Source organism: Chlamydotis macqueenii, chromosome 3 (genome assembly GCF_036417535.1).
Source record: "Chlamydotis macqueenii isolate bChlMac1 chromosome 3, bChlMac1.mat, whole genome shotgun sequence".
Classification (NCBI taxonomy): domain Eukaryota; kingdom Metazoa; phylum Chordata; class Aves; order Otidiformes; family Otididae; genus Chlamydotis; species Chlamydotis macqueenii.
This window is the reverse complement of record NC_141558.1, coordinates 3,354,059-3,474,280: the sequence shown is the minus strand read 5'-3', so window position 1 is coordinate 3,474,280 and position 120,222 is coordinate 3,354,059. Positions and strand designations below refer to the sequence as shown.

At 48.0% G+C, this 120,222-nt stretch overlaps 3 protein-coding genes across 14 annotated transcripts; 1 reads left to right on the top strand and 2 right to left on the bottom strand.

Moving 5' to 3' along the window:
- The first annotated feature begins 3,182 nt into the window (after positions 1-3,182).
- FAM167A (family with sequence similarity 167 member A) lies at positions 3,183-25,381 on the top strand. 2 transcript variants are annotated; one of them, XM_086744397.1, is made up of 4 exons: positions 3,183-3,425; positions 11,886-12,422; positions 22,562-22,830; positions 23,542-25,381. In XM_086744397.1, exons 2-3 carry the CDS (start codon positions 12,045-12,047, stop codon positions 22,823-22,825), a joined length of 642 nt encoding a protein of 213 aa, XP_086600523.1. In that variant the 5' UTR covers positions 3,183-3,425; positions 11,886-12,044; the 3' UTR covers positions 22,826-22,830; positions 23,542-25,381. The 2 variants fall into 2 exon arrangements, with proteins under 2 accessions (XP_086600523.1, XP_086600522.1); XM_086744396.1 differs by having other exon boundaries at positions 22,562-25,381.
- A 34,473-nt stretch (positions 25,382-59,854) lies between these two features.
- Positions 59,855-77,434, bottom strand: LOC104474260 (L-threonine 3-dehydrogenase, mitochondrial). Of its 7 annotated transcripts, none has more exons than XR_015258077.1 (11): positions 73,473-73,562; positions 71,418-71,530; positions 67,808-68,009; positions 67,409-67,451; positions 65,920-65,990; positions 65,010-65,159; positions 64,747-64,919; positions 63,842-63,932; positions 63,112-63,381; positions 61,805-62,862; positions 59,855-61,683 (listed from the first exon to the last, which is right to left on the bottom strand). XR_015258077.1 is itself a non-coding variant. In XM_086744008.1 (11 exons), the coding sequence occupies exons 4-11, from the start codon at positions 67,989-67,991 to the stop codon at positions 62,723-62,725; spliced, it is 1,122 nt and encodes a 373-aa protein (XP_086600134.1). In that variant the 5' UTR covers positions 67,992-68,009; positions 71,418-71,530; positions 76,270-76,433; positions 77,223-77,433; the 3' UTR covers positions 59,855-62,722. The 7 variants fall into 7 exon arrangements, 6 of the variants coding, with proteins under 6 accessions (XP_086600134.1, XP_086600138.1, XP_086600137.1 ...); XM_086744008.1 differs by lacking the exon at positions 73,473-73,562 and adding exons at positions 76,270-76,433; positions 77,223-77,433 and having other exon boundaries at positions 59,855-62,862; XM_086744012.1 differs by lacking the exons at positions 71,418-71,530; positions 73,473-73,562 and adding exons at positions 76,270-76,433; positions 77,223-77,434 and having other exon boundaries at positions 59,855-62,862.
- Positions 77,435-91,732: 14,298 nt separating this feature from the next.
- MTMR9 (myotubularin related protein 9) lies at positions 91,733-119,961 on the bottom strand. 5 transcript variants are annotated; one of them, XR_015258076.1, is made up of 11 exons: positions 119,251-119,961; positions 115,857-115,965; positions 115,051-115,176; positions 107,418-107,591; positions 104,164-104,381; positions 102,349-102,510; positions 99,801-99,942; positions 98,991-99,211; positions 96,762-96,913; positions 94,061-95,636; positions 91,733-93,092 (listed from the first exon to the last, which is right to left on the bottom strand). XR_015258076.1 is itself a non-coding variant. In XM_086744006.1 (11 exons), exons 1-10 carry the CDS (start codon positions 119,433-119,435, stop codon positions 95,473-95,475), a joined length of 1,653 nt encoding a protein of 550 aa, XP_086600132.1. In that variant the 5' UTR covers positions 119,436-119,961; the 3' UTR covers positions 91,733-94,255; positions 95,452-95,472. The 5 variants fall into 5 exon arrangements, 4 of the variants coding, with proteins under 4 accessions (XP_086600132.1, XP_086600133.1, XP_086600131.1 ...); XM_086744006.1 differs by having other exon boundaries at positions 91,733-94,255; positions 95,452-95,636; XM_086744007.1 differs by having other exon boundaries at positions 91,733-94,255; positions 95,477-95,636.
- Positions 119,962-120,222: the final 261 nt, after the last annotated feature.

The following is a 120,222-nucleotide window of genomic DNA, read 5'->3' as shown; positions in this document are numbered from 1 at the left end:
CAACAGGGCAATACTGAAAAAGGCCAGTCCCAGGTTTCTCAGTGATCCATGGAGATGAGCAGCCAGGTGACCACAACCCTTTGTAGGTCTTCTGTGCTTGCATCAATTCCCTTGAGGTGTCCAGGAGATAGCATTATCTGGATACTTGCTGCCCTCTGTAGGTGCCTCTGTCACATTTCCAGGTTGACTGGCTTCCAGGTGACCCTCCAATGATGTCAGAGGACTTTCCCAGTACGAGTCCCTGTGCAGGTAGTGGAGTCTACACTTGGATAGGATAGGATGGTGATGGTGGAGAGCACCACAGACTCTTCTCCCCATCCCAGCCTGGGCAGGCTGAGCCCCAGGGACTTTGCATTTATTTGGGAAATAAAGGAGTAAAGGCATTTATTTGGTGACCAACTGAGAAGCAACCATCGATGCTTCTCCAACAACCTCCCAGCCTGTGGTCTTGCAGAATGGCCACACACCCCTGCTGGGAGGTCCAGCTCCTCCATGCTCTGTTGGTAGGGTACTTTCAAGGAGAAACCACCCAAAGCTAGGAGCCAGGGCATGAAGCAGATGGCTCAAATCCAAGCTGTGTTGAACTGCTCTTGTTATGGTAGGGAAATGGCCATTTCTACACATCTTGGGTGATACAGAGGCAGCTCAGAAGGTCCAGATGAGATTTAGTTGGCTTATAGGGCACATCTATCTTATAGCATTTGTGGTGCTCAGATTGCCATAGCAGATTTGGGTTCCCAAGAAAAGTCTGGAGGGAATTACCACTACAGCAAGCAATTTCCAGCTTGAGCTTTGCAAAACCATATCCCAGCAAAGACTCAGGCTTGAATCCACATGTTCCCAAGGATTCAGGAGTCCACTGGAAAAAGTTCTGTGCTCAAGAATGCTGTGGGATGTAGCTCTGGGAACTGGCAGCTTCTGGAGCTCTGAGTGCAGCAGAAAGACCTCGCTATATCTGAGCAAAAGAAAAAAAAAATTGAGCCATGGGTATGGGCAGTGTTAGTGTTTGAGAGGTTTGTTTTGACTCATCACACCTAATCTCAGGTGCCCGCTGCAGGGGGTTGGGGTGAGAACGTCCTCACTGGGAGCATCACTGCTCTTCAGCAGCTCCCCACCACAGTTTTTTTTTTGGGTGAAGACAACTTAAACAAGATAAATTCAGGACAAAAAACCCATGAGGAGACTTCAGAGGGACCTGGCTCCAGCCTTTCACTGATGTCTTACGGCAGCTCATTTGAAATCCATTACACAACTAAATTAAAAATAAACATTTACAGAAGAGGGAGTGAGTGACAGTGTGTGGTCTGGTGCTGCGACAAGATAGATGTCCAGCCTCCGTAGCGACACCTCTGCTAGTAAACTAACCCGTGCTAGACCTGGTCTGCAGCCCTGAGGCCAACTGACCCTGTCGGGCCATGTCTGTGCAATTAAACACTCTTGGCTATCAAACCTGGGTGGCTGCATCCAACTTGTCTGTCAGGAAGGGGCCCTGGTCTTGCTCGTTCCTGAACCGTGTCCAAGGATTGCCCATCCGACGTCAAAATCAGACCAGGGATTGTGTTTAATGAGGCTCCTGTGCCTGTGCCCATTCCCTGACACCCTCTGGTTCATCGGCACGGACCCAGTTTTTGTTTTGATGAGATGTTGCAGGAAATGTTCAACTACTTGTTTGCTGCTAAGAGCTTAAATGCAGCTGTAGGTCTGTGTCAGATGGTTTCAGCATGAAGGCAACAGCTCTTCCATCACCCTGGTCCCTCTCCATCATCAGCAGCCCAGGAAGGGTGGGTGCAAGCTGTTGGGTGACCGCCCTGCAGCACAACGAGAGCCGATCACCAGGCTGAGTTTGCGTATGCACATTTGAAATTTGACAAAAAAAGGGTGCTGGCAAAGCAAAAAAAAATTGCGTTTGAATAAAAACTGCGAAAATGCTGTTCTTAGCTCTTTGAATCCGCATTGCTGCGTCTCGCAGGGTGCCCGCTCCCCCTGTGCCTGATGCTGTACAGGCACAGCCTCCAAATTACTGGGGGGATTTTGGGGTCCCCCCAGTTTGGCTGGCATTTGAAGGGAGATAGGAAATCCCAGCCCTGTGATGCGGTTTGTAAGGCCCTTGTTGGGATTCCGGACTCAGGAAAGAGCTGTAAATCTCTCCCTGATGCCCGTGGGGGAGACAAGGGATGATTTAGGCAAGGGAAGGGAAGGGTAAAAAAAAAAAAAAGGAGGCTCTGAGGAAGTTTCTCTCACAAAAGCTGAATGTGAGAAGGGGCCTGGATGGTTAGGTGTCGATGGCCAACGCTTAACCCTTTGCACCACCAGGTCCGCAAACACGGCCAGCGGTCCCGAGACACCAGATGTGCAGTAGCTGTACGTGAGGATGGATGTGTGGGATGCTTTTGAGAGCTATCCCCAGGCTTTGAGGGGTTAACCTTCAGCTTCTGGTGAAGGAAAGAAACTCCTTCTGTCCCCTGCCTTTGCTTCTGGCCCCAAGTCAGCCAGCAGCTGGGGCATGTGCCTCTAATCTCTCCTTGGAAGCAGTTAAAATGGTTTCCAGCCCCACTGGGTGAGACGTGGGAGCAACAGGCGCTTTCCCAGTACAAAAGATAGGCAAAGGCTGGTTTCTGAGTTGGTTTCTGTCCAGTCATGGATGATGCCAGCAAGTGGGTACCAGCCACAGCGCCCCCAGATGCCCACCCCGGGGCTTCCCTAAGACGCTGACGCAGCCTTGCAAAACTCCCCTCCGCGCACACGCTGACCCCTGGGCAAGCCGTGGCATCTGGAAAACGTTATCCCAAAGCTCTCCCGAGTACCAGAGAACCCCAGGCTCCTTGGAGAAGGGCTCATAGCTCTCCACGGCATGCGACGGGAATAGCCACAGGGACACCAGCCCGGCTTATGTCGGGAAGAGCCACAGGCTCCTTTGGGAGTACGTCAGCTCTTTGGGCATCTCCTTCAAGCCTTTTGGGTCCGCGTCCTCGACAACATCCCTTCATTCCTTTATCCCTGAGCATCGCTACCCCTCCTCCCTCCTTTGGGTGCCGGAGTCAGAGGATGTTTAGGACCCAGGCTGTGCAGCTCCTCCCTTTCAGGTCTCTCTAGGGTTATTGCTTGGTGGGAGGTAGGTTCAGGGCTTGGTGGTATGAATGAAAGAGAGAGAGGAAATCTGGACTGAAAAGCTCAAACTGGAATAGCTCGCCTGTCTCCAGGCAACAGGCCTGACGCAACCGCTGGAAAAAAAAAAAAAAAAAGTCCCTTAAATAAAAAAAAAAAAAAACCACACACACAGAGATTTCTGAAGCGAGACAGAGAGGAGGATGAGACAGTCTCCTGAAGGCACTGGTGACACCGCTCTGCAAATACCAAGTTGGAGACCCGAGGCGGAAGGGGGGAGCCAAGATGTCTGTGCAGTCTTCCCTCTGACTCGATGCCTGGTAAGTTTGTTGCTTGCGTTGGCTCGGCCGTGCTGGGGCTGGTGGGGAGCACAGCCACCCTGGGGACACCCCGCTGCACTGGGGACACTCCACTGCACCCAAGAAAGAAGCTATCTGAGAGATGCCTGGCGCTAGACAAGACCCACGGCTTTTCTAGATCCACAGAAAGGGGTAGCAGCAAGGACCGGGTCCCTGGAGAGCATCGGATTGGGGCAACGGGGACCCCATGCACCGTGAAGTTCAGCACTGGGCTGTGGAGCGCTGGTTCTGACATGGTGGGGCTGGGGGCTTGCATTGTCCCCCCACCAACCACAATCTCCTGCCTTGCAAAAATCCGCTGGAGATGGCCGGCATGCTGGCTCCCCAGTGATTGGGACTGGCTGGAAATCTGGGCAGGGTTTGAGTCCTCCTTTACGATGAGGCTTGTGGATTTTCCTCTCGGCTGGGAGTGGTGTGGGGGTCCTCACCACCTTCAGGGGGATTTTTTGGCACTGGATGAGGTGTAAGGGGGAAGAGTCTGGCCAGGTTTCGGGACGATCACCTGTTGCTCCCTCTGCCCCTTCCCTGAGATTTGCAAAAAACCCTGGAAAGGTTTGGCAGCTTGTGCAGTGCAGACATAATGGGATGGAGCGTGGTGGCCTCGCAGGGCGTAGCTACCTTTGATTTTTGAAGCAGGCACTGCGTGCTGAGCAGAGCACATTTCCACCTGCGGCTCAGGTTAACACTGAGGGAGGAAAAAAAAAATCACCTAGAACTTCTTCAGAGCCCTGTAGAACAGCTTGGGGCTAATTGCTAAAATAATACTGTCAGCCCACACCCCTCCCAGCACAAGCACTTGTGCAATCCCCAGCCAGCGCGCCCGGGTGCGATGCACACCCCTGCACCCGCGCCACCCAAATCGTGCAGCCTGCACCCTCCCCGGTCTGTGCGGACTGACACCTCTCCTACAACAGGCACCTGTGCGGGGGCTAAGGAGACCCCTCCCTATTTTCCAGCGATGCTCCCTGTCTTATTTGGCACTGCTCAGCCCTTCGGAGCTTTTCTACATCAGGGATCTCAGTGGAGGTGGGGGGAAAATGGATGAAAAGCAAGTGCCTTGTTTCCAGTGATGAGCTGTGTCTGGCTTGTACCGTGTTACCTCGGCTTTGTCTGCTCATCCTCCGTATCCTACGGACTCCCTACTTTTCAGCGGGATCGAGCCTGTTTTGGCTGCTATAGGTTTTCTTTCTGCCAGCCATCATTTCAACATGCTGGGGCCGCCGCTGTTATTTGCATCTCCTTCCCTTTTGAATGTCCATTGCAGTGGTACCTCTTCATGGTGGGGGGGGTGGGAATCGGTACGACACAAAAAAAAATAAAACAGAACGGGAGGGATCTGGCTTCTCCTCGGCTCTGGGCTCAGGGTAGCTCTGCAGACATTAGGTGTTTGCAAAATGTAGCAGAGACGCTGCAGAAAAAAAATAAATTAATAATCAGCCTCAGAGTAACGTAGCCTTTTTGGGGAAAGGGATTTGGGTGTCTGTTTGCTACCAGCTCACCTTAAATAATATTAAATTCCAAAGTGCAGCTCTGCACTGGGAGAAGGCAGGTCTGAGTACAGAGGCTGTGTGATCATCGTTCCGGCAGCCGACAAGGCGGGTAATGGGATGGGACAGGAAGCATGGAAAGGGGATTAGGGAATGGCTGGGGGGCTGACCCAGCTCCCCCATTCACTTTAACTTGGAGCCTTGGGGTCTGGAATGGGAGCTGGCCCAGCGTGAGCTCAGTGCTGGGCAGAAAGAAGCCCAGCAACTCCGGACAGAGGTGAGGTTTTTTTTTTCTGAATATATACTCTTTTGAATTCCATGCTGCATTTAGGGAAAAATAACTCCCTGTGCCAGTTTCCTGGGAGGAGAGCATTTCTCAGCCTGACCTGGCTCATTCCCAAGGAGTCCCAGCCCTTTGCATTACCCTGATTGCACAGACACAGGGGTTCCTACCCGCTCCTTCCTCACTGAAACGTGGCTGTGCTCAGGGTGGCAGCAGGGAAAACAAGGGAAGGAGATGGCTCTGCCAAGCCACAGGTCCTTTGGGGGCATCTCTGGGGACAGATGAAGCCTTCGACCTCCAGGATTATGTCCCAAGACCTGCTAAGACCCTAGGGCCGTGCATGGAGAAGCAACCCTTGCCCCTTCTTCACATCTCAAGTGACCTTACCAGAAGATGGGTGGATGGAGTGTCTTCACCAAGAGGTTAGAAACTTGCCTTTGTTCCTGCTGCTTAATAATTTTCCTTCTAAGAGGAATTATGCGTGGTTTTGGCTGATGGGCTGAGAGCATTGACCCCCTCCCTCCATCTTCCCAGTTTGCAAATACTTCCCACTCACTGGAAGAGTGGTTGGAGGGAATGCCAAACATCTGGCAATGCCCATCTTCATGCAGGATTTCCACCCAGCAGCTGGAAATCTGCTGATCAATGGGAGCTGAGCTGGTCTGAAAATGGAGCTGCCAGAGCCTATCTAAAGCAGGCAGCAATCTCCATCCTGCTTCCTTGCAAGAAGCCTGCTTGTTTTTGTGCAGGGGAGGAAGGAGGGATAAGATGCAGCTAGACAGGAAGGGACAGATGTGTTTATTGAAGCAGATTCTGACTCTACTGGTGATGCTGGAGATCAGCATAGGAGAAACGCCTTAGGGCAGGGAGTGCAGACTCCTGTTATCTCTGCACTTCTGCTCTGCTCCTCTTGTCAGGCTGGTGGCTTGGCTGCAATCAGCCACTGCTCTCCTCTCCTCCCTTCACTGCACTGTTTGTGGGTCCATCTGGGGGTCATTTGGGCAGAAGGATTTGTGAGGGTAAACCCTCACCCTGCCCCAGGTCATACGTGAACAGAAAGCCCCACTTCTTCCCTCTTTCCCTGAAAGTCATGGACTCATCTGAAGGGCTGAAGCAGCAGGAGGGGATGCTTCCCTGCTGCTGACCTTAGCATCCAAGCTGTCTCAGAGGTCTTCTGGGGATTTGTTCACAGCAGTAAATGGGCAGGAACATCCAGGTGCATTCAGGATCCCGCTAAGCCAGGTCCTGTACCCATATCTCAGCCTGTTGCCTGTGGCGGCTCTGTGACCACCTCTCCAACCCTTGCAAGAACATCGCATTCTGGATCAACCCCAAGGACAGAAACTTGGCTTCTCCCTGGGCTTTTGTCATGTATTACGCTGGAAGTTGGGTCTGTGTGTGTGAGAAGGGACAGAGTTAATGTGGGCAGCCCTGTAAGGAAGCCTGAAGGTAGAGTCACCACACCTGGACCTGTGCTTGTGCTTATGACGCCCAGCTTGGTCACATTGATCTTGCCCCTGAAAGAAGGGTCAAGCTCACAGCTCACATGAATGTGGTCAGTAGGTCTTCAGTGACACTATATCCAGTGGGCACTAAAAGTGAGGGCTGGGGGCTCTTCCCTGACCCCTCCAGCCTTGCATGGGCAGACCCCCTTCCATCCTGCCCCAGCCATGCTGAGCAGGCGGAAAGCATCCAACCCTGATGACACCAATTTCAGCAGGGGCCTCTGCCCTGTGGGAGCCCTGGCTTCAAGATGGGGCAGATCTTCAGGCTGCTGGCATCTTCTCTTTTTGGTGGGGGGGAGGCTGAAGGTCACTTCGGGACTGGCAAGAAAGGCATTTGGGAGCCAGATCAGTTTTCTGCAGGAGCAGATTTCAGGTGCTATAGACAGGGATCAGGTGGCCAAATGCTGGATAAGGTAACCCAGGAAGACTGGCTGCCCTCTGAGGCTGTGGGATGGACAGGGGAGCGATTGGTGGCTGTGGCACAGGACCCCAGGGTGAGGAAGAGCCCGAGCTCACCAAAGCCCACAGAGCACAGCAGCTCCTCTCCTGAGTGAGGTCATTTTGGCATGGAAAAAGGAGTAATTCATGTGCAGCCTCTCTGAAAGGGAACAGCTTGCTCCAGGGAGCCGTGGCGTTGACCCGGATGGGTCTCTCGTCCCTTCATCCACTGCCCAGGGCCTTGGTGTCTTCACTGCCCAGAGGATGCCTGTGAGCCTCCATCCACCACCGTGCAGCATCCGGAGTCCTCCCTTACTCCATTGCTATGGCAACCCCCTTGCATAGGCGTCTCCTTCTCGATGCCCAGCTGCCAACCTGCTGCAGACCTCCGGGGGGAGGTCAGCCATCCCCACCCCATCCCCATCTTTTTGCTGTACCAAAAAGGAATGCAAACACGGCTCTCCCTGCGCAGGGTATGCACACCGGGAACTGTCCCCCCACCTCGGTGTTTTTCAGCCCAATGTTTCAGGCTCAGGGTCCTCCTCACCCACTGGGACCCGTAGAGCTTGACGATATTAGCAGGGTTTTCTTTTGTGGGATCAAGGGGTGTCTGCATGGCTCACAGGGTGACACCTATGCAAACCCTTGGAGCAAATGCCTGCAAACGGTCAGGGGAGCTGCATCTCAAACTCCGTGGCTCCCTGAGGGTATCCCTGCACCGATTATAGTCAGAGCATGGGGGATGAGATGGAGAGACCTGAGGATACCAGAGGTGAATCTCTGGACATCTCTGAAGATCCTCAGAGCTTTGCTCCTGCAGGCTGTTTGCATGAACTGCCCACTCAGTGAGAGGGAAACTGAGGCATAAAAGCGGCTGAAGTGTTTTTTGAAGGTCGTTAACAGGCCAAACCATTATCTCTGCCCTATTTAACCGATGCCAGAAGGGTCATCCATGGGCTATGTGGGCACTCTCCATCCTGCAAAAGGGTATCCCTCAGCCTGGGTTTCATCTCACACCGAGGATTTTTTTTCTTTTCAGTGACTAGACAAACAGAGTAATATGGATTTTTACAATCACTGCTGCTCCTCTGCAATAAAAAAAATGGTGTTACAGTAAGCCGAAGTCCACTAGGAATAGTGAAGGGAGCAGAATAATTTGTTCCCCGCGTCTTTGTCTCGGCTGATAGTTTTATTTATTCTGCTTTTTCCCTCTCATTTCCATTCTGAGTGTTTCTCTCTTCTTTTTTTCCTTTCTTCTCCTAGACCTCTTGCTCCCCAGCACGTGACCTTCCAAAGCACCATATGTCCTTATTTGCAGCCCTTATTTTAACAGGCTGTACCTGTGCTGCCCTGGTCCAGCACGTAGCAATGAATGCTGCTTGATGAATGCCTCATGTTCAAAGCTGACCAGGGCACAGAAAGCTGATGGGGAAGGTACAGAGGTATAAAACTTCTCAGCCACGTAAAACTCCCACTGTGCTTATTGTTATTTTGTGCGATCTCCCTTTTGGCCATGGACAGCATTTGAATGTATTGTTGTCCATCGTCAGTGATGATAAAATAAAGCTTTTCTCACACTCCTGTACACCTCCCTGTGCCTCCTTATCCCATCACACATGGTTTGTCAGGGGATGTTCACATGGGTCTCCTGATCCCCTGCTCTAATGCATAGGCAGGGATGTGTGAGATGGGGACAGGTCTTCTGCATCAGCTTCAGGGTGGGAGGGATGGCTGCAGTGGGACGTTGTGGTGGCAGATCGTGCCACTGGACCTGGTTTCTTAGAGCACAGGACACCCCATGAGCTTCACAAAGTGTGTCTGGCATGGGAGAGGGCAGGTTTTGCATTACTGACCTGCAACCACGCAAAAGCCAAGCCTTGGGGCATGCCAGATCCATGAGTGTTGGCAGAGTGGCACTTCACCCCCAAGCCAGTTTGACAGTCCTGTCATTTCTCCATCCTGGTCGTGTGCTTCTGCTAATTTCTTTGCATTACAGCTCACAGGGTATGTCAGTTAAGCTGAATTCTCTGATTGAAACCTAAACCAACAAAGAGACAAAAGGATTTTTTGTTGTCTCGGTGACCTGATGTGTCCTTGTGCCTTCAGGATTGATAAGAGTCACGAAAAGGAAGGGGGAAACCCCTGAGCAAAGGATCTTAGTGAAGTGGGAGCTGATCCTCATCCTATTTTATTGCCGAACTCGTTACTCCTAATTAGGTATGGCACGAGTGCCCTGAGCCTGGCAAGTGTGATAATGAAGACAAATCAAGGGTTAATCACTTAAATCCCCATGCACAGGCCAGCCTAGGGAGAACTGAGCCTGGGAGACTTTGTTGGTTTGAGCCAGAGGCCAGGATTGTTCCTGGGAATTAGGTAGCTCTCAGGCAGCAAACAGGTTTCTATTACAGCCTCCCACAGAGACATTTTTCACACGCTTACCACTTTCAGATCTCTTTTTTTTTTTTTCCACAGCAGGTCTTTGACCCAAGTCCAAGATATTGATAGGAAATTAGAGGTGGCCCCTTTCTGTCGTTTGAGTATGGACAGGCTGGGGAACAGACATGCCTTATTTACAGGGTGTCCCTACAAAGTGAATGAGAAGTTTCGTGTTGCACCTGGGAGGAGGTGAAGGTTGGGTTGGATCGATGCCGCTTTGAGGGTAGGAAAATAAAATCCCCCCGCAGCTGCTGGAAGGCAGTGACGGGGAGGGAGAGAGAGCAGCAGGGTCATGGCAAAGGGGATGCTCCAGCCTGCTGTCGTGCTTTCAGCATCCAGCGCCATAAAATGCTAAGTGAGAGGTACCCAGACCTCAAATAATGAGGGCCTTTTCAACTCTAAGGGTTTTATACGTGCTGAAGACACAAGACAAAGGAGTTTGTGGGGGCTCTGCTTTGCAGCTATGGCATTGAGAAAGTCAGTCTTACAATAAAAATATTATTTTTGTTAGCCATTACCAAATCCACTAGCAGACTCTACTGGGCTTCAGGTTTTGGCCACCCCTAGCAATCTCCATCTCAACAGACAGAAAAAAAAGCTCAGAAGTGAGGTCTTTAAAGTCGTTAGGTGTTTCCCTTTATTGATTTCAGCAGGCTGGAGCTGGAGGCAAGTGAAATTCATCAACATGCCTTCAGCTCTGCAGAGCATCCGCACAAGAGCTGGTGTAGGACCCGACTCTCCGAAAAGGGAGTCCCCTGCTTTCCCCTCCATACTATCTATTTTTCAACAGAAGAAGGAAAACTGTTGCTGCTCCAGACACGAGAGCTGTTGGCTTCAACCTGATATAGTATCTGTGTTTGCTCCTGCTCACGGTAAAACTCTCATTAACATAAATAGGAGCAGGAACAAGACCGCGACATGACTAATTCTCCACCCCCAGACTGTCTGTGTGTATATTATCAACTCCTCGCTCAGCTCATGTGCCTGCACACAATTGTGGGATAAATCTTACTCTCTGCTGGTGTTTATTTTAAATTGAATCTTCTCACTGAAAAGGTTCGAGAGGCATAATTACGGTCTGGATTTCAGAGTTCCACGCGCCTTTGTGGGTGCAAATAGCAGGGAGAAGAATGGCTGAGTAACTCGTATCGCTGTGGTGTAGTGCATCCAGTTAGAAAGCTTTATACGTCCTGGCTGGTCTTTCTGGGCATGTTACCAGGCAGGCAAAAAAGTATTTTGTTTTGTGTTCAACACGTAGAGGAGAGCTTTGGATCTATTCCTAGCTCAGCCATAGATGAGAATACGACCTTGAGAAAGTCTCTTATCTGATCCTACCGGCAAACGAATGCAGAAGCTGCCTGAGCTTAACTCTTGCGGAGTTGTTCGAGTCCGCTGCCGCTCTAGTCCCGCGATTTGGTCTACCAGCTTTGGTAGAGTCTGAGTCCACATGTGGTTGCAGGAGGAGAATCTGGGAGGAAGTTCCTGGCTTCTCTGTGCTAGCCCTCCAGCACTGTGTTTTCAAGGGAACCACTGGGACCATTCCCAGTGGGCAGACTGGTCATGGCCAGTGATGGAAACCACAAGTCCAAGTCTCCTTGAGTGCTGGCATTTGAACCCAAACCATGCCGGCACCTCACCTACTCCCACACTTGGCTGGGGACCATGCTCCCATCCTGAGCCTGCTGGACAGGCAGGGACTGAATATTATGGCTGCAAATTGGCATTTTTAGCAAGCCTAGATCTGAAAACAAATCTCTAAAACTGGGCAAGAAAAAAGATAAAAAAAGCCACTTTTTTCCAGCTCTCCTTTTGGCTCAAACTCTTGGGAGATGTTTGCCTTGTCTTACTTTATCTGCCCTGCTTTGCCTAAATGGAAGGATGTGGGATTGGCAGCCAGGAAACCAGCAAAGCAGTGCCTGCAGACACCCCGACCCCCAGCAACAGCCGTTGTGGTCTCCAGAGGACATCAGGTTGTGTGATACAGCCGCAGAGGGGTCTGTGAATGTGTCCCGGACTCCTTGGAAACCCTTTCATGGCCCCTTGAGCTAAGACTGGAGATGTAGGTAAGCAGAGCTTCCCTAAAAGCCGGAGCCTGTCTGTTCCTGCCCCAAAAGCAGTCAGATAGCTGAGGTGAGGTAACACTTCCCAGGAGCACCTTGGCACCGTGCCTCTCCCAAAGCCCTCTCTCCCTCTGCTGCAGCAAGAGCCGTCTCTCCTTTCTCGCTCCCTTTTCCTTTTCAAACTAGAAACCAACCCTCTGTTTTTCTCCTAGGTGTTTGTCCAGGGCCAGCGCAGCGTTTGAGCTGGAGCCACCACTGCCGCAGCTGTCCTCCAAGGGCACACCACAGGAACTTGTCCAGCCCTGAGGGTTACCCACCTCTATCCTTGGCCCTTGGCAGCACACCTCTATGCTGTTTGACTCCCAAAGAGGATGTCTCTACCCAAAATCCAAATAGAAGAGGCACAGGACAGCACAGATGCCAGCTCTGGAGGTGCTGCTCCTCCTGATGACCACCTGAGGAGCCTCAAGGCATTGACAGAGAAGTTGAGATTGGAGACCAGGCGTCCATCCTATTTGGAGTGGAAGGCGAAGCTGGAGGAGCAGGCATGGAAGAGCCCCCAGCCATCAGGAGAGGAGGAGAAGGAGGTGAACGAGGCCAAAAAGGCCATGGAAGAGACTGTCCCCTTGGGGAAGGTGCAGCTGCATTTCAATGGGAGCCCTGCCCCAGACAAGGTGACTCTTACCTCAGGGAGAATAGGTGGCTTTGAGAGCATCGATGAAGCTTTGACGTGGCTCAGGAAGGAACTGGTAAGTGGTTTCCTGTCCCTGCTAGATAGTGTACTTTTTCAAGACGGGAAAATGAAGGAGGAAACAAGTGACTCCTTGTTCCCACCTGCCTTCAGCCCAGGTGAAAAGGCAACAAGTAATTATTGTGTTTTCTGTGGCTGGCGGGAGCAGGAGCAGCCCAGGGAAGGGAAAAGGCGAATGCCAGAGCATCTATAACCTCAGAGAAGGAGCTGGGTCCATCTCAGCATCCCTGCTGTCATCCAGCAAGCTAGGGACATATGGCACCTTGCACTGCTTAGGACTTTTTAGCAGCTCGTGGCCCCCCCCCCCCGCCCCGCCCCCTGCTTCTCTAATTATATCTCAGCACTCAGAGGAATACAGCAGGTGTGAATACGTCATGAATACGTGGGCACTGCTGGTGCAATAGCCCTTCTCTGCTGGGCATGAAGGGATGCTTCGTCAGGGCTGTGAGAAGAAGGCCTGACTAGATCCATCCTCTGGATCCGCCCTTGCAGCTTGCAACTGTTGGTGGTTTAGGAACTCCCTCAGCAGGAGATTGTACTCAGACCACTGCATTTAACAGTCTTTAGTGGATCTAACCTCCCACTGTTTGCCTAATTCCCCCTTTTTCTTTTTTTTTTTTTAATTTTAGCTCATAACTGTCTATACTGTCTTGTGGTAACGTGACCAAGTTATTTCTGCACAGTGAGACCAAGTGTTTCTTTTTGTTCCAAACTGTTGTGGAAACCCCTTGTTCTGACCATGTAACATCTAATTAATAATATTCCTTTTTCTGCTGCATGCGTGATACCAGAACCTTATCTGAGACCCCTCCTCATCCAGCTCTTACAGGTTCATCATCTCTTGAGCCTTGCTTCATTAGAAGCTGGTCCACATGTCTACCATCCTCTCATCCCAGCCTTGGGTCCTATCTTACACATATGTTTATTTCTGGTAGTCATGGACTGGTAGTTTCACAGGGAGGAAGACAAGACAAAAATGCTACACCTATGCTAGGAAAATAGACAAAGCTAGAGCGTGGGAAGCTCATCTTTTATTGTGCTGCTGTCATGGTTTTTGGCACAAATTTGGCCTGGGACAATCAGTTCTGACCCAAGCAGCTTCCAGCCCAGCTCAGGAGTCATCACAGTCTGGGGATAATTCCCAGGAGGAAGGATGGATGCAGCACATATTTTCTGAAGGCCACAGAAGGTCAAGAGGATGGACACAACCAGCCCAGGGCAGTTCTTTTCAGGCATAGAGAATGAGCCCCAGTGCTCTTCACAAGTGTAGGAGCAAGCAGACACCAAGACCACAATTCCCGTGGTCTTTTCCTTCTCCTCAGTGGAATGAAAAATCTTTATTATTTGGCCCACATGACTGGAAATAGCTGATGTCACAAGGCTTCGTTTCTGTTGTCTGATTGGAAGCTTGCCTGTGGGTCCCACCAGCATTTTCAACTGTATGGACAGCAGAAATGTTTGCAACAGGGTCTCAGGGGGCTGGGGGATCACTTGTGGTTCAGATACACTTGGGAAAATGTTCCTGTGCAAATGCTTTGCTTTTGATAAGCACTGAAAGTCTTTAAGGAAAACTTAAACCTGACTTTTACTCCAGATAATTTTTGTTTGTCAGTTTTTTGTTGCTCTTGCTGTATTTGCTCAGCCACATTTATCTCTAGAGAAGTTATTTACAGAGGTGGTTCTGAATGTCGCAGTGTTGGTGGTTGAAATGTTTCTCAGGATCATGGCTTTCACAAGGCAAGTGCAGTGCTTTCAGGAATCCAGGACTGTTACAAAGAGTTTTGAGCTGATCTCCTAACATCACTTAGTGCTCTGGAGAATCTCAGCTCCTGAGCTGACACCTGAATCCGGGTCCATGCTTGCATCTGTACTGCAATCTTAAATTCACAGTGCACTCGATGTAAACCCCAACTCTCAAGAGGTACAAAGACAGTAAGAAGAAGAGTTTCCTTCTCAGAGCCCTGGATTTTAAAAGGTTTGCTCTTTCAGTTTGTGTTCATGATGGAAGTATAAATTGCCTCAGAGTCCAATTCTACTCTTTAGACTAGGGTGTGGTATATAAACCACCATCTGATGAAAACTAAAAGTTTAAATTAAAGAGGAAAAAGGGCAAAGCAAACCCTAATTGTTCCTCACTTTCCATTTTCCTGCCTCTTAATTATACCAGTCTTTGCTGGATCTGGACGTGACTCATATAATTTAAAACAATTACCCCAAAAGAGAGAACATGTATTTGACTGACCACACAGCTAAACAGCTATGTTGGAGGCACTATTGTCAGGTAAGAGCTGCCAGCAAACAGTGAGAACACAGCAAAGTCATCGCATCACAGGATGCTGGAACAAAAAGATGCATTTCACATTACATTTCAAGGGTGAAATCGAGATTCTTTTCAAATAAACGAACAAGCTTCCACATATCCCAAAACAGCCGGTATTTTTTTTTCTTGTTCATCCCCATGTTGTGATAGTAAAGCAATCAGGAAGGCTTTCTAGCAGGAAAGTTGATATATTTATTTAAAGCAGAAGCCAAGGCCAGAAAGCTCAGCATCCCTCAGAGAGCACCCTGCTTGGGGCAGCCAGGTAGGACACCAGCACCCCACGTTTTGGGTAAGGTCACACCAGATGGGCAATCCATCCTTCTGGTCTGATTTAATGTAGGAGACCATAGACCTGGGAGCATCATGCAATTCAACCTTGCCCAAGCGAGTGTGAGTATCCCAGGTAGCTTTCTGAAGATCATCTTAAAATGATCCAGTAGCCATAGCTGGGGTTAAATCTGGCTCCACCACGCTGTCCTCTGCTGCAGGGTGAATTCTCCCCCATTCTGCATAGTTCTTCATGAGAGGTCAGTTTAGCATACATAGGATTCATCTGTCCATGAAAGGGCAAAAGCTGGTGTGTGTGGAGATTTCTATCCAGGAAAGAAGTACACCAGACCATGTCCTTACTGAATGAAACGCAACGATGCAAGGCGTGCTCCGTCACCCACACCATGCAGCCCTCATCACAGCTACCAGCATGTTTAGACTGGGTTACTTCAGCAGCATGGCCCCAGCATGGATTTGGCTTGTACCGGGTAGCACACTGCCAAACACTTAGAGCTTCAGGAGTTTGCACATGCTGGGGACTGTTCCCAACAGGCAATTTGTTCGGGACCACCGGATTTTGGAATTAACTCTATCCTAGCCAAAACCTGTCGAGGCAGAAAAGTGAATTTAGTAGTATGCGTGTGTCCAAAATTCCCCTTGGTGCTACGGAATGGGTTCGTTGCTTGGGCAAGTGATAGTCCAGGAGTATCTGGCTTTAAAATTAAAGTTACCTTTTAAATCTGAAGCATTACTCCCAGTCAACACAAAAGAGGTCATCCAACTCTGCAAGGAATCTGCTTCCCTGTTTACAAAGTCTGCTCTGGTTTGGCTTCAGCCAAGTTCAGGCTCCTCACGTTCAGAAGTGAAGCGAAGGACAAACCCAAGGTCTTACTGTGCATCTGCTGTTCTTGGTCTTTCACCCCGCATGACCTGTCCCAAGGATTCTGCTCATCAAGTCCTGGCCCTGGTTTATAGGACTGACATATACCCACTGAGCTCCAGCCAGCCGCGTCAGCTGGGACCTGCTGAGAATCTGGCCCAGAGAAGCTGATTTATTCAGACATGCAAACTCCTGCTCTTGTTTTTTGCGCTGAAAGGTTCTGTGTAGGTGTACAAGCAAATTGCAGCACTCAGCATGTGCTGAACCGCCCCAGGGACGGAGCACTTCCCCCTCCAACTCCTCCTGCCTCTTCTTTGCCCTCGTGTTTGCCTCTGCGCTGTCAAGTGTGGCTGCTCTTCATCAATGCTGAAAGTAAAGCCATCACCAGCCTGTGTGTGCTAACAGACCCAAGGATAGAGTGGTCAGACTGCATTTTCCTCTTTGTTTTTTGAAATTTGTTAGGCTTTACAAGTTCTAAAATTAAGCCCTCAAAGTCTTCTTCCTCCAAAATGTGGTTAAAGAACAAAGTTATGAATTGGGACATCTTAGGAGAGTTCTGACTTTGTCCCAGTAGGAGAACACATTTTCCATCTCAAATTCACCAAGGCACTGAAATCTGAGGTGTGTGAGCCAGAATGCAGGAAAAGACTCTTGAAAAGGGACACAAATGTCTGATGATCTCTCCTGGGAAATCATAAAACACCTATGTCCTGCTGGTCAGACATCTGTTATTAACTGCTTGTCGTAGTTCAGCCCCACTCAGGACCAAGCTACTGAGTCTCTCAGTTGCTCTTCCCACCCTCTGAGGGAACAGGGAGAGATAAAATAACAAAAAGTTCAAGGTTTGAGATAAGGACAGGGAGAGATCATTGAAGTTACCATTATGGGCAAAACAGATTCGACTTGGGGAAAACTATTTATTTCTTATTATTAATAAAACCAAAGCAGGATAATAAGGAAGAGAACAAAAACAACTTCCCCCCCTCCTCTCCATCTTCCCAAGGTTAACTACATTTCAATTATCTCCACCTCCTTCCCTCCCCACCCCGAAGGGCACAGGGGGAATAGGGAATGGGGGTTACGGTCAGTTCATCACACATCACTTTATGTGGCTCCTTCCTCCTCGGGGGAAGAACTCCTCGCATTCCTCCCCTGCTCCAGCGTGGGGTCCCTCCCACGGGCCACAGTCCTTCATGAAACTGCTCTGGCGTGGGTCATCTCTTCCACGGGGTGCAGTCCCTCCAGAACGGCTGTCCCAGCAGGCCCTCCACGGGCCACAGCCTCCTTCAGGCCTCCACCTGCCCCGGCGTGGGGTCCTCCACGGGCTGCAGGGGGATCTCTGCTCCTCCGTGGGCCTCCCCGGGCTGCAGGGGGACAGCCTGCTCCACCATGGGCTGCACCACAGGCTGCAGGGGAATTCTGGCCAGGAGCCGCATTACTGCTCCCCCTCCATCTGCACTGACCTTGGCGTCTGCAGCCGTTCCTCTCGCAAGAAATTCTTCACAGCAGGCAGGCAGACGCCTCTCAGAATCTCTTCGCGTCTCATCTCCTCTCCACTTCTTGCAGCTGGGCCGGGCCGAGCTGGGCCCAGTCGGCTGCCCGGCGGGAGGCCAGAGGGTGAGGCCTGCAAGGCCCACAAGGCTCGCACCTCCCCCTCTCTGCCCTCACTTCTGCTTCTTCACATCTTCCAACTGCAGAAACATCTGAGAAATGATGTGCTCTTCTGCTGCGTAAGCCCACTGAGATATCCCTCTCTTTGCCTCATTCAGATGTTGAGCTGCCAGGCTTTTCCCCTGCCAGTGGGCTTTGTCCTAGGTCCACCATTCCCAATCCTGAATGCATTTTACCACCTCTTAATTTAACCAAACCCAGAGGTAACTACCTCTCCCAGGAAAGGTAATTAATTCTGAGGGAGTCAGAAGGCTGAAGTACGACACCATGTCAAGCTCTGCATGTGTCAGCTGGCAGAGGTGTGCGGGACTTTGGTGGTGTGTAACCCCCTGGCACTGCAGAAGGAGGTGGGGTACCTTGTTTGGGGCTGCGGGTTGCAGCACAAGGGTGTGAGCATCTAAAATCAGCCGTGGCAGGGTGGCATCTGAGCACCTTTGAAGACGAAGCCTCGAACCAAAACACAAACTTAACTGGCTTCCCTGAAGTGTTTAGTAAGGGTGTAATAACCGGTCTGTGCTTCTCTGTGCTCAAATCCAAGTGGTTGCACCCTTTTTAGTTTACAGTTAAGTTTCTTTTGATCTTTTGGAAATAAAAAGGACTAGCCCCATGACAGCAGCTGCTTCTCCACACACCACCACTACGAGCTTCACAAACCGCAGACTGGGACTCTGTCCATGGGACACTTCTCTTTTGAGAAGAGGTCCCAAGGAGCTCCACATCTCCATGCCATGAGGTGCTCTCCACTTCCCCCCATACCAATGCAGGGAGATGGACCACTGGCAATGGGAACATTATTGGTCTTCCTCTCTATGACCGTATGGTAAAGGCAAACTTGAAGACAAGTCTGGGCTGCACCCTGAGCTACCTTTACCTATCTGGACTAAGCCACCTAGACTGGAAAGCAAGCAAGGATGTATGCAAAACTTTCTCTCCCTCCCCCATATTAAACATCCCTGGGAGACTCTGAGGCTCAATCCAAACAGAAAATCCTTCCTGGGTTCATAAGACTTTGGGCCTCTGTGATCCAGCTTTGTGGTTGAGTCTACCAGTTGTAGTAGCTCCTCTGCCAGAAAGGACTTTGGTTTGGTTGCCCCTCCCACTTGAGGAAGTTCAAAACAGCAGCCTGTCCATCCCAATAGTGTGCTCCAACCATACAGATGAAAGGCAGCTCTTTGTCTGGTGGAGCTGGGCGTGAAGAAAGAGGCAGAGTGTGTTAAAAAGTGGTTTGTGTGAGCAAGACATATCTAAGGCTCTTCCTGTATTTGGCATGTAAGACTCAGAGGAAGCAAAAAGCATGGCTTCTGCTGAGTGCTCCCTGTGGGTTTCTCCAGGACATTACACAGAGTGTGTGGGATCATGCTGTTGTCCCATATGGATGAATCGGTACATCGAGTTACTTTGTGATGACTGGCCCTGTAGGTCAACTGTGTAAATCGAAAACCCATGGCTTCCCATGATGTGGTCCCTGTAATCCCATTATTTCTTTCCAGGAAGCTTTGTGGAGCTCTGCTGACCCGACAGTGCTCCTTTTAAAAGAGATCATTCATCATTTCTAGTGATGGTTTGGTCCTCAGCGTGGGATGAATTGAATTTTTCTAGTACTTGTGAGGAGACTCTGGAAAAGGGAAGGAGAATGAGGATTTCTGGGTTCTGATTCAAATTCTGCTAATATTCTGGGTGGTTCTGAACAAAGCAGGGTTTAATGGGACAAGTCCACGGAGGAAGGACATGGTGTTTGCATCTTGAGCCAAGCCCCAGTGATGAATGGGAGGATTGAAGGAGGCTGTGCCCTGCAGAGCCACCCACCCTTCCTGCCCACAGTGGGGACTTTTGTGCTCTGCCTCCTGCCCAGTTGTCAACCCATGGGACCTGTCACTGTGCAAGGTGACAAGCCCTTGGGAAGCCAAGACAGGCTCCCAAGGGGAGCAAGCGGTGACAGTCCTCATTCCCTGTGCCATCTCCTCATTGTGCGTGTCATCCTTTAGTCAGCCATTGCCAGGCTTTGCTCCTCACCCATCTACCCTTCCTTCCTGGAGGGCAGAAGAGGGCTTTATCCCCTTGGGAAAGCCTTGCCTGATAGTGCACATTTGACAGGTCACCCCTGCTTCCCCATTGACCCTCAAAGAACAGCCAGAAAGGGCTGTGTCCAGGCTGGTGTCACAGCCTAGGTGGTCAGTGTAGATGGGTGGTGGGTTTGCCCCATGTCACATTGCCCCCACCCTACAGGTGGGCCAACGGGCCATGTGGCTGGCTCAGTAAATGCCAGGGGTCAGCAGGTTCGATGGGGGTGACTGGAGACTGAGCACTTGAAGGACATGCCCTGGAGGGCTTTGTCTTCTGGCTTGCATGAAATAAAGACGGCTTCCTCAAAATACAGGGAAAGCAAGAACGGGTCAAATAGCGGAAAGCTGGCTTGCAGGGGAAAACCAGCAATCTCCAGCTCACATCGCTCTCCACAATGGCCACTCAATTAATTTTTAAACTCTTTTTGGCTGGGGTGGTTTTTTTTTTTAATCCCACATTCTTCAAAACATTCAGTGAAAGCATTTGTTGACATTTCTTATGTAGCTTGATAAACTGACAAGAAAGAACAACCAAGGGGCAGTTCAATAACACTCGTGATCCCCTTCCTGATAAAATGTCCAGTCACAGCATTCATTGTGAAACAGGAAAAATTAATTTTTTTTTTTCCCATTGCAACTCACGTGGGAGAAGAAAAACCTGCCAAGTGGCATTACTCTGCTGGGGGCACAGGCTATGACGTTTGCAAAGAAACAGTAATTTTTTGAAGAAGGTAAATGGCCACAACCCTGCCAACAATTCGAGAGAGATTTCCCGAGAGAGAGAGAGAGATTCACTCAGAGATTGGTACAAAGGTGACTTAATCCTCTCCAGGCAACCGAGCTGGAGTCCAGTTGCTGGCTGAGAGCACCAGGCAAGGTTCTCCAGGATGTCTCCATGGTGCAGGATTGAGAAATCCTTGCTTGGCTTGGATTAACTTTCATCATAGCTCAGAGCCTAGCTCTCAGCTTAGGCTCTGAGCACAGCATTGCAAAGGGCTTCCCGACAGCTGCAGAAAACAGCTGGAGCTTCCCTTGGAGCCTTTCAGCCTCCTAAGGTGGCTGCTTCACCTTGCTGTGAGACTGGAAATGCTGCAAAGGGCAATTCTGACATCTTTGGAGGCATTGCCTGGAGGAGGAGGGCTTGTGCCACAAGCTAGAGCAACCCCGACACTGCTCTGGTTGACAGCCTTGTTCCGGCAGCCCACGCATCACGCGTCGGAAAGGTCTCATCCCAGGGCTACTTGCGGAGCCTCCCGAGGGGAATTTTCCCTCTTCTCTTCCCTTCTGCAGTTTCATGCCTGAGCCACCAGATCAGGAATACATTTACCCCCCACCCCCAGAGCTGCATCTGCGCTTGTAAACTAAACAGCTCATTTTCAGGCCTGGAGGCAAACCGGTATGGTCTGACCACATCCGTGCTGTTAAAATCCAGACAAGAGGGCTGTATTCCAAATGCCTGCTGAGGACGAATCCTTCTATGTTAACTCCTGAAAAGTGCCTGTAGGGAATTGTTTGGGACTGTGAGAGCTCGTCTCAGCTCAAAGGAAGCCAGGACCTTGCTCATAAGGGCGTCTGTTCCTGAGCTTGTTCAAACCACAGGAAGCAAAGGAACCAGGGATGCAAGTCAAAGGAGTGAGGTAAAGGATGGATTTGGGGTCAGGGCATCTCCACGATGCAGCTGAGGATGAGCTCAGGGCATCATCTCACGCACTGAGAAGTCAGTGAGGACAGGACTTAACCAGGGAGCCACTGGGAGAAAAGTAAACCCAAACAAAACAAAATCAGGAGGCTTGGTGCCAAGAGGCTCTTTCCAGTGCCAGTTTATGTCCTGCAATGGAGGCAACACCAGGGAAAGAGGTAGGGCATTGTACTGGGGCAGGCATAGGACTATTTTCCAGCTAGTTTTGCTCTCTCCTTGTCTCCATCTCTTACAGAGAGATTTAAGCTGCAAAGTTTGCGAAGAGTTGTTCGCCTCCTCTCCCTCCATTCTGTTTTCTTTGTGGCTTGTTGCTTTTCTGTGAAGAGGGATGTGGGGTGAGACGTGGGGACTGTCTTCTCAGCATCTGCTGTTCTAGCTCTGTCCGCTTCTCTTCCCCAGACGAAGGCTGATTCTTGCACTGAATCTCACCAAGCGTTCACCTCTTTCCTTCTCCACTCCCAATATCCCGTGGCAATACTTTTTCTGCTTAATTATAAGTTGTAATGAAAAAAAAAAAATAAAAGCAAGCTTTTTTCTTTCATCACTTCTGAATCTTCCACCTTCTGAAGTTAGGTGCCAGGGGAGGCAAAAACCCTCTGAAACACTTAGCTCATTAGCCTGCAGGATAGTTGTTCTCTCTCCTGTGGGAAACTGTGGAGGTCCCGTCCCAAGACCAACTTCAAATCGGTGAGATAAGCCATGGGGAATGTGGAGGGCCGCATTCCTGGCTGTCATGAACCAGGTCTGATTTATGCAGGCTGGAAACTCAGGCCAAGTTATTTGGGGATTTGTTCTCTGGGGTTCTTTTAATTGGTCCTTTCCACCTCTAATTGCTACTTCTCATTGTGGTTGCTCCCTTATGAGCAAAATTAATTTGGGCTTTGTTTAAGGCTGAGATAGAAGGTCTGAAGCCTACGCTGAGAGATACCCAAGCCAATAACATTGGCATGGCTGGCTTTAATTCCACTTTCCTGATGCTCCTGAAAACCTGAGCAAGTGCAGGCTTCCTGAATACTAAAAATTCACCATCCTGAGCTGGTATTTGACTGGGGTGTATTGCTTGCTTGGAAGACCCCTCTCTCCCTCCCAATTCTTTGCAATGGCATAGCATCTCTAGATGAGTTACATTTCCCATGATTTGGTGCCGCCTATATCAGGGAGCAGCATGAGGGGCAAATTTGCTGTGGCCTTGCCAATACCCTCTTCCCTCTCTACCCTGCGTCTTGTGTTTCAGGCAGAAATGCGCCTGCAGGACCAGCAACTGGCGAGGCAGCTCATGCGCCTTCGCAGCGACATCAACAAGCTGAAGATCGAGCAGACCTGCCACCTGCACCAGCGCATGCTTAACGACGCCACATACGAGCTAGAGGAGAGGGATGAGCTCTCCGACCTCTTCTGTGACTTCCCCCTCGTGAGCTCCTTCAGCCTCTCCACGCCGCTCAAGCTCATTGGGGTCACCAAGATGAACATCAACTCCCGACGGTTCTCGCTGTGCTGAAGGGGGTAAGAAGAGGGAAGGATGGGGGAGAAAGAGCGAGAGGACTGGGCAGCGCCAGGGCTCTCTCTGCCTGATGGCTGGGTGAAAAGAGGCCAAAGAGGGGCAGAGGGAACAGGAGCAAACAGGGAACCCACAGTTGGTCTTGGTGGCAGGGCAGAGCAGCAGAGCTGGGCACTGAGACAGCCCAGAGATGCTCGTCGAGGAGATAGGACCTGCATCAAGGAAGCGTGGAGAGCATCTGAACCCAACATGTGCACTTAGCCTGCTCCTTTACAAGTCTTTACTCCTTCTCCTCCCTCCATAGTAATAGAGAGGACGCAGGTCCGATGTGGTTGATCATACTCAAAAATCAAAGGGGAGGGCCAAAGATCAGCCACAAAGCAAAGCAAAATCCCTTTTCCCTTCCCTTTTACCTCTTCTGAGGCTAGAGCCGTCTCTTCAGAATCACTCTCCTCCCTGGATGTCTCCTTGGGCATCGATTCTCAGCCTCTGCTGGCCCAAACACAGGGCCCATGGGGCTATTTCAGGTGAGAAGCTGATTTCCAGTGAAAAGGAGCCCTCCCAGCAGGTGAGGCACCGTGGGTTAAATGGTATGCAGCCCCAAGAAGTGGTGAAAAGATATGTTTGTTGACTTGCTCTGTTGAGTCCAGTGTACTCTAGCTTAATTGTACCTGTGGTATAGATTATGGACAGGTCATGGTCACATATATATACAGACTCCACCAGCCAGAAGTTGCCTGTGTGCACTAGAAGTTACACCCAGAGCAATACGTGTTCCTGATCTTGTCGTCAGCAGCGGCCACAAGACACCATGTGGTTGTCCCCGGCAAGCAGCAAGGTAAAGGAGGTAACTTGCACCCAAGACATCTCATGTTGGAGAAATCACCCCAGGCTGACATTCCCCCAACAGCAGCACCAGCAAATCCTGGATCCTCTGTAGCAACACACATCCATCAGAGAAAGGACCTTCAAGAGGAGAAAAGGGACTTTAGTGTAATGAACATAAACCGTGACTGTAAAATTAAAGGGAGAAATATTGCTGCCATGAGCTTTAAACCCGTGGCAAACACATGGGATTCCCTCCCTGCCTTGCAGTATGTGAGATGGATGCTATATTTTCTTGCCTTTCAGTGCACACAACTGCACACCTACCTGTATGTGGCATGGAGGGCAGAGACACCGGTGCTGTAGCCCAGCAAGGGCAGGTACTAAAGATGTCTAGCCATGGCAGTCTTGGGACACCTGGCACCCAAAACAATCTGTCTAGAGGGTGTATGGATGCCTCTAGGCTCTCCCTCCTGTGCCAACACCTCTCCTGGCGTGGTAGGAGGTGTAATCTCTCAACCCATCACCCCAGCCCAACTCTGCTCTTCTCTGCGTGCCCAAGCAGAGAGCTGTGCGGCTGAGTGAACGTGACTGTGTCCCTGCAGCACCCACCCAAGCCCTCGGGACGAGCAGGAGATGTAAGCCAGCACTGAGCTGAAAGCTATGTGTCCGTGTTGATGCGCCTGTACCTGTGTGTGTAAGCTGTGTGTGTGTGTGCGCGTGCATCAGTTGTGTGTGTGCATGGGAGCCTGCAGGATGCCTCTCTCAGGAGGCTGAGTGGTGGACCCATGTCTTTGTTCCCAAACGTGACGTGAACCAGAAGCCAATGAGACTCTGCTCTGCCTGAGAAGATGCGATGAGGCTTCAAGACTTGGGGTTTCCACAGAGAGCTTAGAGCAATGCACAGAAGACAAATAATTCATCTGCCTCTGCAGGTCTCTGTGGAAGGAACAAATTAACATCACGAAGGGGTTCATAGCCACATGAGGCTGGGGACTGGCAGGGAACTCCGGAGCTGAGTTCATTCCTCTGTCTCCCACAGTATGTAACTCCTCTGTGATGTCTCCCCCTCCACTTTGAAGCTCACTGAGTATCATTTCTTTCTGCTAAGGAAGGAGGTATTTTGGGCGCTGGAGCTCTATCTACACCAGTAAATTAATCAATGCCATGCCTGGGTGCTGAATCTTGAGCTGCCCAGGCGGTGAGGGTTTAATTGGATTGTGGCCAGTCTGCCAGTTGGCCTCTGGACAAGAAAACAGGCCATGATGTTGTTTAGTTTACTAGTAGAGAAACAGCTTTATTCCCCCACGGGCTTCTTGAAAAAGAAAAAAAAAAAAACAACAAACCTCATTAAAATCCTTCTTTGTTTACTTTTTTAATTAAAAAAAAAATCAATTAATATCCCACATGTTGATTTTCAGAGGCGTTTTTGATCAAAAGATAGCAATTTAAGTGAAAATAATGCCTTGGAAGAGGGGGACTGGTTCTCTCTATGATCAGCTAGAGTCAAGTGTAGGGTGGGTCTGCCTTTGGGCTCTTGTCTGGTAGCTGAATGTCGAAGGTTAGTAAAAGCACAGTCTTAGGAGTTCATTATATGTGGCATTAGAAATACCAGACATCTGGGTTCCAGACGTGTATTTTCTGCATTAAATGGAACGGGGGATGGTTATAACTGCCAGCTGTTCATCGAAATGCACAATTTTTTTAATTATAAAATTATGTCTGTATTGATTTCTGCCTCTGGTCTCTCACTGTGTTCAGTGGCTCCAGCTCTGCCTGGAGAGCGGTTGGGGAAGCACCAGTCTGGTGCGTTCAAGGTTTACAGGTGTGCAAGGTTTCCAGTCAGGTTTTTCTATCCACAGACATCACTGGGACATCCCTACGGCTCCATCAGCGGTTGCTCCACCTTGCAGTCTGGACAAGGGAAGAAATCAAAGTGGGAGCGCTTATTACGTATTTGGACAAAAATGTATGGGAAAGAAAGCCAAAAAAAAAAAAAAATCACTTTTTTTATGTTAGGTGCTGTTTTGTTAGTCAGCCACTGAGTCAAAAGTGGGTCCAGGCACTTAAAAATATATCAGGCTAGGGAAGAAAAATAAACAGAAGTAAGTCTGATTTTTGCTGAACTTTGTTTAAAAAAAAATGAGTCATCTGAAGATTGTGTAGTCCTTGAGAAACATGAGTACAGGTCACAACTCCCACCACAAAATTCCCAGAGAGGAGACTCCAGGTCTCAGCTATCTGCAATGAGATGAGTTGTGCCCTCAAGTGCCAGTTCCTCTCCTCGTACAAGTGACCTAAAGCCACGTCTGCTTTCCTAGATGACCTAAGATGCCTGCAGAAAATGGTTGATGGCAACCAAGGTTGACACCTCTGGGGTCCAGGTGGAAAACACCCTTCAATATGACCACGTGTTTGGTTTGCTGAATCAAGGCCATGGTATCTCCATTTGGAGCACCAGTGGCATCACAGAGGTGGCTCCGTCTATTTAAAGCAGGGATCTGCTGGATGTTGATTCAAGGGTTGTCCACAGCCACCCAAAAATGAGACATGTTCCTCATTGAAATTAAAGAGCGAGTTTGAGACTAGCCCATGTGCATAATTAACTGCATTTTTAATTTAAATGGCCAGACTGGAAGACCGTTATTTTCTCCAGGCTAACTAGAAGATCAAATTTCAGATTATTTTTTCTCGCCCCAGAAAGCTCCCATATATGCAAATTTTGGATGGGGGAGAGTCAGCCTAGTATTTAAGGGGTTACATTTCGCTTTTACATAAAACAGTTCGAAAAATATTAATTTAAAACTGAAACCATTAACACCTTATTTTCATTCAAACATTGTTTGAATAGCCTTAATGAAACTTTTCTACTTTCCGTGAGTAGCAGCCATTCACCCAGCTAGACCCAATCCCTGACGTTTTAGTCAACCCAAAGCTCTATCTATGAGGTGATTCTCCCCCTCTACTCTGCCCTGGTGAGACCCCACCTGGAGTACTGTGTCCAGTTCTGGAGCCCCCAACACAAGAAGGACATGGACCAGTTGGAGAAGGTCCAGGGGAGGCCACGAAGATGATAAAAGGGCTGGAGCACCTCTCTTATGAGGACAGGCTGGGAGAGTTGGGGCCTGTTCAGCCTGGAGAAGAGGAGGCTCCGGGGAGACCTGATAGCGGTCTTCCAGTACCTCAAGGGGGCCTACAAGAAAGATGGGGAAGGCTGTTCAGCAGGGCCTGTTGCAATAGGACAAGGAGTAATGGTTTTAAAATAGAGGGGGGTAGATTTAGATTAGATATTAGGAAAAAATTTTTTACAATGAGGGTTGTAGAACACTGGAACAGGTTGCCCAGAGAGGCGGTGGAAGCTCCATCCCTGGAAACGTTCAAGGCCGGGTTGGATGAGGCTCTGAGCAACCTGATCTGGTTGGAGATGTCCCTGCTCCTTGCAGGGGGGTTGGACTAGATGACCTTTGAAGGTCCCTTCCAACCCTAACCATTCTATGATTCTATGATTCTAAGAAATCAGTTAAAAATTAATTGACCCAGCTTGATTTCTGACTTTCTTTGGATTAATTAAGAGGGAGCACAAAACAATTTTACACATTTTAACTTACAGTCAACTGGCCACACTCCCTGGCATGGTCTTCCACGATGTACTAATGGATAAGACCTCACTTATCTGTCACAGCCCCAGCGCAGTAACGACAAAAAGGGTCATTGTTCCTCGGAGAGTGTCTCATTCATCACTCTTTTGGCACTGGGAAGTGCTATCATATCATCAGTGAGTGAGTTGTATTGTGACGTCTCCCACAATTACCTCCTTATAACCCTTAGTGAAATTCAATACAGATATCACCACAGAAATGTCCTGGTAGGTCCTGCTTACACCGGGAAAGCCAAGGAGTGACATGTTTAAGGACTCACAGACTGAATTTTCAGACTGCCTCTGCTGTGCAGTATTTCAGATATCACAGTCTAACCTTTATATATATCTCTGTCTAGAAAAAAAAAAACAACCCAGCTGGAGTATTCTCAGCACCTTGTGGGTTTTTTTTTTTCACAGACTGCTGTCTGCTAAGTGGGTTTTATTTTAGATCAAGGAAGACAGAAGGCAGGGAAAGGAAAAAAAAAAAGAAAGATTACAAGGAGGAGGTGGCAGGCTACACACCGAAACCAGAATCAGACTCGCTTCCCTCGCTGCACGTTTTACAACCAAGATACACACAAGGGAGCGAGGCTTCCCAAAACCTCAGGGAAAAATCTCTCCTTGGGCGTTGCTCAAAGCCCAGCCAGAGTCCAGACGAGCTGTGCAGTCCCCTGAAGGAGGAGTGACACCAAAAGGTGTGCAAACCTCTCCCAGAAATCCTCACTGGTCTGAGAAATGTGAAAAGCCGAATAACACCGGCACTTCGCTCCCCAGTCAGGGGACACCCCTGAGCCTCGGGTGACCACATCCATGTGAAGCTGGGCCCCAAGCTGCGATGGTTGCATGTGGATTTTAAGGTAAGTAAGGATCAGACTTGGGGCAAACTCTTGATTTCAGGCTTTCATCTCTCATCCTTTCCATCTGTTTTATCAAGAAGGACCGAGAGACCAGCTCCATGCACCCATCATTCAGAACAGCCGAGACTTGGACTTGCCCCATCCTTGTGGAAGGAGGATGGTGCAGAGTCCCTCTGGTCCGAGCCATGAGGTGGCCAAGTTGTCCTTGTCGCCATTGCCTTCAGCGTCTCAACGTGCTGCAAAACGCTCTGGGTCGGTCACCATGAGAGGTCTGCAATGGCCCAGTTCTCAGATTTTGGTGGAACATGCTCAGTGCTTCACCACTACCCCTTCCCAGACAACCCTTCTCCTTGGTGGCTGTCTCACCCCCCTCCCCACCGCCTGCCTCTTGGAGAAGGAGGAGGAGGAGGGGGGCTATTACACAATGTTTTTATTCCACTGACGGTTTCCCTCTGCCAGTTGGAACAGGCTGCTCATAAATTGCAGCTTTCTGGAGGGGTTTCAAGAGCCTTGCATTCTTAGATCATTGTCTCTGCTCCCTGGGAACAATGAGGGTAGGAAGGAGCTGCTCCAAAAATGCCATGTGCTGCGAGGGGATCTCTCTAGGATGGAGATTGCTCGGGGAGGCAGAGGGAGTTTCCCCCAACTGCTTTAGCTTGCAGCCTGGGTAGCTAAGGAGGCAACTCAATGGGAAGCAGGAACGCTGTTAACAATGCTGTGTGGAGATCTGCAAAGGTCAGCTCCTTCCTACCACCCCAGAAAGGTAGTTAGAACAATTATTCTCCGCATTATAAGCTGGAAAATGAGATATGAGGTGCCCCGTGCTGTGGCTGCTCAGTCTGAGATACAGCCGAGGACCTTCTGGCCTTTCAGACGTGACCACCTTGGCATCCTCAGTGTGTCCTTTGCCACCCTGGAAGCTGCTGGGACTGGGCTTTTAGACAAAAGCCTGTCCTGCAGGTGAATTTAAACTAGAAGCTAGCTGCAAGGGCTTCCACATCAGAGGGATCAAGTTCTTACTGCTATTAAGCTCATCCTGTGAAAACAGCAGCTGGTTAGACTGCCCCATCCCCCTTCCCATGCTGCCAATTCCAGCTGGGTGGCTTTGGCATGTGGCTTGCCAAGGGTTAGCCCTGCCTGCTTGATTGTCAGCGTGGTTCCTGACACGGTGCTGGTCCAGTCCAGCCAGAACTGCCTCAAACAGTCGGCAGATGTGCCTCGGGGGTAAGTGTAAGCAAGGGACCATCCCGAACAGGCAATCTGGGTGCAGCCATCTCTTTTAGAGGATGAGGGTTTAACCATATGAGCCTGTCTAGGCCATACCAGTTGGTCTTGGGGACAGAAGAGGGACCCGGGTGCTGTGCCGTTCACCAGTAGAGCTGTCATACCTGCACGAAGAAACACAGTCAGGACAGCATGCAATAAACCTTTCCAACAAAGCAGCAATCACTCATGGCTCAAAGTCTTGCAAAGGGACAGTTCCCTAGTGCACTTTCAAGGCTCTAGAGATGAAGTTTTCTTGATTCATGACATACAAACCTCCCACCCAGAGGTGGGATCACTCATTTGAAGGGGAACACCAAGAGCTGCAGCTCCACCAGCAACCAGAACCTGTTCTCTGACTTAAGTCCAAGTGGCCAATCTGGCCAGGTCCATATTATTAACTACAAAATTAGAGAAGCCACTGACAAACTACATCTTAGAAATGGTCCCTGACCCAGGCAAGCTCCCAAACCTTGCCTGGGGATTGTTGTCCTATGCCTAAATCCTACCAGGGACCACTTAACCATTGAACTCCACCTCCTGGAAGTGCTCCTCAGCTGTTTGATTTGCTAGCACAAACATAGCTACAGCACAAAACCTAGCAAAGTCGTCCTTCCCTCATTGGGTCTCTTATAAGCCCATCCAACACACACAGAGGATGCTAGTGCTTTCAGATCCCCGTGGGAAAGCTTGGCCAGCTCATTAAGAAAGGTGACTATAAAATCTTAATTATCTTTGTTAGCTGCCAGTCTGCTCTAAGCAGTGGTCTCAGGGGTGGCAGGATGCTCCCGAGACACTTTGGTAACAAGAAGCAATCAGCAAAAAAAAAAAAAAAAAAAAAAAAGGGAATTATTTATCAGACAGTTCCTTGTCATGTGGGAGGAGAGGACGGCAGCGGGAGGATGCTGCAGGGGCCCTATGGGGAGGAGCGGCAGCCTCCAGCACCTCGCTGAAGGATGGTGCGTTGTGGTGTTTGTGGAAATCCTCCTGCAGGCAAAAACCAACTGCGTAAAGGAAATGAAAGATCCTCCGCTGTGTGCCCTGTGTGGGATTGGCCAAGATGCCACACAGCAGCTGCCCTGGGCAAGGGGGAAAGCTGCAAGCAAGTGCCTGGCTATATATAGGCAGCCATGCTGCCTGGGAACAGCCCTTCTTTGGGTTTTTCACCATTTTCTTACCCATTATTTTTTTCCATTTTCTTATCCAGAGGGATGAAGGCTCCCTTGAGGTGAGCCTTGTTTGAGAGCAACCAGGCCAGAAAGGACACGTGATGGTTCAGTGGTCAGAGCAGTCCCCAGGAGACTGGAAATACTGGGTTTTTCTCTCTGTTTCTGTGCCTTCACCAGTGACTGGTTAATGCAAAACACGCAGAGGGACTGCGAGCCAGCTTGCTGGGCTCGCTCAGCTTGAACCGGTCACGGCAAGCCCAGGTTCCTGCAGGGTCCCTTTGTCTTCCACTTGGTTGCCCAGCAGTTGTTTTGGGATGAGCAAGGGCAGGGACTTGTCCCATATCAGTGCAAGGTGAAATTTGTCCCATTATTTCTGGCTTCTTCCCTGTTTTAGGGTTCTGGCAGAGAAAGAAAGGATTTAGTACCAGGACTTCAGTACTAAGGGGTTTCTTCATGCCCTCAAAATGCAGGCCATCTTCCTAGCCCCCATTTAAAATAATTACCACCCAAAAAAAAAGAAAAGCAGATTCCTTTGTACGCTTTCTCTCTCCCTGAAGTCTCACATCTGTTTTTGCAGAGCAGCTTGTACACCAGCCTCCCTACAACCATGCCGTGTGGCTTAGCATCACTGACTCCCTGTCTCCTTGCTCTTCGTATATCCAGAAATTAATTCCCAGAGGACATGCTCCACGATCTTTCAAGGGCCCGAGGCAAGGCTGACCTCCATAGCTCTCCACATCTTCCTTTTTCCCTTTCTTAAGGTGTGTGTAAAGCTTGGAGACACCGGATGGTTGGACAGAGGCCAGACACCGTGGTTTTTTGTCACTGACAGGCAGCAGCCTCAGAGCTGCTGATGCTCAGAGCATCAGAGCTCTATCAGAGCACTCAGATGAATCTCACTGAGTCTCATGGATGTAAATCCATTTAGTTTCACTAAATAGTCCCTAACCTTTTTCTTCCCCCACTGCTGGCTGGTTTTTTCCTTCCCAAAAGCTGTTGTTACGTGCAGTGACTTGGAGCAAGTCTGCCCTATGAAAATGGAGGCAGAAAAGGCATTCAACCTTTTCCATAATCATCCATCAATAGGCTATCCCTTCTTCCGACAATCAGCACGCATTTTCCCTGAAGTGTGCTGTTAAAATACTTGCAAACCTCCTTTTTGTTACTCAGCATCCCTGGCCAGTCTTTGCTCCAGCTGCTCGTTAGCCCTTCTGCTTTCATCCCTAAGTACCCAAGCAATGCATTTGCACTCTTCTTTCATTTTCTCTCCTTATTTCCATTTCTTGTATGCTCCCTTTTAGCAGCTCAGTTCACTAAGAAGCGTCTTAATTAGCCAAGCAGGCTTTGTGCTGAAATTCCTGATTTTCATGTGCAAAGGCAGGGTTTGTTCCCAAGCTCTGAATAAGTTTTCTTTAAAAAAAAAAATCAGCCAGCTGTCTTCGACACCTTCTCCTCTCATAGCAACCTCCCAGTTCTCCAAATAAGCTGAAGTCAACTCTCCTGAAGGTTCAGAGTCCTCAATCCACAGCTTGTCCTCTCAAGCCTCTCTCCAGATACAAGCCCGGTCACCTCACAGCTACAAGAGACCAAGCTGCCGCCCCAACAACAATTTTCCTCCACCTTTCTGAGCAGCAGGTCAAGCACATTGGTGGACACGGGCAGGGATTAATCAAGGACAGCTGATGAGCTTCAAAGTCAGCAAGGGGACGGCAAGGTTGGTAGCTACAGAGAGACGACAGACCTTGATGGTGGAGGTTTTTCTTTACTACAAAACTGGGTTAGAAACAGGGCCAGCCCTGCTCTCGCTGGAACTGGCCCGGATCCCTTCCGTGCACCAACCCACCTGCCTCCTAACCACTCTCCACACTTTTTTTCCTTCTCTCCCGTACTATGACCCAAGCATGGCAGGGTAGAATTGACTTTATGCCTCCGGTTTTCTGCACAAATGTGTGTGCCAATGCACAGGAAAGGGGTAGGGAGGAAGGGACAGGGACAGGAGCCCTCAACTCCTAAGCACCAGCTTCTGCTGCTGGTGGAGCTACACCTTGTGTCTACCTAGCAAAGAAAACACAGCCAAAGGCGGGCTCCACAACCGGCCCCGTGTTCCCCGGCACGTACCAGCAGCGCTTTCCTGAACCACACCTGGGAACTGATGGTTCCAGCACGGGCTGGTCTCCAGCAGCGGTCTGATACAGTTGTGTTACTGGAGGAAGAAGGGTGTTTAGCTACAGGCATGGATGTCATCATACGGATGACATCATCTATATCGTGCCACTTGGTTTTTGGGACCAGGGGATAGTTCCTGACCTGTTTTTCTTACTAGCATAGTTGCAGAGTCTGAATCCAAGGTCTTGCGTTTGCCAAAGGTTCCGCTGCAATGCTTCAGATGATCCTTGTGGGAAGTGGGATTTGTGGGTGTCCCCTCCCCAAGCACCAGACCAGCCTGTGTTTCCTTAGCTTGGCCAGACATCCAGCCCAGCCTTGCCAGGGACTCAGATCCTGTAAAGAGCACAGGGACATACTTTTCCCCTGATATCACGCTACCTTCCTCTCCCCTTGCTCTAACCGGTGGGAGGGTCTATCTAAAGTCTGGCCGTCGGCATCACAGCCCGGAGGAAATAAGGCTTTTGAGGAGTTCAAGCCTGGCAGATCTGAGGGATGCCATCGTGGCTCAGCCTTCCACCCCTCTGAGCTTAGCTCGCCTTTCTTTCCCAGCAGTGCCCTGCCGAGAGTGTTTACTCCTGCCTCCCCGCTCCCCCCTGTGCCTCTTTGTTTGCCTTTCACTGCTCAGTGGCTGCGGGGGTTTGATCACCTGCGGCTTCTTAATGACAATGTGCAGCTCTCCCCCTGTCTCTGCAAAAAGCAAAGAAAGAAAAGTCCCCTTTTAGCTTCTCCCCGGGGACCCGTTTTGTCTCCGGCCCTCCAGTTTCCTTGGAGAGCAGCTCTGCCCCATCGCCTCGTGCATCCCGCTCCTACAAAGCCCTCTTTGTGCCGGCGCTGGGCTCCAGCCAGCCCAGGCTGCAAGCACATGCTTATCTTTCGGCGGAAGCGGCGTTACAGGCTTCGGCAAGACTGCTCGTGCACGGAGACGAGAACCACGTCGTGCCAGGCGTCTGAGCTCCTCAAGAAACGTCCTGTCCCAGCCCACATTGCCATCAATCACCCCTTTTCCATCTATTTTCCTGTGTGGTGAACGTGGAGGGGATGCAGAGGGGATGGCGCTCCTGCTGCAGTGGTTGCCATCACTTGCTGGCACCAGCCAGAGGAACGTTGGGCTGCTCGGCCAAGCTTTGGGGGGCTCTTGCCGGCACGGGATTCCTTGGGGGCTCCTCCCCGTCTCCCAAGGTGATTGCTAAGGGGCCAGGGGGAAAGTCAGGATTCTCTGGCAACAGCACGTTGCCGATGCTCCTCCTGGGATGAAAAGATTCAATTCATCACATCCAGGTACCTGGAGGGTTTTCATATGCTGCAGAGGAGGCTGCATCCCTGGGGGATGCTGTCTGAGCGGAGGGGAGGGTTGCTTTTAAAAGAGACAACACGGATTCCATGTCTGGAGCGGGCTCAGCAGGAAGGGATTCAGGCAGGGGTTTTGAGATCCCTCTGGCCTGTTTTCACTTGGAAAGGTGGCAGATTCCCCTGTTGCTACCGGTTTGTCCTTTGCAGGCTGCACTGGCAGACCTCTAGCCCAGCGTGCAAGTCACCGACTCCGGGCTCCTTTGGGCAGGGATGCTCACGAGCAGCAAGCTGAGCGTGAGCTCGTACTGTGGGTCCCAGAGGGGAAAATACCCTGCTTCACCCGTGCAGGAGTGCCCTTAACCTCAACAACACCACACCTGTGTGTTGTTGTAGGGTCTTTTCTAAGGGGAACACGCTGATTTGTAACTGCCAGGTTGCTGTTGAGAAGATTTTTGCAGTCACAGCCTGATTTTTTTTCCCCACTGGGCTGTTTGCAGGTGAAAATCATCAGCTTGGGGGTGGTAGTCCAGGTTATTTACCCACCTCCAGAGCAAACTGTGAATCCTGGTAGCATAAACCCTTGCCTGGCTTATCACAGAGAGATTCCCTGGAGTTTTGCTGGCTTGTTTTCGCAGGCTTGCACACGCACCAGCTCTTGCTTGCCCATGCCAGCTTGCTCCCAGCGAGTGCCTGTGCACATCACCGCTGGGTTTTGTTATGCTGGCAGCGTACGAAAATGAGCAAAGCTGTTTCTTACAGGTAAGCCTCTTGCAGGAGAGGAAACCTCCATCTTCTGTCCCTGCCTGGTGCTGCTTGGGAGGGAGAGAAGAGGAAAGCTGCTTCCTCTGAAATCAGGGAGGAGAGCAAAAAGTGAGGGCTGGAGGGATGCGCCAGCAGCAGACAAAGGGTCGACAAGGAAGGGAGGGAGCAAGGAGGTGACTCTGAGGCTGCTGGCCGGGTTGCCATGGATTTTGTGCTAATCATCCCCCTTCCTCGCCTGGAAGGAGAGGGAAAAGGGAGGGTTTTGAGCATGGAGGAGCTGCCTTCGTACCTGAGCTGCCTCCTGCGACCATCTGTCCGGTGGCTGTGCCAGATGGAAGGGCCAAAATTTGCCGGTACAGGATATTTTTGGGAAATAAGGAGGTGATGTCCCTGCACCAGGGATGCCTGCTCCACGGCACGCTGCTGCGCTCCTGGCTGCAGCTTGGACCCGGCCATGCTGTCCCGCGGGGCTGTCCGTGTGCTCCGGATCGTGCCGCATTTGCGGTGTGAGTGATGGGAAGGGGAGGTTTGTGGAGGTAGACAGTGGGGCTGGGATTTTCGAGTGTCCACATGGGCTGTAGGACATCCCCAGACTCCAAAGCCCTCCTGTTCCCCTGCAATTCAGACGTTAACACTCCTCCCTATGTGAAAACATCCCTCCTCACATTTAACCTGTCTCGAAATCTCAGGGCACGTGTTCATGAGCACCTTTCTCACCTTGACATGTCCAGGATGCCGTTGTCTGCCTGGACCAGGGAAGATGAGGTCACATCTGTGTGAGATCTCCTTTCCTCTGAGTGATTGCTTTTTATTAAGACCTGGTTCTAAGGGCATGAGGAAAGCCACCCCGGTAAAGCCAAACGGGACGCTGGCTTCCCTGAGAGCACGGCTGCATTTGCCAACCCAGGCGAGGACGCTCGCAGTGAAGTACGAGGAGTCGGAGCTGGCATCAAGCATTCAGAAAAGCAATCACATGTCAAGGAGCCTGGGGTTTTGAGGGCTCCATGCGCTGTTATAAAGGGATTATAATTTATTAATACGGCTGCCAAAACTCATTAATTGGTCTCAGACATGTAAAGGATCGGCTTCCAGGAGTGTGAGGTATCTGCTGGGCATGAGCATGTATGTGTGTGTGTGTACACGTAGTGTGTAGGGCTGGTATTGTGCGTGTGGCTCACTGCAACGTTCATTTTAACCTTCATTTTCAGGACATTTCCTTGAAAAGTGCAGACAGGCAGAGCCGGGCTCCAGAGCTGAACATGCCGATGCTCCGGGGTGGGGTTGCCAGCCATCCCTGGGGTTGTGTCGACCTGTGGGCTGTCAGATGGACCAGGCACACAATTACCGCCTTGTTGCTGTGCTGTGACCTCCAGCCACCTTGTCCCTGCCTGCTTGGTGCTCCTGGGACCACAGCAGATGCACTGGGACGCGGGACAACCCCGCTGCTCCCAGTAGCCCTTGCCAGCGCAGACAGGTTGGAGGGTGGCGCGGAGCTGTGCTGGCTGTCCTTGGGGACCGGAGGTGGAGCGTGTCTCTTTGATACCAAAGTAGCATCTCCCTACATGAGAACCACTGTCAGAGGATGGATCCTTGAGACACATTTAATTCCTAAATCTCTCTCTCCTTCTCTGCACCAGTCTCCCAAGCCTGGTCCTTGCATCCCTCCAGCTCCTCTCCCCTCCCCAACATCCCCTCCAACACTCTTTTTTTTTTTTTTTTCTCTGAAATGCCTTTGGCTGCGGGACTGAGATAAGGGCATGTGCTTGAAAAGGATGCAGACGTTCTTCTTTCAGTCTTGCCTTCCACCTGACTGCCAGAAACTCCTGCTCCAGCCCCTCTGATAGAGGATCACGTCATGCCACAGAAAGCCCTGCTCGAGTGAGGAGCTGCTCGCTCACTCCTGTTTCAGTTTCTCCTTCCTACGCTTCCCAAATGGTCAAATATTTGCCTTTTCTAGTAGTATCTCTTTGTAGAAATGAAGTGTTGGGGGGAGAAAGTTATCTTAGTTCACCCAGCCCATCTGTCCTTTGTACCAGTGTAGATCTCATTAAAGAGAAGACATAATTAAAGAGGAAATAAACAAAAACTGTGCTGATTCTGCACTGGCTGATCCAAGAGGATCCCTCCTCTTGACTGCTGTGGGGTTTGGAGCACTGTATACAAGCAAACTCCAAATCTGCAGCAGGCAGGAGCTGATCTTTTGCACTGCTCCTCAAGGATGGTGAGGGAAGGAGCCTCAACATCCCTTCCGGTGGTACCTCCCGTTGTGGATGGAGCTGGTTCACTGTGTCCATCTACCGCAGAAGCTCTGCCAGGCTGGAGCTGCAGTCATGCCAGTATCACTTCCAGAGTTCTTCTGGGCACCATAAAACATTTTTTTCTTTTTTCTTCCTGAATTTTTCATAGTGATTCTTGAGATACTCATCCAGCTCCACTGCTGCAGAATCCAGAGCTGGTAAGCATGAGGGCTCCTACATACCTGAGGACCACCGAACTTTTTAAAACCACCACAAAAGCTCCCAGTGCAACCACTTTGCTGGGCAGCTGCTTTGTACTCCGAGGTTGTGGTGTTCAGGTACCAAAGCTCATAAACCAGAGGTGCAGCTGGTTTGGATCTGCACGATCCACTATACAAAGCCATGGTTCTCCATCCAGTTCCCAAGGGATGCCTGTCATCACCTCAAGAGCCTTTACTGGCCCATCAGTCCGGGCAATGGCAGTGGCTATCCTTATCACGGCAAGTGCCAAGTGTGCACAGGATTTCAGTGGGAAAGGATGCAGGCAACATTCCCTCCTCATTTTGAGGGTGCATCTTCATCCTGACCCCCACTTTTAAGCTTCTGCCATCAGTGTAAGGTTTTCCTGAGCAAGACTGGGTTCAATTGTTATGGATAGGTGAACTCTCCACGAATTTCTCGTCCTCTCCTTGAATCTCCAAACCCCTGGGCTCTGCAGGGGAGGAACACATTAACCCAGGAGTCAGGAGGTTTTTGAGGGCTCCCAAAGGCTTGTGCTTAAGTCCAGGCTGGGAGATGGCTTTGTTGCACACACTTGGGCCAGTGCTCAGCCACCACAGCCAGCAGCAGCCTGCTGCACCATCATGGTTTCAGCCCTGGGATGAGGTTTATCGCACTCTCAGTCCTTCCCAAAAGATGCCTGAGCTGGGGGGTGAGATGTGGGGAGGACCAGAGATGCTCTGGCTATAGAAGCTGCAACATCATTTCTAAAGTAAGCAGCTTCCAGATAAAGAAAAAAAAACAACCCCAGACCATCCCCTCCTCCTCCTCCAGCATCCTTTTACCCCAGCAAGGCAACCTCAACCAGGCGTTTTGCTCTGGGGAGCAAAGGGAGGCAAGGAGGGGGTTGCAACTCGAGATAAAACTGGGTTAATTCAGCCTGGAAGGGTTTTTTTTGTCTCCCCATTGTTCACTTGTCAAGGGAAGAGCATACGGCTTCCCCTTCCCCTCGCTATTCGTATTCCAGGCTCATCTGCTGCAGTGGGAGCTGCGCGGCCGGGAAACACATCTGCATCGTGATGTAGTCAGAAATTCGGGTCTCCAAATCAATTACTGACCTTCTGCTGCTCCAGAAATTGCTCAGGATGGATTTGCATGTTGAGTGTGGAGAGAGGGAGGAAACTCTCAGCTTTGTTTTCTGCCTCTGTGCTTCTCCGGCTTCCTCAGAGGCAGAGCTGTGATTTATTTGGAGGATCTGATTAATTATGCCTCGTAGAATTCCCCCCTTTGTCCTGATCTTCCCTCTCTTGGTATCAGTTCTGATCGTTGATGCACAAGCCGGTTTTGGAGTGGTTTTCCCTGCAACTCTTATGAATTATGCCAATTCTCTGTCCCCCTCTTTGTTGTCCACCCCCTCTTCCCTCCAGACAACTGCTGAGCCTCCTGATCCCTGCCAGATTTGTCAGAGATGTCACATTCCCACAAGTCTTTCTCAAGTGCTTTTCCATCAGTGTCTTTATCCAGCAGCGGACGTGCTTGAGACTAACCATACCAGTGCCCAGGGGTGAGGAAGCACTGGAGGACTGTCCCACGGAGAGGTGTTCATGAGCTGTCCCTAAAAATCATCTCTTTGGCCAGCGTGGACTCAAGGGACCATGTTGTGACCCTTGGAGATATTTCCTATGTCCACTCCCTCTTGTACCACCCAGATCTTCACAGTCCCTCTTGGGATTGATACCCCTCACCCAAGGGGCTGTGCAAACAGGTCTCGAGGGAGCCTGTGGTCTGGCTGGGAAGTGGGGTGGTATATGGGGGAAGGCGGAGATATGCGTGACAGTGCCCAGAAGTCCTACAAGGACAGAAAACTTGGAAAACAGAGGAAACAGAGGTCCTGGGGGGACATCATTTTCCCTTGGGAGAAGCTCTTCATCTCTGTCTGCATCACGTGCAGAGCAGAGCCGGGAGCATCCGAGAGTGGAGCATCAGTGTTTGCTGAGCCGAGAACACGGAGAGGCTGCTGTCATTTGTCTCGGTAAACTGGTTATTAATTCTTGCAGCCAGGAGGGGATACATTCGCATTTCCTTGGCAGTATCACGTGCAGGCAGGAAATGAAAAAGGCAGAAATGTCAACTCTTCCCACATTTAGAGAGCACACGGAGCCCCAGCCAGATCTGGGATCTGCCCAGCCGCCCATGGGGACACTGAGAAAGCACCTGGGGTGTGTGTGGTCACTGCCAGTACTCAATCTACCTAAATGAGGGGGTGCATTTCAGCCTTTTCAAATGGGAAAGGAAAAAAAAAATGAACAACCATCAAGGAAATCCAAGCCTGTGTTCATTTAGAAATCCACAGACATGCAAACAAACGTGCCCATGCACACAGTGTCTAATAAATAAGTAAATAAGGGAAGGTTGCTTTAGTTCTCCCAGGGTTTTACCCTCAGCTCACTGCTGGAGATCAGAGCATCTCCTGAATAATATCAGTACTCGGCTCAAACTCCCAGCAGGCAACGAGAGGGCTTGGGAGCTGCTCCCTTCCTCAGATAAAAGATCAGCTTTGGGGGAGGGCTTTGGGATTTGATTATTTCAGTTTCTGTTAAATTCTCTCCTTATTTTCCTGGTTTCTTGGGGCTTATGGGAGAGGGAGGGTGGTGGGAAATGCCCCAGTTGGGTGAATTGTAGGCTGGACGTGGAAGAGAGGGGCTGAAGCATGAAAGGCTCCCTGAAGCTTCGTGCTAGTCCCATCCCATCCCCATCCCTCTGTGCTGGGGAATCCTGGGTCTCACCAGCACTGGGGCACTCAGAACTCCGCTGCACTGGGAGAGCTCAAAGGTTCACTAGAAGTCGTTCAGATCTCCTCCTGCACTGTTCCTCCAGGGAGTTCAGAGTTACCAGGACACTGCTGGGCTCAGGCAAACTGCTGTGCCCCAAGGAGACGAGTAAAAAGCAGAGACGGCCAGTGTCAAAAGTAGACTAGGGAGGAGGAACCTTCCAGGCTTTGCACATAACCTTTTCAAGGATCACAATTTCCACCAGCACCTTTGAAGAAGGGAGCAGGACATTAATTCCCAGAAAAAAAAAAAAGATCAGATAAGGCCTCTCCGCCTGCAGAGATGAAAAAAATCAGAGGATTCACTAAAAGGGTTTCTGCATCCCCAGCAACCTTTGAAAAACAGTCTTTGATCAGGGAAAAAGGCAAGGATGCTTCGTGCCATGGATGAATCTTTACATCTGTTGTGGTTTTGTTTAGTAGGGGGGGCCTAAGGTGGTAGCTTCTGTAGGAAACTGCTAGAAGTCGCTCCCCTTTGTTCAGGGGACTTGGCCAGGCCTAGGGCGGACCCACTGCTGGCCAAGGCCGAGCCGATTGGTAGCAGAATGTCTCGTGATGACGCCTCTGCGATAACGTATTTAAGAATGGGAAAACAGAAAAAAAAGAGAGAGAAGAGAAGATGTGAAGAAGCTGAGCGGGGGCAGAGGTGCAGAGGGGGAGGCGCAGGCCTCATGGGCCTTGCAGGCCTCACCCTCTGGCCTCTCGCCAGGCAGCCGACTGGGCCCGACTCGGTCCAGCCCGGCTGCAAGAAGTGGAGAGGAGATGAGAAGTGAATGAGATGTAAAAAAGATCCTGAGAGACACCTACCAGCCTGTTGTGAGGAACGGCTGCAGACGCCAAGGTCAGTTCAGAAGGAGGGGGAGGAGTAACACGGCTCCTGGCCAAGATTCCTCTGCAACTCGTGGTGAAGACCATGGTGGAGCAGGTTGTCCCCCTGCAGCCCATGGAGGTCCACGGAGGAGCAGAGATCCACTTGGAGCCCGTGAAGGACCCCGCACCGGGGGAGGTGGATGCCTGAAGGCAGCTGTGGCCCGTGGAGGGCCTGCTGGGACAGCTGTTCTGGAGAGACTGCACCCGTGGAAGAGATGACCCACGCCGGAGCAGTTCCACAAAGGACTGTGGCCCGTGGGAGGGACCCCACGCTGGAGCAGGGGAGGAATGTGAGGAGTTCTTCCCCCGACCATGAAGCAGCGGCGTAAAATAACATATGATGAACTGACTGCAACCCCCATTCCCTCTTTCCCCCTGTGCCGCTCGGGGAGGGAAGGTAGTAGAGATAATGTTAAGCTTGGGAAGAGGGAGGGGTGGAGGGAGGTTATCTTGTTCTCTGTCTCATTATCCTGCTGTTTGTAGTAATAAATGAATAGTTTTCCCCAAGTCGAGTCTGTTTTGCCCGTGACGGTAACTTTAAGGATTTCTCCCTGTCCTTATCTCTAACCTTGAGTCGTTTTTTCTTATATTTTCTCCCCCTGTTCTCTCGGAAGGTGGGGGGAGTGAGAGAGAGACTACGTAGTCTGGTCCGATTGGGGCTGAACTACGACAACATCGCACAGGCTTGTGCCCCACAGCTCCTAGGCTTCTTTCACCCACTCGCATGAGACTCCCAGATAATCCCATAAGCCTCATTTCTCCTTTCTAAGTCCCCTGAACCTCCCAGGTGCAATACTTCCACCCCCTTCTCTTCTCCATCCCCCTGTCTCCTACCCATCCTTGGTCCTCGGTTGTGGATGCACCATGTCTTCGTCTTGTTTGGAGCTGCAGGTGCAGAGCAAGAGGGCAGAGGCACCGACTCTGCTGTAGTGGATACGAAACAGCCTGAGGCACTACCACCCCTGTCCTTCCTCTGGTGTCAACTGGAGGCATCTTCTGTCCTCCAGCCAGCAACCACTTTTACTAAAAACCTGCAACAACCAAATGTCTTTGAGACCTGCACTCCGAGATCAGACGTGGCTGTGGTTTGTCACGTATTTCAAGGTGACTGACCTTGCAGGCAAGCAAGCAGCATAGGTCTGCATGGTCACATAAGCCCCTTTCTTCAGGAAACCCAACAAAACAACGTTTCAGAGGCTTGAGTTGGCTGTTGGCTGTAGTGTGGTTTCATTTCCTCCAAATGTTGCTATGTAAACACTAATCAGTCCAAATTATTCAAATCACAACTGTCGAGCATGAAAGTAGCATTAATGAGGAAAAAAAGGGCACAGATCGGTAGAGCAGAAAGTGTCCTTTGGCAGGAGGTCAGTGGCTCCCATCCAACACACGCAACTCACACCCCTTCGTCTCCCATAGCCCTTGGATATGTCTTTTGTAGGAAGGGAGATCTGGAACAGGTTGTCCAGCCTCAGGGTTTCTGACTGGCTGAACACTAGGGAATATTTCCCTTTTCATGGGGAATGTAAGCACCTTGGGGTCTGACTCCAACTTGAGATGTTCCAGAGACTGGAAGGGCTCTGTCCACCTCTTCTTCTAGGTTTCCAGCCAGTGCAGGACTGCCTTGGGTGGCTACAGCAAAAACAGGACCAGTGTGAGTGCAAGGGTCTGTGTTATCCTTCCAGTGCCCCTGTGCAGAGTCGTGATTTGTTTAACTAATTTCCAAATCCAGATGAACATCAAGGTACTCTTATACACCTATGGCTCCATCCACGACCATGGTGGTTCCTGGAGGGAGATTCTCACCATATCATACTGCCTAATGCAGCTTGGACTCATCTCTGAGAGACAAAGTGATTTCAGAAGTTTCTCATAGTGCTAGATGAGCCCTCCATGTGGACCAAGGAAGGCATAAGACTCCAAAGCCCAGGCCTATGAAGGCCATGGCAAATGTTTCCCCATGCAAATCTAGGTGTGCATGGCTGCACACGTTCATCACCTCCCCCTGCCTGTCTCCACAGAGCTATGCTAGACCAGGAAGACTATGTCAGACAAGGGAAAAAGGCTCTTGTCTTGCCTCAAAGCTTTACATGGCATAGCCAGGCCCTTCTTGGTCTCCAAGCATCAAAGCACGGCACATTTCATGGGCTTTGATAACTCATACCCAGCACATTGCTACCTGCTTAGCACCCCATGCAAAGATTACAGCTAAAGTCAATGTGTTTGTTGGCCTAGACCAACAAGGGAGAGTAGATGTTACAACATTCACAACATTGAACACTATTGGTTTAGTGTTCAATGTCAGCAAGACTAGGAGGTAACCCAGCATTGGTCCCTGAAGGTCTTTCCAGGCCTTTGCAGACCTGCTGAGGGGCTGAGCGTGGTGTAAATAGCACTCAAAGCTCTGGGGTAATCATCTCACATCACACCCACCCATCCAGGATAAGTTGCTAAGCTGAAAGAGTCGCAGTGTGGACACCACCAGCAAAACTACTCACAAAGCAGAGGACACAAGTGCACACCTCTGCCAACCCTTGCCCCAGGCTGGTAGGTAGGCAGATTGGGGCTGTGACGCCAGCCTGTGAAAGGGAACTGTAGTTGGCCTTGCTACAGGGCAGTAGCTTCTGGAAAAGGAGTAGAAACACGTTCCTTGGTGGTGTCCCAGAGAGTTTGTGGGATCTTCATCCTTGGAGGTATTCAAGACTCAGCTGGACATGGCCCTGAGTGACCTGATTTAATTAGACCTGCATTGAGCAGGATGCAGGTTGAGATGAGCTCCAGAAGTCCCTTCCAACCTGAATCATTTCATGATTTTAAATTGGTGCTGTGCTCTGTACTGTGGTCTGTTTCACCCCTGGGGTCTACATCTGGTGGGTTTTTATTTAAATGAACTTTTCCAGACAGTTTTCGAACATCGGTGACACCAGTAACTGAAATAAATTTGAACCACTCATCCAGAAACGTCACAGCAGAGCCTTGCAGGAGGCTCTGCAAAGGTGGAAACTGAGATCTCCTGCAGGCTCTTCAGATTCAGCATATTGGAGCAATTTTCAAAAACATGTCCACCAGACCCTGAGGTGGAGCAAATCGACATCATCCCATGGAAAGCTGCTGGTCTACAGAGAAAGCCATCCAGAAGTCACCTGCTTCCATTATGACATCCAACTGCAGCATATACCAAAGCAGGAAACCATCAAGTCAGCCCTTGAGGCTGGTGTTCAAGCAATCTGGAAAATATCCCAGACGTTAAACACTTGGAGCTGTTAGAATAAGGTCAGAATAAGAGAAATTACACTTGGGAAAGGAAGGAATGAACCCATCAATCTTCACCCTCAGGAAGAGCAATTTTAAATCTTTCAGGGGAGAAAAATTTCAAATTTGGCCAAAGCACCAAGAAACACTGCACAGAAGGTGTTTGGTTTCCCTTTTTGCTTTGCTGGCCGTCCCATTTTCCACCTGTCTGGCCTGGAAACACGGAAAAATCTGGATGTTTTGCTTTGTGGGTCTGCTCCTTTCTCTGCTAGGGTATGAAAGGATCTGTTGTCCCCATCTTTGCTTCAAAGGCAGCAGCATTTTCAAGGGACAGAAGCCAATGCCGTGCCCGGAAGCCAGAAGAGGTGTCTGTATTTCTCAGACCGACTGCTACCCTGTTTTACACTCAGGCTCAATTCAGTCTGGAAAGTGCTTAAAAACAGATTTGGGGACCCGAACTGCGGAACTCCTTGCTGTGAGATGTTGCTGCTAGAAGTTGACGTGAATTTGATGTGAGACCAGATTATTTTGGGACAGTGAAATTCAGTGTTGGTAAACGAGCAGACAGAAAACACAGACAACGTCAAGAACACCTCGAGGTACCACTGGATTTGCAAGAGTACCTTGAGGAAGGATATTTTAGGTTTGCCTCATCTTTATGGTATAGATGCCTTCAGGCATCTGGACACTGTAGTAGAGATGTTGGGAAGATAAACCTCCATCTGTCTCCCAAGAAACGATGGGAGTGGTGGGGTCAGAGAGAGCAACTCCAGGTGACTCTCAGGTCACATCCTGGTTGCCCACCACAAAGGAAACCAGCCCCATCCACACCTCCATAGACCTGATTTCCATATGTCTATATTCTGCTCTAAGTAGGTGTTTGCACTGGAGCTAAACGGAGGTTGGGATTATATTTACACCCTCAAAATGTCCTCCACCGATGGTTAAATCCCTGTGACTAATAAGGATGCTCAGGTAGGTGCAGACTGCCTTTCCTCCAATCAGGCCTTGCAGCAAAGTCAGTGATGTGGGTCAGGGATGTTCCTCAGCCCCCAGCACCCAGCAAAGCAACCCCAGGCATCCCTTTCAGATGCAGTCACCCAAAATTCCTCACATTGAGTGTCCCCTATGGGCTTTGCCGTCGGAAGCAAGAAGGGGTGCAGGTGGGTCTGGTGGAAATTAAGCCATCTGTGCCCAGCTCCTGCATCCTCCTTACTACACCGCAGGTTGGTTTTCAGAACATCACTGACGCTGTGGATCAGAGCAATGGCAGATTTATTACCTGCCCCCCCAGCTCACTTTGCCTGAAGACAGTTTCAGGGTGACAGAATTAGCATTGCTGATCAGTTACGCAGGCAAGACGGAGAAGGAGGAGGAAAAAAGACCCATGGGGTTTGCAGCAGGAGCCACTTAGGCATTTCACAAGGAGATGGAGAGCAGCGGGGTGGGCTGAGCCCCAGCATCACATAGGCAATCTATTCCAGGCAGGGGCACCCCCGGGCCCAGCCCCGGCTTGGGGCTTGTCCTCTGGTAAATTAGTTGGCAGCACCTTCCACTCCTCTCAGAGGGCCAAGAGGGCCTCCCTTCCAAGGGGACTGATTTCAAGAGGGGGTTTGGCCCATCAGTCCCAGTTCAGTGAATTTTGGCATGAAGCAGAGACTTATGTACTCAGGGACACACTTTGCCCACCATGATGCCACACTCTAATGGTGGTCCCAAGAAACTCTGAATTTTGACCAAGTTAAAGAGGAAAGAAAGCCAAGAGCTAGGACTGATGATTCTCCATTGCAAGAAGATGTGTCCTGGATTAGGGACCATCATGCAGACCCCTAGCAGAAGGACATCCATCTCTCAGAGACTATACAGTCAAAGAGTGGGGAAGAAATTATTGTTCCTAGTCTCTCCAGTGTACTACAAATTTGAGTGCCCTTATAGATTTGAGGTAGAAATCTGTGCTTGTATGAGCAGTGGGCCATGTGTGAGGGAGCATGACAATCCGGTGGAGATGGCCATGGCCCGGTGAGTGGATCCACCCCCCATCCCGTGGGTACCCTGTCTGCCAGCACAAATGCAGCTAAAAAAAAACATTTCAGCCTGTATCCAGTTGCACAAAGCCTTCTATGAGATTTATATGGGACTTCACCTCGTATTAACCCCACGTTCTTTCAAGGAAACGTGGCAGGGACCCAGAGTTCTTCAGAGGCCAGGGCACAGTTCATTAGCGTGTAATTGCATGACCAATTAGCCGAAAAGCTAAAAGAAACCTAAACAGAAGGGCCAACCCCAGCCCCAAGCTACTAGGTTGTATCCGTGTCCTTGTGCAGTGCATACGAGATGCGAAGGACAGTTTGATGGCTCCAGGAAGCATAATTAGATTGCAGGGATGAGTGGGAGACTGGGAAAAAAATATTAGTGCAGCATATATCATCTTTTAAACAAGTCCTGTTTACTCACAACAAGCTCCCATGACCTGTGCCCTGAACTTAAACCTCCCCCTTTGTTCCCTTATCCACTCATCTCCGGGTTTTTGTATCTCTGGGTGAAAGGGAGGGTCAGTCCCTTGGTTAGCGAGCTAACTTGGCCCTTAGGAAATGCAGATTAATAGATCTGGAAAGGACGTTGAGAGGTTGCTCAGATCGTTTCCCTGCCCTGCGGGAGGAGAAGCTACACGTAAATCACTGCTGGTGGCCCCTATCTGATGGGCTCATCAAGGGTCACACCTAGATCGTGTGCACATCACCTTGCGTCCCACCTGCCCTGGGTTTTCTCTGCCATAGACTGAACGATCCCCTTTGTCCCTGCTTGGTCCCATGGCTCTGCATACCCCAGTGACCCCAATCCATTCTTTAGCTTTGCCTTTTCAGCCTGGGATGATGTCCATAACATAGAGAGGACAGTAGCAGGCTTCTTCATCTCTATCCAAGTCATAGAATCATAGAATCATAGAATCATAGAATGGTTTGGGTGGGAAGGAACCCTCAAGGGTCATCTATTCCAACCCCCCTGCAAGGAGCAGGGACATCTCCAACCACATCAGGTTGCTCAGAGCCCCGGCCAACCTGGCCTGGAATGTTTCCAGGGATGGAGCATCCACCACCTCTCTGGGTAACCTGGGACGGTGCTTCACCACCCCCAGCGTAAAAATTTTTTTCCTAATATTTAATCTAAACCTATCTCCCTCTATTTTGAAACCAAAAAGTCCTGGTGGTGTCTTCAGGAAAATCCTCCTTTCTCCAAGAAAGCCTATTTTTTTTTCCCCACATGGACAAGTACAGGGGTTGTTTGGGTCAGTGGGGCTCATCCTGGCCAAACCTATGCCCACAGCCAAAATGAGCGGGTGCAGAGCAGGAGCACAGCTCCGAGCCTGCCCTGCAGCTTTATGCTGGCTTGGGTACTGCCCTTCCCACACAGCTGAAACTAAGTCAACTCTTTAATTACACCAGGTTTCTCAAAAAAGGGACAATTTTCTAGGGAATGTTCTTAAGTATATGTTTAACGTATGTCCTGAAGCAAGCACTTTTAGCAAGGCAGGCTGCGTGGCGCGGAGAGACACCTCCCAGTGCCGAGCGAGGGATCTCCGAGGGGATGGGACCAGGGCAGGATGGGTCCTCAGCGGTGCCGGGGGGGGGAGGCGATCTGCCCTTTGCTCAGCCTGCCCCGTGCAAGGGATACAAGGGACGGATACGGGTCGGGCCCTGCCGTAAAGTATAAAAATGTGCTATAAATAGATGCAGTTTCCTGCTGGGGCTCGTTTGTCATTGTCTTAAGGGCCTGAGCCAGGTCTTGGTGCTGAAGTCCCCATGAAGAGGATGTGCTGTTGCGGACAAGGGTGGTCCTCGCCACGCCAGTGCCCAGGCTGACCCCTGCACCAGTTTTTCTCCAAAGCAGAGCCCCTGTCACCATGCTGTGGCCTGGGAATTGGGTGCCCAAGACTTCCTGGGGTTGAAGACAATTTAACTCCTTCCTGTCGACGGGGAAGTTTGTTGCCATGCCTCCCTCTGACCTGCTGTACCTCCCTGGGAGATGGGTCCTGTTGAAATGGTTAGTCCCTTGCGGCAGGATTAGAGACTGGAAAAGGGTTTCTCACCAGAAGGCTCATTCAATAAGGGAAATTCTTTAATCTCCATCCGTTTTGTAAAGTAGTCAGATAAATACTTGCCAGGATGAGTTTAGGTGGCTTGATCCTACCTTGGAGCAAAGGTGCAGGAATGTTGGAACAAGGACCTGTTGGAGAGGGTCCAGAGGAGGCCACGCAGATGCTGAGAGGGCTGGAGCAGCTCTGCTGTGAGGCCAGGCTGAGAGAGCTGGGGCTGTTCAGCCTGGAGAAGAGGAGGCTCCGGGGAGAGCTGAGAGCGGCTCCCAGTGCCCAAAGGGGGCTGCAGGAAAGGTGGGGAGAGACTCTTCAGCAGGGCCTGCTGGGACAGGATGAGGGGTAATGGTTTCAAAATAGAGGGAGGTAGATTCAGATTAGATACTAGGGAAATATTTTTTGCACTGAGGGTGGTGGAACCCTGTCCCAGGGTGCCCAGAGAGGCGGTGGGTGCCCCATCCCTGGAAACATTCCAGGCCAGGTTGGCCGGGGCTCTGAGCAACCTGATGTGGTTGGAGATGTCCCTGCTCCTGGCAGGGGGGTTGGACTGGATGGGCTTTAAAGGTCCCTTCCCACCCAAACCCTTCTGTGATTCTATGATTCTATAACTATGGACTCCCTGGATCTGGGTCAGGGGAGCCGAGGCCGTTTGCAGGTAGCACTGTTTGCCGCAGCTCACACTGCCTGTTTTTCAGAAAGCAATACATAGAGTTAAACTTCAGGGCTACAGCCTCTGGTCTCAAAACTATAGAGTATTTGTGCTCCTGTTTTGATTGGGACTTGCAGTTTCAAGGAACGAGCATTTAATGCACCCAAACCTCCTGGAAATCACTGAAGCCATTTTTAGGCTATGAATAATTCCTAAGGTGGAGGCCAATCTGATGCTGAACTGCTCTCTGCTAGCAGGAGAGGCCCTTTGCTACCTGCCTGTGCCTCTAATCCATCATTTTCTGTATCCACGCAGGAACAAACACAGCCCTTTTTATGCTTGAGATGAAGTCTGGTTTTCTTTTGGCAGCCAGGGCTCAGTGGTTTTCTCCCTCTGACCTGTAGACCCACCAGCACATCAAGAAGACCCTTCACCTTCTCCTGGCACAGCCTCCACCCCTTACAAGCTGGGTTGAAGACCCCTCAGACAGCCTGAGCTCTCCCCGGACCCCTTTCCCTGTTGGACTCTAATGAGGGTGGCCTAAAACACCCCATGGATTCAGAGCCATTCTGGTCTTCCCTTGATGTTCCCCAAGGTCCCCGACCATCCCTCGCTCCCCTCCTCCCTTTCCAATCTGCTCAAGTCAGAGCAAAACCACAGAAAAAGAAAGAAAACATGTTCCCAGCTCCAGCCCATGGAGAAAAGGTCTGGGGAGCTAATTATAGACTAATGCATCAGAGCTATCAATAATTCAGGCAGCTCTGAAACTGAGCTGGAGATGAGACGCAGGACGGTGCCTGCTCAGCCGCTGAAGCGCCCAATGCCACTCCGTCCCTGGGGTCAGCGTGACCAAGCCACGGGTGAACACGTGCGATGCGGTGCTATCACTCATACATTTCAAGGGGCAGACACCAAATTCAGGCTCCCCATCCTTTCTCCTGCTTCACTGACAAGTGAAGATGGTAGGATCCTGCTTCTCTCCAGGCTTCAAGCCACCAGGCTCCAGCTTGCTGCTTGGCTCTCCCTCTCAGGAAAGACACGAGTCTCATTTATCACCTCTTCCCACATTCAGCGCTGTGCTTTTCTCTACCTTGAGTTAGGTTTTGAACTTGCTGGAACACGATTTTATTTGTAAGGTTTGGGTTAGGGTATCCGTACAGCACTGCGCATTTTCTGGCACTGTAGAAATGCTCGGTGCTTACCATCCTTGAGACGTTGGGATGAGGCTGTCACACCTTTCTAAGCATTCCTTAAGTTCAGAGGGAGCAAAGAGAGGGAAAACTGGAAGGTAAAAGCCTGAAGCCGAAGTTAACACAACAGCATAGGGTGGATCTCTTGCTAAATTGGAGATTGGGTGCGTGGGTGCATGTCTCATCAGCTGAGCTTCTGGAAGGACACGTGCCCACCCCATGTTAGCTTCAGCAAAATAGGATTGTTTTTGCTAAGGTAGACAAACCCAAGCAATTTTGATGTCAGCACACCCTGAAAACACAGCCCAAGTATCTCCCACCTGTCTCACGCAGACACCATGTGTGTGCTCCTCAAACACGCCCCGGTTCATGCACACCGACGTCCAACCCCACGGCCACACGCGTGTACCAGTGCACGCACAGGCTGGCCCCGCGGACACACCACCACGCACTGACACACAGAGGTGTGCACCAACGTGTTCAAACACGCAGAAAGTATTTAGAGGGCGGCTGAATTCAGGTTCTGAGCATCGCAGAACAGGGGGCAAGGAGAAATCCCACCCAAAGCACAAAGCACTCGCAGCACTCAGTGCAATTAAAATTCAAGGCAAAACTCCCACGGGGCTTAAAACTGCTGTCCCACAGGGCACTGGTCCCTTGTACTGACCAGTGTCTCCAGGAATTAGAGCCCTGAAGGACCTGACTTGCTTTGAGCAGCCTCCAACGCCACTGGAATCAGCTCCAAAGGGGTGGTTGTTGCGTACTCTGGGTTTTTACTAGAGCGGTGAGCAGCTCTCAGCTGAGGCTCTGGCTCCCTCTCCTGACACTTTTTCCTGGTCCAAACATCCTCCCAAAAGCTGGTAAGGAAAGCACTGGGCTTGCTTATCACCCATCAGGTCTAGGCCACAGACATGGACAAAACCAGCCAGTGGCTAAGGCGTCCCTCAAAATCCAGTTTTGGTGATGGTTCACCCATGGAAACCTTTGAAGGAATAGTCCTGTCTGATGTGCTTCAGCAAAACTTCTTTCAGAAAAATTAAGTATTAATCATGCTGAACCAAACCAAAGCCCCCCAGCACCATGCCAAGCGTGGCCACTGGCAGCTGCATGTAGGATACACATCTTTCCCCCAGCCCTATAGTGAGCTTCCCCTACGTCCATCTCTTTCCAGTGGTTTGCACACGGAAGAGCCCTTCTTGCTCCTCTAAGCCCAGTTGGCTAGAGGTCTCTCCCAGGACAGGTTCTACAACCTCCATCAAAATCCATGCCATGACTTTTGTGGGCCAGGCCACCTGCAGCTCATCCTTGGAACCTCTGCTTTGAGGAAGGCGAAACCAGGAAAGCAGCAGCAGAGAGAAGCCAGAGACGGGAGCATCCTTGCGCCAAACCAGGGGACCGAGTGGGGAGGTGCACGGCACCTGAAGCAGATTTAGGAGAGTGATGATGCTGTTACGAGGATGAACACGTTTAAGTAGACATCAGTAGACCACAGGAGCAAGGAAAGCTTTCTGGAAAACAAGAAATTTACTTGCAAGGCTGTGCTTGGTTCCCTCTTGAGCAGGTTGGTCCTCCACAGGGTTGCCAGCAGAAGCACAGGGACTCGACGTGGGGCTCAGCCCCCAAAATCTTTCTCCTGGCTGTCTTCTGCCTTTGCTCCGGCTCCTCTGCCACGCTCCCACCAGTAGATGGCAAGACAAGCCCACATTTTGGGGTGAGAGCAGCCCTGAGCCCCAGGGTGACATAACTGTGTCGGGAAGGGGCTTCTCTGGTGTCTAATATGAGATTCAGGTCACCTTGAGGCATCTCTCTCATGCTCCTTCCAGTTGCCCCTGCCCCAAAATTTCTACAGACCTGGTATTTTTATCTCTTCAGCTCTCGGGGCAACCTGACCAAAGGCGGGATGCAGTTATTGCTGGGAGAACACTGATGAGCAGACAGACAAACAGTTGGGCATATAATTTTTCCTTTTCTTGAGAAGTGGACTAAAAAAAAAAAAAAATCCCTATGGCACAGGAGCTTGGAGAAGTGGAGGAACAAGAGGAAATGGCCAGATTTCGAGTCCACTAGAAAATAACTGAAAGAGCAATGCTGGCCCTGTGCAAGCTCCCTTGCAGGTGACCTGGCTGCATTCCCTGCCTGAGTTTGGCCTTCTTGGGACAGATTTGTCTCGCACATCCCCAGTTTCCATTTTTAATACCTTTGGGATTTCTTCCAGGCACTACTTTCCTCTCTCTCCGTAAGTTTCCCATCCTGCGCTCCTACTTAGAGGACCACGTGGGTTTCTGAGCATCATGCAAGGCTTAGGGTGGGAGATCTCCTCTCCCCAGGGCTGGGGACCATGCTGGTAGCTTCTCCTGGCTGCTGGCACAGGCTCGGTAGTAGCAGCTGGCACTTACTAGCCCATAACTGTCCCTGGAGTCACTTTGGGGGTTGCAAGAACCACAGCGTGACTGGGGCTCCCCGAGTTATCACCATGCACATGTCATCAGACACCCATGTTTAACCTTGCCAACTCATGGAAGAGGAAAAAGAAAGTTTAAAGCAAAATGCGTCATGTTGCAGAGTAACTGCACTGCTCAGGATGTAGAGCAATGTTGGACTCACCCTGAAATGCCAGTCCACAGCTGGACAGGGGAAAAAGGCAGCAAGAGTAGTGCAAAATAATGTTTGCTTTAAAAAGTTCCTGGGAAGGGGAGAGGTGGTTTCACATAAACACGTATTGTGCACAACCACCACTTTCCCGTAAAAACCAACAGAAGAAACAAAGCAAACAAACCAAACTCAATATTTGGGAAGTTTTGCATCATCAACCCCTGCAATACATCACACACAAGGTCTTCAAAACCCAGGGAGGAAAGGGAAGAGGATGTAGCAATGCAAAGCAGCTTTTTTTGTCGTCTGAGGATGGAGAATCCCCCAACTCCCCACTTTGAAGCCTCTCTTTGGGCAACTTCTGTAGGGTCACAGAAGAAACCTGGGCAGATGTACCTCTGACACCAACCTTGGCCACGGAAAAGCCCTTTCCAAAGACTTCTCCTGCTCCAGCAGTGCTGCTTGCCCCACGCACACCCCAAACCGGGGCAATCGCTGCACGCCCAAGTGTCTCCCATGCTCACCACCACTTCTGCCTCCTGGCCAAAGACAGCTCCAATTAATAAATGGCTTCCAACTAAACTTTCCACTTCAACAGGCATCTCAGCAGGGATGGAGACCCCTACCCTGGCCAGATGACAAATAGAGCTGTGACAGGCTCCATGTGTCTTCTTGTAGCGTGGCAGGTGGCCACAATGGGAAGGGATTTGGAAACCAGCACGCAAGCAGTTCATGCCTTGAGCTCAGCAAATATCTAATCACCATCCCTGGAAAAAAAAAAAATTAAAAAGCCATCAAGAAGAAATGTCAGCCAGAGCAATGAGCAGAAACTTCTTGGCAACGTCTGTAAGGTGTTGGAAGAGCATCTGGGCTTTGAATTCCCCAAGGGGAGCTGCCGGCAGCGTCGCCGCCAGCGTGAGTGGAACTCCTCTCAGTACGTTTTTATCACTGCGTTCAAAAGATTTAAATAGGGTTTTTCTTTCAAAAATGCTGCCTGGCCCTGAATTGAGAGGGAGTACTTTTAAGAAATAAAGTGATCCCTGAAATTTTTTACTTTTTAAAATCTTTTGTTTTGGTAAATAATTCTTTTTATTATTATTATTTAAATTACAATTTTTAAAGTAAATATATAACACAAGAAAATTGAAGAGAAAAAAGATACAAGCCAATCTCAATGTAATAAACATTTTTTTTTCCTTCTTTGATGATGAAGCATGCTGAGAGTGGGAAGAAATTTCGAAAAATCTTCTCAACTAAAGCCGAATCCAACCATATTGACCTCCTTTGCACTCCCTGCAAGGGAGAGAGGGTAGAAGGCACTACCAGTGCTCCAGCTGGTGTATGTGGTGGAGCTGGGACACTGTGTGTAATTAGTTTTTTGGGAAGGACATGTGATAGAGAGCTCTGATCACCCCATACCACTGGTTACTCCGAGTCCCAGAAACCCCCTGGAAAGGTCTCAAATCCTCATGTTCCATTTAGGTGGAATTGCCAGGGAAAGCCAAAATACCAGGGCAGGGCTGACAGCCAAATTTCATCTCCTCCTTCCATCTCTTTGCATTCCCCACCAGTTTCCCCATTGCACACCCATTTCAGCTGTGGCCAACTCCAGGACTCCCCAGTGTCCAGGCTACACGGGGCCTTCACACCTTCTCCACTTGTCCTCTTCAGGTCCCCACTGAGTACTGAATGGTTCAGCGAGAGGTACACAGGTGGGGTGGAAGAAGACCCCTGTAGGGATGAGGAATGGGAGATTGACTTCGGTTCCTGTGTTTCTGTCAAAGGAGGTGGTAGATGGATGCCTACCAAGGTCACGTCTGAGCCCCAAAAGGGCAAACCAAGGGTGATCCAATGGTGGTGGGTTGCAGCCTCCAGCAAACACCTTAGGGGCTGTGCACTGAGGTCCCTCATTCTCCTTGGGTTCCCAGTGCAATGACACCTTTTTCCTCCTGTGCACATGCCCTTCCCCATCATGACCCCCTTCACCACGGTGGCTGTAGCTCTGTTGCAATCTCCAGAGAGTCAAAACCCCTCCAAACTGCCCTGGACCCTTGCACAGACACACTGTCTGGACGGGGCCACGGCGTGTCCCCAGGGACCAAGGCAGAACCATTCCCATGCAGTGTGGATCTTGCTGGCTGAGGACCTGCAGGAGTCATGGGCAGGCACACGTGCCTGGGGACACATGAGAAGCATCCCCCCTCTCAATCCCAAAGGCTCAGCATTATCTTGGGCAAATGTTCCGGCCGCTGTTGCCAAGCAGGGAGGCTGGAAGTGGAAAATCTGCTTCTGGCCGTGATCCTGGGACACGTTGCCAACAGAGCAAATACCCCGGGCAGCCACGGGTCATCGGCAGCTAAAACATCTGCTCTGTCATCTACAGCATGTCTTGAGTGAGGCTCTGCTGCTCTTGTGCAATGGATGGGGCAATTTTTCCACTTGGCAAGAAGGCAGCAAAGCTGAGGGTTGGCCGAATGAAGAAATAAAGGCGTTGCTGTTTTCTGGGCAGTTCACCATCCAGCAGAGAAAGCAGCCGAGCAAACCTCTGGGTAGACCCAGTCCTCTGCTTGGTGTCATCATGAGATCACGAGGCTTTGCAGGTCCTCTGTCATCAGTGGAAGTGGAAGATACTCATGGACAAGTGCTGAAAGACGTGGTGCCACGGTGCAAATCAAGGGCCGAACCTTAGCCGTTGGGCGTGTGGAGCTGATGTCCACAGGGAAGTTTGGAGATGCAATGCAGTGGAGTGATGGGGGACACGCTGAGTCCTTAGTTAGCACTGGGATCCTGCTGCTCCTGGCAAGAGCTCAGATCTTGCCAGCATCCACTTTCCACCCGTGTCCTGGATACAAAGCCCTCTGGTCCTCCTTTACTGAGCACCAATAGAGATGGCTGTTGCCTGATTTGGGACATATTTTTATTTGTTATGTATGTCAGGTTTCATACCACCTTCAAGTGGGTAAGAGATCGCAGGACGAATTGGGTTATTTCCAGTTTCTAAAGCACGTTTGGCTTTAGCTGTGACACCTGTTGGGCCCTGGCACAACTTCCAACCTGCTTAACCCACACACAACCGTGGAAAAAACCAAGCAGATGTGAAAGGAGGAGAGATGACATTAAAAACAAGTAATACGAAGAAAGGGAAATTGCTCATTTATTGACCTTCCCACCCTTTGCATTCCCCAAAAGCAAGTGCGAGGGGGAATCATAGAACGGTTTGGGAAGAGCGTGGAGGGACACGTGTGTCTGGCCGTGAAGGGACTGGACTCAGGCAGAGGGAGGGGGTGTCTATTTGCAAAAGGGACATTTTTTATTTCATTATTAGACACTTACTTACTCCCTTGCAAGCCACAGATCCATACCAAACCAGGTTTCTCTAGCGCTGGAGCTCAATAAACCACCCATTCCATGGAAACGTCATCCTTGGGGCGGTGTTTCTGCGTAACTAAAGACACTCTGTGATGAGCTCTCCGTAAGATGCTCTACAGAAAATGTCGTTTCAGCAGTTTATCACAATTAGGAAATGTTGGCGAGCCATATCTGAGCAATGACAGTGTAATTACCGTGTTGACCGAAGGAATGTAGGAATATTCCTGTGGCCGTATAGGGAAACCCTGTGAGTCCACTAAATTGAGCAAGATAATAGAAATATAAGCAATGATTATTAATAAAATAGTAATAAAATATTAAAACTCTGCACATTTAAAAAATAATTACAGATATTTTAGCTCATACAGTTCTTATTCATTTTCAGAAAATCATTTATTTTTCCTTAGAATGTTAAGGGTTAGAAAGGTCGGGATTGTTTTTAAACCTCATATGAGGGTCTCTCAGAATCACAAGACTTCAGGAGGTAGAGGTTTAAAGAAATGCACCAAATCTCATTAATCTTGGGCTTCAGATGCAAAGAAGAGGCAGCATTGGTTGAAGGGGAAGCGGATGGTGGGTGGACGACCTCTGCACTTTGCTTTCTCTCCTCTGACACGTTGCTTTCGCAACAGCTCTGCTGATGACGGGTCTTTACTCTGGCATCACGGAAAGGCTGGTGAGATTAAGGACCTATTGCACCAGGCAGGTGAGGAGAGATCATCCTTGCAGCAATGCTCCTTTCTCGCCAAAAAATGATCGGCTTGCTGGTGTCCTTGGAGCTACACTCCGACGTTCCCTGCCAAGAACCTCCTCCATTGAGGATTGGTCTAAAGGTCACCCCACCCTTCCAGCAACAGGCTGTGACTTCACTGCAGGAGGGAAATTCCTGGGAATGAGTTTATCCCAGCAAGAGCACGGTCCCAGCCTTTTCCCCTGGACAAGGAGGGGGCTGCGGAGGCCCACAGGGGAAGAAAGGCAGGGACATGCTGAGGAATCATCAACAAGGTGGGGGACATATCTGTTGAGCTTAAGAGGGACAGAAGACATACGTTTCGGTTAGGGGAAGATATTTCAGAGCCTCCTCATGCCTTTTCCCAAGTGTGGTTGGACGGCCAAGCCCCAGGACCTTGGTGGAAAGAGAAGGCTGGAGATGGCCAAGCCTTTTGGTGTGGGGCCCCAAGGAGGGACACATCCCAAATCCACACTGCTGTGCCAAAACCCCTTTCTCCTGGTTCTTGGTTCCCCATACCGGACACTGAGACATGACAGACTGTATGACTAACCCGAGCAGACCCCGGGCTCTCGCTGCCTGGCACAGTCTTTGCCCTCCGAAACAGAGTCACTGCATCCAAATTGCCTGCAGGGTATGGTTCTTGCTCTGGGCTAATCCCTGACCTGTTCCCAGGGTGGGGGGTGGCGGGTAGTGTAATGAGAACAGGCATCAGCTGTAATCGGGGTAAAACAGTGCTGTTGCTCCCCCATACCAAATCCCCTTCCTGCCCCAAGGCTATTTTCCTCACTCCCAAACTGACAGGGATTCGGCCCCTCAGCTGTGGACATCCAGGCCAGGTTGGCCGGGGCTCTGAGCAACCTGATCTGGTTGGAGATGTCCCCGCTCCTTGCAGGGGGGTTGGACTGGGTGGGCTTTAACGGTCCCTTCCAACCCAAACCCCTATGATTCTATGATTCTATAATCACAACCAGCTTGAGCGAAAACATCCAAAATTGTTCCGAATTGCGGTATCAGGTGCAAGAAGCAAATGTCTTTCCTGGCTGAGCAGTGCCCACTCCGGATTTGAGTTGCACAACGGTGCTGCCGAAGCACAAATGTCTCTTGAATCCTGTCTCCGCTGGCAAAAGCCAGCCACGTGCGCCCGCTCTCTCAGCAGCTGTATGGAGTCACTGTCATCTTCATCCACCTGGGTTTATTTCGGGAGCTGGCATTGGCTTGAAGAGGTGGGCAGCGTCACAGTGACGCTGCTACTCACTCGATCGGTGCGAGCCCACCCCCCCCCACACCCCCCATCAGCCCCAGCATGCCACAGGTGCTGAGACCCGCGGCAAATTTAGCATCACATACAATTATGGTATGAAGCCGAAAATAGCCCGAAGAGCGCTCTGGCCGTTCAGTCTGGCTCCAGCCTCCAGGAGAAGGGCAAAGGTTTGACAACGCCAGCAAACGTCCGTTTAAAATAGAAACAGCCTGCGCCGAGGGGGCCAGGAAAGCCCCTCACCCTGCCCAAAACTCAGGGCATCGTGAGGGGAAGCTGCAAGGTGGGCATCGCAGCCTCCCGGGTCACGTTCCTGCCCTCTGGCTAACCCTGGTCCTCTCCCCTCTCCACCTCCCTGGCTTGGCTTCTCGTCCCCGGAGGCATGCAGAGCCCTCAACACGTGGTACGTTAGAGCCTGACGCTGTTCCGAGGAGCAAAAGGAGTTTTCCAAAAGCGCAGAGGTTAATCACCCGCAGCCTCATCCTATTTCACTGAGGAGGAAAGTTCCTCCTCTTCTGCACCTCTCTGATGTCTTAAGCAGCCGAGTGCAGAAAGCAGCTGCGTCTGTATGTGCTGAAACAAAGGAATTAAGCTGAACATCTGAGGAATTCATCATTGCAACAGGACCCAGACCCAGGCAGGATTTGTATTTCTCTCCCAGGCTTGGGCAGTGACCTCCAGCGCGACAGAAAGACCCTTTCCGCGGTTTCCGTTTCCAGTTCAGCAGCCTGGCTATTAACAGCGCGTTGCCACAGGGGCACGTAGTTCAGTACCGGCTTCAGAACTGGCAGGACGCTGAACCAGCGCGCTCCATCAGCGCTCACACCCTGAGAAGGAGGAGAGCTCCTTCCTTCCAAGCGTTGTAGCGCACACCTATCGATAACCATGATGCCAGCGTTGCTTCGGCGCTGTGCGTTCCCTCTGAAACGGGAACAGTGAAGTGAGGACAAGGAAGCCAAACCCTCACTCCAAGGTAAACCAGCAAGGAGGAGAAGTAACTCCGAGAATTAGAAGTAAAAAGGTTAGGAGGCTTTTGGTTTTTTCTGCATGAATGTGATCACAGGGTTAAATATTCTTAAATCTCTGAAGAGCAGGGTGGAGGGAAAATGGGAAAAGTGGCATAGTTGTTTTTGCAGGGCCTGAAGGACCTGAAAGGTAATGGTGATCCTTTCCCCAGCTTTGGATGAAGCACCGCCACGGGCAGCGCTTACAGAAGCCAGACTGAGCGTGTGTAAACAGGAGTCACGGTAATTAGCACAGCCAAGGAGCTGCAAAGAGCTCGGTGCTGTAACACTCTCACCTGTTCTGCAAGAAACATAATGGCTCTGTTAGTCATCAAATCGTGGTCAGGTGGAATGCTTCCTCCAGAAGAAGTTCCCATCGTTAGAAAGCCGAGGCGTGGGAGGAGGGAAGGGCCTTGTTTAACCTGATGGAAGTGTTTATTCATCGATTCACGAGGCAGGGCGGCTCCCCGGGACGTTATTAGGCCCGACACTCGTTCTCACTCACGCCTGCACAAACTTCTCCCGATAACCAACATCGCTGGTTGTGCAACAGCTGGAGTCAAGATCGGCACAGAAAAATCTGGAAGCGACAGAGGAATATTCGAAACCCAGCACTTTTTGGACAGCTGAGCCTGTCTGTCTTTCTCTGTGCCTCAAATCATGTCTCGCTTCTCTGTCTGAAGGACAGGCTTCGGCACCGACCAGCATCCTTCAGCATCCTTCATCACTGCTCCTGCCTGCTCTAAACAAGGATGACAAAACAAGGATACATCTGCATAGGATTTTATTAAAGGAGGCATCATCCACAACTTACAATATTTGAAAAAATATTCTTAACAACTTTTTTTTTTCTTTTTTTTTTTTAATCCTGACTTGGTAATTTAACAGGTGCAATGCTCAAATGTCATGAGAGAAGTCTCTGCCCAGAAGTCAAACTTCAAACTGGTAGCAAAAGTTTCGTACCGCATTTTGTACCGCATCAAGTCGGTTTAATACAGAAAACACTGTAATATAGTTACAACAGAAGTTAACGGGGAAGAGGGAGAAAGAAAAAATTACATGCATCATCGCTTACAGGCTGAAAACCAGAATTTCAAACGGGACTCAGACCACGTAGACATCTCTGATCACACTCCCTGACTATCACCACCTTGTTACCTCCCAGCAGCTCTCTGTCGCATTATGGGTTATTTCAGATTTTGCAAAATAGATGTTTCCTAAACAGCTGCTCCTAAATGAAGTCAGTAACTTTTGGCAGAAAAAAAAACCCAAAACTTTATTCAAAATGCCATGGATTTGAATTTCACCTTCGCTACAACACCCTGCCCACAGCTTTTGTGCAATTTCACAGCCGTGGACAGCGTGTTTCAGAAGAAAGAACATTCTTGCTCTTCACTCTTGTTAGTGCTAAGTGGAGCTCTGAAAAAGGGTGAGGGGAGCAGACCCCCTGACTTCATGTGAAGTAAAGAAATGGAGTGAGACCCATCAGCAGCTCTTACACAACCCGTCGAAAAGAGGCGATGAGGAATCCCCAGGGTCTGAATTTTGAGAGACTGGAATGGACAAGACACTTCAGCTCATATTCAAGCCCTTCATGTGACGGCTCAGAGTAACAGTTTACTAGGAGACAATCCTGTTTTGATGGGCAGAGGACAAAAACTGAGCCAGTCTTTCCTTGGAGGGTATGAACGGAGGGCCAACTTTGCTGGCCCATTGGGCCAAATATTACACTTGAACAATGTGACAGTTACAACAGCGGACAAAGTTTAAAAACTTGGGTTTTTTTTTCAGAAACTTAAACAACATTAAAAAAAATGTTTCAGTAACAGGCTGAAAACCTTAGAGGTTTTTGGGCTTAAATAACTGGGAAACGCATACTTTGTCAACAGATGAAACAATAAGATACATACAAAACTACAAGATACACGTTTAACAAATGTTTAAATTACTGGGTTTCACCACAGAATCTTCATTTGAAGGTTACTTGCATGAGAAACCATATTCCCTGCAGCACGTAGACTCCTTCACAAAGAGAGAGAAATCTGGTCACGTCAGTTATCCACTTACCGAGGAAACCCTGCAGGGTTACAGAGAGCGCAACAGACTCCCAACTACCAAGGCATTGTCACAGAAAACACAGCAACAAGTTGCAGGCAAAATAAAACAAAAAAAAAAAAACCTTGAACATCTTTACCTACACACGCTATTGGAGCATACAAGACAAAAAAAAAAAAAAAAGGTGGAGAGCTTCATATAGGGAATTTTCAGTCATTTTGAAAATGAAAGATAATTTTTCTTTGAAAAAAAATAAAATCAAAGTTCCCAGATGCTGTTTCTCAAGACACGCTGTTGCTATAGTAGCCGATGGCTCAGATTCACATCCACGGAAACTGATATTTTACCTAAACTGGCTTTCCTGTCTCTCCAGTTTGTCATTTCTCAAAGTCTCCTAAGTAACTTTTCAATAAACGTATCTTCCTTGCGTGCATCTACTAAGACTCCCTTGTGAATCCCAGAATCTCCTGTGCATGAAACTCAACGAGCAGAACAGCCCTTAACTGTAGCTAGAAGATAGTTTCAGCTTCTGGATTCCTCTCTAAAGAATAAAAGTGACAGTTACACATAAATAGCATCTACAAATACACAGTGCACGCGGAAAATGTAGTGAACGTGAACGGATTTCAAAGGTTGACCTGACTCTACCATCAGCAGCCCACCTTTCAAACTGGCTCCAGGCAGGACGTCGTCATGCTGGCACGGAAAACGCCGGGGACAACCACAAGTAGTGCTAACTAACAATAAACCCATACCTGGGCGTTGTCTTCTTGAAATATGCCCCAGATTCACATACACCTAACGGCTCTTTGGATTTCCGATCTGCCTCTGAGGCTCAACTGAAGGCAGTGGCACTTTCAAGGAACAGGACAAAGCTTAGCTTGTAAAACCTGGGGTTTTTTTTAAAGCATAATGAGAATTCAAGTCCTATTCCCCTTCACATTTATAAGCATTATAAGAATAATGCTGCTTTGTATGCCCTAAGTATAGAAAAGTGTGTGTTTATACAGCACTATATATATATATATATATATAAATAGGAACTATCAACCAAAGTTTGATTTCAAACTAGAATTGCAACGACCCCTGCAATTTGGAAATGTGAAGTATCTCTTCTGATCTCTCTCTTGCAAGCAAAGAGCAGAAAGGATCATATCTTACTACAACCTAACATCCTCCACCAGGAAAACAAAAAACCCATCGTTAGCTTTGCGGGATATGCCCGAAACACCAGGTTTGACAACATTGCCCCGTGCTGTTTGCCAAAGAAAAGGCAGGCAGCAGGAATGATTGGAGAGTCATGAGCCAGGAGTAAGTGCTTTTTTTTTTTTTTTCTTCCTAGCTGCTTAAGTGTAAAAGTTCAAGAACTCTGTTTGTCATTGGTGCAGTGCTTACAGACAGCACCAAATGATGTTGTTTATCTAATAGTGCATCCCAGCTACAGCATGTTTCTGCCCAACTCTATTGCTACTTACAAAAAATTAATAACTGACATGCTCTAAGACTCAGAAAATTATAAACTAATTTAGCCATTTCTTCCTGGTCCTCTGTGGAAATCTGGAAACATCTTACGAAGTGTTTCAATAAGCTTGAGCAATCCTGGAGTCAGACCCAAGGAAGCTAAACATCGTAGTCACCAACTCAGGCAGATCGTAATCATGTTTCCAACCCCAATCCCTCCGAGCGTTCCTGTCATCAAAGTTCATTGGCCAGCTGTCAGCTGCAGTGAAAAGAAAAGAAGAAACACGGAATATGAGGCTTAAGAAAAATTTCTTTAAATTTTCAGATATATCATCATCATCATCCATTTGAACTAGTACTGAATTTCAAACTGTAAGGCTTTAACTGCATAGGCGCAATTTGCAAGTGCTTAAAAAGAAAAAAAAAACCACAACAAAACTCTGTTTTGCCCTTAACATATAGCATTCTAATGTTTTTTCTTACCCACTGCCAGAGAAGTGACACTAACCTATGGCCTGCCTGACTTCATCCACTTTGTAGGTCACCTCGAGTTCAGGAACGTGCTTCTGCACCTCCTGCGCCAGCTCTTCAGGAGTGAAGCTCATGGCACTGATGTTGTACGTCCTCATGCTCAGCGCCTCCGCAGGGGCCTCCATGACCTCTAGAGTGGCTTTCAGACAATCGTCAATATACATCATAGGGAGACGAGTGTCCGGCTTCAGGTTGCACTGAAATTTGCCGGTCTTTATGGCATCATGGAAAATCTGGACAGCATAATCTGTAGAGAAGAACAACGGATGCATGTACTCTTCAGCTTCAGTCCATTTTTAACTTCATGACAGTCAACAATCCTCAGACCACCCTCAAAATCTCCTGTCTAAAATCCAGCAGTAGAACTGCCTAGGACTTAGATGGTACAGCAGGGGTGTTAAGAAGTCATCCCAAACTACCCTGATGCTATTCCAGCATTTGCACATTGCAGCAAGACTTTTCTTTAAAAGAAATTGTCGCAATGAGCGTAATTAATCCAACAATCTCTCAGATACTGTTTAAATGTAAAGGCTAGGAATGCTCTAGGCTGGAGTGGATAAAAGTATTGCTGTAACTGTTGAAATAGCTTCTCTACATTGATGTTCTACGCAGATTAAACTTCCACAAACACATTAGAAATTACTGTATCGGCTTATGTTTTTGCTGTTGCTGTCTGCAATACTGAGAACTATGCACGAGTCGCTTACCAGTTGTTCCCCCTCCAGGCTGAGAGTCAGCGGATATAATTCCTGGATACCTCAGGCAGCGGAAGTCTAGGCCGTACCGGTAATGGTAGTACTACGGAGGGAGGAGAGAAACAGAGCTTTACACATCAAGACTAGATCGTTCGACTCATTGATTCCACAGAAAAAATCTGTCACAGGATGAACCTCAGTTCTTTAACCTTTCCCTGACAGGGATGAAAGAAAAGGAACTACTGAACAGCCTCCATTCCTAGCCAGGATCTCCCTGCTTGCCCCTTTTCTAGTTTACTTCCACATCACCAGATATGAATTGGCTTCTAATGTAAGGTCTAGATCTAGATCTAGTGTTCAGGAACTGAGAATTCCTAAGTTTGTGAGACGTTTCAGGTTAATACAGCCTTCAGATCTGCCACGGTTCCTCAGAAATTTCAAGTGTAAGGAAACTGCATGTAAAAATATCAGCTTTAGCAACGTTTTGTTTCTAAAAAACTACAAAGCCAAAAGAGAAGCTGTGCACGTACAGATTCCCACGGCTTTGACTTCTGGGTCTTTTTTTTTGGGATGGGGGGGCGCAAAAGTCATCATTGTCTAGCATTCTTTTGCAAGGCTTTGTACGCTGTCATTTATGCAACGCCATTCATATCGGCAGACGAGGCAGAGAGGCCAAAATCAAAAGAATCAGAAAAATAAATGGTATTGAAAGTTACATGTTTGCCAGCTTCCAATTTTTTGTACTTTTCCCAACAAAACTCAAGAGACCTTAAGAGCTGCCTCACACTACTATTGCGTACTATAGTCTGAAGGAAGGAAAGAATGGGGAAAAACACCACTGCAGTAAGGAATCTTCCAAAAGCAATGAAGATCTCCCAGAACTTTCACGAAATAAATACAATTTTTAAAATTCTCACTTCTCCCATGAGCTCAGCGTGAACTTTGGAGACTCCATAGATCGTCCTTGGTCTCTGAATGCAAAGGTCAGGAGTTGGATCTCGAGGAGAGGTGGGTCCAAAAGCTCCAATAGTGCTTGGAACAAAGAGTCTCAAATTATGCTCAGCTGCGATATCTAGAACATTATGTAAACCTGGAACAAACAATGAGATTTATCAGAACACACACTGCGCTTTCTCAAGCCTCTGTAGGAGTCAGGAACTTGAAACCCTTTGTCACATACCGGTAATATTTACAGCTCTGGCCAAAGGGACGTTTGCTTCCCCAACGGCGCTGAGCAAAGCGCTATAGTGGAAGAGCCAAGTTATGCGATTATTCACCACTATCTCACGTAAATTCTTGTAGTCCAAGATATCCGCGTAGATAAAAGGACCTAGAAGAAATGGAACCAGGAGAAAATTGAATGCCAGAAAGAACAGATGTAAATAAAAGTTCTACATGAAATCAAACTGCTGCTTTTTGACTGTTCCTATACTGAGGATTTGATTGCACAGCAGAATGCACATCTAACAGCCGTGGTCAACAAAAGAGTAAAGAAGGAGGATAAATGAAGGGAACCTGCTACCTTTACCTCAACAACAGACTGATGAAAGAACTCCTGTTCTATCCAGTCAACGGCACAAAACCACGGAACATCTAGTATGCACCATTCAAGTATCAAAATATATCATTAAATAGTAATGATGAAGGAAAACCTATGCAAGTTTCTAATGAAAATAAAAGAATCCAAAAATCCTACTCTACATCCGTTTCATCATAAAAAAGTGCCTAAGCATGGAAAAAGAAAGCACAAATTTGATTTCCAACTTGTTTCCTCCAAAAGAATAAACGCATCTCTTTTCACAGCAGGAGCACAACAAGCAAGCTCAACTTGGCTCAAGTATTTATTCTGCCCAACAAGGTGGCAAACAGACAGTGAAAAATGCAAAGAAAAATATTTGGAAAAAGTGAATAACTGACAGAAGAAATCAATGCCTTGGCAAGATTTCAAAGCTGGAAAGCATTATCTAGAAGTTTTGAACAGCAATGTGTTCAGTTTAAACCACATATCATCTAGACTTTGGTAATCAGTCTATCAACACCAGAGGTAAAGTCAAGATTTTTTTTTTCTAGATGCTCCCCCAATCACTTACCACTATAAAAAATATTATCCGCAGGCTTTCTAATGTCAGACAAGATCACGTTGTTCTTTCCAAAGTGTTTCCTGTGTAAAAACACCCACACAGTACAGTGAGTCCACAGTCTTCAAGATCATTCATAAGTTGCTATGCTGCTAGTTTGTTTTGCAGAAGGAGTATCAGAAGAACAATAATTTCTGCTATGAAATCAGCTATTCCACTAAAAAAACCAACCACTGGTCCTTTAAATGTCAATATAACATCTTAGAAAAATAGTAAACTACTTCTAGTAGCAGTGAAAGACTGCACGAGGATAGAGAAATCTTTTAGAAAATGAAAGTATGCTGAGAGGAAAGATCTTCTTACCCTCTTCTTGCTGAAAATTTTACCCAGAGATCATCTACTCCCCTGCGGACCACACTGGGCTTGCTGTGACTGCAGCTACTTTTATATCAGCAAAGTAAATAAAAGGGAGCAATCTCTGCCTTGTGCTTTTCTAACCAGCACAAGGCTGTCGCAGAGAACAAGTCTGACGGCACTGGAGTACATCCCCACCTTCCATTATTTGCATGATTTTAAAAAATATCACAGAAATGGTAAAAACCATTCAAACTGCAAGAGAGCGTTGAATGCCGTGAGCTTGCTCACTTTTGGTCATAGTCCAAATCCTCTGCACACTGTCTATGTGCAAATGATACTCCAGAGCTGAGTAAGCGTGGATACGGACAGCGATACGGACCAGGGAGAGCTCTCAAAGCATTTGACATTTCTTGAAAGGATAGCGTGGAAAAAAAAGAAGGTAACTGTGTATGTGAGAGGGGGAACAGAAAGAGCCAGAAGTGTATTTTTGATCTACTCTTTTTGCTGGATCAATTCGTCTTTCACCAAACCATAAAAACTTCAAGATCTTGTACCCTCGTCCTTATTCCTCTTTGTACTTTACTAAACAGGGCACCTTATTGCTGGTGTTTCTCAACCGAAATCCTCAGAGAGATAAAAGCCAGCAGCTGCAAGGCCCAACAGCTGGGTAGTGAGCAGAGGACTGTGTATTTTTTCAAGCTTGCACTTTTTTTTCTCTCCTGTGGTACCTGCATAAAATCACAGCCTCTGTCTTCATTGAGCACTCAAGTCCAGCCTCATTTGGCTAGACCAATAAAGAGAAAAGGAAAACTGGCCACCCTCTGAGGAGCCAGATTCTGAATACTGCCATTTAACTGGAAGCAAACCGAACCCAGCGGCTAGTCTCTTAGACAAAATTACGTTATTTTGGGAATTGTGACCAATGTACACACAGAAAGTACGTCAGTGAACCTAAACCAAGCACAGGAGTGAAAAAAAAAAAGAGAAGACAGTGAAAAGTTAAAGTTATTTACAAAATCAAGAGGCAAAAAAAAAAAAAATCTGCAGTCATTTAAAAACAGCTTTCCAGAAAATTATTGCTTCTAGAAGTGATGGCTAAAGCTTGAATACCTCACTAATAGTAAGTTAGAGAGTCATGACATACCTCAGAAGCTTAGCAAGTCCCACTCCAAGCTGGCCAAGACCACCTAAAAGGCAACACACGAGGCAAAAATCAGAGAAAAAGTGATATGAAAACATAGATTTCTATTATTATAAGTATCACATCAGAAATTAGCACTATTTTTCTCAGTGAGTCTAAAAGCTTTTATATTGCTCTCAAGGAAAACCCCATGAACTGGTTTTAGGAGATTTCTGGAATAAAAACAGTGGGAAAGTTCACACGGGACTCTGTTCTTATCACCCTAAGGGAATGATCATCACAGCTCCAGAATATTTTGAGTATTTTTGCCTCCAGCATTCTGCTCGCTAGGAAGGGAAGAGGGGAGCAGGGGACTCGACCGAGAAGCTGGAGCAGGAATACAGTTCTGACAGGAATGCTGACCTGTAATTAGCACCCGAGGATGATCAGACTCGGAAAAAGAAACCGAGTGAAAGCCAGCATCGGAGGCCACTTGGCGAGGTGAGACCCCAATGCATCGAACGGGCACGACGGAGATCCCGCACCCGCAACCAGAGCTCTTCAGCAGCTGGCTGACAGCTCTGCTCACGCTTCTGACAATTGGCATCTTCCTCCTTCAAACGGGCTGTGAGAACAAGAGAAACTGTTAGTCACAAGTGACTCAGCCGTACGAAACATTTTAAACGCTCCCTGAGAAAACTCTGAAGGGCTTTAAGAGAAGTTTGATGCAACCCAAGTCCTAGCTGAGGTGCCAACCGAGAGCCACGTCTACCAGAAGCAGTCTGTGAAGGAACATGAACAGAGGTAATGTATTCACCAGAGTGAGCTCAAAAAAATACCCACAGCCCCAGCACAGAGTCCAGTATAACGAGCAGCAAGAATACAGCTCAAGTTTAAGCCTTTTTCAAACAGTCACTAGATTATTTCAAGCACAAAAGACATCAAATACAGAATTCCACAAGTCCAGCTGCTCTGATTACACAGCTTCACTGTGGGTACTTTTTGAGTGAAAGTTTTGTAGACTGCCATGAATAAGCAAACCTTCTCAGTATTGCATCAGCAAGAATCAGCTAAGCCAGAGGCAGCAGTAAATCTCTTTAAAGAGCACTGCTTTGCTCAGATTTAATAGGCATGACAGACGGCACCCGGGCAGTGAACAAAGGAGAAGCTGCATTTACCCAGGACTCATGAAAATGGCCTAATTATTTCACAAAAAAAAAAAAACAAACCAAACCAAAAAACCCATGATTGACTCCTAATAACACATTTTTAAAATATCCCTAAGTTACCCTGAGCTACACACAAGTTTGGTTTTCCTTCTCTCCAAATCTTTCATTTTGGGGAAGAAAACAGAGAACGTACCCCAGATAAATCCCACATGCATCCACAACTGGTCTGTCCTGAGGTTCCAGTTTACTTCTTTCAAATACGATTCTTAAGGCAGAATCACTTAAATTCTTCCTTATCCCCTTTCAAACAACTTTAGGAAAGAGTTTAAAAGTGCTAGAATAAGTAAATTCCCAGGTGACAGCATATTTCAAACTAGCTTGCTTGAGATCACCCTGTCAATTCCTTCCTCCTACGTGCTCTTGGGGGGATACATTTTGTAAAAAGGAGAGCTGGGGAGAAGGAAAGCCACAGAAAGAAATTATGGCAGCTAATAACCGCAGATAAATTCCAGCACGATGGAATCTAGTACGCACAGAAAAGCAAACAAGTAATTAAGGTGGGTGTTCCTTTCACTTACACACAGGGCTGAGAATTTTCTGACACTTTAAGGAGTCCTGCTACTTAAATGCAGAAGACTTGCTTATCTTATTAAGCATCTGGTAGGCAGATTATCTCCCCAAAAAAAGTCTGTTATTAAAAAGCATATTTGCATATTTAAACTGATCAAAGAGACTTATTCCGAGATGCATCTTTAGACTTGTTTGCTCACTTGCTCACTGCTTGAGAAGCATCGTCGATGAGCAGCCCGATGAATCAGCCAAGCCTCTGCTGCACCCCACACCCACGAACCCATCAGAGGGATCACTCTCCCTGATCACAGGCGGGACCTCTCCAAGCTGTTATCTCTCCCGTCGCGGCGCTACAGAAGCAATCGCTCTGTCTTCTCCAGGCTTTGCACAAGTCTCTTGCAATTCCTTGTTATAAGTCCAACTCCATGTACAAAACCACAGCGAACAAGCTATTCCTTGAGGACTGAAAGCGAAGAAGCTCCGTTTCCTAACGACTCAGTCTCAGAGGTAACTAATTAATTGCTACGTCACAGGTTATGGCACCTTTCTCCTCTCTTGATTCTCTAGCATTGATTAGTACAATTCAGCTTGTACTGCTGATGGGCCACCAAGATGATGAAGGAGGACAGGCTGAGGGAGGTGGAACTGTTCAGCCTGGAGAAGAGAAGGCGCTGCGGTGATTTTAGCAACGTCTATAAATATCTGCAGGGAGGGTGCAAAGAGGACAGAGCCTGGCTCTTTTCAGTGGTGCCCAGTGCCAGGACCAGAGGCCATGGGCGCACACTGAAACACAGGAGGTTCCCTCTGAACATCAGGAAACACTTTTTTTACGATGAGGGTGCCCAAGCACTGGCACAGGTTGCCCACAGACCTCACGGAATCTCCGTCCTTGGAGATCTTCAACAGCCATCAGGACACAGTGCCAGGCAACCAGCTCTGGGTGGCCTTGCTTGAGCAGGAGGTTGGACCAGATGACCTCCAGAGGTCCCCTCCAACCTCAACCACTCTCTGATGCTCAGCCAAGGCACTAATGAGATTTCCCTCCCCTGCAAGCCCACGTCCACGAAACAGCCACGTTCTTGCTATTTTTGAGACTCGGCCCCTGTCAAGCCTACTTTAAATCAGCCCACAGGTGCAAAAATAGTTAGGCGTGCAGGGGAAGAAGGCAGCAGGCAGGCATATCCAGACAATTCAATCTCATAAGACGTGTTTCTCCCTGGGAAATCGATGGAAGAGTGTTAAAGGGCTGTGTTAACCCTTTAAGAGCCATGATAATCACTTCTTGTTTCAAAAATGAGATAATGATAAACTCTTACAGCACTAAGAGAGACTCACTGATCTCTCTGGCAGAAAGTTTCCCCTTAAAGTACCTGAAAAGGCACTTTACATTTTGAGCTCTATAAAGAAAGTACAAACTAAAGTTTGTTGCTACTAAAAATGCCACGCTGGGATCAAATTGGTTTCCCACCTACCGGACTGGTTTCTCCAAACACACCTGGAGAGAAACCACACAGGCTCAAGCTGGGAATTTACTTGCAAGTCTAGGCTGACTCAAAAAGAACAGTAACCACATTTTATAGCAGGCACTGAAAAAAACCCTGGCTCACCAAGAAGCACAGCTGCAAGCAAAAAAATCCCACCTGTGATTTTATTTCTATTTATTTCTGTTTCAAATATGAAGCGGGGGGGGGGGGTGTGGGGGCATAATGTAACTAGCTATTAAATTCTAGAAGTTGCCAGCAAGTGTACAGACATATAAAGAAATTAACAGCACCCCTTAAAAACACTTCCCCAAACCAGCCACGGCAGCCCCGACACGACAGCCCCATTCACTTCCAAAAGCAACCTGGACAGAAAAGCTCGTTCTGCTAGATCAGAGTTTCCCATTTTAAATAACTTCAAGGAGTTATTAGCAGCTCTGAACGCAAAATATTCATTTGTCTGATGTAAAAAAACTTTAGTTTTTCACAAGTTTCTTTTTCCGACTATCTAAAGAGGAATACTCCTGTACCGTTGGAACTGGAGGAAAAAAGAAAAACCAAAAAAAACCCCAAATATATATTCCAGTTCCCCCTGTCACCTTCTGACTAGTTCTTGCAGTCATTGATTTTACTCATTGACTCAAATTGATACTTGAAACTAACTCTTTTGTTTTCTAGGGTAAGTAAAATGAGGAAACTTTACCCTGAAATGTGGAAATCAATTCTCCCACCCCGCTAATTTAAATTAACAACCGAGGCTAATTTCAAGGATTAAGCAACACACCCTGGAATTTTCCCCTCTTCTGTACTCACCTGTCCCTCAGCTGGCAACAGGGCAGAAGCAAGAGCGGAGACAGCAATTTATAGGACACGGCCTCTTGTGAAAGCCAATGAAAGCCTGACAGAAAGTAGGAGTTGTACCACACCTTAAAAAAAAAAAAAGGGGGGAGGAAAAAAAAAGCGTCTGTGTGAGAGCAGCAGCAGCCAGGGATATCGCTTCGTTCCTATTTGCTTCATTTTGAAATATCTGGAGCTTTGCGATAGGCAGAGGACGCTGAAGCTACGTAGCCAGCAACTTTAACGAACAGAACCGCACCACCTAGGGTCATCTCTGAAGGACAGGTTTTAGAATTAATTGGTGGCAGTGCAAAGGATTAGTATAAGGCAAACACATGTTCAAATGTAAATCAATAATCTGCCTCGGATAGCAGGAAATTTCTGGGTTTTGTAAGAAGATTAAAGCATGGGGAGAGGGGAAAGAGGGGAAAAAAAAGAAAGAGGTTCGTAAAATGACATTTAGCAAGTTAACTGCCTGCGGCTGTTCCTTTCTTTGCAAAATTTCCAAAGTGTTATATAAGCAGCAAGCACCTCTTGCTCATAAAAAAGACAAAAACATGTTTATAGAAGCTAGTAGTTCCTTACGTACTAGTTCTTTTTCTTATGTACTAGCTATTAATAGAACATCATGCTGATAAGAAAGATAAGAAACTCATGGGTCCGGACTGGAAAAATCCAACAGTAAGCGTCAAAGAACAAGAGGGAGGGCAGAGGGGCCAGGACCAAACCCCAAAGCTCCCACAGCATTCCTGCTGAGACGCCACAGGATGCTCCTCCACAGAGCTAACCAACAAAGTCCAAAACTTGCAAAGAAAGTCCACTTCTTGCAAAGAAAGTGAAGACACGCCCTAGGATAGAGGATCTCGCAGATTCCCAGCCACTGCTGCTTTCAAAACGGCCAGGATCCTCGCGCACATGGTCCACACCGATGCACTAGACTCCAAGTTATCGTTCTCAACTCACGCTCGTCTCCAAAACCACACAGCTGCTGCTACGGACCCAAGGAAGGGCTTATGCACTGGAAAGCTCCTCTTACTTTTTCCAACTGTATCAAGAAGAGCTGGAGTGGAAAGGTACTGCCCGCCTCGGGAATCCAGAAGACGAAGCACGTACCACCTTGCCTATCCCATGGGAAAGCCTTATTCCCTGGCGCCCAGGCGCTGCCAACCGGAAAATCCATCGGATCACCGCGTTTGGGAGCGCTCAAGCTGCGACAACTAGGGGATGCTCCCCGCTCAACCAACACTTCACCCAAGTCAGACAGAACAAAGCCGGCACGCCTCCCTGCGTTGGCATTTCCTCCGGTTTGGAGAGCCCCAAAGCGGGGTGAGGGGGACCCCGCGTCCCTCCCTGCGTCCCAGGGCAGGGCAGAGGGGTGGCCGGGCGGTGCCGATCTCTCCGGCGGGCAGCCGGCTGTTGGCTAACCTCTGTTAAAATAACCTTGACGCACGGGCTCGTTTTTTACGGTGGGTGACGCACGACGGCGGGCGCCAAGGCCATTACCCCGCGCAGAGCTCGCCAAGAAGCGACGTCAGCCTGAAACAGCAAGGGACCTGAAATCTGACCTCAGCGAGCAATTTTAAATTAAAAAAAAAAAAAAAAGTTAGATGATACCAGCTACCGAAGAGCGTGAGGCTCTCGGAGCGGGTAAGGAAAGAGCTGCGCTACATCAGGCATCCACAGAGGAAGGGAAGAGGCCGGTGTTGAGTTCTGTGGGTGAAAAAAAAAAAAAAAAGCCGTAACCCCACACAGGATTCCGGCGAGAAGCAAAATGGCCAAGAAAAGGCTTGGAAACCAAAGCACCGGCCCCAGACCCGGCTCGGCAGCTCAGGCCGCTGTCCCGGGAGGGGCAGCCGGTTCCCTCCGCGGGCAGGCCCCGGCGTCCCCCCCGCCGGAGATGAGGCGGCGCGGGGCGGGAAGCGGCTCCTCCTCTCCCTCCCCCACCTCATTCATTCGGTCACGGCCCGTGGAGCGGCCCCGCAGACCCACGGCGCGGCCCCACGGAACCCCGCGGCCCGGCCCCGCGCTCACCTTCGGGCCCCGCCGAGCTCCCGCCGCTGCCGCCTCCTCGCCGCTCCCCGCTACCGGCTCCGGGTGCCCCAAGAGGCCCGGGGCGGGGGGGTGGGTGGGGGGGGGGGAGGCGGGGCTGAAACCAGACGTCACCGCCCACTGGGAGGAGATTGGGGGAGTGGCGAGGAGTGACGTCAGAGTGATGTGACGTCAGAGTGACGCCACGCAGGCGTCATCCCCGTGAGGCGCATGGCTTCCCGTGAAGGGGGTGGGTGGGTGGAGGCTGCCGGGCACTGGTGGCGCGGAGGGGACGCTGGGGATGCACAGACACGCGCGGGTCCCCCGAAACGCGAGGTCAGGGGTCACCAGCCGAGCTGTGACAACACGGCCGGGGTTGTAAAGAGAAATTCGGGAGCTGCGGGGACAACCTCCCACCCCGCCCCAGGGTCACCCCTTTTCAACCGCTGCCGAAAATAATATCTCTGACAGCAAACGCATCCTCTGAATGGGGCTGCAAGATAAGAACGGAGCTGTTGGAGAGGGTCCAGAGGAGGCCACGCAGATGCTGAGAGGGCTGGAGCAGCTCTGCTGTGAGGCCAGGCTGAGAGAGCTGGGGCTGTTCAGCCTGGAGAAGAGGAGGCTCCGGGGAGAGCTGAGAGTGGCTCCCAGTGCCCAAAGGGGGCTGCAGGAAAGGTGGGGAGAGACTCTTCAGCAGGGCCTGCTGTGACAGGAAGAGGGTAATGGTTTTAAACTAAAAGAAAGTAGATTCAGAGTAGATATAAGGAAGAAATTTTTTACACTGAGGGTGGTGGAGCACTGTCCCAGGTTGCCCAGAGAGGTGGTGGATGCCCCATCCCTGGAAACATTCCAGGCCAGGTTGGCCGGGGCTCTGAGCAACCTGATCTGGTTGGAGATGTCCCTGCTTCTTGCAGGGGGGTTGGACTGGATGGGCTTTGAAGGTCCCTTCCCACCCAAACCATTCTGTGATTTTATGATTCTGAAATCAAGTGTTTTCAGCATGCCAAATGACCACTATTCCAGAGAGATCCATACTTTGGAGGTTGTCTCCGTCATAGAATCATAGAATCATAGAATGGTTAGGGTTGGAAGGGACCTTCAAAGGTCATCTAGTCCAACCCCCCTGCAAGGAGCAGGGACATCCCTGACTAGGTCAGGTTGCTCAGAGCCTCATCCAGCCTGGCCTTGAACGTTTCCAGGGATGGGGCATCCACCGCCTCTCTGGGCAACCTGTTCCGGTGCTCTATAACTCGCATTGTAAAAAATTTTTTCCTAATTTCCAATCTAAATCTATCCCCACTATTTTAAAACCATTACTCCTTGTCCTGTCAGAACAGGCCCTATTAGACAGCCTCTCCCCATCTTTCTTGTAGGCCCCCTTGAGGTACTGGAAGACCGCTGTCAGGTAAGAGAGGTGCTCCAGCCCTCTGATCATCTTCACCATCCTCCTTCAGCAGGGTGAGTGCTTCTGTTGATGACCCCTCTGGGTGAGAAGATCAGCAACCGACAACCAGCATGTTTTGCCAAAGAAAACCTTTCAGTTAAACAACTGTTGATCAAACCGCAGCAAACATGGCCAAAATGCTGAGTTGTGCAGGATTTGCGTACTGGGGATTAAGACTGTTGGGTGATCAACATACAGATGGAAAATTCTTCTGCATCCAAGAAGGAATTTGTACCGTGGTTCAAGAACAGGTTCATTTATCAGAGTTAAAAAGCCAGAAAGTCTTTTGAGTATTCCAGAAAAAGTAAAAATCAGGAGCTCCACCATGAAGAAGATAGAAGGAGAAGGTCCTCTACTGTGGTAATTAATGGCAGAACACTGATGGCAAGACTTCAGAAATAAATAAAGCATTAGATATTTGCATTTCTACATCGAGAAAGTCGAAAAAGCAAAAGTTGGAAGGTGTTTTATCTCCCCTCTTCCCCACTGTGAGCAGTTTAAAACCAGAAATTAGGCAAGATGGAAGGGCTATAACCTGCAAAACACTGTGAACTACAACAGGCTTCAGAAAAAAAAATAGGTAATGTTTCAAAAAGATATGTTTAAATGTGAAATTCGGGCTGAAGGAGGAGGCTGGTTTGCCTTCAGGAGCACCTTCAAACACGAAAAGTACTGCGGAGAGGGCGGGTAAACACGACTCAAGCGCTAATCATTTCTAAAACAGAAACTGATAAGCTCAACACCACAGGAAAATGACTCCATTGTACGAACAACAATTGCAAAGCTCCGTGTGTTCCCCATCCGCTCCTGGCTGTGCTTAGGCAGGTGTTGCTCATCGCCCAGTAAACTGAGCTAAGTACGTAAAAGCGGCGGCGGCAAATCGAGCAAAGATCATCCCTGTCCATTTTTCTTGTCTCCAAGAGCAGCTCTTTCCCCACAACACCCTGGCAGACCTCCGCCACCTCCAGCTGGAGGACTTTCTGAACCAGATGTGGTATCTTCACATTCCGTATATTTCCAGTCACTCGTATTCTTCTCCAAAAACTCACCCATATGCTTTTCAAACTCCGGTAAGCTTGTCGTATCCACACTGGGTAATACCCCTGCCTCACATATAATTTTGTGCCCTCTAATTATTTGTAGCTGAGCGCTTACATAACAATCCCCAACCTGCCTGCCAAGGGGTGAAATTTATAAGCAGTGTGATGCAGATTTAAGTCCAAATACTTTGCACAAACTGCTCCAGGCTCTCTAATCCCTCCTGGTTGCTCACTAAAAACTTCCTGCTGTGTACAGCTTTACCAGTTGTCTGGGAAATCCAGAGTGACTGGACTGCATGGAACTGCGTCGTGTTACCTGGCTTCTGCAGTTCTGGCCAGGTAAGGCCCCTCTCCAGAAGGATGTTCTGCCACGTTCCCAAGAAACGTGCAACGTCGTCCTCGCTGCCTCCATGCAGTTTTATGGCGTTACCGCATCGATTCGGAGCGTGTCTGCGTATCAGCCCTGACAGATGGGATTGGCTGCAAACAAGAACAGACGGTTCAGGAAGTTTGCTCTAAGTAAACCAGGCAGAGGTGGGCTGGGGAGAAGAACAAATAACAACAAATAACACGTGATGGGCTGAGAAAGAGAAGAGAAGGAGACTCACAGGCAGGTGAATCAAAGAATGGTTAGGGCTGGAAGGGACCTTCAAAGGCCACCCAGTCCAACCCCCCTGCAAGGAGCAGGGACATCTCCAACCCGATCAGGTTGCTTAGAGCCCCGGCCAACCTGGCCTGGAATGTTTCCAGGGATGGGGCATCCACCACCTCTCTGGGCAACCTGGGACAGTGTTCCACCACCCTCAGTGTAAAATGAGTGCAGAGAAGCTATGGAGAGACTAAGTGAAGAAGAGCTTTGGATAAAGTAGAAGTCCCAGATGACTATATGAGCCGGCTGCTGTGTCATTTTTCACTGGAGACGCAGCAGCCTTGCCAGGAGGGTTCACCAAGGGCTTCACGGCACAGCTTTCCTGTTGGGCTATGAGTTGGAGAGGCACTAGGATGGATGCCGGTGTCTGGGGTAACACACCTCCTTTGTGCAATCCCAGGCCAGCGGACACTTACGGTGGGGCCTTCTGGGCTCTCATTTTACCCCCAAGGGAGCCCTTTGCTCCAGCTACCCGTCATGTGGAAAGAAGAAACACGGGTGCAAAAGTGCAAAGGAGATCATATGCCAGCTCAGTACACCTGGTATCAAATTAATTCCCTTTCTAAGACTATTTTAATCTTCACCTGTACAGTCTAACAGTATCTGAGTGTTAGTCTTACCCCAGAGTGTAACACTCAGTGGCATCCTTGTTGTGGACATGCAGCTCCACTGACTTTACTTTCTACATGGCCTCCTACTTCGAAGAGCAAGTATGTTGATAGGATGAGTCGCCTTCTTGGAAGAGCTACGCCCATCTCCTGCACAAAACCCCAGAGCAGACTCTCTCTCGTGATATGCTAGAGGCTGCACGGGAGTTTGCTGAGCAGCTGTCAGCTGGGGCTGTGACTGTGTGTACTGATAGGGTGTATCTCCTTGTTTTGAAGCACGGTGTCGTAACTGTCAGGTTGTGCAGATAGCACAAACATGGTTCCTGTACGCCCTGTTCCAGTGAAGATCTTCTTGACTGAACAAAGTGCCCCCTACGTTGGTTTCTGCACCAAAGACCAACCAGGTGACTCACTCTGCTGGGCTGAAGCCTCGGTTAGCGAGGCCAGTCAGGACTATGAGACGCTAGCCTTGATGGGGAAGGGGGAGGCATTTCCTGTTATTGTTCTTTTGGAAAGCACAGCCTTGCTTAGAAACACTGTAGAACCTAATCTAACCACCCTGCCTCTGGGCTGGTGACCTCAGTATATAGAATCACAGAATGGTTTGGGTGGGAAGGGACCTTCAAAGCCCATCCAGTCCAACCCCCCTGCCAGGAGCAGGGACATCTCCAACCAGATCAGGTTGCTCAGAGCCCCGGCCAACCTGGCCTGGAATGTTTCCAGGGATGGGGCACCCGCCACCTCTCTGGGCAACCTGGGACAGTGCTCTACAACCCTAATGTCTAATCTAAATCTATCTGCCTCTATTTTGAAATCATCCCCACTCGTCCTGTCCCAGCAGGCCCTGCTGAAGAGTCTCTCCCCACCTTTCCTGCAGCCCCCTTTGGGCACTGGGAGCCGCTCTCAGCTCTCCCCGGAGCCTCCTCTTCTCCAGGCTGAACAGCCCCAGCTCTCCCAGCCTGGCCTCACAGCAGAGCTGCTCCAGCCCTCTCAGCATCTGCGGGGCCTCCTCTGGACCCTCTCCAGCAGCTCCACGTCCTTCTGCTGTTGGGGGCTCCAGAGCTGGACGCAGCGCAGCAGGGGGGTCTCACCAGAGCGGGGCAGAGGGTACAATAAGCTGTACTGATGTGAAAGTAATGATGGGAGGTTGGCTCAGAGGACCCGCATGAACTGGAAAACATAGCGAGACACGATACGACCATCAGAGGTCAGAGGCATGTAGTGCTGTTAAGATCACTGCGTTCCAGGTTGTATTTTTACTTTTTTCCTACAAGCTTTTGCCACTGCCCACTGTCAAGAGAGAGGTTAGTAAGGAAGTAGGCGCTTGCCTTGACTTAATATGGTCATGTGTCCCTCAAACCATAGCAGCCAGGGCTAATGAGTGAATTGTCAATCCTAGATACAAGTTCCTTTTGTCCAAATGTGCCACGGTAGCCATGAAGAGACACCAAGGAAGGAGACTAAACTCCACTTTGGTGACAGGTCAGCCACACAGAGTGTGAAAAGAAGAAACATCTTCTCCCCGTGGCGCTGAACTGGTTTAACCCTGATGTTCATCATCCTCAGCAGACCCGACGCAGGCTGTGCTTGTGCACACCAAGGTGTCACATCGCGTTGGCAGGCACGGGAGAACCTCGTACCCACCAAAGTCAGTTGTAATCTTCCCTCTGCGAGTGACTGGCATTGCTTTTGCACCTCAGCTTCAAAGACACATTCAAGTAGCAGCAAGATTATTTATTAGGACAAACTTTCAGCTGTAAGGAAGGCCTGGAAAAGATCACTTGGGGAGGGAGCAGAGTTTCTGTTGCTGAAAGATTTAAGAGCAGGTTAGGTAATCCTCCATCAGCAGTGATGTACATTTACTGGATCCTGTCTCAGGGCAAAGAGAGAGGCTTAAGGACCTCCTCTCTTCAGATTTAGGGTCTAAATCTCTTCCCCATCCTTGCTACTATTGCTGCTCTGAGCCCTTTGCAGCATAGCTCTGTCTGCATATCGAGCGATCCTCCAGTCCTAGTGTCACCCACAGAATTATTTGTGATTTAATATCCGACATAAAATAATGAGGGAACAGTTATTTATCCTGAGAACATAGCAAAAAGGCCACTGATTCAAATTTTGAAGGTCACATGGTCCTCAAGAAGCCCTGACCCGCACTGTAATCACCTGGTAGGAATTCCTAGACCTCAGGAATTTCCCCACTGTCTTGCAGCTTTACATCTAAGCAAACAGAATGGATGAAGGATGCCTTTGCAAGGTAAGAACGATGCTTTGAGATGTGTTTGCATGTATAGGTAATGAGCCAGGCAGGGAAGAATCAGGCCCTAAGTCAGACCCTTCATGCACGCTTGCCTGTACGGAGGCCATCCACATCGAGCTGATGCTTGCCCCTAAGCCGGGTTTTCACACCTCGGCGTGGGTACGCGGAGCTCACAGAGGGCAGGCAGGGGCTCTAATTCAAAGTGACTCCTGCTTCTCTTTTCCTGACTTTCCCAGCAGAGCTCCTGTGGCACACGGAGAATGTCACATGGAAGACTCGGAACAGAAACAGTAAGGCCCAACCAATCTCGTTGCCCTTCACAGCTTCTCTGAAGGCCAAATCCTGTAACAAACAAGCAACCACAGCCAAAAACAACGGCAGAAGGGAAATGTTATATACCCTCAGCAGCTGGTTTTGCAGAACTAGATCCCGTAACGGTGTCTAGGGTGCACACAGCATCTGTTTTCCTTCCTTACTGGCCTTGACAGTGCGGGTTTCAACACAGAGGTTCAAGTAGACTATGGAAACAAGACATGTAATTAGTGCAGCTAATCATAGAATCGTTTGGGTTGGAAGGGACCTTCAAAGCCCATCCAGTCCAACCCCCCTGCAAGGAGCAGGGACATCTCCAAGCAGATCAGGTTGCTTAGAGCCTCATCCAACCTGGCCTGGAATGTTTCCAGGGATGGGGTACCCACCACCTCTCCGGGCAAGCTGCTCCATGACAAGGATGAGTTTCCAGTCAAAGTAGGAGCAGCATTATCAGACAGCTCTCAGGCCAAGAGAATAGTTTGTTCACAGTTTTCTCTGTCCAGTAAATCATTGCCTGTTTTCCTGAAGATCTGTATCCTTCTGAACACCACACAACCTGGTATGAAAACAAGCTTATGCAGGTCTTTGACGTGAGCAGATGTTGCAAGACAGTAAGGGTTAAGGAATGTACCCTGCGAGAGGTGAAAACCAAACTATCTTAAGAATTCAGACAAAGTCTCACACCAAGTTTATCACACACCACAAAGAACAATGGTCATGAATGCAATGAATTTAATGGTCCTCCTCTGTCAAGGTTCATCTGAATCTGGCCTTCCAGCTATTCCACTGGATAGCTGGACTGTTCAGCATGTACCTGAGCTAGTAAATACCTAAAAACACAGCAAGGTTTCAAACTCCATGAGAAAGGGGAGACTTTAATGGAAAGGAAGTCAGGCTTAATCTGTTACTAACTGTAAGGGAGAAAAGCCTTGAGATTTCCCCTTAGAGAAGATACTCCAGAGTCACAGAAATACTTTTTTTCCTTCACCAATCCAACAATACAAATTCTCTGGTAACTTTCCAATCCAAACAGTGTCCATCTGAGGCTGGCAGCATCTGCTGCACCATTCTGAGGCAACCACTGCAGTTGTTGGGACTCTCAGCTAAACTGAAGTAGGCCGCTCTAGCAACTTTTGTATATGGATGGATCCCTTCATGCTGACGAAGAGAATGTTTGGAAACCAGAAAAGACAGACCAGAAGGTTTTAGGAAAACATCTTCGTGCTACAGTTTTTATTAAGTTTCACTGCTCATGCAGTGATACATCTTTCTAAGAAGCTCCGAAACGAAGAAAATGGGAAGTTCCCATCTGATAGAAAAGGAAAGGTCTACCGTGGTCCTCTTGGTGGTTTACTCTCCTTGGAGTGCTGATGGATTACAGAGTTTCTCGATAAATTATTTTACTCAGTACACACACATCTATCAGATAATAGGGCAATGAATACACTCCTTTATAATTACAATTACATCTATTGAACAGGAAAGGGGCCAGCCTTATAGCGGCCTCCCAGTACCCAAAGGGAGCCTACAGGAAAGATGAGGAGAAACTCTTCAGCAGGGCCTGTTGGGACAAGACTACAGATAATGGTTTCAAAATAGAGGGAGGTAGATTCAGACTGGACTTCAGGAAAAAGTTGTTTACACTGAGGGTGGTAGAACACTGTCCCAGGTTGCCCAGAGAGGTGGTGGATGCCCCATCCCTGGAAACATTCCAGGCCAGGTTGGCCGGGGCTCTGAGCAACCTGATGTGGTTGGAGATGTCCCTGCTCCTTGCAGGGGGGTTGGACTGGGTGGCCTTTGAAGGTCCCTTCCCACCCAAAGCATTCCATGATTCCTGATCATTGTTTCTTCCTCCTCTCTTCCCACTGCCACAGCTGGCTAAGAGGAGGCCTCAGGTGGAGTTGGCTGAGGCCAGCTACAGCCTGAGATGACACGCCGTTCATCAGGGTAATTTTCTGCAAGGGAACAAAGCAGAGGAGGAGAACCCTGTAATCAAGTTAAAGCCACTTACCCAACTCTATTTACTGAGCGCATTTGTTAAATAGACTTTGGAGAATAAATAGTGGTTTTATGAAATGGACTCAGGTTTCATCTGATAACGTAAAGTAAAGCTTCCCTGTCAGGGGCTCAAACCCTGGAAAATATGTGACTCAGCAGACCCGGGAGTATAGGTACAACTGCTCAGTGTGGCTTATTATGGTCCAGGGAACCACTGGGTTTCATTGGTCTCGAAGAGTGTAACCCCCATGAACTGACCTGAGAAGAGCCTGCTAAAATCATAACAGTACATTTTATGAAGCCTGCAAGGTCTCATGGACTTAAATCCCTCATCTCCAAAGTGCCCTGTTCAATTAACCTCAAAACTCGCACTCTAAAATAAAGCTGACTTTTGGCAGAAGACCTTAGAGGGAAACTTCAGCACAGAAAAGTTAAAATGCATTTAAAACACCATCTAAAATGGCCATCTCTGCAAAACAGAACCATTACCACAGCTGCAAAAATCATTCATCAAGCGCTAGGAGCACGCTGGATGCATCCAAGAACGGGCAGACACCTTTCCCAGAGACTCACAGCTGCTGAGATTGAGCAGAGCAGCCAGCAGTAGCACGCAGGGTGTCAGTGAAAAAGCAGCTTCAGAATTTCTTGCCTTCGCTTGAGGGTAATCAGGCATGGCGTTACAAGCTAGGGAGAGGCAAAGTACCGAAGAATTCCATTTTCCATCCAAAATTATTAGACAATCTAGCACAATGAGTCTAAAAACTTTGCTTTTGGAGTTTAATAGTCCTCTTACTAAAATACAGTCAGTCTACTCACTTGATGTCTCTCAGGCAATGGGTGCTGTAGATCAACTTTTCAGGATCTTTCTGCGTTTACAGGGAAGTCCTCCGTAGGACAGGTGACAGAGTTGGAATTATATTTGATATTTTCTTAATGAGTATAATTTTGCTGCCATTCCTGCAGACTGAAGTGTAATTGGCATTTTTCCGCTCCCTTCACCGGCAATATGAAGACTGTTGGAATGAGGAAGGGAACTGCGTGCTGCCTCCAGCTCTTTATTTCTCCACATCTTTTTGCTGGAGCGGGATACAACCATACATCAGCATACGCTTTAGCTAAAAATAAGAGCTTGCCAACTCAAGCAGGTTGGGAATTTTCCATCCACAGAAAGAGCAACCTCAGCAAAGAAAAAAAAATTGTCCTTGAAGGCAAAAAAAAAAAGGGATTTTGCCTAAATAATTAAGTTTTCTTTTAATTCTTTTCTTAACTCAAGAGACAGCACTTTCTTGAACTAAATCCAAAGAGTCTGAAGTCACGTCAGCGTTAAGTTGTGTGACTTCAGGCCACTGTTTGCCTGCTAGGACTGCAGCTTTAGGTGCCATACATCCGTCCCCTTTCCAAAATAAACAGGAGAGCCAAGTGCTTGATCACCAAGTCCCAAAGAGAACATGGATTCACCAGATAATTTGCAGAAGCTAGCTTTATAGTGAGAATTAAACACGACAATCCAGATGTAACCTCTGCCTCAAGAAGCCATGGAACCGCTTATGGCTGGAGTCTGGGAAATATCCCATTCCCTATATTCTCTCCTTAAATATCCACTGTTGATGGCTGCTGGAGATGCTTAAACCTTCACTTTGACCAGCATGTGACCATTCTCATGAGCTTTTATTAAGTCAGCTCAGCTGTTTCTCATGGCAGTGTCCTGCTCTTGGGAGATGTTGGCTGGGCAGGCATCCAGAGCATGAAAAGATGACACATAAAATATCCCAGGCTCCTCTGAGCACACAGCTCAGCAACCCAAAAAAGAATTTTGAAATATTAAAACACTCTTAAGCTTAACTAACTAAAGAAAAAAAGAAAAAAGTCATAGAAAAATAGGTGTGTATGATTTTTTTTTTTTTTTTTTAGGTCTTAATTTTCAGTCAGGACAAAGAGCAATATTGAAGTATCAGAAACAATTTCCTTGGAGGAGAGCTCTGCCAGCAAAATAAACCCCTCCACTGCACACACAGATCTCCCCGGCCTAGCGATCAGAGGCAGAGCCAACGGCATGCGAGAGCCGTTAATCACATCCCTTCACGCCTGGCTGGGCAGTACGCGGGCGCAGACCCTACACGGAACGCTGCGCCCCGAGACGCGCTTGCGGCGAAAAGGAAAACGCACTTCAGTTTCACCGTCCAGCCATCTCAAATGGAAGAATGGTTTGTCATCAAGTCTGCAAAAGAAAAATCCCTGGCATTTATTGTAGATACAAGATTCAGGTCAGTTCAGGGCTGGGACAGAGCCTGACTTCTTAATTTTTTTTTTTTTTTCTCTTAAAAGGGAAGTGATGAATGAAATTGGTTTTGGAGCATTTCAGAGTTAGGAGAACAAACAAAGCAGGACTGGCCAGTATTTCCCAGGCTTTGAGACACTAACAAATGGCCAGTTTGTAAAACCTCACTTCACAAAGTGTGGACATCTTGAAAAATCATGGCATAACAGAAGCTGCAGGGGGGAAAAATCCTTTGCTCACTGTAGAAGCTGAGTGCTCGCAACTCTTGGTTGCCAAGCGCCTAACTGAGTTTGAAAGAACTGCTAAGTACCATTCACAAAAACAGCTGTCTGTCTTTCAAAGACGAAGAGGTCCAGTAGGAAAATAAACACAAAGAACTCTCTTGTTGGACTGCGGAGCCTCAAAAAAAAAAAATGCGTTTAAAGCCCCAGGGGAAGCCAAGCTCTGGGAGTATCAACAATACCACTCCAGCTGCTATAGACTGTGCAGTATCTTCAGCAAAGTGAGTCAGACTAAAGCGTTGTCCGAGTCCTGTATGCTGTCACAAAGGCCACCAGCAGCCAGCCAGGGCACACTACATGGAGGGAAGTCTAACAGCTATGCTTCCCTGGCATCCTGATATCATATTGCTCAGGGACTGCAAGCGACAGCTGATGTCTGTGCGTTAAATAACCCTGGATGGATTTTTTCTTTCCCCTATTTAGTTGCTTTTTGAACCCATATCACGTTTGGCATCTGTGATGTCCCACGGCCATGAGGTCCTCAGCTGAACCACACATCCTTTTGTTTCAAGTGCCACCTGATAATTTCATCTGGTGCACCTTATTTTTTTTTTTGTATGAAGCAGAGCAAATACTTGTTCCCTACCTTCTCCAGGACAATATTCCATAGACCTCCATCATATCATCACCTCAGCAATCACTTTTCCAGGCTGAGGAGTCTGCTACCAAATGAAAGAGGAGAGAAGAGCAGAGCCCCTAGCATGACTCTGTGGCTGCACCATGGATCCAACCATGCAGCGAAGGCAAACAGACCTCACCCGGCATGATGCAGAGGCAAAAATAAATGTTCCTGTTATCTCCAGGGCCCTGATATACACACACAGTTGAGTGAAAGGGTTTTTTCTGCTCAGGAAGGATGATGCATGGATCATCTGAAATTGGTTTCACTGTATCTGCTTGCTTGACTCACTGTAAAGTTCTCTTCTAGATCAATATCATGCCAGGATGGCAGATCCTCCAGACTGACAAAGAAGCAAGAGTAATTTCATAACCCAGTTGCCTCCTCCAGCACAGAGGCAACTATCTAGAGCACTGAACTGTCATGAACGCAAGCTAGACAGAGCTCACAACAAGCTGGCCCTGAAACAGCCCCGTCCTCCAGGTTCAGCTGCGGTCCAAGGCCTCCCTGATACGGCCCAGCTGGATAACCCTGCCTCTGAGAGCAAGGAGATTGCCAAACTGTGAGAAAGAACACAGAGCCCTGCAAGATAAGAAAGGTAAAAGCAAGGACAGAGGTAGGATTGTTGAGATGTGATAGGCAGCAGCTCAAGCATGCAAGAAGAAAAACCACAATGTGAGAAGACAGAAAATCTGAAACGGGAGAAAACCCAACCCCAGATGGATGATGGCATCTCAGTAGCGTGGATGATCCATTCCAGCAAGCAGCCATGGCCAACTCTCCCCACCTGATGAGCATCCAATGGGGCAGCAAAGAGACTTTGGGTGTCTTTCTCAGTGGTCAGCATAGCCTTGTAGCTCACTAGTCCTCACTTGGGGCTAAACTACGACACCTGCTCACAGATTCTCTGTGCATGACAAAATGCGCTCCAAAAAGTTCTCCAGGGAGAGAGAGGAGCTTGTATGATTTATGTTTTTCATGGTTTCTGGATTTTAAGGCTCTGTGGGTTTGGTGTTTTTAATTGTGTTTTTTGTGGGTGGTTTGGTTTTTTTTTTGGGGGGGGAGGGGGTTGTTTGGTTAGGGTTGCTTTTTTTTTTTTTTTAATATCCATGTCTGAGAGACTGCAAACAAGAAAAGTCAGCCTGAAGTTCAGAAACGCGCTAATGGAGGAATACTGGAAATGCTAATTAAAGAGAGCCAAAGGGAAGAGAGAAGGACATGTTCCAACAAGCTGCTCTGCCTCTCAAGGCAGCGATGACAGGGAAAGGAAAGTCAAATCTGGGTGTTGAGGCAACGTTCTCATCAGAAGGAAATCCAGGGAGCTGAAGAAAGGGAGAAAGAACAGTGAAAGGTTGATTTTAAGTCAGGAAGGAGGACAACTTGACCGTCATAGCACAGCACTTTGTCTTCCTCACTTGCACAGGGGGTGCCATCCTAGAATCATAGAATAGAATCACAGAATGGTTTGGGTTGGAAGGGACGTTTAAAGGCCATCCAGTCCAACACCCCTGCAAGAAGCAGCGACATCTTCAACTAGAGTAGTTAAAGTTGCAAAGTTACAGGTTTTAGGATGCTCCTAATTTGGAGAGCAATATTTGTAGCCAGTCCCTAAGGGATCTGATTTTTCAGTAGTTAATCCTAGTTATTTTCTTCCCCCCTCATATGGTTGCAAAACAGTAACAGGTTTAACGTGGTGTCACTCAGGTCCAACGCAAGCCCAAGAAATGGCAGTGTACAGACCATTCCCTTCTTCTCAGAGGGGCAGATTATTGAAACACAGCAAGCTGGCAAACTCTGGAGCATCTTTTGCACGGCGTGTGGTGAGGCGCTGCTCCAAGCTGGGACTTGTGTGCTGCACTGCCGAAAGGGCCAGGGTGGGGACCAGAGATGCTGGGAATTACTTCTGGTGTCAGGATTTTCCAGCAGCAGAGATGAACTGTCCATCCTCTTGTAAGCAGCATGGTGCCACGGAGCTGATGGCTCCAAGAGTGCTCGTCACTCTCCCAACTCTGCTTCAAGCAGCTGTCTTCTTCCTCCCCTTTTCCATGTAGCATCCAGAAGTGCTGGTCTGGTTCAAAGCCTTCTGCAACAGCCTCTGCCAGAGTCTCAGGCTTAATCTCCTGCCCACTCAGAGGGTTTTGGTGATCTCACCCCTGCCCTCCCTCTGCCCACTTGCTGAATTTGCACCCCTTCCTCGCAACTCATTGTGCTTGGAGAGCTGAGCAAAGGGAGCTTTTCCCAGCCTTTTGGGACATAGAATCACAGAATGGTTTGGGTTGGAAGAGACCTTCAAAGCCCACCCAGTCCAACCCCCCTGCAAGGAGCAGGGACATCTCCAACCACATCAGGTTGCTCACAGCCCTGGCCAACCTGGCCTGGAATGTTTCCAGGGATGGGGCATCCACCGCCTCTCTGGGCAACCTGGGACAGTGCTCCACCACCCTCAGTGTAAAAAATTTTTTTCTAATATTTAATCTAAATCTACCTCCCTCTGTTTTAAAACCATGACCGCTCATCCTGTCACAGCAGGCCCTGCTGAAGAGTCTCTCCCCACCTTTCCTGCAGCCCCCTTTAGGCACTGGGAGCCGCTCTCAGGTCTCCCCGGAGCCTCCTCTTCTCCAGGCTGAACAGCCCCAGCTCTCTCAGCCTGGCCTCACAGCAGAGCTGCTCCAGCCCTCTCAGCATCTCTGTGGCCCTCATCTGGACCCATCTAGAGACACAACAGAGCTCTTGCCATAGAGACACGCCTGTTTTGCTGCTCTGCACAGTACCATACTCTGTGGGTATGAACCTTTTATTTCTGTAGACCAGTTATTTTCAGTCCTGTTAACAATCATGCAGATATTAAGTGCATGTTAGCAGTAAGCAAGGATTGAGGTATGCCCTCTCTTCTCCCCTTTTAGCTCCACCTGGGCTTCATTACATGCTTGATACCTTAGTCCCCAGAGCTGTTTTTAATCAAAACTGTTCAACAGCCAAGCAGTCTCTGTCCCAAACAGTAAACACATAAGTGGCACATGAGAACAGGGGATTTCACCTGGACTCACCCAGAAAGCACGCTGCTTTAGCCAAGACTGATGCAGATGAAGTAACTCACTTGAGATGACACCAGCAACCTGTGGCAGTGGCAGGACCAGAACTTCGGTCTCCCAAATCCCAGTCCAGTGCCTAGAAAAAAATTAAAAAAATTTTAAAAAATCAATTATCCTTCCAGTCTACATGAAGATCCAGTTGCAGTGACAGAGCCTTAGATGACAGCTTATTAAGTCACATAGCTTTTCACCTTACAAATCTTCCCCGTGACTTGATTACTGAAAGCGTTGTTGCAATGTTCGACACCACAGATGCTGACTCAGGCTACAGGGCTTTTCCTTTTTGGCTGGGTTACTTTTCCTTACCAGTTCCTCCAATCCAATGTGCCACGTGGAATCCCAAACAGATGGATCGGCACAAGCAGGGAGGAAAAAAGAGGTGGAGGAGAACAACAGCATTTTAATTCAGCATTGCCAAAGCCTTCATCGTTGTGAAATTACAGCCTTGCCAATCGCTGGCAGCGCAGCCAGGATAGTTTATTTGATGTTGTGCAAGTGTCCCTTAAGGATCTGTGGAAGAAAACCCTTTTTCCCAGCAAGGCATAGCTTTATTTTTTATTTTTTTTTCCCTAAACCTAGTGAAATGTAGAAACCAGAGCCCCGTACTTACCCCGCTGTGGTCCAAATGTCATTTTTTCTCCCTGAAACAATTGATTAAATAAGAAACAAAGAGAATCTGCTTCACTGTAGCAGCAATGTCATCAAGTCTCCAGGGAAAAGAGGTTCAGCTGAAGTGTAGGTCTCAGTCTAGCGCATCGAGCACTGTGCTTACTCAAAGCTGTTCCTACACCACATCTAATCCACTGGTTAACACAGGCTTCAAGATTACGTGACCATGGAGGATACGCCCACAGAAGCTAGATGCTCCAAGCACCACCATGATGAAATGAAGCACAATACAGAAAAGGCAAGCAGTTCTCTGCTCAAAAAAACCCCAAACAACAACAACAACAAAAAACCCAAAACCTAACTCTGAAACAACCCTTATTCCTGCCAGAAAGTTTTTTAAAGGAAAGTTTTTATTTCATACCATCAAGGAAGTATAAGCCAAAAGGAAATGGCTAAAACAGCAGATACCATGTAGAAATATTTCACTTACCTTGCTGGGGCATCACAACAAGTTTTTTCATGTCAGGAAAGAGACGCCAGGAAGCAAATTTCCTCTGTCTCGTGTACTTTTGAATTATCTGCTTACCGAAAGACTGACAACCTTTTTGCCTCCACACAGCGATCACAGGCTACATCCTTCAGCCCCGGAACCATTACCCTGTGCGGTACCATGCCAACTGGGCTGTGCCTGGCGCAGCTGGTACAAGGCAAGCTCTGCATCTGCGTCTTCCCCTGGACGCTTGACTATCCACCTCCTCGCAGAAGGCTCTCCTCCTCCCACACGTATTCCTCGGGTGAAGACCGGCATCCTAGACGTGCATGCCAAGCTCAGACTATCAAAAAAAATTTTCAAAAAAGGCATCCTAAGTGGTTGGCTGGCTAAAAGGTAAATGGTAGTTTGAAGAAAAAGCTTCAACTCATTTTGTGTAAACAAGCACAGAAGTACACTTTCCCTAAAAAGCAGCAGGAGCAAACACTGAGTTTATGCGACCAACCTGGTGAATTCCCATAGGAAGCCAACAGCAGCTTCGCATCTTTTTTTCCCTGATTATTATATCCCAAGCAAAAGTTTTGCTCACTAGATTAGCAATGAAAAATTGTCCAAAATCCCCAATATTTATATGAGAAACAAGTTTTCTTCTCTTCTGTGGAGTGACTGGGTTGTCTGACAGTATGAGGGAGCAGATTTTGAGCTTTAAGAGTAAACCCTCCGTTAGCATGACCTACAGCATTCGATAAAGCTATCTAAAGCCACCAACAACACTCTTGCAACAGAACATCAAAGGATCATCATCTCTGGATCTGAAAGACAAATGCCACGGGCTTGTCTTGACATTTACGCAGCAGGAGAAACTGTGAGCAACGCAACATAGCCCACCATCCTCGAGTTCCATTTAATGCGCAATAGTAGTTCCTCCTCATTGTTTTCTCTCACTGCTTGGGGGAAAAACTGGCACCATGGAAGTGTCCTACAATGGCACTAAACAAAACCACTTGAGTTTTCAAAAAAGAAATGTCAGCAGCCTCAATCTGCTGAGTTTTAGCTTTCTCAGGATCTATTTGTGCCACAGCATGTCCGAGATACCAGGATTTGGATGCTGCACAGCCACCACTGGCCAGAAGAACCCAAGTATTTCATGAGGTGAGGTCATGGACATCCCATCTGCAGGGGTTAACTGGTTTCCGTGCCAGGCTGCCGCTTCTCATGAAGCTTGTAGGAACATAATTGCCTCCTTATTCCCTACCCTGCAAAGCCTTGTTGAAACTGGTGAAATGGGGCAAAATGGGACACATGCAATGCCAGATGGCTCAAGAGCGGGAGGCTTGGGAAGCCAGGCTAGAGTTTAAATGAGTCGCAGACCAGACACCAAGCAGAGTCTGCCTCCGTCTTCTCCACTCCCTCCCATCAAATGTTTCTACGCATCGAATCAAAACATCATCTTTTATGTGCAGACAATACGGGCTAAAGAAATCCATCGGCGCTGCCCTGAACATCCTGTTTGCACAGTGCAAGCTCTTTGAAGGCAACGTGTTTTCACAAGAGGCATCTCAACTGCAGTTTGAATCCAGCACATGGCTTTATAGCCTTTTGAATTTCTCAGAGCCTTTATGTATTTGGTTTTAAACTGTTGGACTACTGATGCTCTCTTACCTACGCTCAAATAAACAGATAAGAAGTTGAATAAAAAGAAATTTAGCACTTATCAGATAGTTATTTTCTCCCCTCCAAAAAGCAAGCTTAAACCAAATCAGGCTGCCTGATTATAGCTAAAAGTATTTTGAAATACACCCACTCTGTTTCCAGCTGGGACTTTTGCAAACATTTTGCACAAACAGGGACTGAATGTCAATCTTTTCACATGAAAGCTTTCAGCACCCTTCAGTGTGTTATCGTAAGGGACTGCACAAGCTGCAGGGCAGCACACAGGCACCCAAAGTCTCCATCTGCTGAAATGCCAAAAGCCCCACAAATCCTTCCCCTTCCAGAGGAGCTGCAGAGACCACAAACCATGCTGCAGGGAAACAGACAACGCAGTGCTTCACAGCCTAACAACCCACCAGCCAGGAGAGATCCAGGAGGTTCACAGCCTCTGTTTCCCAGAGCTGCTTGTCCTTTTTTCGTTCCTTCCTCTGGCAGGGACACCAAAGCATCCCACCCTCCTCAAAAAAAACAATAGGTAACCATGACAACAGCTCTACTGATGAACTTCTTGCAAGGTTTTGCTTCAGTCCTAACCACTCTCCCTTTGAGGACAGCTGTCTTCCTTTAAGAGTTCAACACAAGCATAAAATCTTCACTGGTGAAATTGTTTATCCATCACGCGCAGAGCTGGTGTCAAAGGACCAAAATCACGGGAGCAGAGCTCCTGAAACCACGCACAGACTCAGGGACTCATCCTTTGCCACGCAGCCCTGCAGCACAAACCTCTCTTCTACCACCGCGTTCAGCTGTAGGAGACAACGCGCATGAGCTGAAAAGAACCAAAATTTCAGGCAAGAGCTTACATCCAAGTCACACACACACATCCCCGCAATGGAAAGTGAAGTACTAATAAAAGAACATTCAGCACTGTAATTAAAGAACTTTTTAGACTCTTCAAGGTTTTAATTTGAACAGACATATTTACTATGTTCTCACCATATCTACAGCAAAGTTTACAGTTGCTTTGTATCTGTTTTTTTCCCCTCAAAGGCTAAGCAATTTGATGATAGTTTCTCTCATATTTGCTACTTTTTTTTTGCAATATATTAAACACCACAGCAGCTGGGATTCTGTACACATACAGCATACATCTATGAAAAGCACACAACTCCCAGCCCTGTTATTTTTTTTTTTTTTTTAAATCAAGATTGATGCAGCAGCCAAATCCAATTAGCAATTCCAGATGTTTGGACAGAAGTGCACTCACTTAAAATTTACACTAGTGAACAAATACATAGCACACATCACACAGTGCTATTCAATGTCACGCAGTTACAAAAGGAAAAAAAAAAGGAGTGCTAGTGGAGACATTTTCCCTCATACAGGAGTACTTGCCAAGGCTTTAGCAAAGCATACATCAGACGCCGAGATGCTGTACAGTGCAACTGACGTTGTATCCCACGCAACATGGACGCTAGTGCACTTAAACCGCTCGCCACATTCAAGAGTTAGATAAATACAATCAAAATATTGAAGGTACATATTCCCTTATGAAAACTGTGCAAGTTAGTTCCTTTTCCCTTTTTTTTTTTTGGTAAATGGCAGAGTGTCCGCATTGATTGACCCCAGAGTTTGGGGACACCCTCAGTGTCCAGCTTGTTACACAAAAAGCTATGTGCAAAAGAGCAGAAGCAGGGGTGTCAGCAAGAGCGTAAGGCAGCGTCGCGCTGAAGAGCCCGAGCTGGGCACTGCCGCAGCGCTGACAGCTCAGAAAGACGCAGGTATCCTGCAAACAGGGTGTCAGTGACTTCACAGGGCAGAGTCCAGCAGATATCCCCCTCTGAGAGGAAGCGAGTTGATAATCAATATTTAATATGCGATTTAATACGGTGGACATGCAGGTAAGCAAAGAACTGGAGTGTTTCAGTGTGTACTACCAGTAGCCACCAGACTGGAGCCTGGGAAGCACTGGGAATGAAAAGGTTAAAAGCGAATGCGCAAGTAGCCTGACACAAGAGGTCTGTGAACTGCCTTCTCCTAGGACCTGCAAGGGTCCACACATCTTGTCTCGGCTCCACCGCGTGCAATACCATGCAGGACTGCCCCAGGTAACTCACGACGATGATTATCTGCAGGTTAACGTAAGCCTCCCGCTGTTTGCGGTGACTGCAAGGTGATGCGTGGCAGAGGAATCGGGGAAGAAGTTGCTGTGGCTGCTCAGAACAGCACCAGCATTTTCACATGAAGGCTGTGATCCACACTGCTACTACAGCACTTGGGTGCGGACTCAGTCCTGCAACATAAGCTGAGGATGAAATAGCAGCTCGGAGAGAATTTTCTGCCTTTTGTTAGCTGTCACAGCTGGTTACCCAATTTCCTCAGATGCCTGCAGTTTGCGTGAGAGACTAGAGCAGCCAGGCAATTAGATTAAAAAAAAAAACCAACCCCTCTTTGCTTCTCTATTATTTAGCTCAATATATAATTACTACGTTAGGAAATTACATAACCTTTAAGTGTGTTTTATGTATAATCTATTATGGGGAAGATAGTGCCTTCTGAATCCTTCCCATCTGGCTAGTGCTGATGCATCTCAGACGTACAGGAACAGCAGAAATTCCGAACTGGATAGGGATACAACATCCAGGCAGGTGCAGATCCCGCAGGCATGATTTGGAAGGGTGAGCAATAATTTTAAAGGGCTTACATTTGCAATATATCCAGAAGGCAGCTCCAGGAGCCAGGGTTTGGAGGTGGGTGGAAGGCATGGCCAACTTGTTCCTCCCCTGTCACGCAGTGAAGGTCACCAGCCACCCTAAGAAGTGTTCCCTATGTCAGACTTGATTTACTGAACAAGACTGTCGCTCTCCAAACCTCAGAAGAAATTGGTATTACAAGCAGGGGGAATTATTCTTCTCCCTTAAGTAACGGTTTAAAAGGGATCTTTTTATTTTTTAAGCCAGATGACTTTAGAACTAAGTTTAGGTTAGTCAAGAAGAAAATAATTAAGGAAATAAGGACTGAAGCAAAAGGCATTAAGGCAGCACTTAATCACTATCACATAATTTTATATAGTTTCCTGGTTATAGAATTCTAGAATATATTTAGCGGTTACATGATGTTTGTAGATTACTCTCCAGATACTTCTATGACAACTAGATCACAAAGATCCTGCATTTTCACATAAATTTATCTTTATGTGAAATGGCTTTTAAATAAAGGCAGCTTCTTTCAAAAACAGCGTAAGTTGTCACGGAAGCTCACCAGTTTCCAAAGAGATAAACGCTGACCTAATGCAGCTCCACTCGTTTCAGCAGAAACAGGCTAACAGCAAGCGCCTTTTGAGATAATCCCAGCCACGTGCGCTGTTAATTCAAGTATTCTCAGTCATGTACAGCTACCAATGGTATCAGGCTCAACAAGTGCCTAGGTGAGTTCATACTTCAGACTCACTCTTATCTGTCATTTTAAAGGAGAAAGAATTTTCTAGCAAAAAAAAAAAAAAGCAGATTGCAGCCACAGAAATAAAATACAAAGTTACTTGGAAAAAAGCTTATCCCTAAAGTCTTTAAGCAGTTTTAGCAGCTACAAGTGATCTAAACTATTAGCATTTTTGTAGTGTGACGGCCTCTTAACCCACAGCAGCAACTACCTGATATGTCAGATCACCTTAACTCCCAACTTCTGCCTTTGATGTTTCACAAAACATATCATAAGAGCAAGAGAGGAACGTACCAGGTGCAGCAGAAGTGTTTTGCTGAGCTGCAGATTAAGCACTGCTCTTGCACCTTAGCAACGCTGTGAACCTGTTCAAACGTACAAAAAAAAGTTTCAAGAGGGCAGCTTGGCTCTAGACAGCTCCAAGCCACTGTTCTGCAGGTGAACACCTTTGCCAACTACTCAACCTTTTTGTTTTCCAAGTAGAATAAAAAAAAGTTTATTCCTTAAGAGATATTTGTCCATGAGGGACAATTCCACCTGAAGGTCACGGCTTAAACATTAGCAGCACGATCCCTACTTTAGTTCTGTATTGCACTGAAATTTCTTGCTCTGGTTTGGTGTTGAACTTACTGCTCCCAAGCCAATGCTCAACACAAAAAAAAAAAAAATAAAATCAAGTGTTAGATGTGAAGGCTACTCAGAGTATCACATCGGTTGGTAGAACCTGTAGTTAGATTATCTCATTTTCTAGTTTTCCTAGGAAACTAGAAAACCAAGCTGCCTTACTTACTCTTGGAGAGAAAAGGTGCTTCAGACAAAATGCCTTTACCTAGCTATACATAGCTTTGTGTTTTAATCCTGCCAAATGTCTAGAGAGTTCAACAGAACCAGAAAAAGTCCAAAATAAATTTGAAACATCCTGTTTCTTGGCCCCATCCTGGTCTTCCATACAGTTGAATGGAGGAAAGTGTTCCAGCTTCTGCTGACACTGTACACAATTTTGAGACAGAAAAGCTGCCAAGAGAGGACACTAAGCCCAGTTGCGTATGTCTTCTGTAAACAAAACAAAAATCCCTCCCAAAAAAGCAGGGAGGTACATAGTGTGAAGGTTTCAGCAGTGGAAGGACTGAGGGTCGAGTGTACTCAGAGGGCTCTGCAATACATGCACGTTCCATGTTTAGTCTTTAACATAAAAGGGATTGGAAAGGAAAGACCTGAGGCAAAGCCCTGCCAGCTCACAGGTTCTCCTGCATCCTATCATCTGTTTCCATCTCTGCTAGCTGCCTCCTCAATGCATTCACTTTCGCCTGAAGTTCCTTGTTGTATTTTATAATGTTGATCATTTCTTCATGGGCTTCGTCTAGGAACTTGGAAGGCCTGTTCCACCGAAGAAAGACACCTGAAAGCCCAGAGACAGCACAAGTCAGAAGAGTTTCTTGTTACAAGGAGGAAACATTATTAATATTCCATCAGCTCTCAAGTAACGTGCATACAGGTTCTGCATTTTTTTCCTTAACTTCCTCCCTAAACAGCATTTAGAAATAGTTCACCATTCTATTAAACAAGGTTAATAAAGAAAAGAGGGGTTTTCATTCCTTTTTTTCCCTCATATTCTGATCAGACCATATTCAGTCTCCACCCTGCCATGACAGCCTGCTTGCCTCACTCCAATTAACTCCTCAGCATACATGGGATGGAGAAAGGAAACCTACTGCACACAGATTATCCTGGCCAACGTGGTCAGTAATGGAGAAAAGGAAGTCTTGGTTGATGAAGATGCTGAGAGGGCTGGAGCACCTCTCCTGTGAAAACAGGCTGAGAGAGTTGGGGCTGTTCAGCCTGGAGAAGAGGAGGCTCCAGGGAGACCTGAGAGCAGCATCCCAGTGCCTAAAGGGGACCTACAAGAAAGACGAGGAGTAGGGCCTGGTGTGACAAGATGAGGGGTAATGATTTCAAAATAGAGGGAGGGAGATTTAAATTGGACATTGGGAAAAAATTTTTCACACTGAGGGTGGTGGAACACTGTCCCAGGTTGCCCAGAGAGGCGGTGGATGCCCCATCCCTGGAAACATTCCAGGCCAGGTTGGCCGGGGCTGTGAGCAACCTGATGTGGTTGGAGATGTCCCTGCTCCTTGCAGGGGGGTTGGACTGGATTGGCTTTGAAGGTCCCTTCCAACCCAAACTGTTCTGTGATTCTATGTAGAACAAAAGCCTGAGGCCTGCTGAACATCTATAGATTAAGCTGTATGACTGCAGAAATACCGTGCCAAGAAGTTATGTGGTACTAGGAAGGCTCCCTGGCAAAGTGCAGCATGTCACCAAACCTTAGAAGGAGAAAACATTACGCGTCCGGGGATGGTACATGCCAAGAATATTTTGGAACAGGTTGCAAAGGGAGTGAGATCACCACCAGCTGAGACAGGCTAGGCACGGAGCAGGGACAACAGGAGTGAACACTTAAGAAGCTTTACAAGGAGCCACAAAATATAGATTGCCTGTAACAGAAAAAGCAAGCCTGGCTTACCTTCCCAGAGCTGCAGGCTCTGTGGGGCAACGGAAGGCCAGATGACAAGGCTGTTGGCCTCAAAAAGAGGATTCTGGAATTTGCTCAGCTCTTCAGACCTGTTCACCCAGGACCACAGGGACATAGTCTTTTGCACCAGCTTCAGTTTAGACCTAACAAACCCACAGGAACAAGTTAGCCCTCGCTTTTATACTGTAAAGACTCAGTTTTGTCAGGACCCTGCAGGCTAGAAGGCCACAAGCTTTCCCATGTGCTACCAGCCCAGAAAATTCAGGCTGATCCTTTAAATACCTCGCACTAAGGTGGCACAGGGTATAAACCTAAAGCAATTTACTCAACCTGGCTGATTACAATTAGTTTTGAAGAAAAGACAGGGAAATAACATTTGTAAATTGAGTGGAAACTAGCTGCCTTCTGTCCAGATGAAGAATCGGTCACCTGCCCAACGTGGTTCAACTGTCAGGTTTTGAAAGGGATCAAACTTCTGTGTTAAGAGAGAGCTGGGAGGCATGGTAGGTCTGCATCAGGGAAGGATGGGGTCACAGTGCGATTCTCAGAGTACGTTAAAGCGGTGTTATTGCTGGAATTGTGCAGTGCACGTGTCTGATTAGGTCCCTCTGCTGGCAGGGAGCACCAGAGCACAGAGAAAGCAGTTTTCCTGGGTCAAACCCACCTCCAGGAATCACACAGGGGTCTCTATTCTTTAGATTCTAGCAAACCACATTCTGCTAGCACTAACAAATAGAGCTGCTAGCCAGGTGGCAGATTCACCATCCCTGTGAACGCTTCAGACAGCACAAGCTTAACATCAGACTTCAAACGTTTTCTGTGCTCACAGGCTGACATATTCAGATGTGACAGGCAGCTTATTGCATGTAACATTCAATACTCTTTCAAATTTCATCTTACTGGTGTCAAGTCTAACTTGGTTTTGCAGATACCCAGTTCAACAGCCCTGCAGAAAACAGAGGAGTATCTTCTAAGCAGAGATTACTTTAAGGGCAGAGAGGTTTATAGGAAGTTTTAAGTTGCTTTCCTTATCTGTAATATCAGGTCTGTTTTTCCTTCCTGCTCATAAAGTGGTCTTCAGTTAAGCAGAAGATCATCAGATGTGATCTTATGGGAGACAGGACTCCTGAGAACAGGACTGCCAAGTTCAAAACAGGAGTCCAAACCTCTCTGGCAGCTGCCATCTGCCGTGGGAGGCTCCCATCCTCTCGGGTTCCACCCTGTTTTCTACTCCCAGCAGCCCTACTCAGGGCATGCCCAGAACTGCCCCACTGGTACAGCTCGGCATCTACATCAGACTAGGATGCAGAAGCTCGGTCTTGGTTTGCTCAAGTACCTTAAATACTATCGTTATCTGACACGGCAGACTCTAGCAAAATGCAGTCCCGGCTGCTTCCTTTCAAAGTTGCACGAGCATCCATCAGAGTTCGCAGCATTTGCTGAGAACCTCAGCCAGTGCAAACTGCCAATCACACCTCTCCAAGTTACAGGTTATGGCTGGAGGGATTTTTTTGGTCCTTCTGTTGAAGTTGTACTACTACATGGCCAAAAAGACCTCAAACCTAATCGTGACGCTCAGAGTCAAATAAGTAAAGCTTTTGCCAAGGTGTAACTGAGAGGCAGATCCTTCTGACAGAACATCTTCCACAGTTTCCACTTTCAACAGTTAATGAATGATGCAAAAAACAAAGCCTTCCTTTCCTGGGGGCATCAGGACCACAGAGTCATGTTCCTCCCTGACAGTTAACGTAAGAACCAGACTTTACAGCTCTGGCCTCTGACTGCCTTGACCTTCTCCTCCAGGCCTGCATGGACAAGTTTGCTTCCCACAGCTATGACTCACGTCACAGTTGAACTCTAGCTGTTTATTCTTCTACAGAAAGAGTTTCTGTGTAAGATACTATATAAACTGGTGATGGGTGGAGATTTTTCAAGGCCGTGCAGGGAAACAGAAAAGACAGTCTAAGGTATTAGCTTGGACGTGGAGAAGACTAATTCAACCCCCTGACCAAGCCACAAATTTCTTAATCACAATGTCCCACTTGGAAGAGGGACAAGCTCCCTATGGCAACAGACTACATAACTGCATCAAGAGAAGCTCACCTGTGCTAAGGGAGACCACACAAGCACCCTCATCCTTTTTCAAACCAAGAGATTTTTTTTTTTTTAATCAGATACAGCCTGATATTTAAAGGGTGCAAAGCAAGCATCCTCACCAACCTTTCATTTTCGTTGTTTCCCAGGAAAGTCCCAAACTGCGAAGCGTAAGCATGTTCAAAGAGCATAATGAGGAACTGTTCGTTGAATTCAAAAGAGCAAGGGAACTGCCGAAGGATTTGCCACACACAGTCCAAGAAGAGGAGAAACACTGGGGCCTCCCATTTCTGCTTGCTATTTGAATAGGCTGACTGGGCACAGCGCTGCTGAAAAGGGTGACCAGCCTGTACAGAAGAATCAGAGAGAGCATCACACACAAAGCAATGGAATGTGAGTACATGTAGCAAAAAAAAAAAAAAAAAAAAGACTTCAGAGCTAGTTCTGTGCATACAACTATGCTATTAATACTCTTTTCAACAACCATAATTTCATCAAGCATCCAGTAACAAGTTTCTAGCAACCATGAATGGCTTTGCTGCCTTTTTCAGGCTACTAGAAAAAGTATTTGATCAGAGAATTTTACCAAGAATAAACAGGTGTAGGTGCACCGAAGGACCAGACTGAGCATATTAGCTGCAAGACCACAAAGAGCAGAACTAAAGTTTCATTGTTTAGTCTGAAGTGTTCCCTAAAAAGATGTTCACGCTGAGCACACAAAACAGGTGGTTCCCCAAAACCAAAAAACTACCCTGAGAGGTAGAGGCCCCATGGAGTGCCAGAGGGAGACTCAGTTAATGATGTTGCTCTTAGGACAAAGGCCATGCACACTGACCAGGGCTGCAACAAGGCCTGATCTGTTTGCTGCCTCTCAGGCTACCTCTCAATCCAGCTGTCACTGGACAGATTGCCGTTCTGTCTTTAGACGTTTCTTACCTGTAGCCACTCCCTCACAACCAGAGATTCAAAGCCACGTATGGTCCTGCATCTCGGATCCAGGATAATCTGCGCCAGAGAAGTTACCTGGAGTGTCGAATCAGTTCCTTCAGTCCCATGGACTAACACCGATGCACCTTCCCTGGGAGAAAGGTGGAAAGGTTTAAGAGTGTGAACGAGCAGAACACATCCCAATGCCATTACATCCCACGGACACCAGTGCTGCTACTCTGACAACACCAAGGTTTTGCTGGTTCTTTATGCCTTCTTCCCTCCCCACCCCATGGACACACACCACCTTCTCCACCCAAATCCTCACCAATAGCTAACCAGAGCTCTGCACCATTTAAAACTTAATTTCTTGCTAACCATTCTGGAAATCCAGACCCCTTGCCACATTGATGGAAGATGCACAGCGAGATCTCTTTTGTGGTTCTCACTATTTTTTATTGGTACTCCTTTGAGTTATAGCACAGAAATGCATCTCAGAATTTTTTTGTGTCTTGCTCAAACCTGGGTTAATTGTATTCAGGCCTCAATTGGGTTCAGTGCAGGAAAAGTCAGTCAAAAAGCTCATTCAAGAGAATGAAACAGCAGAGCTCAGCCTCCACAAAGGCAGAAGAGTCAGTGTGCTGAGCAAGGAAGCTTGTCAAAGAGCCAAGGACAAAGACTCCTCACTCACCAGCCAGCACACGTGAATCAGCAGAACAGTGTGAGGAGCAGAGGAGCAGAGTTTGGGGCAAAAAGGTTTGCACGTTGCTAGGGTCCCATGTGCTGTCACTCCCCACACTCCAGTGGGGATGGTCCAGGACAGCTGATTCCCTCCTCTCTTCCTCCATCCTACTTTGTGTTTGGATACAATATCAGAATCTCATCCCTGTGCTCCTGAAGGAAGGACTGGATGGTATTAAGTGGCATTTCTTCCCCTTACTCTTCCCAAACCTTGATCCAATGTCTTACTTCTGCCAACATCCTTACACCCAGCAAGGAAACAAACTGCAGGTTGTATTTCTTTCTGCGCAGAGACCCAACTTAAGCAGCAAAGTGCTGGTAAGAAAGATCAGTCTACCAAGCAAGGAACCCTGCACACGTTACTTGCTTTTTGAAGTGAAAAGAGTAAATATCTATATCTTGAACATTGCAACATGTTTGTCTGCAGTCCTACGTCTAAAACAAACCCAGTGCCTCTGGCTTTAGATATAGATAATCTCCAATATCATCTTCAGCTACTTTCTCTCCTTCTCCCCCAGGCACTGGCAGATAAAGAGGCTGCTTAACACCCAAACACAACTGCAAAGGTTAACTGCAAGCCTATGCACTTCCTAAGTGGGGCGCACCAGGATAACGCTATTTTCACCTTTCATCTTTCAGGCCCCAGACCTTTAAGATGCTGCAAGGTCTGTCCCTGCGGGCAATAAAACTGAACCACCCTTGGCAACTCAGCTACGATCTCCAGGCTCTGATTTAGGCAGACCAGGCACCAACACTGGCCCGCCACAGCTTCAGGTAAACAGAAAGAGCAAAGCTGAGGTTAAAAATGATGAAATTGTCTGCTATCCCAACGAGCCAGAAGAGTTTCGTCACTGATATTTCTCATTACACGCATGCGGGAAAGAATTACAGATAAAACTATTGATCAAGAGCAGTCCTTTTCTGTCACAGCCAGTAACTAAACGGGCACTGTCAGTGCTTTAAAAAGCACAGCAGCTCCTATTTTAAGGCAGTAGTGCTATTTTACCAATGAGACCGTATTTCAACCTACTTGTGTATCTAACACATTCCCTAGCACTCCCCTTTTCAGGGAGGTTTTCCCCGAGTTTTAAGAAGGGCCTTCCCCTCTCAGAGCCACAAAGAAACCACATTTAGAACCCTGCATTTGGTCTTGCAAGCCCTGGCACCTGACAGCTAGCTTTTGCTTTCCAGTCTGAGGTCTGAAGACATTTTGAGGACGTGTTAGCCAAGTCAGCGGTATTTATGAAAGAAATGTCAGGTTAAAAGAGGTTACGAGCACTTATAAGGGATGAACAGGATTGCTCAGATAGAACTATGGGGAACAAAGATTTCAGGAGGAACCAGGACTGGACCAATCCCTGGGGAAGAACAAGGAAATGCTCTTGTCTTAATCTCTAAAGGCGAAGTGGGGTATTGGAAACTTGCAGATAAAAAAAGGACTTTTTAAAAGAGACTGTGTTCTCACTTTACTAGGCTACTAAACAGCATTTCAGATGGGCACATGGTAACCTAAACCTTCAATAAAACTAACTAAATTAAGTTGGTTGCATGAGATGTAGGAATATGCCTTAACTGAATGATCCAATACCTATTCTTAGTCAAGATTTCCTCCCTCAGGCCTGTACTTCTACAAATGCAAGCGTGACTTACTGGAGGAACACTCCTTAACCATGGTGAAACAGTATCTTGCATGGGTTCAAGCAAGCCAGTTCACAGCGGCCAGTTACTCACATTTATAGCAGAAAAAGAAGTATTTAACAAGCAAACTGTGACCAGTGAATGAGAAACAAGAGGCTTTCTGAAAAAAAAGATTTACCTGTCAATGCACTGAGCAGCTAGACAAGCAGCAGTTAGTATCTCCTTGACGTGAGTCAGCCAGTTGGAAGCTTCCAGTTTACTGAGCCAGCGGTCCATATTGTGCGACTGGTCGTTACAGGCTTCCACAAGTTTGATGAGGCTTTCCTGCAGAATATTAAACCTTTGGGAAAAGCAAAATGTAACTGAAAATATAAGGAGTGACATAGCAACCAGGACAACATGCTTACAGAAATATACTGATCTCAGAATAAAGCGCTATGATTTATATGCGGTTATTTCAAAAAGTATGACCCTCCAGAAGCCATGGCTCCTCATTCAGCAAACCTGTTTTCACCAGTAACACCAAGCCATGGCTAAATCCTGGCAGAATACCACTCTTTGGACACAAGTAGCTTCTTCTCTTTCAAAACAAATTGTTTCGTAAGGCATTACAACAGTATGGCCTTTTCCTTATCACACGCTGTGTGTGTTCAGCCATAGCTTACATTTTCCATGTAAAATGTGTTTCGGTACTCTCAGTCCCATTACCAAATACACGTGTGACTGCAACCTGGCACGGACGTTAGCAAGTGTCAGCCAAGCTCCAACTGCTGCACCTTCATTCTCTGCACTACACCAGAAGTTTTGGGGGAGTTTTAACCCATAGAGCTCCAACAGTAACCTGAAAGCCGTCCATCACAAAGACAACACCCCACTGTAACACAGAAAATGTTAAACTAGACTCAACTTATTGATGGAGAACCACACTAAGATTAGTTTGGCTAATTTCTTAGGAATGTAAGAAGAAAGGAAGAGGAAGGGAACACACTTTGGATCACTTCTGCAGTTCTTGCAATAAGTCCTCAAGGCCTGGAAAGTCGGTACTCAGCATGCAGCCAATATAACCAGATATGTCTCTGGTCTTATTTCACGCTACGCCTTCCAGGGGCACCGCACTACTGATGGATCAAACACCACTCAACGCTAACTCCAGCACATGCTCAGGTCTGAGAGGAGGCAGCTAGCAGACTAGATCTCAGAAAAGCTGACAAAGCCAAAGAATAATAATAGCATGAGATATTTAGCTTTTGTGTATTGCAGTTTATTCATTCCTCTCTAATTGATGCTTATGTTCACTTGTAAGACAATCAACATCAAATTTAAATCTCTATAAATTTTTAGAAGCAAAAACAAATACTTCAAAGCAATGGCCAGGGAATTCCTTACATTAGCTCCTCAAGAGCTGGCCTGTACAGTGATGAGGGGAGCTACTGCTTTCCAATAGCTCCAGTAACATTACTGGATATCTGTGCAGCAGGATTTCCCAAAACTAAGGCTTAAGAGCAGCTGAACAAGGTCAGAGCAAAAATCTATTTAACTTAGTAACTTGTCTCCAAATGACCAAACAATATTAGATGTCCAGAGAAAAGTACTGGATAAGAGGAGTGTGACTGCCACAGAACAAAGTCTCACCTGCAGAAGCTTCCTGGCAAGGGACTTGCTCATTTCTGTGCACTACTACAAAGGGGAACACAGGAAGGCTGGAGTAGAGCTGTAGATGGTCAGAGAAAGAGACGGCACAGGGAGATTGCCTGATGTCCAAAACCCGCAGCAGGTTGTTCAGAACAAGGAACCAAACACAGCTTTCCAAAGCCAAATACCTTTATCATCCACATACCCTGATTCTGACAAAAAAGGAACATGATCCTGCTGACAGGAATCAGGATACGTGGCCACTTCTTACAGAAACAAAGACTTTAAGGAGCTAGCGTGGCTCTGGCAACGCAACCCTACAAAGCTGAGCACAGAGGAGAGCCTGTGTGATTTTACCCACCTCTCAATACATTTGTGAATCCTCCTCCACTGGGGATAGTGTGCTTCTTGTTCAAAGCCCCCTCCTTTGGCCCTGGCCTGCTGGGCAACATTCAGGGACCTCGTATCAATGATGTAGCCGCGCTTGCCAGGCCGCAGCGTGGCGTTAATAAGCTTCTCATCTTCTTTACACCGTCTCCCATTAGTACCTGTAAGAGGCTGGCTGCTTCGCATCATGACCTGCGGGGACAAATAACCAGGAATTAGGCACTGGAAAGGTAGAGATTAAGACTGAAAGCCACCGATCACTTGAGCTCCAATACAAGAACCGGAGGTTTAAACTCACTATGCAAAGGACATCCCTCCACTGGAGGATTTCTTAGGGGTCTGTAAATAAAGACTGCAAACTGAAGCATTAGGTCACTGGGTCTCAATGCCAGGTACGCAGAATTGCTCTCTAGAGAAGAGCGCCACTGAAATTCACACAGGATACTCCTATTTTCCATAAAAACTCAGGTCATTGTAAGAATGCTTACAGGAGTGAGATAACTCTACCTTAAAAACCTTCCTCTAGGTTCTAGGGTAAAATTAAAGTGGGGCCCTCCTGGATCTCCAGTTCTTCCCTGTGGACTTGCACCAGCAAGTGCAGTTCTCACCCCACCGCACCTCCTACTTCCGTCTCCTTCAATTTTGATCCACCACATCTGGGCACAGAAACATCTCTCCGGTTCTTCCTACAGCTGCTGTTCTCCCTCACTCTGAGCCCTTCACAGTTCTTTCAAGTGTAATCCCTTGCAGTGACTGAATTTATTTAAAACACAAACTAGAAATTCTTGAGCTGAGCAATCATTTGGCAGGCCACTTTCTAAATTACAGACATCTCAGAGGCTTTATCTCTTTAATTATTCCTGTAGTACCACCTTTGTGAGCCACTGAACTGGCTTCCTGCTGATGGCTCCTTTATAAACCAACATTTTCAGGATTGTCATCAAGCTCTCTTTGCAACTCTGTTTTTAAAACACTCAAGTCATTCGTCTGTTAAAGATGCCTATGAGGTAGTTTTACCCAGTTGTTAGATTAATAAACCTTAGGTCCACAGATTTATTACCTGAGATTTCTCTTTAGTAAACGCCTTTCAACTCAGAAAGCATCCCAGCAGCTCAAATGATAACTAGAACATGAGGACGGCCAGTCAGCAACCCCAACTACACTTGTGAGCTCAGAGTCAGGAGAACAACGTGACAGAGAGCATTTCTGTCACAAGTTCAAGCACGCCAAGCCAAATGCCATATTCCTCACACTTGAAACCTGCACAAGTCAGAGGCAACTGAACAAATCTTCCTTCAATGGTTCCCACTCAAGCTGAGAAAAAGCAGAAAGCACGTCTTATGAAGTCAGTGGATGGCTGATTTTAAAGCAAAGCAAAAAACCCCAAAGCTACTACTAAGTCAGACTAGACATCCTCTAATTCAGGGCTTACAAATCTTGGCAGCAGGAGGTGAGAACATCTTAGAGCATTTGACTCAGAAGCCTGGATCAAGTTTACAAGTCACAGGTTGGACATCTCAAGATCCTCAGAACTGGTTACACCAGTAAGATATACAAAGCATAACCCAACAATTTCATGAAATTTGCATGGCAAGGTTTTGGTAGTGGATAGGCTACAGGGGTGGCTTCTGTGAGAAGCTGCCAGAAGCTTCCCCCATGTCCAACAGAGCTAAGACTAGCCAGCTCCAGGATGGACTGGCTGTTGGCCAAAGCCAAGCCCAACAGCAATGGTGGCAGCACCTCTGTGATAATATATTTAAGAAGGAGGGCAGGGGGAAACTGTGCAAGGGCAACTGCAGCAGGAAAAAGGAGTTAGAATATGCGAGGGGGAGAAAAAAACAAACAAACAAACAAAAACTCTGCAGGCATCAAGGTCAGTGAAGGAGGGGGAGCAAGTGCTCCACACTGGAGCAGAGATTCCCCTGCAGCCTGTGATGACGACCATGGTGGAGCAGGCTGTCCCCCTGCAGCCCATGGAGGCCCACGGAAGAGCTGAGATCCACCTGCAGCCCGTGGAGGACTCCATGCTAGAGCAGGTGGATCCCTGAAGGAGGTTGTGACTGACCCTGAGGGAAGCTCAGACTGGAGCAGGCTCCTGGCAGAACCTGTGGACCCATGGAGAGAAAAGCCCAAGCTGGAGAAGGTTTGCTGGCAGAACTTCTGACCCTATGGGAGATCCATGCTGGAGCAGTCCATTCCTGAGGGATCGCATCCTGTGGAAGGGGCCCATGCTGGAGCAGTTCATGGAGCATTTTCTCCTGTCGGAGGGACCTCATACTGGAGCAGGGGAAGAGTGTGAGGAGGAAGGAGTGGCAGAGACAAGGTGTGATGCACTGAACAGCCCCCATTCCCCATCCCCTTGCACTGCTCAGCAGGAGGAGGTAGAGAATTCAGGAGTGAAGGCAAGCCTGGGAAGAAGGGAGGGATGAGGGGAAAGTGTTTTAAGATCTGGTTTTGTTTTCCATTACCATACTCTGATTTGATAGGTAATAAATTAAATTAATTTCCCCAAGACAAGTCTGTTTCTGACCTCTCCTTGTCCTTATCTCAACCCATGAGCCTTGCGTTACATTTTCTCTCCCCTGTTCAGCAGAGGAAGGGAGTGACAGAGCAGCTTGGTGGGCACCTGGCATCCAGCCAGGGTCAAGCCACCACAAGCGCGTTTCTTAATTACAGCGTATCAGTCACTCCATTAGATTTTGGCTGGTTGAGAGGTGGTAAAGTCTGCGCAACAGCAAAAATTTGCCGCTCCTGAAACACGTTATACTGACAGGCTCAGAGAACAGATTGTTCCGATTGCTCGTTCAACGGTTACACAGCAGAAGTGCTCCTGGCTCTGGGAACACTCACTGTCATCACCACTCTGTTACGAAGGAGACGGTCCACCACCCAGAGACAGTACAATGCGGTTTCTGCCATCCTTTCGGCGTGAAGCCTCTTGGCAGACAAAGCAAGCGAGGGTGCCAGCGGTGGCTTTACAAGTCTCATCTTGCTCTTACTGCTGTGAGCAAGCTCATGCCACATCCACTCCCAAATAAGCTATTTCTAGGATGGAGATCACTCATTCCATCACCCAGAACCAGTTTCTCTGCATATACTTAGTAAGCTGGAAAAATAAAACAAGCAAGCATCTTACAAACTGTATTAATTCTAGAGCAAAAGTTGTTCTTTCATTAAACAGATTCACAGGCTTCCTTCAGGTACAACCATTCCTGAAATGCCGCTTACCATCCCGTTCTTCTTATGGTAATAGCTGAGGACTGGGAAACGACTGCCGTGGCGAAACATGGCAACTTTCCGAAGCGCTTCGTCATCGATGGATTTAGGGACAATGACAACCGGAGGGTAGGAGGGACAAACAGAGAATTCCTTATTGATGCAGCTTAGACGCCATTCATCTGTCTGAAAAAGATAAACCAGTACGTTACTGTTACGGCACAACACGCTGAAGAGGAACTTTCATATCCAGAACCAAGCACGCACAAACAGAGTAATATCGGTGATCTATTCCATTTGCATCACAGATTAAAGCTCAGTTGCCTCTATTGGCATAAACACTTTTGTTCATCCACGAATCCAGACTCTCGGCAACAGCATCATTATTCTAATCAGTCAGATTAAATCCAGCACCGTGTCCTGTCTCTCAACAAAAGTGTGGCCAAAGAGACGCTATTCAAGAAGAACAAACCTGGCCACTCTCTGCAGCGCACCGCTCTTCCCCTACCTCTCAGGTGTTGTGTTACAGATACTAGAAGGTATATCCCTGCCTGGTTCATTTAGTATCCATTTATAGGTCTATTGACTGATTATTTTTCCCCCCACACACCTCTTGATGCTGCCTGCAATAGTTACATCTTGTTCCAGCAGCTCCTAGAAGCCCATTACCCAGTGTGCACATAATTATTTCCGTCACCTGCAAACTTCATCAGCTGACTGGCTGTTGAGCTGCAGGATTTGCTCAACAACCCTTCCCGATCTGGTTGATCCACGTCCTCAACAAACAGCACAAAATAAGCCCAAGTGGTCAGAAATATTGTATTTGCAGCTTTTAATTATTCACAGACACAGCAGGTAGCGTGTCTGCAGTACGCATTCCAACGTAACTTACTGCACTTGCAGACAGCTTCAACCTCATAACAAGTAAAAGCGTGGTATGTCTCGGGGAGACCTCAGAACAGAAATGTATTCCTACATCAGCAGATTTATGGGAAAGAAGGTTGATTTAGATGCAGGTAACATCTGCTCAAACCTCTTGTCTGTGCTGAGAGCAGAGCTAGTAGCACTGTCCACAAGACAAAGGTGGCCAAGAAAGGCAAGAACGCCCACCAACTCCAGACAATAAAGCTGCTTTGAGGTTAAAATTGCAGTGTAACAGTTCCAGCTTGGTTCTTTTGAATGGGCTCTGCTTTACATAAACCACTACTGCTGTTCCTCCAAAAGCACCTCCTGGAACCAGCACAGCATCTAAGCACAAAGGTCTCGCCATGAACTCCTGTTATACAATTTTTCGGCTTCCGACAGCCAAATACTTGTGAAAGAAGTGCTGAATATTGACACCCTGCACCCTCACAGGCACTTGGCATGAGAACTCAGGCTACTTGATACCCAGGGTCAGACACAGAACTTGGCTCCATCTCAGGCAAAATCAAAGGTCAAGAAGCAGCCTCACTGATGAGGAGTCCTCATGTACTGAAGTCGAGCCTGGAACAGCTGACACTGCCCTAAACTGCAGCTTCAGACAAGCCCAGCCTTCATGGAGGGTTTGCTGCTCCTGGGTTGGTATCACACCACTGCCTCCTGCGTTAAGGACACCATCCAGGTACATCAAATGGCCACGAGGCATAAACTTTCCCCAGGGGCACACAGCAGAACCTCGCCCAAAGTTCGGCAGGGAGCTGAGCTCACGGTCCTCGACAGCAGGACGGTGGTTGGCTGGGCACTCTTCAGTCAGTGCATCCTTATCCTGTACACCTTACGGCCAACAAACCCACTGGCAGAAGCCTTGGTGGGGAAAAATGACCCAGAAGCCTCTACAACATGTTTTGATTTTAACAGCAGCATTAAATTCTTAAAAGTAGCAGCAGAATGACAGTCAAGTTTGCCTGTAAGAGCTCCAGACACAAAGAAGTTAAAATGAAATATAAAAAAACTTTTTGAAGAGGAACAGGCTGCTGCTATCAAGGTGTTTTTTGGAATTTTTTTTTATGGTTCCTATGCATTGATATGACACAGGCATGAGACAGCAAACAAGACCTTAAGTAACTCCTCAGCTGAGGCATTTTCAGTACAGACTGGGAAGCATCTGTGTGGCACTGCAGTAGGCAGAGATCTCATACAGATGCCATAAAAAAAACTCTGCTAATTTGTGTTCAAACTAAGTTTCAGCTAGACAAAAAGGCAGGGGGATAAAGCAGGTATCACAGAAAGTAAGAGAAAAGCATGACAGTTAAATTAGGCAGTAACAGAATACACAAAACCCCACGCCAATTCAGGAAGGTTGGTTTAGCATACGTTAATTCCACAGCTCTGATCAGAAGTAGGTCTCTCTTCCTGTCTCCTCTCTTCCAGAAGCTTACAACTTCTTACCTGGTTAAATAAATCAATCTGACTGGTTCACCGGTCGCACGGAAAACTAGGATCAACTTAGAAAGGGGTTCTGACAATGAAGTCGTTCTATCGGATTAACAAGCTGATCTGATTCACAACACTATTTCAGCAGCAGCAGATCCAAGGCATGGGACGTGGGATGTGTGGCGCAGGAGCCAGCGAAACTGCCCCTTTTGGTGGCAGCCTAAGAAAAAGATGTTGGGAAAGGTGCACGTTGTGCCCATTATCACCAACAAAACCAGCAATTGCTACCTGCATTCTGCAGCCTACTCAGAGTCTTGCACCGTCCCTGCTGTAAGCTCATTTCATTATTCATTAGCGTCAGAACAGCTTCTCTGAACATTTTTTTTTTTTTTTAATAAAAAGCAGAGGTCCTCCCAGATGCAAAGTTAAATTGCCTCCAGCAATCTCATCTTAGGCAGAGAGGAAAGATCTGGATCACATAAGGGAGGCTGGCTAGTCACAGCTCATGCTTTGAATGCACCAACAGTGGTATTTTTAATAGCTTTTTGGGGTGTCTACATCAAATTACAGTAGATTTCACACGATGGTGTGTGATCTGTTTACAATGAAAAGAATATGCATGGATATAGAACAGAACTGATAAACACCTTACGGGCACAGAGAATACAGAGAAAGCAAAAAATCAAACTGTGGTGTGCTTTTTGAGAGACTGGCTGTCGCTGACATCGCCAGGTTGAAAAGGAATGGAAGAATATTGACTTGATTTATCTCCCACCTTGGTAATTTAACGCTACCCATAACCTCCTCTCCTCAGCATTTATAACATGAGACAGACGATACTGTTATGGCATCCAGTTATAATTTACTGTTACATGGGAAGGAGGAAGAGAGCAGCAGCAATTAGCACCATTTGTCTCCTGTAGCACAGCTACTTTCTGCAGAGAGCCAGTTAACCTCTGCAATGCCAGTTTCGGACTGCTAAAATATACTCCAATATGAATCGCACGACAGCGAAACCCAACAGTGTAACGCTCTTCTTGGCTTTTGCTTGGGGTACATCTGCAACTGGGAAGAAAAATTTGCCATTACTAATTGGAAGAGCGAGGGAATAGCAAACAAACTATGTGCAGCAGCAGACACAGACACATCTGCAGTAAGGACTGCGGTGAAAGAGAAGAGGTGGATCTCATCTTCAGACATCACCAGAAAAGTATGCTGCATGAAACTCAGAGAAAGTACAAAGTTAACATTTACTTCTCCCAATAAGAGATCTGTACTTCAGGGAATCAGGAAAAAAAAAAAGTTAAGTCCAGTTAAGGATGGAAGCAGCAAAGGACTGCAGGATAAGCAGAAAGGGGAGGAGAGGACTCCCAGGAAAGACAGCAGTCAGAAGCATTTTCTTAAACACAGTGCAGGATTAACTCTTACACTTCTACTTTTCTTGTCCTAGTACTTGCTTAGAGATACTGATTTTCAAATGTTACTGAAAGGCTAAAACAAGTTATCCTTCCTTCCCAAACTTATAGTTGCTAGGAGAGGCCATTTTCCACAAAAAAAAAAAAAAACTGTGAAACAATTCAAGCTCTACTAATACGCCTTAAAAGAAAAATCAAGAAACCAGCAGGGACACCTTGAAGGATCCTGCAAAGCAGCAATGACAGAAGCCATTCTGGAACAGGCAGAAGGTAACAAGCCCCGTTAGCGACAGATTGCGCGTGGACAAGCAGCATAACAACAGATGCAAGCAAAGATTGATGCTTGTCTGGTATGAGCAGAATATGGGCTCTCCACACCATCGCAAACTGAGCCCAAAAGCAGAAAATTCAGCTTTTTTTAGAGCGCTCCAGCACAGAAGATAAAGCACAGCTGAACTGTCCAGAATCCTGAGCGCTTTCCTACAACAAAATACAAGGCGGGAGAGGAAAAAAAAGAAAAGAGAATGAAGCAAGTTAATTTTGTGGCAATTAAATACCTTCATGTTAATTATGGAGTTAGTGTACAAATTTCTCAGGGCCTCTACACTTAACTTGAAGAAGAAACTGAATTTCTAGAGTTACAGTTTGCAGTATCCTGCAGTTGTAGAACTTGTTAGAAGAGAAACCTATTAACTCTTCTCTGACTCCTCAGAAAAAAAAATATGAAAACCTTTGCATATACCCTAATTCCACTCAGCCACTCTGGTTATGCAGGAGCACAGTGAAGATTTTTTTTTTTTTTTTACAGACATTTCACCTGACATCACATATGACCAATCCAGATCTCACATACTATGCAGTGCTTCAACCAAAAACACAGCACAACCAAAATCTGGGTAAGTAAATATTAGTTATCCTGTGCATCTTTTACTCCATTCATACATTTGTCTATAGTATCTTTGAAGTCTCATCTCACAGAACAAGAATCTGGAGCTCACAGGCACTGCAGAGTTTTTGTGTGACATTCAGTGAAACGTTGAGCTTAATTCTTCCTATGACTTAATTCTCAGCTGAACTACTCTGTGGATATGTTGGATTTATCACAACAGCAGTTCAGCACACTTGACAAAAGCCCTGCTGATCTGTGCTGTAAGCTATTCCCAAAAAAACCTAAACAGGCAGCACGTGTGCCAACAGCCATCAGCAAATGACAGCCCACTGAAACTTATTAGTTCCTCCAATTTCTTTAGATCAAATGAAGTCATCTGCCTTCACAGTTCTTCCCTCAACATCTTCACAGACTAAACGCACAAATGTTTTGATAGTACAGCAGCCTTCCTAAGCCTGGAGCTGAGCTGCAAGGGTAGAGTGCTTGAGTGTCTGCTGTCAAATTCTAGGGGCAATGCTAGAGGAAACTTTCACAGAATCACAGAAGGGTTTGGGTTGGAAGGGGCCTTCAAAGCCCACCCAGTCCAACCCCCCTGCAAGGAGCAGGGACATCTCCAACCACATCAGGTTGCTCAGAGCCCTGGCCAGCCTGGCCTGGAATGTTTCCAGGGATGGGGCATTCACTGCCTTTCTGGGCAACCTGGGACAGTGCCCTACAACCCTCACTGTAAAAAATTTTTTCCCAATATCCAATCTAAATCTACCTCCCTCTATTCTGAAACCATTACCCCTTGTCCTGTCCCAACAGGCCCTGCTGAAGAGTCTCTCCCCATCTTTCGTGTAGATCAGTGCATTGGAGTGAAAACGCTTGGAGTGAAAACATGCAGACAGGATGTGTGTTGGGAGAAAAACATATTTGGCACAACATAAGCCAAAATAAGCAGATAAATTATTATTATTATACAATAATAACATAATATATTATCTAATTTTTTAATTTGTTACCTAACAACTTAAGATTTTAACTTCTATCGTTTTACTTCGCCATTATAGAACGCATCAGATTTGTTTTAAAACAACTCTCCCGCACCAGACAAATGTGGAATTAACACATCACTAGAGCTGCACTGTGGGTGAAATGCAGTTTTTGACAAGTTGTTACCATGTTGGGGAAGGTAAGGCATACCAGATCTAGACGGATGATTTAATGGAGAGGGAGGTAACCTTCCGAATTCCACTCGCTTGACTTACGGGACAAGAAAAATAAATCAGCCATTTACTTGTTCTAGCCTGTCACATAAGAAAGTTTAATTACAGAACAAGAAATATTTGGTCAACAGTATTTTTATCTGTTGTTCAGGAGAAGCCATTTGAACATGGCTTTTGACACCATTTCTTTTAAAAGGAGTTACGTCTGAAGTTTCAGCTTAAAAGCCAAGAATTAATCAACAGCTGTTAGACGTGCTTATTTTAAATAAATGAATTATTGCCCTTAAAATATAATGCTGTAAAGTAATTAGGTTTTTAAATGTAAGCTTTCCAAGGAGCATATGTTCAGAAAGCCAAGAGATGCACAAATAAGCTATCAATGCATTTTTAAACTGCTGAAATTAAAAAAAAAAACAAAACAAATCACATCAATGGATCCACATTCGCACCTGCGTGCTGGTAAATACAACTATCAGAAGTGGTTTTATTCCTGAAAGCTAAAAAGCATTTCAGCTACACATAGAAAGGAAAACATGAACAGAAGCAGAACCATCTCCTGCAATCTTTTATTGAGCTTTAAGGGATTTCCTGCTGCTGCCTTCAATCCTGCCCTCACGTCCTCCCTTCTCACCAGATAGCACTTGAGCTTCTTGCCTTTTGATTCTCACTGAGATGCCGGCAAGCTTCCTCTGCTGAGCTGGGAAAGCATCTGCTGCTTTGCCTTTAAACAGGAGAACACTGATCACATCAGAGTTCAGTTTGACTTCCCCAGCTGAAATTAAAACCAAAACCGTGGTCTAGTTATTGTAACAAGATCCCTCAACTCCTCTAATTTTCCAATGACTTCATCATATGAACCTAGTCAAGCTAATCATATTATTCAGTCATTAGTCATAAACAGGAAGTGATAAGTGCTGCAGACAAGCTGGGTTGCAGATAAAAGGGAAAAAAAAAAAAATCAATGTTCTTTGATGCTGTTCTAATGGATGTGGTCTCAGAAACCTACGACGCTGCAGTAAGCGCGTATATTTGATGTGAAACAGACTTGGAACACAGAGATGCTAACTGCTGAAACAGGTAGGCTCCTGCAACAGAGCCAGTTCCCACCATATCGAACTCAGCTTCCTAAAATGAAGTTTGAGTAACAGACACAACAGGCAACGACACAAGAATGATTCCTACCCTACAGGTACCAAAACAATATCAACCCATGTTCATAGCACTTGGAAGAATACAACTGAAAACTCCCTGCTGAAAACTCCTCAGCACGGACTGGAGTGAAGAGTATTTCAAACTGGGCATGTAACTACTGTCATCTTCCCAGACAGTAAAAAAAATAATCCTTAGCAGCTTTTTTTTTTTTAGAACAATCTCATTTCAAACAAAGGGTTGACAAAGATTCCTCCCACTCCACTTCAGATGCAAAGTTAGCTAGAATAAACCCAGGCCAAAGGTCTTGCATTTTTTTCTTACACTGAGTGGGTTCACCCCCAAAGGACAAGAACATTTTCTACCTTCCTATCGCCCCAGGTAACTTTTAAATGGGCCTCAAGACTCAATTTGTAGAAGGTTAAACACAAGTGCTAAACAGGAATATTTAGCACATAACCAGAAATGCCTGATGTTTGCAGAATGAATATTTGAACAACGCTCACTTTCCACCCAGGTACGGAACAGCTTTTTTTCACCACCCAGGGTTTCCACTCCAGACACTACTGGGTGAAACACTTCACAAACTACTTGCACAAATACATCCGGGTGCCTGCAGAAATCCTTACCACTGAACTGAGGAGCTCAAATTCTTGGTCAGGTAGAAAAGAGCGCCAGCCATCTTCACCAATTTCAAACATGGGCCGGTAGAAGAAGGGATACATGAGAGTGACAGAATCCAAGGTGGAAAGTGCCTGTGCAGATGAGAGAAATAAACTAAATTCATTCAAATTGCTATTTTATTCCCCAAAAAAACCCATGGCAAATAGTGTTTTGCTCTAATATTGGTGATGCAAACTTAAACCACCCAAAAATACATCAGCCATTAAGCTTGAAACACTAAGCTACCTGCAGGGTACTTGAACAGATACAAAAAACAGCAGCACAAACAAGAGCAGATGACAACAGACAACCTAACTGCAACTGGGGGTTTGTACAAAGAGCATCATTTCTGCAGGCTACACCGTGTAACAGCACCAAAGGGCGAGAAAGATGCACGCTAAACAGGTATAACTAACAGGACACGTCCTACGTGGCATTTATCTGACTGCTAACAGAGTTTAAACTCAAGAAGTCACTTAATGTTGTTTTGAGACACATGAAACTCAACCGGCCTGATTTGGGTTGGCCTCCTCGTGCTCCAGCATAATGCTATGGCAAGATATTTGATCAAGAAAAGATTGTTTTTCTTAAAAAAAAAAAACCTACAAGCAACAAACAATGTTTTAACAGCTGAAAAGAAATATCCCACCATTCTCATTCGCCTTCCAGAACAACAATGAATATCTTCATAACTAGGAAAAAAAAGCTGTGAAGGTTGGGGTCTGATCAAGACTTGAGAACCCAGGCGTTATTTACCAGTATGAATTCTTACCTCTACAGAGCTAGCAATGTTCAAACACTCCTCCATTCCAGGTATATCCAGCTGAATAATTCGCAGATCTTTGCATTTTATAACAATGGTACCCAATGAGCCCACAAACCTACAGCAAGATATGGAGAAAGAGCCTCTTAGGAACGGGATCTTGTAAGGTATGACAAGGTATTACAGCTCTTCCCACAACAAATGCCTACAAGACAAGATTCTGTTAGTAGTAATTTGTCTGCAATATCACCTTTTAAAAAAAAAAAAAAAACCCAAAACCCAAACACAACAACCCCTCTATTCAGTATTTGCAAGTTGTACACTTTTTTTTTTTAAATACCATCCTTGTGATATGGCAGTGAGTGGAAGCAGAAGCATTACAAGACACAGAAGTGAAAGTTTTCCTCCCAGCTTTGCTTTAAAATGTGAAAGAAAAGATGCGTTCGAGTATTTTCTGATAATACTGGAAGTTGCAGCTGGAAGTTCCCAGTTTCATTCAAGTAATGCACCGATACTTTGAGGATTGCTAAAAACATTCCATTTTCAGTCTGGTTACATTACAACCCTTTGTTTTTAACAAGAAGGTTTGGTTTCCGATACCTGCAGTCCCACAGAGACCTTTGCTTTGCAGACCTCAGAGAAGTTCAGGTCTTATCACTGCTCGTTACAGTACAAATCAACTTAGGAAAAAAAACCTGCAGATGACAAAACAAAACCGGCACACAGACGCCCTCTCCAGTCTTCCGCACGTACCTGAAAGGAGGAAGGTGCCTGGGCAGAAACTGAGTGTTTTCTTTATGTTAACTACCCACTAGCATCCACAGAAATGCCGCAGGTTTGAGTTCACAAAGCACTGAACTAAGGAAAAGCACCACAGCAGCGCTCGCAGCAGCCAAGGGCAATGCAAGAAGCAGAAAGCAGGCAGGAGCTGAAGGACCAAGCGTCAGTCCCTCGTGGCCTAACCCTCAGCGAGAGCGGGCACGCACAAGGGCAGAGCTGCACACGCTCCAAGAGGAGACCTGTTGCTAAACTCAGAGTTGCTCCACCTGTGCTGCAAAAGGCGCCTGGAATTTATTTCAGAATTATTATTACAGCTGAAATGTCACAGAATCACAGAATGGTTTGAGTTGGAAGGGAGCGTTCAAGGCCACCCAGTCCAACCCCCCTGCAAGGAGCAGGGACATCTCCAACCACATCAGGTTGCTCAGAGCCCCGGCCAACCTGGCCTGGAATGTTTCCAGGGATGGGGCATCCACCGCCTCTCTGGGCAACCTGGGACAGTGCTCCACCACCCTCAGCGTGAAAAATTTCTTCCTAATATCAAATCTAAATCTCCCTCCCTCTATTTACCCCTCGTCCTGTCCCAGCAGGCCCTGCTGAAGAGTCTCTCCCCACCTTTCCTGCAGCCCCCTTTGGGCACTGGGAGCCGCTCTCAGGTCTCCCCGGAGCCTCCTCTTCCCCAGGCGGAACAGCCCCAGCTCTCTCAGCCTGTCATTATTTATTTGTTCTGTGCAGACAAAGGTTAACATGCAGGACCATTATAATTTGGGCAGTGCTGAAGGAAGAACTACAGGCATTTTGACAGAACAGTTCTGCAACTCCAGCAGAACCAGCCCGCGCATCCTTTGCCCTTGTTGCAGCGCTGTTTCACAGATCCCCAGGGTAATAACACAGTGCAGCTACAAGGCATCACCAGGACTGTGTTTCCTTTCCACGTTGTTTTAAGCAAAAACACAGTAAAAGATCACCAGAGACCTTTCCACCTCTCCACAAACCCTACAGGTCACACCGGAGTCGCTTAAAAAGATACAAATATTTAAGCAGCAGTTTGATGACGAGGAGATAATTAGGGAAAACACTGTTGTGTACAGAAGACACTCGTCTCGTGAAACATGAAAGTGAGAGAAGAGATTTTACGATGCTGGCACAACGTCACAGTTGTTTTGCACGAATAACCTGAAGCGGTGCCAAACTGGACCTTTCTACAACCTTTACTGGTTTAAGGGCGTTGTTATTCTGTTCTCTCCAGCACTGAGAGGAACGTGCTGTTATCCTTTTATACGGCAGAGTTTCATTGCAGTTACAGCCACACAAAGCTACTCTCAGGGAGGGAAACGTCTCCTCTAGAGACCTTCTGCAAACCAGGGCTGGCAGTAAGGGCCGTGAGTATCTGCAGGTGTAGCTAACGCTGTTAGAAATCATGCGCTGAGACAGCAACGCTCCGCTCCCCCATCGTAACTTAAAACATTCCTCGCTCACTTGACCTTAACTTCCATTGTAACTGCAACTAAACTCACTAAAAAAATTTTTAAAACACAAAAGCTTGTCCACAATAATGTTTAAAACAGAGTTATGACCGCTTTAGCACAAGCAATAAGGAGGAGGAGGCGGCCAAATCAGCCCAATGACTGAGCAGTACGAGGTGGGAACCCATTTCCTCAGGCTTCCACCGTCCTGTTCCTCTTCGCTCGCAGGCCTCTCTCAGAAACGCCCAGAGAAATCAGGAACAAACTTAATCAGCGCCCAGCACTTCATCCCGTCTCAGATCCTGAGGCAACCTGATATTTTTAATTGCCGCAACTTGATTTTTCCAGTCTTGCCAGCAGAAACGAAATCCATTCTTCCAGGTTGCTTTAAGAGGCAAGGAAAACAGGGGGCTGACTTTGTATTTAACAAAAAAAATAATAATAAATAAATAAAATATTATGAGTAAAGTGAGAAGAGGACCAAGGTGAGGGAGCAGAAGACATTGAATGGGTGAGGTGGGACTGCCACGCAACGAGGGCGGCGTGACGCGTAAAGCAGATGGATAAATCTCTGAAGTCCCGGCAACAACAGGGGACGGGCAAGAATAAAATGGAGTGCTGTGCTGCAGCTTTACCACGCCGTTCAAGCGTTATTGATTTCCATCAGCAGCTGGAGGAGCAAGGGGATGACGCTGTTGAGCGGCGGGAGACTGATCTGGGGCTGAGAAAGGCTGGAGCGCGCTTCTGCCATCAGCTTGGCTGGGTGACCCGAGGCAAACCACTTCAGCAGTGCCTCGGCCTCGATTTCCATTGAACAGTGGTAAAGACGCGTCCTTTCTAAAGCGTTTCTGGAGCCACTGATGAAATTCACCGAACATTTGACACTGAGCACTGCTGACGAAGGCATTTAAACGTAAAAATTCCAACTCTATACATGACCAGAAGACCCACCTTAAAACACAGCAGGCAAATATCAACTTCCAAACAGAACGAGAATCAGTTTGTAAATAGCAATATTTCGCCCTGCGCTCTGACTATTTTCCTCTCCAGACCTGGATTTGAGACAGCCGAGGCGCGAGCCAGTCTTGACAACCGCTTTTCAACTCGGGAGACACAAACAATTGGGTAGGGGCAGGCAGGGAAATCGGGAGGCATACCTTTTTTCAATGGAATCGATGTTGGAGTGCAGCAGCCACAGCTCCTCAGCGTTATCTTGACGCCGCGAAGAAAAAATGAGATGATGGCCGGTCAAACACAGCGTCCCCTCCACCGCCAGGTAGAAAGGGCGGTGCAGGACCACGTTGTCCGCTCGAGGGGTCTTGATCAGCTCGGCAAACTCCATGCTCGCTAGCAAAAGGGGAACGAGCCTGGGGAGGCCTTCGCCACACAAAAAAAAAAAAAAAAATCGGTGGGGAAACGGGGGTAGCGTCAACAACACTCACAGGGACGCGATGGAGAAGCTTGGGGAGGGCCTACAGCCGATGGGCAGCCCTGTACCACGCCATCGAAGGCTCTCCGGGGCATGACCTAAGGGCCGACGGCGTCTCTCGGCACGCTGGAGGAATCCAGGCCGGTCCCGGGCAGGGGGAAAGGGGAAAGGGAAGGGAGGAGCGGGGGGACACCACAACCCCCGCCCAGAGAAGGCCGGTGCCTGACCCAGCGGGTCCCGGGGGGCGGCTCAGGGAGGGGAGCCGGGGTCGGGGGGGAGACCCCCGGCGCTGACAAAGGGAGAGGCAGGGCAGCGCGGGGGTCTGGCGGGCACCGGGCGGCGAAGGAGGGAGCAGCGCTCGGGCCGGGCCGGGCCGAGCCGAGCCGCCCCACGACCCCCGGCCCCGCCGCTCCCAGGAGGCGCCCGGCCCAGCGGTACCGCCCGGAAGCTGGCGAGCCCTTCCCCGGATGTTGAGCGCTCACGTGATCCACCAGCTCCAATCCTCGCCCTCCCTTACCGGAAGCGGTGCCGCCGCGAAGGGCCCGGCACACCCCACGGCTCAACGACAAGCGTTCCGCCGCCTCGAGGCCGACTTTATGAGAGGTGGGCGGGGTGGGAGGAGGGGCGGGGTGGAAGGGGCGGGGCCTTAGCGGAGGGGAGCCAATGGGAAAGGGCAACGGGGGGGACGGTGGGCGGGGAT

Coding starts and splice junctions, on each gene's coding strand:
- FAM167A (XM_086744397.1), top strand. CDS start 12,045: ATGTCTCTACCCAAAATCCAAATAGAAGAGGCACAGGACAGCACAGAT. Junction 12,423..22,561: donor CGTGGCTCAGGAAGGAACTG/GTAAGTGGTTTC, acceptor CTTGTGTTTCAG/GCAGAAATGCGCCTGCAGGA.
- LOC104474260 (XM_086744012.1), bottom strand. CDS start 67,991: ATGCCAATTGTCAGAAGCGTGAGCAGAGCTGTCAGCCAGCTGCTGAAG. Junction 67,452..67,807: donor TCCTCGGGTGCTAATTACAG/GTCAGCATTCCT, acceptor GTTGCCTTTTAG/GTGGTCTTGGCCAGCTTGGA. Junction 64,920..65,009: donor CAGAGCTGTAAATATTACCG/GTATGTGACAAA, acceptor TGTTTGTTCCAG/GTTTACATAATGTTCTAGAT.
- MTMR9 (XM_086744004.1), bottom strand. CDS start 119,435: ATGGAGTTTGCCGAGCTGATCAAGACCCCTCGAGCGGACAACGTGGTC. Junction 115,177..115,856: donor ACATTGCTAGCTCTGTAGAG/GTAAGAATTCAT, acceptor TCATCTGCACAG/GCACTTTCCACCTTGGATTC. Junction 99,943..102,348: donor GCTGCTCAGTGCATTGACAG/GTAAATCTTTTT, acceptor CCTTTCTCCCAG/GGAAGGTGCATCGGTGTTAG.